Below are 139,457 nucleotides of genomic sequence, written 5' to 3'. Positions count from 1 at the left end.
TGGGTCTAATGGCAACGACTTTGAGTGGAAAATGGTCAAATGGGGGATTTTTGGGTGGGCAACAAACGTGTGGGGTATTTTTTTGTGATGTGACCTAAACTTCATGTTTTGAAGGGCACTGAGATGCCAAGTGTTTAAGGGCTCTTTAGAGGCCATAACGCGGGACGCACAAAAAGCACCAATAACCTCTCACCCCACCCAGCCTTATTTTCCCTTCATTTTATTTTTTCCCATTTTAATTACTCCATCAATTAGGCCAATAACAAGACTTTCTTTCATCCCTATCTGGCATTTCACATTAATAACCCCACTGCCCTATTATTATATGTACTTATGTACGTAGTAAATTATGTCATGGAGACCAATATTATATCGGTAAATAAAATAAATAAAAAAACACACTTGGAATGAGAGAGAAAAGTGTGGTCGTGTCATTTTTTTGAGTCCCCTCTTTTTTCTTGTATCCAACACGTGGGCTTCCTTGAGTTGCAGCTCCGCACAAACACACAACCAACCAACCCTCCCCCCCATATCCCCTTCATTCCTCCTCTCTCTATATATACCCCCCTCTCTCTCTATCTCTCTCCCCAAAATCACAAAATACTCTCTCTCTCTCTCTCTCTCTCTCTCTCCCCCCACTTCTTTCAAGTTTCAAACCAAAACAAAGTACACAAAACAAACTTTAGTGCCATTACTGACTGAAAAATTTGTAGCTAGCCATGGCTTCTGCAACCACTTCAAGTACATGGGTTATGCCCAAAGTCTCTACGAGGGAATTGGGCTCTTGCTCTACCTCATCAATCTCTTTAACCAGGTCCAGTAGAAAGAAACAAGCTCCCCACAGCATTACTTGCGCTCTCCAAACAGCCCCTTCCATTCTCCAACTCCCCAAACAGTCACAAACGTACCAAAAGCCCATTTCCGCTGTCGCCAATCCCACAATCGCTACTTCCACGGCCTACCCGAAACAAAACTCCGGCGATGCCCAAGAATGGAATTTCTTCCAGAGAGCGGCGGCAATGGCTCTGGACACGGTGGAGAGCGCGTTGGTGTCGCGCGAGCGGGAGCATCCCCTGCCGAAGACGGCCGACCCGAGGGTCCAAATCGCCGGGAACTACGCTCCGGTGCCGGAAACCGCCGTCCGGCATAACCTTCCGGTGACCGGGAAAATACCCAGTTGCATTCAAGGTGTCTACGTCCGAAACGGGGCCAACCCATTGCACGAGCCGGTCTCTGGCCACCACTTGTTCGACGGCGACGGGATGGTTCACGCCGTTAAATTCGGCAACGGCGGTGTAAGTTACTCCTGCCGGTTCACCGAAACGGAGCGGTTGGTCCAGGAGCGGGGATTGGGCCGGCCGGTTTTTCCGAAAGCGATCGGGGAGCTGCACGGGCACTCCGGAATCGCTAGGTTGATGTTGTTTTATGCTCGCGGGCTGTGTGGGATTGTTGATCATAGCCACGGAATCGGCGTGGCGAACGCCGGTCTGGTTTATTTTAACGGCCGGTTACTTGCCATGTCGGAAGATGATTTGCCGTACCACGTGAAAGTCACTCCCTCCGGCGACTTAAAGACTATGGGCCGGTACGAACATAGCCATTCCCAACTTTTCTAAACGTTTGCTTAGTGTCACGGCAAAAATAGAAAGAAAGAAACGAGACTATTTTAGTGCTCGTGGAAGAATGCTTCACTCTATCGCGATAATGTATGAGTTCTCGAACTTAGAAGTCGAGCCCACGCACTTTGTCACGCTTGTTTGTCGTCTTTTTTACTTGAGTTAAAAATCACAAATATAATCCAAGCAATCTAATTTTTTAAGTCAACTACTTTCTCAAAAAGTCCCACAAATAAAATAAAAAGTATTTGACCAATTTAACTCTAAAAACTTAGTTCTTTTATTAAAATGTTAAAAAAGAACTTTTTTGACATCTCGAATTATAATGGGTATAAATTGACCGATGAGGTTTTCGAAAGATTCTTTCACACGTCATCTATTTAATGAGCGTTTTTACAACGTACATAGTGTGCATCCAAAAAATTAATCGTGTAGCCCGATCAGATTAAACCATTGATTTCATTCCATGTTTTTATTTTGGACTATGTATCTCAAGTTTAGTTATGATGTAAACTAAATGAAATTTTGCTCTGTTCCCCTTTTCAGGTACAGTTTCAGCAACCAACTCAAATCCACCATGATTGCTCACCCGAAACTCGATCCAGTTTCGGGTGAGCTCTTCGCTCTAAACTATGACGTTATCCAAAAACCCTACCTCAAATACTTCCGATTTTCACCCTCCGGCGTCAAATCACCTGACGTTGATATCCCTCTCTCAGAACCCACAATGATGCACGATTTTGCAATCACCGAGAACTTTGTCGTAATCCCCGACCAGCAGGTTGTTTTCAAGCTACCGGAGATGATCCGCGGCGGCTCTCCAGTAGTTTACGACAAGAACAAGGTTGCGAGGTTCGGAATTCTAAACAAATACGCCACTGACGCTGATAAAATCATGTGGGTTGAAGCACCAGATTGCTTCTGCTTCCACTTGTGGAACGCGTGGGAGGAACCCGAAAACGACGAGATCGTCGTGATTGGGTCGTGCATGACTCCGCCCGACTCCATTTTCAACGAATGCGACGAGGGTTTAGAGAGCGTCTTATCGGAAATAAGGCTCAATGTGAAAACAGGCAAATCCAAGCGCAGAGCGATAATTAAAAGCGACGAACAAGTCAACTTGGAAGCAGGGATGGTCAACAAAAACAAACTCGGGCGAAAAACCCGGTTCGCTTATCTAGCCATAGCCGAGCCGTGGCCGAAAGTGTCCGGTTTCGCCAAGGTCGATTTGTCGACCGGTGAAGTCAAGAAGTACATTTACGGAGACGAAAAGTACGGCGGCGAGCCCTTGTTTCTACCCAATCCAGAAGGAGAAGAGGACGACGGGTACATCTTGACCTTCGTGCACGACGAGAAGCGCTGCAAATCGGAGCTACAGATTGTGAACGCGGCGAACTTGCAACCGGAGGCCTCGGTCAAGCTGCCATCGCGAGTCCCTTACGGGTTTCACGGCACGTTCATAGGCGCAAAGGAGTTGGCCAATCAGGCGTAGTAGTTTTTCGCAATTTTACGGCGGAGGGTTACCAGAGGGACGACGGACGTATGCTACAAGTCCCCGGAATCCTCTTGCTGTTTACAGAAGAAGCAACCCTGTTTTGATGGGTTTTGTAATTTTTCAATTTTGTTTTAGGGTTATTCTGTGAGACCAGCTTGTAGCTTGTGGTGTGTGAGTAGAAAAATGGAGCTCAGCTGGTCTCTCTCTCTCTCTCCTATTCGTTTTTGTTACACGTGAGGAGATATGTATAGCTCTAACTAGAAGAATAAGGCAACGATGTCAATGTATTGTTCTGATCTCTCTGTATTACTCTGTTTTATGTAAATTAAGAGGCATATATAACTTTTTTCCACTATCATCTTCTTCTTCTTCTTTTTTTTTAATAGTTCATGTGTTCGGAAAAATTTGTGCGCTCTTGCAAGGGACCACGCGTGGCCAAAATGTCATGTGGGCGCCCTTTAAAAATTTATGGCACTCAAATGTATTGAACTTGAGAATTATGGGGGCCAAAATAAACTTGTTCGGATGAAAATTTTCATCGTCTTCTTTAATGCCACAATCTTTTACGTTTTGTGTGGTGTTTTTTTTTTAACCGTTTGTTTGTTTCTCCCGCGTTGAAAATGAATATAAATTTTGGTTATGATATTGATAGAGAAGGTAAGATCCAAGCTAGCTAGCCTGCTAGGTAATTCGATACTTCGTTGCAGTTATCTCCGATTTCATATCTTTAATCGGTCAATACAAAGTCGAACTCGAGTAATTTGATTCGTTTTAACTACCGCCAATGAGTTCTGGACACGAACTCAAAGGTAGGTTTGGAAATACCAGACAAATGGTCCGTCTATTTCAAGTAGGTTAAACAAATCTAATGGAAAAAGAAAGAAATGAGATGAAACCAATGGGATTAAAAATTTTGCCATGACAAGAAATTGACAATAGGAAAACAGAGATCCTTATTCATCGCCCCATCAACGTCACAAAAAGGTTGCCAATCAAGCACCAAATGTGTCCCTCCATTCTCCAATTTTAATGAAAAATGTGGGAAATAATTCATGTTTCGTGGAGACCAGTGATTGGAAGCTTTTAGAAATTTTTGGGTTCCTCAATCAACCAATGCGGGTGTGAATTTGAAACATCGTTGTACGAAAGATTTTGGGGGCTCAACGGACTCGATTACACACTATTCGAACAAAAAATTGATGAATGGACTCCGCTACCGTATCCGTCTCTAAAATAGAGTGTACGATACACAATTTTGTATTTTGAGATACACAAATTTGTAAATCACCAAAAAGCTTATATATTGAACTATAAAAATTCATAAACCATTCCATAAAGATTCATAAATAACACAAAAATTCTTAACTAACACCACAAAAGCTCATAAGTTTTGCGTAGTCATATTTTGAACTCACCTACTTTTTGAACCACAAAACCCATGTATTGGATCGCAAAAATTCGTAAAAGGAACCACAAAAGTTCATGTGAATTTGACCACAAAATTTCATTATAAAAGCCACAAAAATTCATAAAACGAGCCACAAAAGTTCGTAAAATTAACTATCACAAACTTTATATTTCAGGACATTCATAAAATAAATAAATAAATAAATAAATTATTTTTCGTAAAAAAGAGTGGTGTACAGGAGATTTTCCTTTAAAAAAAAAATTGGTTGGATTTAACGGTCCTAGTATAATTTTCAAGATTTTCACCCAAAAGAGTGATTTGACTCATTAACTGTCACACCAAGAAATGGTGACGATACTTTAGTGAATTTCTTTTCTGCTAATTAAAAATCCGTTTATGTCCTAATCCTAGTCAATTAACCTGATCCACGTCGATGTAGTTGTCCAATTTTAATTATGTGATTAGTATGTGAACCTACGACTAACCAGTAAGGATGGAATTTCTTCGCACCGACTTTATAATGTAAACCAAGAGTAATTATGCGAGGATGGAACACGCGTACTTTTCTGTCTGTCGACGACGATTAAATATATTTATATCGTTTCAAGTTGCGGGGAGTTCGATTAAATTTGACTCTTATATTTTCAGTGGAAAAGGAATAATGATGGTCAATTAAATTAATTCTAGTTAATTTTACGGAGTTATCTTCGTTTGATTATACTTTTAGTGATTTGATCATACGGCGAAAGAAATTAGTACCAAATGAAATGCGGGGTTTAACAAAAGACATTTGAGGTTTAAAGTGAAATAAAAGAAAATTTTGAAGTAAAAATATAAACACACACACACACAAAGGTCTCTCTCGCAAGAATTGGTCTACCATTAGGAGTAGGGGTGTAAATGAGCCAAGTCGAATCGAATATTGGCATATTCGAGCTTAGCTCGATCAGAATTTGCATGGCTCGAGCTCGGCTCGAGTTCGAATTGGGCCAAAAAATCTCGGCTCGCCAAACATGTATAAAGCTCAAGCTCGGCTCGAACTCGAGTTTGAATTCGTTAACAGTTCAGCCTTAATATTGAAAAATTGGCTAAACGAGCCAAGTTGAAGCGAATATTGGCATGTTCAAGCCGAGCCGAACCTATATATTTCGAGCCGAGACAAACCTGTTCGAGCTGAGCCCTACTAGGTTCGAGCTCGGCTCGTTTATCAAGTGAGCCACAAAATCAGCTCGCTCATTTATCTTTCGAACCGAGCCAAACCAAGCCCTTACCGAACCGAACCGAACTCGCGAGCTGTTCAGCTCATTTACATCTCTAATTAGGAGGGAGTGAGTTACAATCTTGGGTTTGCTATTTGAACAGGCTTTCTTTTAGAAATTTAGAATTGTGCAAAGAATTCCTCAAAAGTTTACGTATCCAAAACTATATGGACTCCCCGTACAATGTGCACAATGTTGTGACTAGACTTCCTCCTAAATTTCTCACCGACTTTTTGGCGCCATTTTTTTTTTTGTTAATCTTTTCTTAATTTTTACTAGATTTGAGTATAACTTTTACGCCGTATCCTTCGTTCCAAAAAACGAAATGACTCATATAAATATATATATATATATATATGTATATATATATCAAAGTAGAAAAATGTTTCATATAATACGACAAAAGACTGTCTTAATTTAATGAACTTTTTTTCAACTTTAGGCTTTAATTTTTTTAATTTTTTCGATTTTTCTCGTCAAGCCGAACGATCGATGTGGTGTTAAAATTATAATCAAGTATAATAAAAATCAAGAGAGAACAACAAATAAGACGATGCCAATTATAGACTACAAAAATTAGCTCAAAGGAGGCCTAATTAAGGATCAAATCTTGTTGTTTCTTTTTTTTTTCTCTATTTGGGGCTATTTAGGTTGTTGTCTATTTGAGCTAATTTTATTTTATAGTATAGTAGCTACCGACTCTCACAGGATTAATTAATGTAATGACGCGTTATTTAATTCTCCAATCGCTTGATTTAATTTAAAAACAAATCTGTAGCTGCCTAGCTTGCCCTGTCCTGCCCTGCCCATTATCAGATTATCTTAAAAGTTTTTTTTTTTTTTTTCCCCCTACTACTAGGAGTACTTCATTTGTTAAGAATTGATTTTTTCTTGCTAAAAGTAGCATATCTCATATCTTTCCAAAACCACTGAATCCATTCTTTTCAAGTTATATGTGTTCAGATGAAGCACCTAACGATATTTGATCAAGTTGATTTTTAATACACTCATATTACTCGACGAGCTCTACACAGTGGACGTCTCCGATTTTCGGACTGATGCCGTCGGCCGCGCAGCACCCACCCCGAGTTTGTGGTACACTAAAAAAGAGCGAAAAGTCTGACCAAACCCCACCGAAATCGTACCGACGGCCGCGCCGGGCTGTCTCTGGCCCCCGGACAGCCGATCCGAGCCGTCCAAAAATTAAAAAAAAAAAACCGAGGGGCCCACTGGGGAATCAATGGCATTCGATGTGTGTAGGGTGGTTGGATTAAACACCCTATTTTTCTTGTATATATGTACATATACATATATACAGAAAATAGGGTGCTTGATCCAACCACCCTACACATGCAGATAGGATGCCGTTGATTCTCACAGAGACCCCCTTTGATTTCTTTTTTAGAATTTTTGAACGACTCGAATCGGCCGTTCGGTGGTCAGAGACGGTCCCACGCAGCCATAGGTACAATTTCGATTGGCTAATGGTCGGTACCATTAGCAGGACTCAAAAAGAGTGGTGTGTACAGGAGATTTTTCTTTAAAAAGAAATTGGTTGGATTTAACGGTCCTAGTAATTTTCAAGATTTTCACCCAAAAGGGTGATTTGACTCATTAAGGCTCCGTTTCAGAAATAGAATAAGAACTTATTTTTTGTTCAATAATAAGGCTTATTCCACAAAGATAAGAAGGAGGTGCTTATTTTTGAAGAATTTATATAGGTACCAATAGGCCGGCGGAGGGAAATCGTACCGTCGGCCGCGCCGAGCCGTCTATATACACGGAAAAGGGGTGCTCGGATCAAGCACCCTACACACCTCGGATGCCGTTGATTCCCGCGTTGGCCCCCTCGATTTTTTTTTTTAGAATTTTTGGACGGCTCGGATCGGTCGTCCAGTGGCCGGAGACGGCCCGGCGAGGCCGACAGTACTATTTCCCTCCGCCGGCGCCCATTATCATAGCAATAGTCTTATTTTTTGTATAAAGCAAATTCAAGCTCAAAAACCATGTGTTTACGCAAATAATTTTCCTATCACTATGGATCTTATTTGATAGATCTCATTGAGATCTTTAATACGGTGAAAAAAAATTGAATTTTTTTTTTCATTTTCATTATTTTTGAGTTTGAAAATGTGAAAGGAACTTTTTATTTGGGTTTTGTGAAATGACACTTCTTATTTTTGAATGAGAAGTGGCAAAATAAGTACTTATTTTTTAAGAAGGTTTTCGGAACGGAGCCTAACTGTCACACCAAGAAATGGTGACGATACTTTAGTGAATTTCTTTTCTGCTAATTAAAAATCCGTTTATGTCCTAATCCTAGTCAATTAACCCGATCCTCGTCGATCTAGCTGTCAAATTTAATTATGTGATTAATATGTGAACCTACGACTAACCAATATATAAGGATGGAATTTCATCACACCGAATTTAAATATTGTTAAACAAGAGTAATTATGCGAGGATGAAACACGGTTACTTTTCTGTCTGCCTGCCGACGATTAAATTTATTTTTATCATTTCAAGTTGCGGGGAGTTCGATTAAATTTGACTCTTATATTTTCAGTGGAGAAGGAACAATGATGGTCAATTATGTTAAGAATTGATTTTTTTCTTACTAAAAGTAGCATATCTAATATCTTTCCAAATTGGGATCTCCACTGAATCCCAACCAAGTGCTTGCTAGGTGGTTACAGATCTCTTTTTTCCTTTTTTACAATAAATATATTGAAGGTACTTCTGTACTTAAACGGGATGAGACTAATCCATCAATGGCCGGTCGCAGAAAACAAACACCCACAAAAAATAGTGAGAATCAACTAGGAGGGGAGATTACTAAACGCGCATCCACATAGACTTTCACCTCCTAACTTGTTTTTCTACCCCCGAGAATCGAACTCACACCTTCGAGTAGGAGCAATCTCCCGGACTAGTGGAAACAACCTCTGTCGGTATAATCAGGGGCGGATTTAAGTAAAGCACAGTGACCCACTTGAAATTGTTGGAATTATGTTTTTTTAACCTAGAAAATAAGTAATATATATAAAATTACCCAACCTATAGGAAGACTGGCGCCTTGTACCAGCGGTAAGAACGTTGGCTTTTATGCCATAGGTCGCTGGTTCGAACCTCGGCAGCTTCCTCCAACTATTCTTTTTATTGATGATGCTCAACTGGCAGAAAAACAAAAAACCCTTGCAGTTTCGAATCCAAAAAATATATATTCACATATTATTTTTTTATTACATCAAATTAAAGTACTCATTGAATTCTTTAATTTAGTGTAAGAAAATAAAAATAATAATATGCAGAAATGTGTTGTTTTTTTTTAGTTCAAAAATGTGCGAATTTCTGTAGGGAGCATTTAAATTGGGACGGAGAGAGTATTCCGTTTATTTTTTCTTAATGTTCTTCACTATCTATTGTTTGATTAAGGTTATGATTGAGAAGTGACCCATCTGTATAGAATTCCTGGATCCGCCACTGGGTATAACCCAAAGGTGTTGGCCAAGTGGTCTTGGCCTGAGATTTATGTGTTTACTTCATCCTAAGGTCTCAGGTTTGATTCTCCTTGCTAACAACTTTTGGGGTCACCTCACCCCCACGCGTAAGTGTGTGAAACGGCTGTGGAAGAGACTGTAGAAATTAATTTGGAGTGCGCAAAAGTTGACACAAGACACTCTGCATTTTTAAAAAAAAAACCTCTGTCGGTACCATTCTATTAGCTAGTAGTAATACAAATTGTGTAGTTGGTATCTCTCATTCAAAATGCAGGGGGAGCCTACATATATGGCTGCCACATGCAAAGACTTCCTATTAATCCCTCTGTTTCTATATAATACTAGTCCATTACGAAAAGACATATAATTCTTGAGAAAAAAATAAAATACTTTCATTCATAATTTTTTAATTTCTTAATACCAAATTAATGAATTATGTGTGCCATGACTTCCTATGGAGTACTATTTTTTTTATTTCCCTTATAAAGTAATGTTACGAACACAATTGTGTTTAGAATTGCTCGATCCATGTGGGCTCATATACATTCAACGGATCCGGACAGAGTTCTAAAGTTGTGTTTCTGAACTTTTTGTTTGTCAAGTTGTTTTGAAGTAGCTACTCATTCATTTCTTTTTTCTTTTTACTTCGGAATGTTATTCATATTCGATATAGACAGCGGACTAATAAATTAATTGGGAATTGGTAATAAACAAAGGCTAAGTTGGAATTCCATTTGAGTCAATAATCATAACGGAAATGTCCTATGGAGAGACTAAATCACAAATATCCCGAGAGAAGGCAAAGTTTTCCTCCATTTTGGACACAAAGAATCATATAAAATAACGCAAAAACAAACGACTAGTCTTTTTAATTTTGGTGAATGCGACATCACTAATTACATTAATGGGAGGAATTAATGCTAAATAATTCCAACTCTGGATCAAGAAGTAACAATCAATCCTTTTTTGGTATTTTATGATTATATGAAGGTTAAATTATAGTACTCCTAGCTACATTAAGCTTTAGGGTACATTCTTTTAGCCTAAAAAACAAATCTTAAACGGCCAACTTCGTGCCGCGGGCATTTAATAATCCTTAAACTTCTTGGATGGGAGGTACTGTCGTTCAACACTTCGGGACTATATTTATTCATCTGTCGTTATCTTTAAGTCAAGCTACTGTCACGTGATATCACACGAGATAGAGAAACGAATGACCCATTAGGAGTTGGAAGGAGTAGAAGTTTTGGATGCGCGTATTTAATGATCCTTAACTCATTGAATGGGTCGTAACGCCATCCATCGGTCGTTATCTATAAGTCAAGTTACTGTCACGTGATATCACACGAGAAGAGGAACGAATGACTCACTAAGAGTTGCAACTAGAAGTTTTGGATGCGCATATTTAATAATCGAAGGGTAAACTGCAGTTAACCCCTCTAACTAAGCTTCAAGTGCACTTTGCCCCCTCTAACTTTTTGTTTTGACACTCAACCCCCTCTAACTAACTGAAATTCAAACGGTCATAACTTTAAACGGTCATAACTTCTTTGTTTGAAATCGAAAACATGCAAATTGTATATCGATTTCGAAGTCTTGAAGTCAGCTTTCTAATGACACCAAAATCATATCACGATTCAAAGCACACAGAAAGTTATGATCAAAACGGTCTTTCTGTGTACCAGCCCTTACTCTTTTGATCATAACTTTCTGTGCTTTGAATCGTGATGTGATTTTGGTGTCATTAGAAAGCTGACTTCAAGACCTCGAAATTGATATATAATTTGCATGTTTTCGATTTTGGACGAAGAAGTTATGACCGTTTAAAGTTATGACCGTTTAAATTTCAGTTAGTTAGAGGGGGTTGAGTGCCAAAAAAAGAAGTTAGAGGGGGCAAAGTGCACGCGAGGCTTAGTTAGAGGGGGTTAACTATAGTTTACCCATAATCGAAAGCTGCTACCCACAGACAAAACTGCATAGATTGTGTACAGATTTTTTTATGGGGCCCACCACGGGTTTCACACAAACAAATTCGAGCCATTCATTAAATGTAAAAAACTTTTTCAAGTATCCCCTGAAAAATTAGCTCAATCTGATAGCTATAAGTTTTCAATTCAATTATCTAACTTTTCATTGAGCTTTCAGGATAATGAAAAGTTAAATGATTGGATCGAGCATGTATAAATATCGGATTAAGTTGATTTTTTATGGAGACCCTTGAAAAAGTATTTTACATTTAATGAACTGCTCGAATCGTTTGCGTGGGACCTGTGTTGGGCCCCACAAAAAAATATGTGCACAATCTATGCATGAAATATCCGTGTGTACAGACTTTCTATTAATAATCCATAACGTATTGAATGGGTTGTACCACCATTCTACACTTCGGGATTATCTATACATTTGTCGTTAATTTTAAGTCAAGCTACTGTTACGTGAATAGCACACGAGACAAAGAAACGAATGACTCACTAAGAGTTGAAAGTAGAAGTTTTGGATGCATGTATTTAATAATCCTTAATGTTTTGAATGGGACGTACCGCCATTCTACACTTTGGGACTATATCTATACATTTGTCATTAACTTTAAGTCAAGCTACTATCACCTGAATAGCACAAATGACTCACTAAGAGTTGGATCTAGAAGTTTTGGACGCTCGTATAATAATCCTTAACGTATTGAATAGGTTGTAATGCCATTCTACACTTCGGGACTATCTATACATTTGTCGTTAATTTTAAGTCAAGCTACTGTCACGTGAATAGCACACGAGACAAAAGAAACAAATGACTCACTGAAACTAGAAGTTTTGGATGCGCGTATTTAATAATCCTTAACGTTTTGAATGGGACGTACCGCCATTCTACACTTCGGAACTATATCTATACATTTGTCATTAACTTTAAGTTAAGTTATTGTCACGTGAATAGCACAAATGACTCACTAAGAGTTGGAACTAGAAGTTTTGGACGCTTGTATTTAATAATCCTTAACGTATTGAATGGGATGTACCGCCATTCTAAACTCCGGGACTATATCTATACATTTGTCATTAATTTTAAGTCAAGCTGCTGTCACACGTGAATAGCACAAATGACTCACTAAGAGTTGGAACTAGAAGTTTTGGACACTCGTATTTAATAATCCTTAACGTATTGAATGGGACGTACCGGCGCCGTTCTACACTTCGGGACCATATTTATTCATTTGGCGTTAATTTTAAGTCAAGCTACTGTCAAGTGATATCACGTGAGACACAATAATGAATGACTCGCTAAGAGTTGGAACAAGAAGTTTTTGGGTACTAGCTGGATCGAAGATCGATACATATCCATTACAGAAGCAGAAGGATCTTACTGAAAAAAAATCTGGTTTTTCCCCCAAGTAGTACAAATCCATTTTGATTTCATGGGTTGCCATTCTTCCTTTTGACATTGAATTTGGCCAACTTCTTCTTTTTTTACCAAGAAAGAAAGAGAAGCTTAGAAGCAATTGCAAAAAGAAGCCCCCACGCAAGCACTGAAATCATATCCTCCAAATAGAGACAGTAAACATATGACCACTAAAATGTTCCAATTCCTGCAACAAGAAGCCCCCACACAGAGAGCCATTTTCTAACCCAATTCCTAGAATGAACTTCATGTGGAACCCACGTGAAATATTCGAATCATGTGCGGGAAATCAGATCTAAAAATTGCTAGAGAATTCTCCAGAAGTACTCCGTGCAAGAAAATGGCAGAAACAGCTGAGGAAAATGAATCAAGACTTGAAATTTTGAAAAACAAAAAAAACAAAATCGTATTTTTTGATCAGAAATTTTTTACAGAATCCCCAACGAGAATGATGAAATGCTGACATTTTTGTCATTCAAGTATCAGTTTTAATTTCTATGAGTTCTTTGGTTAAAGCGATTGGCCCGCAATTGATAAATTTAGGAATGGCAAATTTTTGTTTCTTTATATGATCGGTCGATAAGGGCACCTACTCGACCAGAAGGAGGTAGGTTTCCGTCGATAAGTTTCCTGATAGAAGCGAATACGTAGCAATATGCAATCTGAGTACCGGCCCCAATCCAAAACTGGTTCTAATAGCATATACCCTTACAACTAGTAGATGTATTTGTAAGTACTCCTATCAATTGCCATCATTATTTATAATTATCAGAAGGTTCCTTTTTTTTTTTTTTTCTGTTTGTTCAACATTACACGTTGTTTTAAGAAAAAATCAACACTACTCCTTCAATATTATAGATAGCCTTCTTGAACCAAAAATATGATGGATTATCATCTAGTACTACTCAACAATGATAGGCACCATTCAATAGTTTAGTTGGGCACCGACCAAACACGAATATTTTGTAATTTGAATTTTTACCATCTTCAATAGTACCCATGAATGGCTACATGTCACTATAGTTGTCTTCTTGGTAGGGATTCGGATGAATTTGACACGTTAACGTAGTACTAACCACATCCTAACATCCAAACTTTTTTTTTGGGTAATGCATGGTGTCCCAGGCCAGTTTGCGCGCACCCTTAGACTAATTTCTCCCTCCCACAGTCTCACCATAGCTCTTTCCATATTTACACAAGAGGTGAGATGACCCCAAAAGTTGCCGATAAAAAAAATCGAATTTGAAACCTTAAGAGGGAGCAAATCCTTAATAAGTCTCGTGCGATTTCTCCCTCGGATTCAGGGAGAACCATCACTCTAGACTCAATGATGGAGTACACTTGTGAACCACGAAAGTCTCACCCCAAGTCCCAATTCATTCCCACAAAATGAACCGCATGTGCAGCCCACGTGAAGCATTTGTACTATGTACCGGAAATCAGGACCTCCATTGCCATAGGATTCCAAGAAAATTGGCAGAACAGCTGAGGAAAATGAAACAGCCACATATAATTTAAATTGTGGGTCATCACCATCACTCTAACCTCCACTTGTGGCTCTGTGGTTGGCAGGTGCCTGTTGATCCCATCTAAAATAATAGCCACGCGTCCTCATCCTCCATACCTGTGTACACTCACTAGTTAATAAAATACAGAGAGAGAGAGAGAGAGAGAGAGAGAGAGAGAGAGGATTACTTGGCTTCAAAAATTCATGGAGCATGACGAATCAAATGATGTAATTTGCATTGTTGACTTGCACAGAGGACCAATGAAACAACCAAAAACCAAACTCACTTGTAAAAAATTCAACCAAATCCACATAGGTCTACATCCTGCCTACCCTTTTGCAGCCTAAGAATCAGCAAACAACGAAGAAAATACAAACGCGCAGCACACACTTTCTCCAAGTGGAAAATAGTTCCAAATTAGGTAAAAAGAGAGTCGATTTTCCACCATAACAAACTCTCCTCATATTCTGTGCAATCTCTTATTTTTCTATTTTCATGTGGTTGTGTGATATGCCTGCATTTTATAGGCATAACCCTTGACTAAACTCACACAAGCAGAGGTCAATATGCAAGTAGATTTTGCACCCATTTCAAATGTTCAGTGTCATCCTATTAGAAGTGTCCAGATTTAGGAATTTCAGTGTCGTGGGAGCCTTCATCAATCTTAACTGTACTCCCAAATTGCTGGGATTTGGTCGGCAGAAAAGATAGTTGAAGAATCAGGCACAAACAAGAATCACCACCACACATATCAGAAATTGAATAATGCTCGATCCGCGTAAATAACCGAAGTCTCTACAAGGCCTAGAAAGTCCCCAGGATTTCAGCTAGAGCAACCCACAACCAAAATCCAAGAAAAATCCAACAACATGTAAATATTCGGCGAACTAGCTAGAAGCATGGCAGACTTGTTTATGCTAGATTTATAGCCAGCGCAATGTTTTCTAAGTTCTTTTTCTCACATCGTTTCCCGACACATATATTTTAAGCAAAGTTCAAGGGTATTCCCGAGATTGTGGCAGTAAATTACAATTGAATGCATTAAACAAGTTCAGAAGGAAAATACTTGGCCTTCCACAATCCAGCAGGTTAAGATCGCTCCTTGGGCAAAGATTTGCTGACACCCACCAAGTTGGCTAGATACTATCACCACGTTTTCTAGACAGAGCATATTTTATTTCCATTAGTAGCCAGAGATGGTGTCCAAAGTACACTTGACCCAGGAGACGTGCCGCCGTGTCAACTCCCGCAAAAATGCAAGACACGACGCGTGATTTATATGCAACACTACACGTATTAAATTTATCTGCCACATTTTTATACTCAATCATGTAAAATTGGCATTCTAAAGAATGCAAAACAATTGTGGCACATTGCAGTAACCATGATTAATTCATCTTATAAGAGGTTCGGAACATTGAGTTGAATTTTGGCTCGATTTTGGAGTTCGCAGCTTGGTTAGTCCGGACCAAGATCTTGGTGGTCCGGACCAGTGCTTGTTACGCGTTTCTGGAGCAATCTGTTATTTTGGCCCGCAGTCTGGTCCGGACCAGTTCGTCCGGACTAACCTCGGCACCTTTGGGCGTCCGGACCCCGTCCTGACTTCGTCCGGACAAACTTCGACCAATTGTTCCAGATTTGATCGTCGCTCTCTGATTTTTTGGTCCGGACCACCGTACACTTGGTCCGGACCAGCGGGCACACGGATCTGCGCGTTTGGAGTTCGTTTTTAGGGTTTTTTTGGGGGCTTCAAAGCCCAATATGGTTAAGACTTGTTAGGCAACTTATCTTTGGGTATAAATACACTTGTTATGCCTCTTTATTGGTGTGAGAGCAAATATTAGGTATTTGATTAGGGTTTGAGAGAGTTGCCTCCTTGTTTTGGCTTTTGGTAGGAGAGTTCTGTAGACTTCTTCTTTGTAGCTCTTTGAGCATTCGTATTTGATTAGTGAAGCCATCGATTGACTGCCCGTGGACTAGGCTTACATCCCAAAGTAAGACCGAACCACGTATATCTGTGTGTCTCTCTCTCCTTTTGTTTGATTTCTCTCTCATTCTCTCACGTTTGGTTTGATTAGTTTGGTTTGCTTCACTCATCTTTTTTTTCTTCAATTCAAATATTCATAATCACCGTTTGTTTGTTCGGCTTCCGCACAACACATTGTTACTGCAAAGAGAGGTTCGGAGTGGTTAAGAAAAGTGATGGTAAAGTATCCGATATTATGAGTTATTTTCTGAGTTAAGACACGTTGAAGAAGTATGGAACGCCATTTTAGGAATGTCTGAAGAGTGTCGGTGTCTAACATGACACGTCCCCTTCAATAGAAGTAAGTGTCTCTGCTTCTTAGATGGTGGCTATAAAGTGTAATGACTACAACCTCTTTAGTACCTTGTCAATACTACTGAGGGACTTGGCAATCTATGATGGACCAGAGCTGGAAGGGAACAGAAATAACTTTGATCGGATGCAAGTGTTCGATGGGTTGAAGAACCAATTCTTCGACAATGATACCAGATGTTGACGCCTGCCTCTCTTATACCCAAAATCTAAGATCTACAAAGGTCCACAAGATAACTTTAGCTTTCTATAAATAAACTTTAATCCTAGCAACGTCGAAAGAAAAAGGAAATACAACTTCGAACCAAATGGCAAAGGTCGATTACGCTGAAACTATAGAACTTTATCCAGTGGCTAGGAAAGAGAAACAGCGGAAAAACAACAATTAGAAGAATCCGAATGTGTGAAGAAGAAAAAAAGCAGTCCCCATGAACTGAATGAAAAACTAGGGACCTTTTGGGTTCCTTCCAGAGGATTACCTAAGTGTCATCTTCCTATTAATCCATCATATCCACGTCAACGACATGATCCACCCTGCCATTTAAAATGACATCATCCAATGCCTCCCCTACACGACTGCCAAATGCAGAATCCTAAAATGATTTGAAAAAACGTAAAGTTCATCTCCTACATCATCAGCCTAAGCTAAAATATTGACATAAATTTAAGGTAGTAGTAAACAAAGAATTCTTGCAGATTCACAAGAGTCCATAATGCATATTAATATGATCAATCATAAGATGAGGAACGTGGCATCTCAAACACCAGATACTTGTCATGTACAATATCAGGAGAGAGAGAGAGAGAGAGAGAGAGAGAGAGAGAGAGAGAGAGAGAGAGAGAGAGAGAGTAATTAAGAAAAAAATAACGGAAAGCAGTGTCACACTAAGGATAGCATGCCAAAAGAAGCTTGGCAACCCAATCGCGGCAGATGTCGCATCTAAACAATCGTCAGCGGCCAATCCACAAGATTAGAAAGTAGAGCATGTGTGACTTAAAGGCCAATCCACAAGATTAGAAAACTAACAATTAGTCAAAAAGTTCCCTACCTAGTCGAGAGAGAAAGAGGAATGCTCATCTACATATATGCTCCTCATCGAGCATTTTATCAGTTCACGTGTCTGGGTGCACGGGGGTTTATTTAACTCCATGAAAATGAAACTGGAGCTCTTCCAGCCTCTTATCCAGTTAATTTCCTGAAATAACAGAGCACCAATATTTTCACGTATAAAACTTACTAATGATATTCAGAAACAAGAGCCGCTATATAGCAAAAATATTTTAACTTGTGCCTTAAGAACTCAACTCTACTGAGGTGAAAAAAGAAAGGCTTTATGCGTCGTTTCCAAAACAAGGCGTGCTCAGCCACATCGACTCTATAATGCACCACAAGTACACAATATCCTACTATAACCTTTGGACTGCCAAAATAGTTATTCCATACATCAAGGATCATGCCCACTCATGAAATTTGCATAAGAGGAATGGAGTAACAATCACCACCACCTCGATCCCAATTGTAATGACAATATCATATAATACATCTTACCGGCCAATCTGTGTAAGAAGTTATATTGCACATGGTAAAAGTCCCCTCTGAATGGTTTAAACATCGTAGCGCACTCTGCATCTTCAATGCATGCAAAATATAAACCATAAAACCGAACAAGAATGACGATTCCTTATGAGATGATTCTTTATATAAGACGATTCATTTAATAGGAAATACACAGCATCTGAACATTTCAGCACCATAATGTAGTACCCAATAGACCGCACAAAATGAAACATCTCACCACAATACACCAACAGCCTTGAAACGAATTCCTTAGTGATCCCTATCTGAATCAAATCCTCCAAATAATGTTACTGAAGAAATTCTGAAGAAAAACCAAGACATGACACTTTAGAAATGAGGCGGAGTTCATGTTCCGAACTGAATTTATCAACTTCCTTAGCCAGGACGGTTTACCAAAGCATAGGATAGCAAACCTATACATCACACAAGTAAAAATTAAAAAACAATAAGCATACGAGATGTGAGATGATACCAAACAAGACTTGAGATGAAAATTAACTTGAGGTAGCACCATTCTGCAGTCCCCTGTTCTGTCAAATTTGCGCTAAATATCACTTACAATCCATCTATCGTCAATTCGAATCGTTATGAAGATGAGGCAGAGGCAAGGATCAAGATAAACTACATGAAAGAAAATTGTCAAACTCTCCTCTTAAACAGAAGGTCTGACTAAAAGCTCTGCATGTTGCATTATGAACATTCAAATAAATTGTACGAGAAAACAATAACTTCTGACTACAAATTATGCATGTTAAAAGTACATCAAACAAAATGACCACAGATAAGAAGAAAAATAAATTCCCAGAAAAAGAAAAAACTTCATTCCCTGACATTTTTCATTTGGAAATGAATTGCGGCAAATTCTTCTTTTACCATTCAATATTACATTTTATTTATCCATGTACTTATTTTGTAACAAGATATCGTAGTTTATCTGAAGGAAACTTGGCTTCTTGGCATAGATTCCCAACTATTCCTTTTACCCAAGAGGTGGGGGAATTCCAGAATATATGCTTGCTAGCTGCATTCAAATGTAGTGGCGCGGACACAAATACAATTGACAAAAGTGCTAAAAATAAGATCAACATGGTGATGCATTTTTTGACTTTTTATTGGCAAATAAACTGCACGCGGAAATAAAAAATTAGTAACAAAGTAGCATCTTCTTCTTTTTTAAATGAACAGACTACAAAGTAGCAACTGAACAAGACACTATGTTGAATTTTAACCACTGTGAGAGGCTGTATGAATGTTTGCAAACAAATTAAGGAAATCAAATAGAATAAAGTCACAGCAATGCCAGATGGAGGAAACGAAATTCTCTCTAACACATGGTAACAAATACACCATCGATCTCGACACTATTCTGATTAGTGCACCACATGGACTCAGCCCTGAAGGCCTAAAGCTGCTACAAGAAACAAATTGAAATACAGAATAATTGACCTGCTCCTCTCTATATCAAAGTATATCCGCCTTTTGCGTTGGTGACAATACTGAGTTTCATAACATTTCATCTCTTTCTGTAAAAGAATAAAACATATGCCAACTAACTATTACTCAGGTCATGCAGTTGCTTCTGAATACATGGAAATGGCTGTATATGTGCCCCGCCTGATGTTAGCTGTGCCATCACGGTAAGAACTTTTGCAGGTGGGATAGCAGATTCTACCAACTTGCAGTCCAAGGAACAGACTTCAAATGCATTGCAGCTGAAACATAAATCAATTGAACCTCCCAGAGATAACCTGTAAATTTGAGGTGCAAAGACTTCTAATTAAGCAATTACACTACAGTAGTAAAGTAGCTTTAACCGAAACCACACTGAGCCACATCAAATTTTAACGGAAACCACACCGAGCCACATCAAATTTTAACGGAAACCACACCGAGCCATATCAAATATCAGGAGACTTCATGAAAATCATGAAGGATGTCTGTATGTGCGGCGTGCATGTGTTGGTGCAACTGTGGGGCTACTACAAGCCTAGATAGAGAAGAGCAAACTTGCCTCAGTTATTAGTGGCTTAGCATTCTCTTCCCATTCTGTCGCCCACCTGGCAGAAGACCCCATCTCCAATGCACCATTCCTCAATGACTTTAAAGCATTACAGTTATTGGGAAAACCCTTGAAAAGCATCTGCGTTGAATTGTCAATTGCTAAACTTCAACTTCCAAGCCATGAGCAGTTATCACCCAAAGGCACACAAACACCCACACCCAAAGAGGTAAAATTTAACCAAGGAAAATAAGAAGCATGTTCTCAGATGTTTAGACACTAAGGAAGTGGTAGAAGAGACTAGGAATTGTACAAGTTTACTTATAAAGAAATGGTCCTGTTAATTCAACGAAAAGCTTACCAAGAGTTCATCAGCTAGCTCTGACGAAGAGGAGAAAAGAAGGCCATTTTTTCCAACTTTTACGAGTTCCTCTATGCTTCAACATAGTCAGTGAAAAGGTCGGTACATGAATTTCTCATATGCAATATGACAATATCACGTGGAAAGTATCAGGAAAAAAGATATAAGGAATTTTTTCTTTACCAAGAGTATGAAACCGCACAAACAGGCAATCCACATCCAAACATATCCACAACCTGATGAAAGAAAGTGTTACTGATAATATGCCAATTATAACAGCAAGTTTCTTAGTTCTTATATGTCTAGCATGAGAATTTACCTTCATTGGAAGATCCAAACCAGATGAGGAAGTATGCAGGCAAACACCTAGGTCTGCTGATCCTGCAATTATTGCATTGAGCCAGTTACGTCTGAAAGTAAAAAGCGAGCAGTCCTAGTCAAAACCCAAATGAGTAAGAAGATACCAACCTACCAAGAAGTAAAGGGTAATCCTCAGCTGATAGCCACATGGTACGAAAAGCTACACGTTTGAGGTGAAGTTTTCTTATTTTTTCTTCATATTTTTCCTTCTCAGGGCCCTTACCTTCATGCAAGTTCAAGTCAAGTAAAAACAATATAGTTGTTCTTAATCTGAAGTAAGTCAATGAATTTGATCATACACCTGACATAACAAATTCATTACCTGTAATGATAAATAACAACCTTGGGTACAAGAACTGCTTCCCATCATAAATTTCCTTCCAAAGAATCTCATCTCCAGTTGAGTCGTCTTCATTTAAGAATGCAGCAACACGTCTGTCATACATAACTGCTGCTTCCAAAAGAATTTCAAAGTCTTCATCTGGAGTCCTAAAAGATGCCCCATTACTCTAATCAATTACTTGTATTATGGATGAAAATTCCCACGACAATATACTACCAAAACCTCATTTTGTGCAAGCAGATCTTGATACAGAGGGAAAACTCAATTAGCAAGGTACATTGAAAAGAAAAATATAGCTGAAGGTTACGCTATTTTCAATAACAAAACATCAAATTTTTCCTAACATGACAAGCATAAATAATAACTTTATAATTGCAACACAAATATATTAGAACCTTCATATGAATTCAGCAATCCCTCATACAAAGTGTGAGATCACTAAAGAAAAAGTTTGAAACAGCCACACTTCACAATAATGGAGATGTTTGGTCTATAGCTAGTCTTATCGTTCCCAATATCCTCAACTAAAGGGGCCCAATACGGCAAATGGAGGGAATGTTATATCTAATCAATGGACCAGCTCTATGATAATTAAACAAGTTCTATAAAAGCTACAGATTCTTCAATTTTATAACTCAATGGAAATGCTACTATAACAACAGCCAGCTCTACGTAACTCTCCCGGTAGAAATGTAGCAGGCTAATTAATGGGGCAAGTAGCCAGCTTAGTGCACAATATAATTTATTGCCATATGAAGACAAATTGCCAAGGAACCATGATGTGCATTGATATGGTGCAATTGTCTACTTTATCTATTATGCGTCCTTTCAAGCATACTTATTTGGATTTGTTACCTTAGTGCCAGCCTTAGCGGTTTTGCGAACAAGTGAACCCCAAAACCATAGTATACACATTTCATATCACTACAACCAAGAACAAATTACTACCTCCATTAATGTCTTACAAAGTTAACACATTTAATCTGATCCCTAGAACTCAAGGAAAAAACAACTGGAAAAATAGGACGGCAGCCAAATTTTTAGTTCACTTCCAAACAAGGGTTTATCGAAAAGAGAACCTGATAGATCAATTGCACAAAGAATTACATGCAGAGACCAAACTGATATACTATAATTCTCCTAATGTGCATTCTGTCTTATTTGGGTCGTGGGGCACTTGTAGCTGAAAAACAAAAGAGACACAGTCCCAAAACGGAGAAACAAAATAAGAGCAGCTCACCAGCTTGTACTACTAACAATGAGTGCTGGCCTGTTTTGCTTCAAGGAAATGTCATCACTGAACCAGGCTGTAAATAGGGTTTCATTTAGATCACGACTCGTCATTGGGACCATTCCTGCACAATGGGCATAATTATCTCGAATAAGTGTTGAACCTATCTCAGCCTCAACTGAAATTATAAGGTAAACTACATTACCATAACTGATGCAATCTCCAAGACCATAAGGCTGAATAAGATAGTCGTGTATCCTACAAAACAACTAGAAGCCCAGTTCATTTTTTCCAAGTTAATGTAATACCTTTTTTATAACCATGAGAAAGCTTCACCATGAAAAATTCGGTTTACCTGGTGCTTATCCTCAGGAGAAGTGGGTCGAAAAAACTCGGGAGGCTGATCATAAAGGACCGAGGCTCTGCAAATACCAGAAAAAATACTAAACCGTTAGAGGCTTAGAGCAATTATTTAAAAATGTGAACAAGCATAATGCATGATAATGCAACCTTTGATCTGGTCATCTTACTTGATTCCCCAGTTTTGTGCCAATTCGTGTTGCATTGCTCTTGTCACACATAAGGAACCGTTTGACATCTTCCCGTAATGCTTCTCAAACCTAAATATACACCAAAAACTTACATGCCAGATATGAAGAGAAAGAAAGGCATTCAAAATCCAAGACAGGTATATAAGGCAACTCAAGCATACCAGCGGTATAGTGTCACAAAAAAACTACTTCTTCCGAGAGATAAAGCAAGCAAAGTGTATCCAAAATTATGCCAATCGACAATAAAAGTGGAACGCCTCAACCAGCTTGCCAATTTTACTGCCGCTAATGTTGGAACAGATGGTGGATTCTACAGAAGCAGAAAAAAGTTGCATCAAGATACCAACTCAAGCAGGAAAGGTACAACAATCCTATTTAATAGTTGAACCCTGACAAGAATCAAAGTAATGTACCCCATAGCCATGCATGATCACAGGTTAGAGGCCACCTATATTTTCTTGAAAAGATGTGGATACATAGACAAAAGAAAATATCTACATTATCAATACAGCTGCTACTTTTATTGCAAGACAAACACCAGTAGGTTTTTCTTCACAATAACTTCAAGGAACCGATAAAAAAGGATGCAATGCTGAAAACGATATTGTCAAGACGATACACAACTACATTTATCTATATATGTCATAATACAATGGTAAAGCCATTTACATTCATATGTCTTAAACAAGTATCCACAACTTCATCCATGTAAATCTTTCAAAGCTTACCTGCACTATAAAAACATCTGGTGCAGGTATTTTAACACAAAGAAACCAAAGAAGCATAAGAAACTGAATCAATGGCTTCAGCAAAAGCACAAAGGGACGTAGTATTTTTGGCAAACCCCTTGGGATTGGCGGCCACTGCTTCTGCAGAACCAAATAGACAAATAGATGAAAAGAAAAAGAATTTAGAACATACTTCACAATATTGAAAGACCTCTAAACCAACAAGACTTGCTCGCTACCATTACCATTTTGTGCATGTGAATTGATTGGTTCTGTAATACAGCTGAGTGGGGCTCAGAGCCTATTCACACAAGCAAATGTGAGAGAAACTTTTAGCATACGCAGTAAGTAACTATCATATCCGAGAACAGTAGACAATACGGTACATGGTATCATGTCTCAAATCAACTCTGTAACTCAAGACACAAATGTAGGTGTAGGTCAAGTTGCAGCAAACATCCATAATCTACATAAGATTTCTGAATATACAGTATACATGGGTCTTAAATGCAAAATAAAAAACAAAAACCAGCGAACTGAAGTTGCCCAAGAGATGCATGACATAATATAGATCAGGTGACAAGCATAATATCTGTCTAAAACAGCAGAAATTCGTGGTCAACTGTCCAAGCCAGTAAAACTTTCTATCTCCTTTTTTTGTCGTACAGACAATATTCTAAGTAACTACGCCAAGAATGAAATTGTAAAATTTAAAATTCGTAACTTTAAAGTCCATTTCTCACAGACCTCAAACACACACACACACAACAAACTTGTTATCCAATCACCCATGGATATTTAAGTTATCATGTAACATGAAATGAAAAATGAAAGAGAGTTCAAGCTGTCAGTTCCAGATAGCAAGCGAGTCAAGAACATTCTGAGCAGAGACGTAACATATGATGGCATAACTGTACATGCCAGACAATATATTTCATATCCCACACGCTCAAAGCATTATTGTATCCCCAACAATAGAAAGGTGAATCACCTATTTGTAGAAGCTAATGACACGGTGCCTATATTTGTTCTATCTTTGACAAAATAGGCATGCCTAATCAGTTGTGTTATGCTGAATCCAATACTCAAAGGCCGAAGTACCACGCTATACACATTAGCATTTCCACGAATTATGCATTCCGACTAATGATCTGCAAAGAAACCTATAAATTAGACGTTGATCCATGTCTATAGCATAGTAACAGGGTAATGTTATCAAGTAAAATGGAAGCATCTCACAGCAATCCACAAAAGTGTAAATATCTTAACAAATGACAAGTAGTGTTATTTTCACAAGTCATGTACTACGTACCTCCATATGCTACAATATCTACTTCAAGGGATGCCTACATAGGAAATCAATAAATTAGACATTAATCTCACACATTCTCATGAATAAATTGGTGATGTGCATGAAAAGCTAATCCTCAAAACTGAAACCAAACATTTCCTGAAGTTAAGTAAACCTAAGATTCACTTTACAAAATCCATGAGTAACACAGTAACAGAAATCTATTTCTTAAACAAAATTTAAAAAGCAATTAAGTGTAGGAGTCTAGGGATGTCAGTGGTGGCCGGCAGTGGTTCATGACAGTAGGTGAGCATTCAGCGTTGCAAAGCTCTGTGGCCACCATAAGAAGTGGTTACACAAGGAGATGATTCAGGTCATGATCAAGAGATTCAAAACTGCAGTAGATATCAGGTGTTTGGTTTGGCCAGGTGGCACCGGTCTGGTACTGCCATGTGGCGCAGCCAAATAGTAAATGACAAGCACGGTGCACAGTGCAAGTATGGTCCAGGCACGCGGCACCATTCGGTACCGCCACGTGGCGCTGTCCCCCACTGGCAGTTGCAAGGTATTTAGTAACTGTCGGTACAGGCACAAGGGGCCAACCCGGTGCGGCCACGTGGCACGACAACACGCCGGCCGACAACCTCGAGGGCGCTCCATGATCTGGCTAGCATCCAGGCTGGTTAGTGGTGGTCGGTGACATCACCCTGGTACGAGGACGGCACACGTCCCATCATGGCCTCCAAAGCAAGGCACTTCTATAAAATACCACATTGATAAACCCTAAGAGGTATGCCTTCTTCTCCTCCACTAAGCTTGTGTTTCTTCTCCTTGAGTTGAGACTAACTTTTAGTCATCGGAGAGCCCTCCGGCCACCTTCGGCCGGTAGGCACTAACCGGTTGCTCCTTTTGCAGTAACCAAGAGGGAAGAGGAGGGCTAGCTCATCCAACCACAAAGGATACCAGGTTGATCCGAGAAGGAGGAGTCCGACCCGGAGGAGTGAACACCACCCCACCATAATTCCCAAGTGGAAGTAAATGATTCCACAAATCAAAGATGGGAAATTTCAAAAATAAAAAGTACTCCTACATTACAATCTCCCTGGTATAATTACATGCGAGAAACTAATCTAGGGTTAGGGAAACAGAGATAGACCTGACGGGCGAGAGAAAGGGCGTGATACTGCATTCGAGGACTGCGGCCGATATCGCCCAGAACCACCACCGCTGCCCTACCCCTCCGACCTATCTTCTTGGCCTCTTCACGCCCTGCAACCATCGGATCACAATTACACCAATTTGCTTTCACTGAATTGTTAGATTCGAGGATCGTTAAAGCAGAAAACTTGCCTCCCATTTTGATAGAGTATCTTATCTTATTAGCCCTCTCGCTCTCTCCGACGAAGATTGCTGAGAGTCGCTGGATGTCAACGCCGTCGGTTGGGGATCGGCTTCTGCTTCGGCTTATCAGTTCGTTTGAAACGATCTTTCCCAGGCCGTACCTTTTTTTCATCTTTTTCTTGCCATTTGTGAACGGTTCGGTATTGGCTCGTTTGGGCTCGTTCGTACTAGGCTTGTTAAGTTTTTATTCAGCTTGAACTTGCGTATAAAATTGAAGTAAAAACCTGAACATTAGCATGCTTGGCTCGAGCTTGCGAAAAAATTACTTCATGGACAATGCACATATACAAATATATGTTCGTGGTTGTCTCGTTAAGGCTCGTCAACAATTTCAAACTCGAGTAAGCTTCGATTGGCTTGGCTCGCGCTTGGCTTGTTGAGTTTTCACTACGTTCGAGCTCGAGCTCGTCAAAAATTTAATAAACAAGATTGAACACGACGCAACTTGACTCGGCTCGTTTACAGTCTTACTTCTCTCATTTTGTTCGGTCATTTTAGGGCCCTTCGGCCGTGTTTTGGAGCCAGTCATACTTCTTTTTCGTATTGTGGTAATCGTTGATAAGAACAATCATGTAAAACATTAATTTGACCCGTAGTAGATTTCTTTATTTTGAAAAATAAATTGGGCATATGCTCTGTTCAATTATCGATTGGCATTTAATCAACTTTGATTTGTTTGTGTTTTATCAACGGGTCCTATCATCATATGAAAAAGTCCGGTCATCGAAGTTGATCCAAAATTAGTTCAAAAATGATTGGAATGGATAACCCGAGAAAAGACGTCTCCTCAAATATATAATCCACCTACATTTCAAGTTTTCAACATAGATATGATTATGTGGTTAGTTAAAGTCCGACTAAGGTACGGACGCGGGGCTCTGCTGCCCAGGGGTGGGCAGCAGCCCCTACCCATACTCACACACACTCACACGCGGCGCCGTTTCATCAAAGAAAAAAAAAAAACTCTTCTGCTTGCAATCCTATGGAGCAGAAATGTGATTATGAGAGCCTTAGAGTTAAAATTTAATTATGTCTCTTTAGAATAATATGATCAGAATAATAAGATCTTCACGTCAATTCAAACGGATTGAAAATTGGAGCACTTAATTTTTTAATCATATTTTTTAATATATAAACGGTCTAAAAAATTAAGTGTGCCACTTTTTAATTCGTTTGAACAAGTACGAATATCTTATTATTCTAATCATATTATTTTAAAGAGATATAATTAACTTTTGTCTATAGGACTCTCATAATCACGTTTCTGATCTACAGGATCCTAAATAAAGAGCAGATACTTAATTATGAGAGTCCTAGAGACAAAAATTAATTATATCTCTTTAAAATAATATGATTAGAATAATAAGATATTCGTACTTGTTCAAACGAATTAAAAAGTGGTACACTTAATTTTTCAGACTGTTTATATATTAAAAAATATGATTAAAAAATTAAGTGCTCCAATTTTCAATCCGTTTGAATTGACGTGAAGATTTTATTATTCTGATCATATTATTCTAAAGAGACATAATTAAATTTTAACTCTAAGGCTCTCATAATCACGTTTCTGCTCCATAGAATTGCAAGCGGAAGAGTTTTTTTTTTTTCTTTGATGAAACGGCGCCGTGTGTGAGTGTGTGTGAGTGTGGGTAGGGGCTGCTGCCCACCCCTGGGCAGCAGAGCCCCCGCGTCCCTAAGGTACACCAAAATGTGTACATAATTCGGGTCGTTTTATTTGTTTAAAGCATTTTCGTGAGGATCTCTTTAAAAAAATTACTCAATCAAATAGTATCAGAACGATCTTGATGCGTTTCGATGGAGTTGGTGGGGTGCTTGAGATTAGTGTTGTAAACAAGTCGAGCAGAGCCGTGTTTTGCTGTGCTCAAGCTTGTTTATTAAGTTTTTAATGAATTTGAGCTCGAGCTCAGTGAAAACTTAACGAGCCGAGCTCAAGCCGAGCGGGCAACGAAAAATGTATATATATTCTTGTATAAGCCTAATACAACAAAAAAATATTTTGATTGTGAATGTATATATCTTTCATTTTCTTATACTCTATAAGAAAATAACCTCAATTTTAGAATAATAATATGTAATGTGTTTTTCTAAGGATTGTGCATCAATGTATCAAAATGCTAATGCTAATTGTGGTAATTAACTTAAAAAGTCTACTAGTCTTGGCTTGCGAGCCAACTTTGAGCCGAGCCTTTACTAGCTTGTGCTGGGCTTGATAACGAAACGAGCTTAGAATTTGAGATTGAACTTGTTTATTTATGTCTCGAGTCGAGCTCGAACGATCTTTTACCAAGCTAAGTCTCAAGCGGCTCACCAGTGCTTTGTTCATTTGCAGCCTTACTTGACAGGACGGGAGAGAAGGCAGGGGATAAAATTGTATTTTTAAACATTTCCGTCGCCCTTTTAAGAGAAAAACTCTTATTGGAGGGTCAATGTAGTTTTTGACTTTTTGGAATGCGGGGGTAGGGTGCCGCTATTCGCAGACCTCTATTTTCTCCCATAGCCCGTTAAAAATTTTCAAATTATACTCGACAGTTAGTTACCGAAATTGAGATATATTTTCAGCATCCAATTACTGAAATGTAATATTTTTTTCAACAGATATTTACCGAAAATGTATTTTCGGTAGTTGTTTACCGAAAGTTGAACATATTTTCGACATGTAGTTACCGAAATATAATCTTGTTTTCAACAGCAATTTACTGAAATATTATTTATGATTTTCAACAACTATTTACCGAAATGTAGTGGGCTATGGGAGAAAATAAAGGGCTGCGAATAGCGGTGCCCCGAGGGGTAACGTCAAGGGGAGTTGGTGTAAATTCATCTCATCATTCAACAACTGCAATATACTCCCTTCGTCCCATAATATTTGTCCGGTCCGCAAAATGAAGACTATAAAATAATGTATTTCTTTCAAGAAAAAATTCAAATTTTTTTCATAAGTTAAAAGAACTCGTCAAGATCTAGTAAATTGTTAAATTTTTTTCCAACTTTTCTTACAAAAATTGTATTATTTTTACGTCTCCGTTTTGCGGACCGGACAAATATTATGGGACGGAGGGAGTATATATTTTTTTTAATGGTGAACTAAAAACTAAAAAGACAGAAAACTATATGGTTAGTTTCTTTTGTTTTGGACGGTCACGAGCGTTCGAGCCAGTTTATGCGCACCTCAATTAATTTTCTTATTGGTCAAGTCAAAGGTATGTCATTCATGCCGTGACTAAAAAGTTCACAAAAAATTACTCTTTTGCAACATAATCTCAAGAATTGAACCATAGTCAATTATGTAAGGAGCAAACTCATCCACCTACCGGACTAACTCAAATAGTGTTTTCACCAAGTTACATGACGCATTCAACGACAATACTCTCAGTTTACTTGTTCCGGTCAAGTTTTGGGTCTTTGTGAGCTCATACTGGGTCTACAACAATGATCGCAATAGTTTATTTTGCAGAGCTCACTAAGTTTTCGGTTGTGTAAAATATTAGTTTGATCAAGCATCGATAAACATATGATCAAAACAAATTTGTATAAGAAAAGAACGGAAAATTCAAGTTTAGAAATAAAAAACATCCCATTTTTTATTGTACAAATATGTTTTCATGCTCCTAAACCACAAACACGACAAGCTCTATAAAATGAATAATTTCAATAATTATTGTGGGTCCAGAGTGGGCCCAAAACTGGACCAGAACAAGTAAACTGAACAGGAGATGGTCAAAGGTCCTAGTCGATGCTCGGAAAAAAGAGGGGAAACGTCAAATATGACTCAGCCAATTACTAATGTGTTCCACTTTTTCAAAAAAGAAATTTTTGAAAAAAGAAGATAATTTTAAATTCAAATATAATGAAAATTAAAAATATTTTTTAAATTTTTTTTGCACTGTTTAAAAGATCTTAATGAGATCTATCCAATAAGATTCATATTGGTAGGAAAATTATTTGCGTAAATACATAATTTTTGAGCTTGAAATTGCATTTTTTTTCAAAAATTCACTTTTCCACAAAAGTGGAACACCGTCCTCTAGCCCCGAAGAGCCTAGAATGTTTCAGTGCTGGGTGAGTATATCTCATATGGTACCCACTCGACACATCAGGACTGTCCAATATACTTTTGGACTGCTTGGATTGAAACTCTCTATTTTCTCTCACACCAACACTTTTTCTCTTCTTTTTTTCTCTCTCCAAATCCGAACCATCCAAAAACGCAATTGACAATTCGGATGTGATGAACAGATACCACGTGGTATCAACCCGGCACTGAAATTTTTTCCAATGTGAGTATACTTTTTTTTTGATAATAATGTGAGTATACTTGTCAAAACGAAAATAGTACTCCTAGAAAAGATATACTAGTCTGCCTTCAGTAACAAAGAAACTCCTCTAAATTCTCACCACAACCATAAGCCTCTCTTCAACACAAACAAACACCCAAAACCCATCCCCCCCATTTTCCTTCTTCTTCAATCTTTTATAAACCAATTCTTTGAGGAGCTTTTCACACCAATGGCAGACGAAGTGATTCTACTGGGATTCTGGTACAGCCCTTTTGTGGCGAGGGTGAAAATAGCCTTGGCTGAAAAAGGGGCGGAGTACGAGTATAGAGAAGACAACCTGTGGGACAAAAGTCCTCTGTTGCTGGAAATGAACCCTGTTAAGAAGCAAGTCCCGGTTTTGATACGTAACGGAAAGCCGATAAGCGAGTCGGTGATCATTGTCCAGTACATCGATGAGGTGTGGAAGAACGAATCTCCTATTTTGCCTTTTGATCCTTACAAGCGAGCGCAAGCCAGGTTCTGGTCTGATTTCGTGGACAACAAGGTGAGGGCTCTAACTCTTCCATGTGTACTTGAACACAGTTATGCAAACCAAAACACTTTTAGAATGGCTCACAAAACTGTGATGTATACAAGTTATATCATTTTTCCTATGATTGTCAAGACATAAAAGCTTTTGCTTGAACTTCGTATTAGATCGTGTGCTCTATTATTGTGAGGGGCGAAGCAAGAATTTTTGATATATAGGGTCAAGAACCAGAACAATAGCCGTTAATGGCAAATTAAATGCTATTGTGGGGTCAAGCTGACAAATACAGAGTGCAAAATATAACCTTTCTTACTGAGAAATTAAAAGAATTGGGATCAAATAGCTGCACTTGTTTCTTAGTGGCTCCACTGTTGACTGTGGTCCATTCATTTGAATATGGGGAATTATAGACGAACGCTGGGCACATACAATCCCATACCACATATACCAACGTTTCATAAGTCATAATATTGAAAACTTGATTGCAAAATCATTTTGAATGCTTTCTTTTTCCTTTCCTAGAATGTGTTACCCCTCTTTGCATATAGCAATTAATTCTACATTTGAGTAGAACATTTTCTAAGTAAATTTTTCGTCGTAACTCTTACCAATCTTTGTGCATGGTATGTAATCCACAGATATATACTCTTGGGAAGAAAGTGTGGTTATCAACAGGTGAAGACCGAGAAGTTGCAAAGAGTGAGCTTGTAGAGTGCTTTAAGCTAGGGCGTTAGCTATTTTGCAGCCCTTTATTTTCTTCCATAGCCCACTACATTTCGGTAAATGGTTGTTGAAAATCATAAATAACATTTCGGTAAATAACTGTTGAAAACAAGATTATATTTCAGTAACTACATGTCGAAAATATGTTCAACTTTCGGTAAACAACTGCCGAATATACATTTTCGGTAAATAGCTGTTGAAAAAAATATTATATTTCGGTAATTGGATGCTGAAAATATATCTCAATTTCAGTAACTAACTGTCGAGTATAATTAAAAAATTTTAACGAGCTATGGGAGAAAATAAAGGGCTGCCACTACTACAATATTGTTAAAAGATGACGCTTAAAAAAGTGAAATGATGTCAGTTTTTTAAAAAATCGTAATTAAAAATATTGCATTAGATAAATAATGTCAATCATCTAAAAAACTGTGATATAATATATTTATGATGTCACTTTCTAAAATAGTGACATAACTATTCTTTCTTTTTAATGTTAGTTTCTCCTAAACTGTGATATAATATATTATGATGTCACTTTGTAAAATAGTGACATAATTATTATTTCTTTTTAATGTCAGTTTCTCCTAAACTGTGATATAATATATTTATGATGTCACTTTGTAAAATAGTGACATAACTATTCTTTCTTTTTAATGTCAATTTCTCAAAATCTGTGATCTAATATATTTATGATGTCATTTTGTAAAATAGTGACATAAATATTCTTTCTTTTTAATGTCGGTTTCTCCTTATAAGTGACATTAAAGAACAAAAATTTGTTTTTGGAGAAAACAGTGCCATCTATGAGCGTCGTTGCTTTGAAGTCTCAAATCAGGAGTGGGTCGTTACATATGGTATTATAGCCTGTACCAATTGGAAATGTTAGACAAAATCTCGACCCCATACGAGGACGTGTGTTCCTAAGTGGGGGAGATTGTGATGCCCTGCCCTTGGGGAGTTCCAGGTAGTGGTCAACCGGCCTAAGGACAATTGGGACCCATGCGAGGGGTTGTCGAATCGGTGACCAGAAGGGTCAATCGAGGGTAGTCTCATATCATTTGGTGAAGTGTAAGTTGTGTTCTATAAATAATATATCGTCATCCTATTTTATACAAGGACTTTTAAAGCTATAAGGGTGCCAAAGCCAATTGAAACTTCATAGTTAAGCGTGCTCGTACTGGAGTAATCCTGAGATGGGTGACCTCACTGGGAGGTTTGATGGGGTTTGGTGTTCAAATCAGACAATATTATACAGGGCGAAAGCGGGTCGTTACAAAAGATGACGTCTTTAAAGCATTTTAATGACGTTTCACAACTGTCATCTTTTACCTTTAATGACGTTTCACAATTGTCATTTTTTACTTTCAATTACGTTTATAAAGCGTCATCTTTATAGATATTAATGACAGTTTCAAACCGTCATTTTAAGATTCAGACTTTTAATGACAGCTCCATAGATGACAGTTTCAAAACTGTCATCTTTCACGTTTAATGACACTTTTAAACTGTCATCTTTTACAATTATTGTAGTAGTGTGCGAATAGCGGCGCCCTTAAGCTATTGGAAGGGGAATTAGGAGACAAGCCATACTTTGGGGGCTTTTTTGCCTTTTTGGTCCCCAAAGTATTAGCGAGTTGTCAATTTCGTCTTCAATGTATGAATTTAGTCAATTTGGTCCCCAACGTTTAAAATGTGTGCCAAAATGGTCCTCCTCCCCCAACGACGTTTGCCTCTTCCGTCAAAAGGGGGGCATGAATGGTATTTCATCCCTATACACGTTTCCTTCTCATGGAGAGCTTTTTCCTGCCAAATGTCATCCCCCACCTCTTATATAGATTGCAACACTCAAAAGAAAACACAGAGAGAGATTTTGTTTACTCAGGATTTTTGTCGACTTATTTATTTTGTCCTTGTTCAAAAAAAAATCGCATCTGTTAGTTTTTTGTCGATTTTTTAAGGATTATTGCTTCTTCATGACAAGATGAATTTGAAAAGTAAAAAAAATTACAATCAAACCCAATCTTTTTTTAATAAAGACAAAAAAAAATCGATAAGCCAATTTTTTCTTCTTTATTAAAAAAAATAGATTTTGATCTTAATTTTTTACTTTTTAGATTATTCTCGTCATGAAGAAGCAATATTCTCAAAAAATAGACGAAAAACTAACAAATGCAATTTTTTTGTCCAAAAAAATAAGCCGTTTGGCTTATAATGCCAAACTAGGCATAAGTTATGTGTAAAGGGGGTGAAATACCATTCATGCCCCCCCTTTTGACGGAAGAGGCAAACGCCGTTGGGGAGGAGGACCATTTTGGCACACATTTTAAACGTTGGGGACTGAATTGGCTAAATTCATACATTGGGGACCAAATTGGCAACTCGCTAATACTTTGGGGACTAAAAAGGCAAAAAGGGGTGAGGACTTTTGGCCTAGTAGATGTGTCACTGATTCCATTCTCTAGTTGGTTCTACGGGATTGAGCAGTGGGCAAATATCAGCATGGAGGCAGAGTGCCCTAAACTAGTTGATTGGGTTCATAGGTGCATGAAAAGGGAGAGGGTGTCCAAGTCTATTCCAGACCAGCACAAGCTGTATGATTTCTTCACTGAGACAAAGAAAGATTGGTTCTAAAGGGTGTTTGGGAGGCAACTTTTTGGCTTTTCATTTTTCATTTTTTGCCTTTTTGATTTTTGGAATTATGATCAGAATGTATAATTTGTATTTGATAAAGTGTTTGGATGATATGTGCAGAATGCATTTTGCAGTAGGAGTAGTGTTTGAAAGATATGGAATAAAAATGAATTATGGATTTATTTTTTACTATGTTGCTCCCGGTTATTAATAATGGTGTATAATGTATATAAATAATTTTTTAATTAATTTTTTTTAAATGTACTTCCGAATTGGACTGGTGCATGAACTGAAATCATTGGTGTATAAAGTACTTCTTTTTTTTTTTTTTGCCCTGTGGGCATTTTTTGTTTATCAAAAAAAAAAAGTACATTTTTTAAAAATGTACTTCCTAAATTGGACAGATAACGTTGATATTTTCAAGGGCAAAGTGGAGATTATTCCAAAAGGGAGAGGATAGGGTGGTCTTTTTGGCAATGCCAGAATTCCAAAATGGGAAAATGACAATTCAAAAAGCTCCTCTTCCCTCATTCTCGGTTTTATTTTAGAAACATCAAAACTCAAAACTCATTTTCCTCAAAACCCATTTTCCCTCTTCTTGCCAAACACCCAAAACCCAAAAATTAGAATTGGAAAATGTAAAAATGGCCCATCCAAACACCCCTAGGACTCTAAGAGTAACTATGATGCGTTACGTGGAATAAAGAGAGAAGAAAGATTATATTTTCTATGATAGAAAGTGTATGACATTGTCGTATCACCCCATTTTGTATGTTTTGGCCCTTTTAAGATTTTCCTCCCCTTCAAATTTTCTCGTCCTCTTTTACTTTTATGTTTTTTTTTTGGCGTTGTGTTCGTCAAGGGAAATCTTGTTACACTCAAAGTAGTAATAAAGATTCACTTTAAACAATTTTTTCATTTTGCAACATGGATTTTCTTGCGTATTTTTGCTCAATTATCTCATACTCCCTCCGTCCCTTTTTTTAAGTGTCCTGCTTCATAACTCCAACGTATTAAAAAGACATCTTCATTACACATTTCACATCAACTTTTTCCTCTAATTTCCCTACTTACCCATCATCATTATACTTTTACTCACTAACTTTTTAAAATGAAATATACTTTTAGGGACAAAATAGACAATGCATCAACTTTTATCCTCTAACTTTACAAAATAGACACTTATTAAGGGACAGCCCAAAATGAAATACTGGACACTAATGAGGGACGGAGGGAGTATGAAGGATTAGCACCTGTGATCAGCCTTATTTGATTGCTTTTCATTATTAATGTATAATTCACACAATTTTTATTTATTTATTTCGATTGAACCATCTTAAGAATTTTGTGATGTTTTTGAAGAATTTGAACCGGATCAAATCGCCAAGTAAAATGGTGTGCAGTAATGCAAGTTTTTCATTGCTCTGGCTGTGGAGAGAAGAAAGAGAATGAGAAAGTGATTATGGAAAAGAGTTGCTGAACAGTGAACAGCTGTGTTCTTCGTAAGCCCTTTGGGCATTTTTGCAGATTAAAAAAAAAAAAAACAGCTGTGTTCTTCGACTTGGCATTGCAATTAGGACGGCTACAAAGACAAAATGAAGATAAAGAAAAGGGCGCTGCTATTCGCAACCCTCTATTTACTCTCATAGCCCGTTAAAAATTTTCAATTATACTCAACAATTAGTTACCGAAATTGAGATATATTTTCAGCGTCCAATTACCGAAATATAATATTTTTTTCAACAGATGTTTACCGAAAATGCATGTTCGGCAGTTGTTTACCGAAAGTTGAACATATTTTCGACATGTAATTACCGAAATATAATCTTGTTTTCAACAGCAATTTACCGAAATGTTATTTATGATTTTCAACAATCATTTACCGAAATTTAATGGGTTACGGGAGTAAATAGAGGGCTGCGAATAGCGGCGCCCTAAAGAAAACGGAAAATTAAACTTACTTCCCTTTGAGGTTTCTGACAAGTACAATAACCTCCGCTCTGATTTTAGAAATTACTCTCACCTCCCTGACTTAACAAACTAATATACACATATCTCCCTTGCTGTTGTTAAAATAAGACTAATGGTGTTAACTTTGATGAGAAGAAGACCAAAATACCTCAACACATGTAGATTGTATTGCATTCAGCTATGCATTTAGGAAGTCCCCCATCGGTGGGAAAAATAAAATGGTGGTAGTATATGTTAAGGAAATAAAATCCCACATTGCTTGGGAGTGAAATGAGTGATCATTTAATAACATCTGGGACCTCTTCACTCATTGCCAATTGGTTTTGAGATGGACATAAAGTTTCCACATGGTATCAGAGCGGGGCCCGTTCCACCCCACATTTTAAAAATTAACAATCCACACCCCACGATGACAAACCAGCAAAAAGGCTGCACGATGATAGGACCCAAAAGTGGCCACACGTGACAGACCTCAAATGCGGCTGCACGTGAGGGGGGATGTTAAGGAAATAGAATCTCACATTGCTTGGGAGTGGAATGGGTGATCACTTAATAACATCTGGGACTTCTTCATTCATTGCCAATTGATTTTGAGATGGACATAAAATTTCCACAGTATATAACGAATCGTGAACAACTAATATCTAATTCGAGATTAATCTTTTGAGTCACGTGGTTGGACTGAGAATTAGCAGGTCAACTGGCGCGGATCGTTACTGATGGTACGAGAGCTTAGTTGTTGTACAATGGTGATGCTGGTTTCTGTCATTTTAGAAGCAAGTTATACTTGTAAACTGAGAATTGCAGACACCAATATTAGGCTCTTTAAATTTGCTTGTTCTTATTAGCAAGTTGTGCATGGGTTTGCTTCTAGTTGTGCCTTGATCCCTATCTATGTTGTGATTGTGTTTTTCTTTGCTGAAATGCTACTGGTACATACAATCTGTGCACAGATTGTGCACAGATTTTGTGTGGGGCCCATCATGGGTTCCACACAAATGATCCGAGCCGTTTATTAAATGTAAAACATTTTTTCAAGGGTTTCTATAAAAAATCAGCTCAATCCAATACCTATAGGTGCTTGATCTAATCATCTAACTTTTCATTATCCGGAAATCTGAATGAAAATTTAGATAATTGGATCGAGTACTTATAGGTATTAGATTGAGCTGATTTTTTACGAAGACTCTTGAAAAAATATTTTACATTTAATGAACGGCTCGGATCATTTGTGTGAGACTCGTGGTGGGCTCCACCACAAAATCTGTGCACAGATTGTCTGTACCAGTAGCATGGTTCTTTTCTTTGTGCTCTCTCAAGCTTATAGCTACTAAATTGGCCCGCGATGCCTAATCTAGACTTATTGATTTGATGACTGAACCGTGAAATGTAAGTACATTGCCCCAGTTATATTTATCTGCATATGGGGCGCGACAGCACATGCAGAACAAGCAATTCAGGAGATTGTCTTATAATTGGTCTGATCGAAAAAGAGAACTCTCGGGCTCGTGTAGTAAACGAGTCGAGTTCATGACTCTAATGTGCTCTCTCAAGCTTATAGCTACTAAATTGGCCCGCGATGCCTAATCTAGACTTATTGATTTGATGACTGAACCGTGAAATGTAAGTACATTGCCCCGGTTATATTTATCTGCATATGGGGCGCGACAGCACATGCAGGACAAGCAATTCAGGAGACTGTCTTATAATTGGTCTGATCGAAAAAGAGAACTCTCGGGCTCGTGTAGTAAACGAGTCGAGTTCATGACTCTAATGTTTGTCTCGGCTTGAAAAATCTTGGCTCGTTTGCATAGACTCAGTTCGTTAAGAGAGCTCGAGTTTTAATCTCGTATAGTAAACGAGCCGAGCCGGGTCAAGCACCCGGCTCGTTTGCTCCCCTGCGCGCGGGGTAACGTCAGGAGAGGTAGGTGTAATTCATCCTATATATTTATTCAACAACCGCACTTTTTCTTAATTTTGTAGTGAACTGCTATAACTTTGCAAGACGGAGATGTCGTTACGGAGATTGATTTAACACAAAGATGGAAACTTACTAGTTACTAACCCAAATACCGTTTCCGCCAAGTTATATGACGCATTCAGCGACACTGTTCTCAGGTTTGATTCAAGACCAAGCAAATGTCAAAGGTCCATGCTCGGAAAATAATGGTCAAATATGACTCCTAGTCTCCTAGAAATACTCACCACAAACGAACACCCAAAACACATCTTCCCAGTCTTCTTCTTCTTCTTCTTCTTTTGCTTCTTCTTCTGCTTCAATCTTTTATCTAGTTCTTTGAGTTTTTCGCACCAATGGCGGACGAAGTGATTCTATTGGGGTTCTGGAGCAGCCCTTTTGTGATGAGGGTGAAAATAGCTTTGGCTGAAAAAGGGGTAGAGTGTGAGTCTAGAGAAGAGAACCTGAGGGACAAGAGTCCTCTGTTACTGGAAATGAACCCTGTTAAGAAGCAAATCCCAGTTTTGATACACAACGGAAAGCCCGTATGCGAGTCAATGATTATTGTTCAGTACATTGATGAAGTGTGGAAGGACAAATCTGCTCTATTGCCGTCTGATCCTTACAAGCGAGCGCAAGCCAGGTTCTGGTCTGATTTCGTGGACAACAAGGTGAGTGCTCTAACTCTTCCATGTGTACTTCAATACAGTTATGCAACACTACTAGTATGGCTCATGATATCAAAATTTTTCTAACTGTTTCATCATTTTAGATGGATTTTATTATGTACAAGATTTTCCTTAATTTTAAAATCATTTTACTATGATCGGGATTCAGGATCATGTGCGCTCTACTATGGTCAAGGGCAGACACAAAATTTTTGAGCAATAGCCATCTATGGCAGATTAAAAGCTCTATTATGGGGTCAAGCTGAAAAATATGGATTGCAAAATATGACATTCCATAATGAGAAATCAAAAAATTGGGGTTAACTGGCCTCACTTGTCTTTTAGTGGCTTCGACTGCGGCCCATTCATTTTAGTATGGGGTTGTGTAAATCCATTGGGAACAAGGAAGATGGACGAACGCTGGGCACATTTCTGGACTTCTGAAAACTTGAACACCTATACCTATGTCTCATAAGTCACAATTTTGAAACTTCATTGCAAAATCATTTTGAATGTTTTCTTCTTCCTTTCGTAGAATGTGGTACCCCCTTCACATATGGCAATTCTGCATCAAGTATACATTTTCCAAGTAAAATTTTCGTCGTTACTCTTACCCACCTTCGTGCTTGATATGTAATCTACAGATATATAGCCTTGGGAAACAACTATGGTTATCAACAGGTGAAGACCAAGAAGCTGCCAAGAGTGAGCTCATAGAATGCTTCAAGCTATTGGAAGGGGAGTTGGGAGACAAGCCATACTTTGGGGGTGAGACTTTTGGCCTAGTAGATGTGTCACTAATCCCATTCTCCTGTTGGTTCTATGGGTATGAGCAGTGGGGAAAAATTAGCATGGAGAAAGAGTGCCCGAAACTAGTTGATTGGGCTCATAGGTGCATGAAAAAAGAGAGTGTGTCAAAGTCTATCCCTGATCAGCACAAGGTTTATGACTTCCTCACTGAGATAAGGATGAAGATTGGTTCTAAGTAGAACCCTGGGAGTAAGTATGATGCCGAATAAAGGGAGAAGAAAGCTTATACTTTCTATGATAGAAAGTGTATGACATTGTTCTATCAGCCCATTTTGTATGTTTTGGCCCCTTTTTTTGGATTTTCCTCCCCTTCAAATTTGCTCTTGTCCTCTTTTACCTTTATGTTTTTCTTTATGTTGTGTTCGTCAAGGGGAATGTTTTCTTCTTGTTACACTCAATGTTTTCTTCTAGTGTATTTTTGCTCAATATATATCTCATATGAAGGATTAGCCACTGCGATCAGCCTGACTTGACTGTTTTACATTATTAATGGAGTTCACACATTTTTTATTTTGATTGAACCATCTTAGGAAATTTTGTGATGTATTTGAAGAAGTTGGACATGATCAAATTGACAAGTTATCTGGTGTGCAATAATGCAAGTTTTTCATTGTTCTGGTTGTGGAAAAAAGAAAGAGATCAGGGGAAAAAGATTATGAAAAAGAATTACAGATGAAGTTAGTTGTGTTATTATTATAAGGATAGGAATGAGAAGATACTACTACAAATAAATGAATCTGAACCATTGATTTTTAAATTTCAGATGATTTTGGGTACCTAGGACTCCTCAATGGTACTTATTACAAACTTAAGAAAGAGAAGGAGAGGAACAAAGACAAAACAAAGTAAAGAGAACTATGGACAAAAGTCCTAAATTTATTTTTATTTTCCTTATTCTTTCAAAGTTGAAACATTTCTTTCTTCTTAAATTCCAATAAAACTCTACACTTATTTGATCCTCTAAATAAGCAATGATAGTGGAAACTTTATATCCAATTCAAAATTAATTGGCAATGAGTAGGGAAGTCTATCACATGTAGCCTTTTTTTTGGGTCTATCATCGTATAACTTTTTGCATCTCATTAGAAGGTTAGAAGTTCGAGTCTCTACACTTGCATATGTGTATTCTTTCCTTAAAAGGATTTTTCCTTTTTTAGTTGTTTTTTTTTTCATATGACGAGTTTATTTCTGGTATTTGGGATTGGCTATCTCGTGAATTCTAACAATTGATTTAATGTTTCGGATTTATATTATGTACTTCATACTTGATGTAACATGATCTCTTTTATCAATTGAAAATTTTTCAAAAAAAATAAAAAATTACTAAAACTTCTATGCCTAATTTTGAACATACTACTTTTTAGGGTAAATTATAGTTGACCCCCTCCAACTATGCCTCGAAGACACTTAACCCCCTCTAACTATTTTTTTTTTTGGCACTTAGCCCCCTTTAATTAATGAAAACTCTTAATCCGGGTAACTTCCGTAACGGAGAGGCCTTAAGTTACCATTTTGCCCCTAATAAAAACACTCATTTGTAGTATATCTTTTCTTGGTTCTTAAAAACCCTTTCAATATATCCGTCTCAGTAAACACGACCGAGATCTCCCTCTTTCCGCCCCTCCTCCCTCGGCAAACCTCCCCACCGGGTAATCTCCATATGGTTAGCTCGACCTCTATCATTATTAAAACCCCTAATCCATGTTCGTAAACATGGTTCCGCTGCTGCTGGCGGGATCAGAGCAGGAGGGCCCGATCATTTACATGGCGGCGACGAGTAAGGGACAGGGGCAATCCGATGGCGCGGCGATGACCGCCTACATGAATCCACTGTCGTAGTGCACCTGTGGCACCAGTACGACGAACCTGCTGCACCTGTGGCACCAGCACGACGAACCTGCTGCACTAGCAGGACGTCGTCGACTCCATCTTCTCCGCTTGACCACGCCGAATCTGAACTATTCCCGATCGAATTTTACCAGACGGATCTGTGTAGAGAGAGAGAGAGAGTGTGTGTGTGTGTGTGTGTGTGTGTGTGTGTGTGTGGGTGCTTGTTTTTCTAGAGAGAAAGGGGGGTTGGGTATGGCTATGACGGAGGGTGCGTCAGATGAGGGTCCGGTAAGAGTGGGTCTTGATGAGAACTTGGGTCAGATGTGGTTCCGACGAGGGAATTGCGATGAGCTAGACGACGGTGGGTCAGTTCGTCGGAGTAGGAGATGGAGTGCTTTTGGTAAGGTATAAGAGCATCCCCAATGGGGATGTATTTTAGAAGAGGTTGTATAGTTATTTTAGACGTAAAAAGTGGTTAAAAGTTGGTTAGATGTAAAATAGAACCTATGCCTTTCCAATGGTGAGATGTAAAAAAAAGATGGATAGTTAACTAACTTTCCATCCTCCTTAATTTTTCTCAACTTTCTTAATCCTAATTTAAGTACTACTTCCGTTGAAAAATAATTTTGGTATTCGGTAATCGAGAACTTTTTAAAAAAAAAATTTCGAAAAAAAAAAATTACTTTCGTCCCATATTTTTGTTTTTACTTATCATCCACTTCAGTTACACAATTTACTTCATCCATTTACTCCCATCAATTCTCAACCACGTCATTTAATTGATCCATTTACTCCCCACTCTCAACTGCACCATTTACTATAGTCATTTACTCATATCTACTCTCAACTACATCATGTACTCTCATCTACTCTCACCTACATCATTTACTCTCATCTACTCTCACCTACACTATTTATTTCAGTCATTTACTCTTATCTACTCTCAACTACATCATTTACTTACCATCTATATATATTATCCTCCCCATTATTCATTCTCATACTCAAATCTATATACAGTCTCCTCTTTTCAAAAAAATCATCATGAGTAGTTTAACTCACAGAATATTACTGGGAGAATTTGACGGATCTTCCTCCAATGATGATGAGATTGCAATGGCGCAATTGATCATGGCCAGGCAATACCAAAAATTTCAAAGAAGACTCCAACAAGGAGGTCATGTTGGTTCTACAAGTGGTCGAGCCTGGATCTCCCGTGACAGAGTTGCTGCCGACCAACGACTCAATGCTGATTACTTTTGTGAGTATCTGCTCTATGACGAAAAGTTGTTTCAGCAACGTTTTCGAATGAATCGACCCTTATTTCACAAGATCTTGGGCAAACTTCAACAACATGACGACGTTCGTCCAAAGGAATGATGCGACAGGAGCTGCAGGTCTTTCTGGTATCCAAAAGATGACAGCAGCTCTGAGGATGATGGCATATGGGACGCCTGCTGATAGTCTTGAATCTTAATGAGTATCTCAAGATTAGGGAAGTACAGCAGTTGACTCTTCAAAGCTTCTGTAGAGGCGTTATCTCTATTTTTGAAGCAGAATACCTGAGAAAACCAAATGATCCAGATACTGCAAGGCTCCTACATGTGGGCAATCAACGTGGTTTTCCTGGAATGCTAGGCAGCTTAGATTGTATGCATTGGCAGTGGGACAAATGTCCAACTGCGCTTACCATGGCTTCTTCAGTGGCTGGAGCGGAAAACCCACTATCGTACTTGAAGCAGTTGCATCGTATGATTTGTGGATTTAGCATGCTTTCTTTGGCATGCCTGGGTCATTCAACGATATCAATGTGCTTGATCAATCTCATCTCTTTGATGATCTCAGTGCCGGTCGTTCCCCTCCAGCCCATTTTGTTGTTAACGGGAGTCAGTACAACATGGGGTACTACCTTGCTGATGGTATATATCTATCCAAAATGGGCGACTCTCGTCTAGGCCTGTCAATGGGCCGGATCCGATAAGACACAATTCGATCCAGATCCGATAAAACTCAAATCCGATAGTGGTAATCCTGATCCGAATCCGAATCCGATCCGGAAACTTTTTTTACTTCAAAAATTTTAGCAAAAAAAAAATATTTTTTTCAAAAAAATACAATTTTTTTTTTAAAAAAAAAATTATTTTCCGAAAAAAAATTTAAAAAAGAAAATAAAAATAAAAATACAACTTCTTAAACATTTTTTTTTTCAAAATAAAAATTTTACTATTTTAAAAAAAAAATTTAAAAAAAGAAGAAGTTCGGATTCGGATTGATAACGGATTTAATCCGATCCGATCCGGATCCGTATTGAATTACCGGATTCGGATTATCGGATCGATGTTATCGGATTCGGATCCGGATCCGGATTGGATTTTTTGGATCGGATCCGGTCCATTGACATGCCTACTTTCGTCCAAACCATTTCTCAACCACAAGGAAGAAAGAAGCAACACTTTGCGAGGATGCAGGAGGCATGTCGCAAAGATGTTGAAAGGGCATTTGGCGTACTCCAAGCACGCTGGGCAATTGTGAGAGGACCGGTCCGATTCTGGAATGAGGAGGATCTAGGCTGCATCATGAAAACATGTGTCATTTTGCATAACATGATAATTGAAGACCAACGTGATCACGATGCTAGTGATGAAATTACTGAACTTCTTTCTTCCAACCCAATTCAAGTATCAAGAGATATCACTCCTGCATTGGTTGATTTCTTTAAAAATAACCGCAGGATTCGATCAAATGAGGCACATCATTCGCTCCGCAATGATCTTATTGAACACCTATGGGCCCGTAATGGAGATGAAGAATGAGGTTCCCGTGTCTTGTATTTCATTTTCGAGTCTTGTATTTCATTTTTTGAGTCTTGTATTTCATTTTCGAATCTTGTATTACATTATCGAGTCTTGTACTTCATTATCGAGTCTTGTACTTCATTAGCTAAATAAAACGCATTTTATTATCGAATAGTACTCAACGATTACATCAAAGTCAAGATTATTACATATGACAATAAAAAATTATTACAATCAATAATCTGAAAAACCAGGAAAATAACCGTTCGAACTTGAGCTAGCCGTCCATTTAGCCAAGATTTCACCCTTGCGATACTGGTAATAAGCCTTCATTTGGGGGTCTTGAACCAAATCTAAGTCCATTTGCATAATCCTATCTTCCATCTCTTTTTCCTTCATTGCTGCCTTCCTCTCCTCAAGTGCCACCTTTCTCTCATCATTTGCAGTAGTCCTTTCCAAAGCCGCAACTCTTCTTGCTTCCATTTCAACTCTCCTACTTTTCTTGTTAGATGTAGTTTGGTTGAATTTTTCTATCAAATTTATCCATTCACGTTCCTCATTTTTTGTTTTTTTTTTGTTTTCAATAATTTTGCCTTTGATGCTTTACATCCAGGCGGCCTCTTTCTTGGAGACTGAACACTACCTCCACTCGTAGGATTGTTATCTTTTAATGTAGTCGCTGTGTTTGAAACTTGAGAGAAATCAAGAGACTCTAAGTTTTGATTTTGAGAGAAATCAGGAGATAGAGGGACCGAACTCGTATCCATTTGTGAAGATCTTGGGTCAGACCGGGGTGGGGTTAAATCCGCCCACTTCATACTGTGTTCTAATATTGCCCAGCAACAATCCAAATTGGCGAAAGGTTTATTTTCATCTTTGTAATGTCTCTTCGCTAGATCAATCTATACACATGATAACAAAATTATTTAATTAATTATCAAAATAATAATATTAACAAAATTCTTATGAAAACATTAACTTGATAGAAGCAAAATAATACCTCATTTTGTTATGAAAATAAATTCTTATGAAAACAAAGTAATAATATTAAAAAAATAATAATACCTCATTTTGTTCTGTCATGCCACTTTGATGTTGCCTTTGAATTTGCCTTAAAATTCCACGATATTTATTGCAAGCCTGCTGGATGACTTGCCATCGAGACTTGATAGAAGCATCCGAACATACATCGCCTCCTGTGAATTTGGTGTATTTTTTTTTAACCCGATCCCATAATTTAGATCATGCTTGGTTGGTACCGACAATCGAGTCTTGACTAACACATAAGTAAGCATTACAAATTGTTTCATCTTGATCGGAGGTGAACGATTTTCCTCTCGCACTACGACTTCCATCTGCCATAATTGATATTTTATTTTTTTTGGAGGGTGTTTGTGGAGAATGGAAGAATTTTTTGTAGTGAAAATCATGTTAAAAACACCCATTTATAGGTAAGGGAAAAAAAAGCCCGTTGCTGAATTGGTCCGTTGATAAAACTGGGTTGTATACTTATAATAGAACCTGGATGCAAAAAAAACCCCTCCAGGATGTAAAATAGCATAAATCTGGATGTAAAATGACATAGATAGAAAGGGAGATGTATATTTCTATCCCTTTTTGGCTACAGCTATAAATTACAGGTCATCAAACATCATCAAATCCAACTGCAATACCAGAAAAATGGACGAACGGAATTACTTGTATTCGCTGGATAGTTGGCCGGAATTTGTTCCTCGTCGCCGGTTTCTGCAAATATTTGCCGGAGTGGCCAAAAAATGCCGGAATCAAGTGTGTGTGTGTGTGAGAGAGAGAGAGAGGTGAGAGAGGGAAAGAGAGGGATCTTGTCGATGAGAGACAGAGATATCATCGGGAACAGTCGGTGATCATCAACATAGGGGAGTTAGGGTTTCATCTCGGTATTCAACGGGAACAGTCGGTAAGAGACAGAGATATCAACACGAGAGAGAGAGAGGGGGGAGGGAGGTTTCATCTCCTTTGGTTCAAAGAGAGAGAGAGGGGGGTGGGTTTCCACCGACTGGTTCCGTAGAGAGAGAAAGAGAGAAAGAGAGAGAGAGAGAGAGAGTAAAGTTGAGACAGAGAGAGAGTAAAGTTGAGAGGGTATGTTCATTTCAGCTGACCGTTGATCAATCAGCCAACGGATCTTTTGACCGTTGATCAACGGATCAATTCAGCAACGGGCTTTTTTTTCCCTTACCTATACATGGGTGTTTTTAACATGATTTTCACTACAAAAAATTCTTCCATTCTCCACAAACACCCTCCAAAAAAAATAAAATATCAATTATGGCAGATGGAAGTCGTAGTGCAAGAGGAAAATCGTTCACCTCCGATCAAGATGAAGCAATTTGTAATGCTTACTTATGCGTTAGTCAAGACCCGATTGTCGGTACCAACCAAGCACGATCTAAATTATGGGATCGGGTTGCAAAAAAATACATCGAATTCACAGGAGGCGATGTACGTTCAGATGCTTCTATCAAGTCTCGATGGCAAGTCATCCAGCAGGCTTGCAATAAATATCGTGAAATTTTAAGGCAAATTCAAAGGCAACATTAAAGTGGAATGACATAACAAAATGAGGTTTTTTTTTTTTTTAATATTATTATTTTGTTTTCGTAAAAATTTATTTTCATAACAAAATGAGGTATTATTTTGCTTCTATCAAGTTAATGTTTTCATAAGAATTTTGTTAATATTATTATTTTGATAATTAATTAAATAATTTTGTTATCATGTGTATAGATTAATCTAGCGAAGAGACATTACAAAGATAAGAATAAACCTTTCACCAATTTGGATTGTTGCTGGGCAATATTAGAACACAGTATGAAGTGGGCGGATTTAACTCTACCCCGATCTGACCCAAGATCTTCACAAATTGATACGAGTTCGGTCCCTCTATCTCCTGATTTCTCTCAAAATCAAAACTTAGAGTCTCCTGATTTCTCTCAAGTTCCAAACATAGCGACTACATTGGAAGATAGCAATCCTACGAGTGGAGGTAGTGTTCAGTCTCCAAGAAAGAGGCCTCCTGGATGTAAAGCATCAAAGGCAAAATTGTTGAAAACCAAAAAAACAGAAAATGAGGAACGTGAATGGATAAATTTGATGGAAAAATTCAACCAAACTACATCTGACAAGAAAGGTAAGAGAGCTGAAATGGAAGCAAGAAGAGTCGCGGCTTTGGAAATGACTACTGCAAATGATGAGAGAAGAGTGGCACTTGAGGAAAGGAAGGCAGCAATGAAGGAAAAAGAGATGGAAGATAGGATTATGCAAATGGACTTGGATTTGGTTCAAGACCCCCAAATGAAGGCTTATTACCAATATCGCAAGGGTGAAATCTTGGCTAAATGGACGGCTAGCTCAAGTTCGAACGGTTATTTTTCTGATTTTCCAGATTATAGATTGTAATAATTTTTTATTGTCATATGTAATAGTCTTTAGTAATTATGTAATAATCTTGACTTTGATGTAATCGTTGAGTACTATTTGATAATAAAATGCATTTTATTTAGCTAATGAAGTACAAGACTCGATAATGAAATACAAAACTCGAAAATGAAATACAAGACTCAAAAAATGAAATACAAGACTCGAAAATGAAATACAAGACACGGGAACCTCATTCTTCATCTGCATTACGGGCCCATAGGTGTTCAATAAGATCATTGCGGAGCGAATGATGTGCCTCATTTGATCGAATCCTGCGGTTATTTTTAAAGAAATCAACCAATGCAGGAGTGATATCTCTCGATACTTGAATTGGGTTGGAAGAAAGAAGTTTAGTAATTTCATCACTAGCATCGTGATCACGTTGGTTTTCAATTATCATGTTATGCAAAATGACACATGTTTTCATGATGCAGTCTAGATCCTCCTCATTCCAGAATCGCACCGGTCCTCTCACAATTGCCCAGCGTGCTTGGAGTACGCCAAATGCCCTTTCAACATTTTTGCAACATGCCTCCTGCATCCTCGCAAAGTGTTGCTTCTTTCTTCCTTGTGGTTGAGATATGGTTTGGACGAGAGTCGCCCATTTTGGATAGATACCATCAGCAAGGTAGTACCCCATGTCGTACTGACTCCCGTTAACAATAAAATGGGCTGGAGGGGCACGACCAGCACTGAGATCATCAAAGAGATGAGATTGATCAAGCACGTTGATATCGTTGAATGACCCAGGCATGCCAAATCCACAAATCATACGATGCAACTGCTTCAAGTACGATAGTGGGTTTTCCGCTGCAGCCACTGAAGAAGCCATGGTATGCAGTTGGACATTTGTCCCACTGCCAATGCATACAATCTAAGCTGCCTAGCATTCCAGGAAAACCACGTTGATTGCCCACATGTAGGAGCCTTGCAGTATCTGCTTCATTTGGTTTTCTCAGGTATTCTGCTTCAAAAATAGAGATAACGCCTCTACAGAAGCTTTGAAGAGAGTCAACTGCTGTACTTCCCCCAATCTTGAGATACTCATCAAGACTATCAGCAGGCGTCCCGTATGCCATCATCCTCAGAGCTGCTGTCATCTTTTGGATACCAAAAAGACCTGCAGCTCCTGTCGCATCATTCCTTTGGACGAACGTCACGTCATGTTGTTGAAGTTTGCCCAAGATCTTGTGAAATAAGGGTCGACTCATTCGAAAACGTTGCTGAAACAACTTTTCGTCATAGAGCGAATACTCATAAAAGTAATCAGCATTGAGTCGTTGGTTGGCAGCAACTCTGTAAAGGGGGATCCAGGCTCGACCACTTGTAGAACCAACATGACCTCCTTGTTGGCGTCTTCTTTAAAATTTTAGGTATTGCCTGGCCATGATCAATTGCGCCATTGCAATCTCATCATCATTGGAGGAAGATCCGTCAAATTCTCCTAGTAATATTCTGTGGGTTAAACTGCTCATGATGATTTTTTTGGAAAGATGCGACTGTATATAGATTTGAGTGTGAGAATGAATAATGGGGAGGATAGTATATATAGATGATAAGTAAATGGTGTAGTTGAGAGTAGATAAGAGTAAATGACTGAAGTAAATAGTGTAGGTGATAGTAGATGAGAGGAAATGACGTAGGTGAGAGTAGATGAGAGTAAATGATGTAGTTGAGAGTAGATATGAGTAAATGGTTATAGTAAATGGTGCAGTTGAGAGTGGGGAGTAAATAGATCAATTAAATGACGTGGTTGAGAATTGATGGGAGTAAATGGATGAAGTAAATTGTGTAACTGAAGTGGATGATAAGTAAAAACAAAAATATGGGACGGAAGTACTCCCTCCGTTCCAATTTACTTGTCCCAGTTCTATTCTAACTGGATTAAAAAACTAGTTATATCTTTAAATTGGTAATGAATTTTATATCCAATATGGATCTTGTTTGATAGATCTCGATTTGTTCTATAATACAATATTTTCAAAATCACCTAAAACATTATAAATTACAAGATATAATCAATTGAAAAGTGGCACGAACTCCAATAAGTGACAACTAAATTGGGACGGAGGGAGTATGTTTTTTTTCTGAATTTTTTTTTTTAAAGTTCTCGATTATCGGATACCAAAATTATTTTTCAACGGAAGTAGTACTTAAATTAGGATTAAAAAAGTTGAGAAAAATTAAGGAGGATGAAAAGTTAGTTAATTATCCATCTTTTTTTTACATCTCACCATTGGAAAGGCATAGGTTCTATTTTACATCTAACCAACTTTTAACCATTTTTTACATCTAAAATAACTATACAACCTTTTCTAAAATACATTCCCATTGGGGATGCTCTATGAGGAGAGAGAGAGAGAGTCAAACTTGTATCTTTTGTGTCTCTGTTTTTTCTATAAGAGTATTTTTTTTGGGTTTTTTGCTCATGAAAATAGGTCCAATTTTGTTTGGCCCAAAAAGACTAGTGCTTGTGTGTGAGTGCTGCGAAGGTAGAAACAGAGAAGAAGTGGTGCACTATGGGTTGGTGCTCTCAGTGGAGAAGAGGAAACCGTGTGTGCAGTGTGTTCTCGGTGAAAAGGGAAAGCTTAAGTGCAGTCTTTGGTCCTAATTTGCAACAGTTTATTCACAATATTTAGGACTGTTTTAATCTCCGATGGATGTTCTTTGGTTCTCTTTTATGTCTTGTTTCTTGCATGTTTAATTTTTCTGATTACGCTTCCGTTTGCGAGTGGGATTAAATGATTTAAAAAAAAAATCCCAACAGTATTATCTTTGGTTTATGTTTTTTTTTAAAAATCAAAATCTTACGAATTATGGATTGAATTCTACACAGGTTCGTTTTCTTTGTAGATTTCGTTAGTTGCTATTGCGAATTATGTGGGTTTGCTATTCTGATTAGATTCCTGGACAATCAATGGGGAGAGAGAGAGGAGAGAAAGGTGTTTGTGTAAAGTCTGAAATTTTCAATTTGAGATGGTTGTGTATGCTTGAAGGGAAGAAGAGGGTAATTTGGTCCTTGGGTTTAATAAATAATGGCCTGGAAATTTTTTCCATCCTAAACCCTTACAGACGGCTAATGGAAGGGCTTGGATGGCAGTGAAATAATAGTTTAAGGCGGTAAAGTGTTGGATTGAATAGTTGGAGGGGGCAAAGTGTGGCCAGGTGATAGTTAAAGGGGGCAAACTATAAGTTCCACTACTTTTTAGTAGGCGACAGATTTGATTAGAATTTCAATGATTTTTTGGATAATGAATTTTCGACTGTTTGACTCCATTCAGAGTTTTTGGCTCACTTCTTGGTTGTGAAGTGAAAGAATGGCAAGTCAAGTAATTCTTCTGGATTACTGGCCAAGCCCTTTTGCAGCAAGGGTGAGAACTGCCTTAGCAGAGAAGGGGATTCACTACGAGTCTAAAGATGAAGATTTGGCCGATAAAAGCCCATTGCTCGTGGAGGTGAACCCCGTTCATCAAAAAGTGCCTGTTCTGATCCATAATGGAAAACCCATTTGTGAATCAGATGTAATCATCCAGTACCTTGATGATGTGTGGAAGGATGAATCTCTTCTGCTGCTTCCCTCTGATCCATACCTGAAAGCAAAAGCAAGGTTCTGGAACCACTTCATCAACACAAAGGTAAGAGTTTTCTTGTTTCTTTTTGTTCTTTTCCTTTGATTTCTCTATTATTTGCCTAAGTTCAATGATCTCAACAGTCAAGTAGTTTTATTTTCTGATAACATGGTTTTGGTACAAAAGTACTTCTTGAATTTTGAGAAAATGGAAAAACTCATTTATTTGGTGTTATGAGAAATGGATGTTTTTTTTTTTTTTCCAGAAAATCTTACCGGAATAGTTTTCTGAATTTTGTTTCGAAAAGTAGTTTTTTGAAGCAGTTTAGCATACCAGTAACAAGTTGTCTGTAGCATGCAAAACTGAAAACCAAACACAAAAAGGAAAATGAACCATTTTTTCATTTTTTGGGTCAAGGATAGAGAAATTACATTCAAAGAATTTACAATAATGGAGCACTACATCAATCATGTGAGGTCTGCAGTAACTAAATCAACTCCAAAGCAAAATCAACCAAGAACTAGCCCCATAAGGGGGAGAAATAAACTAACAATGAAAAAAGACTCCTATAAAGGAAAACTAGTTGTCAATTCCTGCATTCTGCAAGATTTGACCTCTTGACCTCTCAAATTCTCAATAGAGAATGTACAAGAGTGGCTAACTAGGCTAGCTTTAGTTGGTTTGAGGAAAATGATTTTCGCACTCAAACTTTTGCATTTCAAAAGTTGTCTTTTAGTGTTGTGATGGGTGTATTTTTAAACACTAAAATGATAAATTTTGGAGTGCACTTATCAGAGTTCATACATCACTACCCATACAAAATTTGAAAACAATACCAAAACCTTCGCAGAAATCGGAACCAGAAAACAATACCAAACAACAAACAAATTTATTGGCAGCCACGATAGATCTAACATATGGACACCACCAAATGAATGCAGGTGTATGAGTCTAGCAGAAAGGTATGGATGAGCAAAGGGGCGGATCAAGAAGCTGGAAAAAAGGAACTGACTGAGTGGTGCAAGTTATTAGAAGAGGAACTTGGAGATAACCTTTACTTTGGGGTTGAGACTTTCGGGTTTGTCGACATTTCACTTGTTCCTTTCTACAACTGGTTCAACTTTTTAAAGACCTTTGCGGATTTCAGCATTCAAGCAGAGTGTCCTAATCTAGTGAAATGGGGCGAGAGGTGTTTGGAGAAGGAGAGTGTGTCCAAGTCTCTGCCTAACCCTGATCAGATGTATGCAGCCTTTTTGGAATTCAATCAAAGGTTGGGTATATAGTTGAAGAGGGACTATAAACTAGGGTAGAATTACATACATAATGTTGTGCAATACAATATTTTAGCTGAACCACTAACAATGGAGAGCAGTACATTATTGGCTTGCTTTTGTATGACTATTTTTGTTTAAACAAAGAAATAACTATTGAACTTTACGTTCTCTACTACTTGTCAACCATCAAACTGAAACACATAAACGTGGTATAATCACGGAATCTTACGCACGCACTGAGATCTATAATCACTAATACAAATTGTATATATATAAATTCTTGCACCTCAAGAAGCTATAGTCTTGCCCAAATTTACAGATCAATTACGAACTCATCTGCTTTTTCTACTACCGTTTAGCATTGAGGCTCTGGTGCAATGTCCAATGAAGTGGTTATTTTGAACTTCTGCCAAGGCCATTTGGCCTGAGGGTGAAATTGCCTTGGCAGAGAAGGGTGTTGAGTATGTGAGTACAAAGAAGAGGATTTGTCCAACGAAAGCTCCTTTTTATTGACTCTGAACCCAGTTCACAAAGCCATGTGTGAATCCTAAGCACCGTGGAGTACATTCATGAGGTTTGGAAAGATAAATCTCCTTTGTTGCCCTCTAATCCTTTCCAAAGAGCAAGTGCTTGATTTTGGGCTGATTTTCTTGAAAAAAAGGTAGGTTCATTCAATACCCTTCTTTCATTCTAATTGGACTTGTTACTAAATAGGTAATCATGGGTTTGTTTTGATAGTGAAAAATGCATATGCCTAGGCATACATTTTTACCTTGTAACATGTTATGCTGCTGTTAAACATCTTGTATGTTACTCTGTGGATAGAGTCAGAGATATATGGTGCTTTTACGGAGACTTAGGCTGATAAGGTGGAATTTCGGGTAGAGATCACATGTCCAAATGATTTTGAGTAAGTAGTACAAGAGAGATTGGGTTGGGAGTCTGAGCATTGTATTCTTCGTACTGTATAGTGGCCTTGGTCTCCTCTGTTGTAGACTGTAGACACAGGCACACTACGGAATCACATATAAAGTATATGAGTGTGCTAAATTGTCTTTCTTTACGGTTTGCGGATTTAAACCATCTTATTATCATGTAATAAGTCCTCCAGAATTGTGCGCATCTTCCACAGCAATGATGTGAAGTTCGCATTTTTCCGCAAATAACATCTAATACATTGGGAAATTGCATTGGTTCCATTTTACAGTAGGTTCTACACATTGGGACCTTCGGCAACTTCAGCATAGAAGCAGAATGCCCAATTCTGGTGGCATGGGCTAAAAGGCATATGTAAAATGAATGTGGGTCCAAGTCTCTTCCTGACTCCAAGAAGGTCTATGAGTTTGTTTTGGAGCTCAGTAAAAAGTTGGAATCCAGTAGCTGGTATGCATTGGATGGTCTACAATAACCAGGGGCAAAATGAAAAGGGAAAAAAAAGAATTGTGAAGCACATTTGCGCAGTGATAAAAGAATACGGATTAGCCCTTTAATTCGAAATCAGCCAATGGCAGCTTGGAAGAATTTTAGTTTAACAAAAAAGTGGAGTTTAAGTAGATTTTTCTTAAACACTTTTACTTCTCTTAACCAATTTTTTTCTATGATAAGAATACTAAATTTTCACACCTAGAAAAGTATTACCTCTGGGAGCGGGCACAACACCGTGTTATGTAATCCTGGTGGGCTTACCCTAAATCACAGAATTCAATTGTTCCATCGTACTATTCCCTTGTAGTATTTGAGCAGAAAATTAGGTGGGTCAGATTTCGATAACCACATAATTTGATTGCATTTTGTTTTTTAAAAGATGGACAAGAAGTACAATGTGGTGAATAGACTTGCCATTCTTGTAAAGATAAACTCGTACTGACAAGCTGGATGTTGGCCAACTGCAGTTTTAGCATAAATAATGTGTTTGACAGGGCCCATGAAATAAACAAATCAATGAGTGAATAAATTACCACTCCGGTATTAAGAAATTTCCCCCAGTTACCCAAACATACTTTTAAAGGTATCACAGCCACTAACACAAATCAATCAACCACAATGGAATAAGTTCATTATCCCATATGCTTTAGAAAGGTAAAAGAAATGGGGCTGGGTATCAAGGACATCTTATCCTTTCTATAATAGTAGCATCCTAAGTGGTCTCCTTTTGAAGAGGAAAAAGGTGGGGAACAAAAGCAATACGCAACCTTAAACCATTAACCACACAACCCCTACCAACCCAGAAAATTGACATAAGCAATGACAACTTAGCCACCAAAGAAGAACCTAGAACATACAGGATTCTCATAAAATTATGCTCTTAACTAATTGCACTACTCGAGAATCATCCACAATTTTCAAGAACCTACCAGCTGACCTATTCTCTTCTTTTTTTGCGTGATAACTCAAGTGTCCTTACGCGCACTTCGACTAATCTTAAGATCCAATTCCACCATTCACTTGCGGGGAGAATTAAAGTCAACGCGAAGCTCCATAAAGAGTTATAACAGCTAAAGTTTCGAACTTGAGACTTGGGAGTAAACCCCAAGTCCTAAGTCTTAACCACCCAGTCACCGCGCCAAACCGACCTATTCATATACATACATCTATATATAATCACACTGGACTCATCTTTTCTCAAGTAACCAACTCCAAAGAGCCTACAGCCTACTACTACTGTTTCAGTGTTTTCAGCTCAACCTTCGACAATGGCTGATGAGGTGGTTGTTTTGAGCACATGGGTAAGCATGTTTGGGAAGAGGGTTGAAATTGCACTGGCGGAGAAGGGTGTGGAGTATAAGTACAAGGAAGAGGATTTGACCAACAAGAGCCCACTCCTTTTGATGACGAACCCAATTCACAAGAAAATCCCTGTTCTCATCCACAATGGAAAGCCAGTGTGTGAGTCCCTCATCATTGTTCAGTACATTGACGAGGTCTGGAAGGAGAAAAAGCAGCTCTTGCCCTCCAATGCTTACGAGAGAGCTCAAGCCAGGTTCTGGGCTGATTATGTAGACAAGAAGGTATGATCTCATTGCAGATAAGGTCTGTCTGTATTTTTTTTAATTTGTGTTTCCCTGCAGGAGCTAGCAAAAAATGATATGTTCCAAAAGACTGTCAAATATTAGTCGCCTTGCGAAAAAAGAAAACGGAAAACGGAAAAAAAAATATCACAGGAGTTTGATTTTTGGTTCTGTGAATCGCAGATGTACGATGCTGGGAGGAAAGTTTGGACCACAAAAGGAGAAGAGCAGGAAGTAGCTAAGAAGGAGTACATAGACATCCTCAAGGTGTTGGAAGGGGCACTTGGGGACAAGCCATACTTTGGGGGTGAGGAATTTGGGTTCGTCGACGTGGCGCTGATCCCTTTCTACAGCTGGTTCTATGCCTATGAGACTTGTGGCAATTTCAGCATAGAGGCAGAGTGCCCTAAGCTGGTTGCATGGGCCAAGAGGTGCATGGAGAGGGAGAGTGTCTCCAAGTCCCTCCCAGACCCCCACAGGGTTTATGACTTTGTTTTGCAGCTCAAAAAGAAGTTGGGGATAGAGTAGATAAATGGGATTTGGATGGTGGAGGTTGTGTTTCACATGGAGTGTCTTGCTTTTGTTGTTGCTTCAGTTTTTTTTTTTTTTTTTTTTTGCTTTGGTTTTTTAATTTTGGGGTTAATTATAAGAGTTTGTCAATTGCCTCTATGCAATAAAGAGGGCATATGTTGTTAGATTCTGGATGTTTTCCATTGTAAGAAAATGTTCATGAATTGGAGTGCCTGTGGTATATGTATGCGTATTTCATCTTTGTGCGAATTTTTTGTTTTTGATCAGCATCTTTGTGAGCGAAATTAATAAGCGATATGTCTTGTTATGCTTATTATATTGTGATGAAAATTGTTTCAACCATGGAAGTTATTTCGTTCAAGACAATTAATCGCCTGCGCCCAAAGCAACATTTGCTAAAGCGAATAAAAACGTACCATTATGCAGGTGGTTTGACATACAAATAATGTTCTATGCTATACTAATATGTGAATGCGCTTGGATTTTACGTTGGATACTAATATGTAGGATAAGCTAGATTCAGGAGGTATACATTGGATTTTCAAGAAATTGAGAATATGCAGTGAAAAGAGAGGTTATGATGAGAGATCCGAGGATTTTACTCCTTATACACTGCAATGGACTTGTTTCTGTCCATAAGCATAGGCATACTAGCGAACTAAGTACATCTTGTGCACGCACGTTAAATTTGTCCTTCTTTACTGTTTTGTGGATTGAAATTACTCGATTACACATGACGGGTCTTCCAGAATTTTACATAATCCGACACAATAATGATACGGGAAAGGAAAGTGTGTCCAAGTCATCGGCAACGTCAGCATACAAGGTTTTACACGTTGGAGACCTCCGGTAACTTCAGCATGGAAACAGAGTTTCCCATTCTGGTGGCATCAGCTTTTGTATATGGGAGAGGCTAGTGTGTCCAAGTCTCTTCGTGACTCCAAAACTGTGCATGAGTTTGTTTTTTAGCTTAATCAGAAGTTGGGAATCCAGTCGAGGAGCCTGCATTTGAAAGGCACGGGGCAATTGGTGGAAAAAAGAAGAGTTATATATAGTATTTGCAAAATTTTGCATCATGAACAACATTTGTACAGTGTCACAAGATTTTGAATTTCCTCTTTAACTCAAAAGAAACCTCTAGCTTGTGCAGACTGAACTAGCAAAATGTACTGTACCACCGTCGATGACATATGATTCGAAGTTCATGGGATCAGTATAAAAGGAAAGTACCAGACTCGTAAATATCAACTAACCCTGCAACCCTGGCTTTTGATTTGAGAAAGGACCGGACTCGGACTCGTACGTAGAAGTTTTAACTAGCTGCTTAACCAAGCGATATAACGGATATAGAGGCACTTCATGCTAACTGAACGAGTTAATCTCCAATTCTGTTTTCTATTTTTGTCAATTCATACGAGGAAAAAGGGAAGGAAATTCTACTAAGTACTATTCACAGTGATAATACTCAAATGAAGACTATACTAGTCCCCGGAATGAGAGCCTTTAGGCCAACCCATGGACTTCGAAACCAGATTGCATTCCTGGTTTGACCCCTTTTTTCCTCACCCCCCAGCCCCATTCTGTAAGCAGTGACGTCGAATTATTTTTACTTGATGAAGTTTTTACCACGTGGGTACTGTTATATGATTCAAATTCAACAGGAAATCGAAGAAAAACCCAAAACATTTGGACTAATCAAACAGTCTGACGTTTGCAGTGACGTCCTCCAAATCCAGACTCCAAACTCCATAGTAGTAAATAAATACCAGTCCACCCACCTCAAATTTCTTATTGCTTTGGCATTTTGAGCTCTAATATTAAAATGGGTGGCGATGAAATAGTTCTTCTGAACGGCTGGTTCAGTCCTTTTGGAGCCAGGGTGAGAATTGCCTTGGCAGAGAAGGGTGTCACTGAGTATGAGCTAAAAGAAGAAGACGTGTTCAACAAGAGTCCCCTGCTGCTGGAGAGGAACCCGGTTCACAAGAAGGTCCCGGTTTTGATCCACAACGGGCAAACCGTATGCGAATCACTGACAATAGTTCAGTACATTGATGAAATCTGGAAGGGAAAATCCCCATTGTTGCCCTCTGATCCATATCAAAGATCGGTTGCTAGATTTTGGGCTGATTTTGTTGACAAAAAGGTGAGCTCTTCTATAATCACTTCCCCCTTCTTTCCCTGCATGTTTTACCCAATCACTAGAGAAAGTGGTAATAACGTTGTTTTACCCAATCACTAGAGAGAGAAGTAATAACAAGTACTCCCGTCCCTTTTTAGAGTCCAGTATTTCATTTTGGGCTGTCCCTCAATAAGTGTCCATTTTGTAAAGTTAGTGGGTAAAAATTTGTAAATTTTTCATTTTGCCCCTAAAAGTAAATTCCTTTTTGAAAAGTTAGTGAGTAGAAATGTAATGATGATGTCTCCATAGAGGGTAAAGAGGGAAAGTGAAGGTAAAAGTTGATGTGAAATGTGTAATGATGATGTCTTTTTAATAAGTTGGAGTGACGAAACGTGACACTTAAAAAGAGACGGAGGGAGCAAAATCGTTTCTCTAGCAAATGGAGTAGGAGCTTTTATGTGCACCGAAATTTTTTCCTGAATCAAGGATGTGAAAATGTAAGATACCATGTCTGACTTTATCTGACATGACATACGTGGACTACTGAAGTGGTGATACAAAAATCCATCACATCATTACTATTGACATCATCACTTCGTTGTAGCTAAAAATGTAAGATGGTGGCTAGCTCACGTGATAGCAATTTTGTGCCTCTGGCATTTGTCCGTGTAGACCCGGATTGGGATAAATTATAACGTCTTGTAAAATAAAAAACATGAAGTTTTCTGAATTGGTGGTACTTGTTAGGTTTACGACACTATGAAGAGGATAACAAGAACCAAAGGGGAAGATCAAGAGAGAGCCAAGAAAGAGCTCCTGGAGATCTTCAAGTTGCTGGAAGGAGAGCTTGGGGACAAGCCTTATTTCGGGGGGGACGAGTTCGGGTTGGTAGACATTGCACTGGTGCCATTTTACAGCAGGTTTTATGCAGTGGAGACCTTTGGGAAATTCAGCATAGAAGCAGAGAGCCCAAAGCTGGTGGCTTGGGCTCAAAGGTGCATGGAGAAAGAAAGTGTGTCCAATTCCCTTCCAGATTCAAAGAAGGTTTATGAGTTTGTTTTGGATGTCAATAAGAAGTTAGGAATAGAATAGAGGAGGGGGGATGAGATAAATGAACCTGAAGCTCATTCAATATTTTTGCAGGTCATAAGGCATGTAATAAATGGTGTTTTTGTAGTGCTAAACCAGAGTCAAACCAAGCAAACACAAACACACAACACAGAGAAACACAAGGATTTACGTGGTTCCCCAATAATCGGGTACATCCACGGAGGGGCAGCGGATTCACTATATTTACTGGAGGAGGATTACAACAATCACTCAGACTCACACAGTATTGCCTCACAATCTACTCGTGTATCACTCTCTTCTCTCTGATTTCTGATACAAAACTTTGAGCCAAAGGGTCTCCATTTATAGGCCATTCAAAGAATGGCTGTCATGCCATTTTCAACAAAGGCTGCACCTCTCAGCAGCCCATGTGGTTCAACAAAGGCTGCACCTCTCAGCAGCCCATGTGGAGAATTGATGCCAATTGTCAACAATCTCCACCTTGACGACAATTCTCCAAAGGTCCGATGTTGCCCCCAACACACAACACTGCCCCTCTGCGCCCTTAGGCGCGCACTGCTCGAGAGATGTTGATCAAGTCCAAGCAATGTTGGAACTTGATCCCTGTAACTACTTTGGTGAGCATATCCGCAGGGTTATCTGCAGTCGGAATCTTCTGAAGAAGAACATCCCCTTCCTCTACAATCTCCCTGATGAAATGAAACCGAACATCGATATGCTTGGTGCGGGAATGGTGAACCTGGTTTTTCGCCAAACAGATGGCACTCTGACTGTCACAAAAAACCTCCACGTTTTCTTGAACAATTCCCAAGTCCTCAATCAAACCATGTACCCAAATAGCTTCCTTGAAAGCCTCTGTCACTGCCATATACTCTGCCTCTGTAGTAGACAAAGCCACCGTTGACTGTAACGTTGACCTCCAACTGATTGGCCCTCCAGCAAGTGTAAACACATACCCTGTAGTCGACCGTCGCTTATCTAGGTTACCAGCATAATCGGAATCCACGTAACCAACCAAATGCTGACCAAGTTTTCTGTTTCTCTCGTACTTCAATCCAACATCCACAGTACCCTGAAAATACCGTAGAATCCATTTCACAGCCTGCCAGTGCTCTTTCCCTGGATTGTGCATGTATCGACTGACCATGCTAACTGCATGTGAAATGTCCGGCCTCGTACAAACCATAGCATACATCAAAGCTCCCACAGCATTGGCATAAGGAACCTGAGCCATTTGCTTCCGTTCGTCTTCCTTCTGCGGCGACATCGATGCACTAAGTTTAAAATGAGCGGCCAAAGGTGTACTGACAGGTTTGGCTTTCCTGTCAATCCCAAATCTCTGCAACACTCGCTTCAGATACTGCGTCTGAGTCAAACAAACTGTGCCTTTCGCCTTGTCCCGCTGAATTTCCATGCCGAGTATTTTCTTTGCCTCCCCGAGATCCTTCATGTCAAACTCCTTACTGAGTTGAGCCTTCAGTCTGTCAATCTCCACCTTGCTCTTACATGCAATCAGCATGTCATCTACATATAAGAGCAAATAGACAAATGATCCATCCGGGAGTTTGCAGAAGTAAACACAATGGTCAAAGTGACTTCTTGTGTACCCCTGCTCCATCATAAACCGATCGAAGCGCTTGTACCACTGTCTCGGCGACTGTTTCAACCCGTATAGCGACTTCTTCAGTTTACAAGCCCAATTCTCCTTTCCTGCAATTCTGTAACCATCTGGTTGAGCCATATAGATCTCCTCATCCAGATCTCCGTGTAGAAAAGCGGTCTTGACATCGAGTTGGGCTAACTCAAGGTCAAACTGTGCTACCAATGCAAGCAAGATCCTGATCGACGAATGTTTGACGACAGGGGAGAACACCTCGTTGTAGTCGATCCCCTCTGTCTGTGCGTAACCCTTGGCTACCAATCTTGCTTTGAACCTGACTTTCTCAGATCCTGTACCTTCCTTCTTCGCATAAACCCACTTGCAGCCAATAGATTTCTTGCCCTTGGGAAGTTGAACCAAATCCCATGTCTGATTCTTGGAGAGTGAACCCATCTCCTCATCCATCGCCTCTTTCCACTTGTTACTATCTGTACACTGCACTGCCTCCCGGTAAGTGGAGGGGACATCATCGTCTGTCACTGGAAGTGCATAAGCTACTGTATCAGCATATCGAGCAGGTTTCCGGATTTCTCGCCTCGGTCTGCTGGTTGCAATGGATTCTGGCTGCTGTGGTATTTCCTGTAATGAAGCCTCCTCTTCAATAATGACATCCTGATCAACGGGTTGATCCTCAGGACGGCTGACTGTCTGAACAGTCTTGGCTGGAACAAGGGGAGTCTCAACCTCCGCCTGTTCTGAATGCTCCACCTGCTGCTGGGCATTCGGCTCCACATTCTCCTTGGAAGGAACCTGCTGTAACATAGCAGATTCGTCGAAAGTAACATCCCTACTTAGAATCACCTTCCTGGACTCGGGACACCAGAGCCTGTATCCCTTAACACCTGAAGTGAAACCCAAGAAAACAGCTTTCTTGGCTCGTGGATCTAACTTGGACTCAGTTACATGATAGTAAGCAGAACAACCCCAAACATGTAATGAATCATAATCTGTAACTGGTTTCTCAAACCATACCTCCATCGGAGTTTTCCCTCCGATTGCTGCTGACGGTAAACGGTTGACAAGATGGGAGGCATATTTGAGAGCCTCACCCCAGAACGCCTTGCTAAGCCCGGCATTTGACAACATGCACCGAACTTTCTCCACCAAAGTACGATTCATGCGCTCTGCTACTCCATTCTGCTGCGGCGTCCCCGCAACTGTGAAGTGTCTGACTATCCCCTCCTCCCGACAGACTTGGAGAAAAGGATCTGACTTGTACTCGCCACCGTTATCTGACCTCAGCTTCTTGATTTTCCTTCCTGTCTGCGTCTCCATCATTTTCTTCCACTGAAGGAAGATTGGAAGGACCTCATACTTGTGCCTCATGGTATAAACCCAGACACGTCTGGAGAAATCATCAATAAATGTCACGAACCATCGTTTGCCTCCCAAAGTTACATTTTTGGTCGGCCCCCAAACATCTGAATGAACATAGTCAAGAATCCCCTCTGTGCGGTGAACTCCAGTGCCAAACTTGACTCGAGTTTGTTTGCCCAATATACAATGCTCACAGAAGCCAACTTTCCCTGTCTTGGCCCCTTTCAACAAGCCTTGCCTTACTAAACCCTGTAAGGCCTTCTCGCCAGCATGCCCTAAACGCATGTGCCATAGCTTGGATGCATCGTCTTCGTCTGAGCTAGTAGTAACGGTCACTCTCCCTGTGACTGCGCAACCGTCTAGGAAATACAAGTTTCCTTTTCGGCTACCTTTCAAGACAATGAGCGCCCCTCAAACTATCTTTAGCACTCCACCCATCATCGTAATCTTGTATCCTTTCACATCAAAGGCTCCAAGCGAAATGAGATTCTTCTTCAAGTCCGGAACATATCGAACGTCTGTTAGCACCCTAATCGTCCCATCATGCAACTTCAAACGGATTGAACCTATCCCTTGGACTTTGCAAGCGGTGTTATCGCCTAGCAAAACAACTCCTCCATCGAGATCTTGAAAACTCGAGAACCAGTCCTTGTTGGGACACATGTGGTAGGAACATCCCGAATCTAGTATCCACTCATCTGAATGGTCAGGTGATGATGAAACTAATAATGCTGACTCTAGATCATCCTCTGTCTCCTCTGCAACATTTGCAGCTGGTTGTTTGTTCGGACAGTCTTTCTTCCAGTGCCCCTTTTGACGACAAAGGGCACACTCGTCTTTCCCCAATCTTCTCTCTACAGACTTCCCCCTTGATTTTGAGCGAGACCTCCTTCGCCCTCCACCACCAGTCCTCCTAGTGTCGGTTCTGCCTCTTGTTGTCAAAGCTGATGCGGACGGGTCACGGTGAGCTTGCTGATCCCTCTTCCGTACCTCGTTATTCATCAAAGCATTTGAAACGTCATTAAACTTGATTTCTTCTTTACCGTACAATAAAGTAGTAGTCAAATGATCATAAGTATCAGGCAATGAATTTAACAACAGTAAAGCTTTATCCTCATCTTCTATGGAAACGTCTAGATTTTGCAAATCAGCCAAAATCTTATTGAAATTGTTCAAGTGTTGGTTCATAGTCGTACCTTGCACGTACTGGAACCCGTAGAGCTTCTTCTTGAGATACAACCGATTCTCAATACTCTTCGTCATGTACTTGTTTTCCAATTTCTCCCATAGCTCTTTAGCTAACGTTTCCTTCATCACGAAGTATTTCTGATCCTTCGTAAGACAAAGTCTGATGGTGCCACAAGCTTGGCGATTAAGCTTTATCCAATCCTTGTCTGAAATGTCGTCCGGCCTCTCCTCTAACGTAATATCCAACTCCTGTTGATACAGAACATCCAAAACTTCGCATTGCCACATGCCGAAGTTACTTGTTCCGTCAAATTTCTCCACCTCGAACTTAGCATTGGAAACCGTATTCCTTTGCCCATAACTGCTCGAAGTGACCTTGGGATGCTCGGTATTCTTCTCTGCAGATGAAGAAACTTCCGAGGTCTCCTTAAACTCTTCTTCCGCCATTAGAACTCCTTAAACTCCACCCACGTGAATATCCGGTGCACAAAAAACACCAAAAACGCGCTTTTTAGCCAACCAACGGACAAAACACCAATGTCGGAGCTGAGTTACGGAAAACGGAGTGCGGCGTTGGATCCGGAACGTCGAGAATAGTCAGGAACGACTACTCACTTGCGCAAATCAGAGTTGAAACGGCTCCGAAAACGCAAAATAACACCTTCTGGAATATTCCTTGGATCAGAGAATATTCCCTCTGGTTAGGACTGACTGGACCTGCTGACTCAGCAATAAATGCTGACTGGGCGCTAATGACTGGGCCTTTTTGCTGATGTGGCGCACACCTGGCGCTGATGTGGAAAGACACGTGGCTGAATACGTGGCTGATGACTCAGCCTCTCTGATGATGTGGCAGATGACGTGTCTGCTGACTGGGTGACACGTGTCGTGCTGACTGGGCGTAACCTTCTGGCCTTCTGAAGCTTCTGGATCGATGATGTCAAGCTGACATCAGCGTCTCTAGGGGAGCCAGTAGCACTGGATAATTTTCCCTGGCTTTGACTAGTCAAAAAAAAACCAGCACCTGATTTTCCTCCTTACAGATATTAAAGTAAAAAAAACTCTGTTTTCTGAAAAGATAAAAAAACAGATCTGGCGAGCAGCAGCTTCTTTCACGCTCAACCGTCGAACGGAGCGTGTGACCTCGTTGTTACTCCGTTTCCGATGGGTCTTGGTGCGTTGGAATCGTCTCGCAAGGACGCACAAGACTCAGTGGTCAAACGGATTCTTGGATCAAAAAAAAAACGTGGCTCTGTGACTCGGACAGAACACGGACTGAGAAGCAGAGTCGGAAACTATGGTGGTTTTTGTGTTCTTGGTTCTACACTACGAGCTTTGATACCAATTGTAGTGCTAAACCAGAGTCAAACCAAGCAAACACAAACACACAACACAGAGAAACACAAGGATTTACGTGGTTCCCCAATAATCGGGTACATCCACGGAGGGGCAGCGGATTCACTATATTTACTGGAGGAGGATTACAACAATCACTCAGACTCACACAGTATTGCCTCACAATCTACTCGTGTATCACTCTCTTCTCTCTGATTTCTGATACAAAACTTTGAGCCAAAGGGTCTCCATTTATAGGCCATTCAAAGAATGGCTGTCATGCCATTTTCAACAAAGGCTGCACCTCTCAGCAGCCCATGTGGTTCAACAAAGGCTGCACCTCTCAGCAGCCCATGTGGAGAATTGATGCCAATTGTCAACAGTTTTCTTGGAAAATTGGGTAGTTTTATAAGGAAGTGATTAATAATAACCCACTCCAGACAGAATCACTTTGTTAAACTTGGCAGAAATCTATGATCTCTCCCAAGTCCATGTTTTATGGGGATAGTAATGGGTCGTCTAATGACCAAAAATGACAACGTCCTCTTAACAGCACATGGAAGTCATCGTTTTCGTAGGCAATCTGCTTTTGCCGTTGTTGCGCATATTCTGCTATTCTAGTTCAAGGTTTTTTTTTTTTTTGGAGATTTCAGTGCTTGTTTTTGAGAGATTGTTCCTATGTTCTTGATGTCCTGATCTCTGTAATTTGATATTATCAAAAAATCTCTGTAATTTGATCACTTGGATCTAATACTTTTAATGACAATATCCTTGACCTTGAAAAAAAAAAAAATTAGGCAGAAATTTGATGCTCATACTCCTATGATAACTTATTTATGTTTTCAAAGGAAACCCATTCATGTGGGAATCACTAGGCCGTAAGGCCACCGGCCCATATGGGACTTTACAAGAATAGACTCTACTTAAGCTGCCGAGCATGTAAAGTTTATCTAAATTTCGACTATAAATTAAACAAATTTCTTAAATTGCTGGATAATGAATTTATGGGCGAATTCATAGCAGGAAAGATAAAGTATGGAGAAGCTAAGAATATAATAATGCACCAAAATTTAAATTCATTTTCATTACTTCTGATTTTCTTTGTCCTATAATACCCTTTACAACGTTTACGTATATTATCCGAACATTGCTTTGCTAGAAATGAACATGTAAAATCACACACACCGAGAGAGAGAGAGAGGGGTCAAATCGAGTCTCTGAGTGTGTTCAAACTTGATTTGTTTATAACCAATCTCTAAAGTGCTTGAATCGAGATAATCAGTGTTAACCGCAAGTAACTTGATCTTTTAAAACAATATATAAATATATCCTGCCGAATTGTGAGTTGTTCAGGTTTTTTATGAAAATTAAACAGGTTCCAAAATTCTATTGAAGCTTAGTTTGTCAATACTATAACTAGTAAATAGTCAAATCTCAAAGGAATTTATGACGAGCTGAACACAAGTGGAGCTTGGATAGCTTGATTCATTTAACTTCCTAATAAGAAAGAATAAATAAAAAGGGTTGTTGATAATGACGAGGTTGTTTTCGGGAAAGCTCAATACGGAAAATAAAGAAAAAATAGTGGACTTTTTCTTAAACACCTTTTCAAACTAGGAAGGATACGATGATACAAATATTCCATTGTAGTACTCCGGCGAACTATGAGTGCAAATTTGTTCACCCTATAGTTTCTTCGCATTTTGATTCCTATCTTGATAATTAGAACCATTCAACTTGTCCATTTTATATTTTGTTATAAGATCGTGAAAAAGTTCAATACATTAGTATACAAAGTGCTTGATCTACTAAACTACTCTTCTGCTAGTCCAAACATCCATTTTTAAGTTTAAAAAAAAAAAACTATTCTCTTGGTGCGATAAGTGATTTAATAGAGGAGAAAATTGCATATCACACCTGGATAGGACCTTCATAAGTGTCACTGTCACAACACCCACTTCAGCACCCACTTCAGCAAGCTTCATAGCCATTAACACAAATCAAAGTCAACGGAACAAATTATTCTCCTATGCTCCAGAAAGGTTAAAAAATATTGGGGGATTGGAGGACAGTAGACCTGTGTCACACTTGGGCCAGAGGACCCAGTCAGAAGTTGACTAGCAAAGATATGACAGAAGCAGTGACCACTTGCCACCACCACAGCTGAACCTAGGAGGACACAGCGGTTTCTGATATAACTATGCTCTAAATTGCACTAACCCACAATCATCCACAATATCCGAAAAGCTACTACAAACCAACATATGCAAACTTGGACATCAACGCATAATCACACTAGATCATACGATTAAGCAGTCAATTCTGATCTTAATCCGGCCGAAAGACTTCCAGAGTTATTTTGCCTCCTCAACAAATCATTCAGCGTGTTCGAGATCAGACTGGATTCTCGTTCTGAACCGAAGACCACAGAGAAAGAATCTCTAGTTCTTCTTTTCATCTCACTACTAGATCGAACCCCAAATTGGAAGAACTAGAATATTCCACCTCTGTTGTCTTTCAATCATATATCCCAGAAAGTAGTACAACTGTTTAGTTTCTTCTTCAACAATGGCTGCTGATAAGGTGGTTCTTTTAAGCACATGGGCTAGCATGTTTGGGATGAGGGTCAAGATTGCACTAGCAGAGAAGGGTGTGGAGTACGAGTACAAGGAAGATAGTTTGGCTAAGAAGAGCCCACTCCTTTTGATGATGAACCCAATTCACAAGAAAGTACCCGTTCTCATCCACAAAGGGAAACCGCTGTGCGAGTCCCTCAACATTGTTCAGTACATCGACGAGGTCTGGAAGGAGAAATCCCCACTTTTTCCGTCCGACCCTTACGAGAGAACTCAAGCCAGGTTCTGGGCTGACTACGTCGACCAGAAGGTATGATTCCAATCCTGATATCTAACTAGAGAGTTGAAAAGATAGTTGTATCGTCCTGTGTAATTCGTTTTGAATTTGTGTTTTCAAAAGCCACAAATGAAATGTTTCGAAAGACATTTGTATCAATTTTTCATGATATCTTGCGTGGATCATGGGAAATTCTTTAGGATACAATAAATTATTCCATAGAACACAACACGTGAAAGTTCAAGTAAAAAGATCCAGCAATTTCGAAAGAATTGAACGCCCAGGATGACACAGAGGGCAACTACCTCAAACTTTTCTACTTTGTGCTGTTTTTCAAAATGTTACCTGAAGTAGTTTTCTCAAGTAGTGAAATAAGCTGTTTTCCAAAAAAATGAAACAAAGGAAATGATATCACACGAGTTTGATTTTTAGATCTGTAAATTGCAGATATATAGTGTTGGGAGGAGAGTGTGGACCACAAAAGGAAAGGAACAGGAAGTAGCTAAGGAGGAGTTCATAAATTGCTTGAAAGTGTTGGAAGGGGCACTTGGGGACAAGCCTTACTTTGGGGGTGAGGAATTCGGGTTCGTCGATGTGTCGCTCATCCCTTTCTACAGCTGGTTCTATGCCTACGAGACTTGTGGCAACTTCAGTATAGAGGCAAAGTGCCCTAAGCTGATTGCATGGGCCAATAGATGCATGAAGAGGGAGAGTGTCTCCAAGTCTCTCGCTGACCCCCAAAGGGTTTGTGACTATGTTTTGCAGCTCAAAAAGCGGATAGGGTAGAGTAAACAACAGGAGGTGGATGGAGGTTGTGTCTTCCCATGCAGTGTCTTGCTTTTTTTGTTGCTTTAAATCTTATGCTTTGGTGGTGGTTTTTATTTCTGGGGTTATGAGAGTTTGTGACTGGGATTATCTTTGGAATCTGGATATGTACCATCGTAAAAGTGGTAGTTGTGGGGAAGTGTGAAGCACAAAAGGAGAGGAACAAGAAGTAGCTGAGGAGTAACTGCGTTAAGGTGTTGAAAGGCGCAGTAAAGGAGAAACCATGCTTTTTTCTTCTTTTTTGCTGTTGATAACCAGTAGTTTGGAGGTCATGAATTTGGGTTCGTCAATGTGGAGCTAATTCCCGTTTGTTCTATACCTATGAGACTTGTGGCAACTTCATCGAGGCATTGTGCCCTAAGCTTGTTACAGATGAAGAGTGTCTCCAAGTCTCTTCTTGATCCACACAAGGTTTATGACTTTGCTTTGCAGCTCGGAAAGAGGAGGGGATTGAGTAGATAAATCGTATGTGGATGGAGGTTGGATTTACCCATGTAACGTCTTGCTCTTGCTTTAGATTTTTCCTATTTTGGTCGTTTGTTTTAATTTTGAGATTACGAGAGTTTGTGAATTGAATTTGCATAATAAAGGAGGGCATATATTGTTATACTATTATTTTTGGGATCTGGAGGTGTATCATCGCAAAAGATGTTCATTTGTTGGAGCGCCTATACAGATGCATATTTCATCTTTTTGCGACATCAATAACTGATAGTACCATGTCTTGTTATGCTCATCTTGACATGAAAATTATTTCAACCCGGAAGTAATTTGTTCAAGATGATTAATCAACCCCACAACATATACTAAAGAGTAACAACATATCACAATTGTGGTGGCTTTAAATACACATAATGTTCTATGCTATATTGCTGGTGTCAGTTGCGCGTACATATTAACATCTCGGATTCATATAATTCTCACTTCAAGGACAAGGTACATTTCAAAACATTTATAATCTTCAATTTTTGTTTTCTACTTTCTTGGGCAAAACGGTGTCTGGGATGTTCCCTAAGAGTCTATCATGCAAAATATGAGAGTTGCAAGCATAGTTTTGCGGTAAATTCGAGCTATACGCTTACAAGTTGATGTCTGACTAAATATGTCATATACATATATCATGTTGACACTAGTATTTTATTGTTCTAGGAGAGTCCATGTCACATAAATTCTATGCTGCATAAACCCCCAGTTGCTCCTCGAGAATATTGCTTCCATCTAATTGCATGTATATGTAGCTAATGAATAAAATTACTAGGACTCTGATGCTGTGAGACAAAACAGTAAAGCAAACCAAAAAGGTAGCAATACATACTAGATTGCATTTTCTGCAATAAGCTTCATGGTAATTTTCCAAGGGGAAAAGAATAATGCACTCAATAACTCGTTGCAGCTTCAAAATTTTGGCAAATCGGAGACCTCTCACCACTGTTGTCATGTCCTCGCCGAATTCTCAACTTTCCTTCTCAGCTTCCAGGTCCTTTAGATAGCTTAGGAAAAGAAGAAAGGCAAAGAGGAAGAATCCCCCAGATGAGCTTCCTCCGCCACCACCACCTCCACCGCCTCCTCCGTCGTCACGAGGTGGGAATCCGGGCCCTCCATCATCTAATTTTGGCGTGTTTACTAGTCCTGCAATTCAGTTAAGCATCACAAGTCATTTCAATCACATAAAGTTCAAGACCATGGCTTTTACAGAGGGAAAATGCAGAGCCTTAAGAAAGTAAGCTGATTGCAAGGCTACATACATAAACACACACAAAAGTTGATAGTGGAACTAAACATATCATTAACTTCATGAAGGTTGAAACTGATCATGTACCAAAAAAAAAAGTTGGTTAATTGCACCAAACAGAGTATCAAAGAGTTTAGGTAAAAAAATCTATTAATGGTTATCTGATTTTACAATGGTTATCCTCTCCACCATATAGTAGCTTCTTTCTTTTATCAAGCAATTAGATTATGCATATATCGCAATCCACTTAGCAATATTCTTATAAAAATAGATAACCAAGGCAGATGATCATTCACAGGTTCATACCAATCTTCCACAGTAGGCCTTTTACTCTAGTTCCAACCACACACGGGAAAGGTGAGTGCAATAAAAAAAAATGTAAGAAGCAAAACACTAAATTTTAAGGATCACACATAGAAGAGTTAGCTATTACCTATGATAGGAGCTTCAGTTGGGGACTTTATTGTGACAGGACGAGTTTCCACAGCTCCACCCTGTGAACACGACTGTACTTTAAGTTCCCAAACAACAATAAAAAATGTGGGGAAAAAATGCATAACGAAATATATGACCCTCGCAAGAACAAATAATGGTGTTACAGAAACAAATATAACAGATTAAGCTAAATTTGGAGGTACCATTCTTCTAGATTATATCAAACAGGCGAATCATCATTCAAAACATGAAGAGAAATCAAGGTCCTGTGTCGTTTAAATGCCCAAATTCCACCACAAGAATGCCTTACAACATTTCTACTCATATATAAAGGTACATTAACTAGTACTCCCTCCTTCCCATTTTGATAGTCCCATATTTCATTTTGGGACGTCCCAAAACACATGTCCACTTTTCAAATTCAACCATAGAAACTTGGTAAAATTCCATTATTACCCTTATGTTTAAATTGAAGTACTATTACCTACATCAATCAAATCACTTTTTGATTTTTTCCATACGGCGTTATTGGAAAGTTAAATACTTTTTGATGTAAGCATTATGCTCCCTTAAAAATTTGGAATCCCCAAATGGGACGGAGGGAGTAAAAGTAAACTTAAACCAGCGAAGGTAATAAAGGAAACAAATGGATGAACAACAATGAATCAAATGCAGGCCAGAGGCATATGATAAAACTAATAATTAATAAAACAAATGCAAGGAAGAGGCATATGGATAGATCAACTCACCGGGGCTGCAGAGCATATCAAAGAAGTTGACTGAGTCCGGCTAGCATGTGTAATAGGCACCGTTCTACCGGAACATTTCACCTGGAGCTTCATCCGGCCACTGTTCAAATTTTGAAGCTTCGGGTACATATGTACATAAGAAGGCCCTGTACGCTTATTCAATCCCCTGAAGCGACCATCAAATATTGCTGTCCAAAAGCAAAAAACAGAAGAAGTTATGCCTCAACATCAAATGCGGCAACTTCATACAACTCTATCTTATAAGAAGACAAAGAGAGAAAGAGCAGAGGAAGATGTGAGTAAAGAGAGAAGTTAGTAGTTGAGCATTTTTCTTTTGAATAAACAAGGTCTAGCCGGATAGCTTGACTGAAACAAGGTTTTGTGCTGGCAAACAGCAGCGTTCAATGCAAACGTCAATGGTGGTGAAAGGCAGGGTCAAAGTGATTTCAATTTTCAGGCAAAATACTGGACAAAAAGGCTTCCATATTCTTAAAAACCATACTAAAAAGATTCAAACCAACAAGAAACTTCATATATGAAGAACTTGACATTCTTTGCATCATCTCAATTGGACAATCCTAAATCATGGAGTACTATTGTGACAAACATAAACCATCTGTTGCATAGGTAATGGTGACTGGAAAACAGAAAGATAATTTGACCAACTAAAACATTTTCACATGTCATTAACATATAGGAAAATCATAATAACTGCACTGCATGCAGATAAACCATTTACTGTCCCTAAAACACGACAATCTTGTGAAAGAGTGCTGCTTTGGGTTGCATTTCTATTGAATGCATTTTGGTAGAGAAATTAATCTTCCTCTACAGTCACTCGACTCACTCCCATGGTCTTGAGTCTCTTGACAATATGGAAAGTTTTCAATGTATTGATTATCTTTGCCCTTTTTCCATACCACTACTGCCTATCACTCGTAGAGTAACTCATTCATGTCAAATATGACAATCTTTTGATCTAAATACCAATTCAAAGGCAAAGTCTTGTGAAGCTGGTTGAATATGTTTGCATACCTGGTGATTTCTGAGTTGAGATGACAGCAACAGTTGCAGTTAATGCACCCATGGTTAAGAAGCCGGTTGAATATGTTTGCATACCTGGTGGTATCTGAGTTGAGATGGCCGCAGTAGTTGCAGTTAATGAACCCATGACTAATTAAAAAGGGAAATTACCTGGAAAAAAAAATGTAATTTCATATGATTATCTGGTGGTCTCAACATTACCTGAAACATATAATGTTGCAATTTAAAATGATTATCTGGTGGTATCTAAGTTGAGATGTTTTAAGTAACCGTTTCAATCTTCTTCAAAACAAAACATATGGAGTAGAAATAGGCAGCAAAATTGTGGGGCAAAAGGAGGGTCAGAGATCTTGAGGTACATGAATAATTGCATATAGAATATAGAGCATATTCATATTCCAATAAATCCTTCAAAGAGGCCAGTCAACTTTAATTTAAGAGGTAGAGCACCTCAAATCTGCTCTAATCCCCACGTTTGGATGGTGAGAGAAGGTAAGAAAATCAAAGGAAGTTGTAAAAACTAATTCGTAGGCCTAGAATACTGTAAACGTATGGCCCCGTTCAGTTATACGGAAAGAATGAGAAAATCAACTTTCCCGCAAATTCCGTTTAGTTTCACGGAAAGGGTAAGAAAATAAACTTTCCTACAAATTCCTTTGCGTTCAGTTATCCAGAAAGTTGTGCATCCACAAATTCGACTTTGCCAGTACAAAACACTTTCCTGCAAAATACATGCCGCTAAGAAGAAAAAATTCTTGTTTTCTTGCAAAAATTCTTTGTCACGAGAACACACTAGAAAATAAATTTCATTTTCCCTTCAAATTTTTTTCTGATAAAATACGTCCCACACAAACAATATTTGAACGGTTATAGAAGTCGTCACTACAAACAAACCAACAAACCCTAACAGAGTGGTTTTAACTGAAGACAAAGCAAAGAGTACAGGACAGGCGTGCTAGGAAGTTAATATCTACCTTCTGTAAAAAATTCTACCTCCTGTGTACTTGTACCTATGCATTAACAGATGAATATTGGTGAAGGAATTGACAGCAAGGAGGAAGAATATTCTGACCTAGAAATCTTGAATTTTTCACTGATTCGACGATTCTCTTTGGGTTCTTGGGTGACTACGACGCTTGTACAATCGCCTCTGTTGGAATTCCGGAAGGATTGTTTGCGTTAATAAGCGGCGTCCTTGGCGTCCGACGGTCGACTCCAAATCGTTCCTGGGGCCTCTTCCACCTTATCGTTTTTGCTCCGACGATAGGTCGTATGGGAACTTTGGGAACGCTATAAGCGGTTTATTACACTCACACCCCTTAGCTTTTTGGATTTTTTGGCGTTTTGTCCCTTTATTAAAAAAATTGACTTTATTAGTTTTGTGTCAAATTTTTATTGATTAATGATTCGTCTCGACGCGAAAAATGATAAGTAAAATTTTTTTTATGTACCCAAATATGTTTGAAAACATCCAAAAATATTTGATACCTAAATATTTTTTAAAATATCCAAAAAAAAAAAGTGAAATTACACGGGCACCCCCTCATCTATCTCGTTTGGACACGGATACTCCCTAACTTTTAAAAACGCCCATACACACCCCCTCATCTACTGAAAACGAAAAAAAACCTCAACGCCGTTAACGGAATGAACGAAATGTCAAATATACCCTTGGTGAAATTACACAGGCACCCCTCATCTATCTGGTTTGGACACGGACACCCCCTAACCTTTAAAAACGCCCAGACACACCCCCTCATCTACTGAGAAGGAAAAAAAACCTCAATGCCATTAACGGAATGAACGAAATGTCAAATATACCCTTTGTTATGAAATGGAGCAACAAGCATACGCCACACTTCACTCGATTAGAAATTTCTCTCCACCCTACTCGATCATGGCGCCTTTGTCTCTCTTCCTCTCCCTCTTCAACTTGCATTGTAGATCATGGCTAACCTTAGATCGTGAAGAAAACCTAAGTTTCGAAGAACATCGGATCATGTAAACTGTAGAAAAGCTGTAGATCGTGGCCAACCCTAGATCGTGGCAAACCCTACTTTGGAAGGTATGTTTTATATGTAAAAAAATCCTAGATTTTCTTATTAAATGGCGCAAATGTATATGTATATGTTCATATTATATGATATATGAATACATTAGGGTTTTTGTTTGAAAATAGTAGGGTTTTTTGAAAGGTGTTGTACAGTGGTGACTTCGTTAACCTTTAAAAATTGAGGCTTTTGTTGTTTTGCATTTGCTTGTCATCCATTTAGTATTTGAAGTCCTCAAAGGGGCTTTTTTTCTCTACAACGGCAGTAGGAATCAACCCAGTTTTGGGTTTGGTTGGAGTTGTAGCTCTAACTGCGGCTATTAGATCTGTTGTTGGTGTGGCAATGGTGGCTACTATAGCTATTGTTACCACTTGCCACCTTCCATGGCTACCGTAGGAGAGAGAGAGATTTGATACAGAGTGAGAGAGGGAATCTCTGATATAATGTGAGAATGAGGAATGAGGTACGAAAGGCAACTGGGTATATGTTGTCTAAAATTTGGCAAAAGCATTGACATGTGCCTTGCAACAAACGATACTCAAGCGGAAGGGTGCTCCTTCGGTAACGGTAGAAGATGAGGGGGTGTGTATGGGCGTTTTTAAAGGTTAGGGGGTGTCCGTGTCCAAACCAGATAGATGATGGGGTGTTTGTGTAATTTCACCAAGGGTATATTTGACATTTCGTTCATTCCGTTAACGGCGTTTAAGTTTTTTTCCCTTTTCAGTAGATGAGGGGGTGTGTATGGACGTTTTTAAAGGTTAGGGGGTGTCCGTGTCCAAACGAGATAGATGAGGGGGTGTCCGTGTAATTTCACCAAAAAAAATAGTCATAGTGTATATTGTGAGATCTAAATATGTCTTTTGACTGGAGTAGTAAATAAACAATGTACAAGCTACAACCATGCCCACTTACCCCTGTAAGCTGTAAAGAGAGAATGGATTACTGTCATATGCTTTGCAACATGACCCAACTATCTTGAAAATTGGAATTGCAACATGACCCAACTTACCAATACTCCAATAGGCTGCTGTTCCAGCTAGTAACTCTTGTCTTTCTCATGTGAGAGGTTAGGGTTGAGTCCCGTTGTGCGTGTTGAGATTCAGAGTTATGGATAACTTCTAAAATTTTCTGTAGACTAATTTATTAATACCTCGCTAACTTTTGTTGAACCCAACTTGTAACTCATTCACGAGTGGATTGAGGATTAGTCCGATTGGTTGGTGTGTGCGTGTATTCTCACGGGTATGTTCAAGGTTTTCACTCCTAGCATCTAGTTGCAATAAAGTTTTATTTTTTGTGAATTTTCTAATTTCGGCATAGATAATTTTTCTTTTACTGAACAGAGAAAAAAATTATTAGTCGAAGTTTAAGTAACCTTGCATCTTATCCTTAAAAAAAAGGGAAAATCTTATTTCCGACTGTTACAGCACTCAATCGTGACCGTTCAAAAGTGATTTGGATGGTCAAGATGTTAATGAAACTTTTTCGGAGAATAATTAATTGTGACTGGTCATAATTAAAAACGAATTTTAACCATTGATTGCGCGAAGAAACGATTGTGACTGATTGGTGCCGTAAACATCCTTTTTACAGCACAACAAAAAACAAGACATTCTCTCCAGAAAATTCCCAAGTGGGGGCACTTTTTTCAGAAAACTGTCATCATGCAAATCATTACACTCCAGATCAGGACCAAGACTCTGAAACAGTGGAAAGAGAACAGAAACAACGGACCAGCAACAATGGCGGAGATTATAATCTACGAATTTCCACGACTCGTCTCTCTCTCTCTCTCTCTCCCCTTTATGAAAAAGCAACAGATTGAATTCTACCACGGTCCACCCATCCACCAATGGGAAATCATCAAGATTTGGAAGTAGAAGACGAACAAGGACAACATATAACATCAAAAGAAATAAGTGGGATGTGGCCATGTGGGAGGAACAGTTGATAGAACAAGGCCACTCACTCACATTCACACACACACACTTACATTCAATTCATGCACTGAATTTGATAAATTCATAGCTGTAAAGTTGGCGCGCGTTGACTCCTCGTGACTCTCATGGTTGGTGCTGGTGCTGGACCTCTCGAGCTTCTTGCCCTCTCATCAATCAATCCTCCTCAGACACTATTTTCTTAAAAGGTTGGCATGTCTTTCTCGTGGGGTTCGTACAGCCTAATAACCCTTTCCTATTCAACTTGTTCATGAACATAACTCATACGTGAGTAACTCGATGATGTATTCGAACCAATTTACGCGCACCTATATTATACTTTTTTTATTATATGGTATAATACTATGAAACCGATGTGAACCATGGATTATATTAGACTTTTTTTATTAGATAGTATAGTACTATGAAACCGATGTGAACCATAGATCCATATAACTTCAACGAGTGTGTCATGTTTTCCTCTTGTGATTGGTTTTTCTTCGCAGTTTGGCTCATTGCCTAACATTTCGCCACACTCTCTCTCTCTTTTATCTGTTCATCTTTATTGCTCTCTATCTCCCTATTTATTCATTCACACTGCTCTGCAGATTGTAGGCTCAAGTGGGTACGTATCAATCCTTCTTGGTAAATTTCAGCCCTCAACCCTCTCTCTCTCTCTCACATCTCTTCCTCTATATTTTCTCTTGTTCATTATTTTGGGTTCCATGCATGCTTGAATTGATTGCAGGATACTCTTTGGTTTCCCTCCTTTCGCGTCTAAGGCGCTTGTGTTTTTGTCCCACCAACTTTCTTCTTTCCGTCTGGTAATTCTTCATTTTGTCCAATTTTGATAGAGAAATTGTTTTCTATCTCCCTTAGGAATTAATGTTGTGCACTACATGAATATTTCCAATTCCCCTCACAAATTTGCATGTTGATATACTATTGATTCCACCACGCCAATTGGCATTACATATATGTGTTGCTTCAACTCTTGCTAGTGAACTCTTCCAGATGATGTGATGATGGAAATCTTGAATAATATTTAAGAGTTTCTTTCCCCCCATGCCCCATCGTTTTTGTTCCTTTGGAAATGGAGAGGGAGTGGAACTGTCACATTCAATTGCATTTGCATTTGCTTCTAATTGTTTGTTACTCGTTCATACCCGTTGAATCGTTGAATGAAGAGGGGGCTTTTCTTTTGGAGTTCAAAAAATCCCTTGTTGATCCCTCTAATAATCTTCAAAGTTGGAACTCATTAGATTCAACTCCATGCAATTGGAGCGGCATAGGATGTGCTGATAACTTTAGGGTATCTTCCATCAATCTCAAGGCCTATAATTTGTCTGGTAATCTATCTTCATGCGTTTGTAAGCTGCCTTACTTGACTGAGTTGAACATGTCGACCAACTTCATTTCTGGTCACATTCCTAGCGATCTTGCTCATTGCAATAATTTGGAGGTTTTAGACCTATGCACTAACAGATTTCATGGGGAATTGCCAACCCAACTTTTCGAAATGGCCTCCCTTAGAAAGCTTTCTCTGTGTGAGAATTATGTCTATGGTGAAATTCCAGAAGAGATTGGAAACTTAACTTTGCTTGAAGAGCTTGTTATTTACAGTAACAATCTCACGGGAATGATCCCCTTGTCCCTTAGTAAGTTGAAAAGGCTTAGGATTTTAAGGGCGGGTCGAAACTTTCTATCAGGCCCGATTCCAGCAGAAATCAGCAAATGTGGGAGGTTAGAGGTACTTGGGTTGGCACAGAATAGGTTAGAGGGTTCTTTTCCTAAAGAGCTTCAAAGACTTAGGAATCTCACTGACTTGGTGCTTTGGCAAAACTTTTTGTCTGGTGAGATTCCTCCTGAAATCGGAAACTTCAATAGCTTGGAGCTGCTTGCTTTGCATGGCAATGCTTTCATTGGAAGCATTCCCAAAGAGATTGGAAAATTAACCCAGTTGAAAAGATTGTACCTTTATACCAACCAGCTGAATGGGACAATTCCTAGGGAGCTAGGAAGTTGTCTTAGTACAATTGAGATCGATCTCTCCGAGAATAAATTGAGTGGTTTTGTTCCGAAAGAGTTATGCAATATTTCAAACCTCCAGTTGCTTCAACTTTTCGAAAACCTCCTTCAAGGAAGTATACCCGGGGAGATTGGACAGTTAAAGCAGTTGTGGAGATTGGATTTGTCCATAAATAATTTGACGGGAGTAATTCCCCCCGAGATTCAAAACCTGATGCTCTTGGAGGATTTACAACTCTTTGATAATAATCTCCAAGGCACCATTCCACCTCTCATTGGAGTTAACAGTAACCTCTCTATTCTTGACATCTCTGCCAATGGTCTTGTTGGTAGCATACCTCCTCAACTTTGTAAATTCCAGAAGTTGTCATTTCTCAGCCTTGGGTCGAATAGGTTATCCGGAAATATCCCTGATGGTCTAAAAACATGCAAGTCCCTTACACATCTAATGCTAGGAGATAATTTGCTCACAGGAAGCCTCCCTGTTGAATTTTCTGAACTTCACAATCTATCTGCTCTGGAGCTGTATCAGAATAGATTCTCCGGGCCTATACCCCCAGAATTAGGGCAACTTAGGAATTTAGAGAGGTTGCTCTTGTCAAATAACTATTTTTTGGGTTTTATCCCTCCTGAGATTGGAGAACTGGCGACACTTGTCATATTCAATATCTCTTCCAACCGGCTTTCTGGGAGCATTCCTTATGAGTTGGGTAATTGTACAAAGCTCCAGAGGCTTGACCTTAGCAGAAACCGGTTCACTGGCTACCTTCCTGATGAACTTGGCAAGCTAGTAAATTTGGAATTGCTTAAGCTTTCTGATAATAGATTTAGTGGGCCGATACCAAGTACCTTAGGGGGTCTGGCCCACCTTACCGAATTGCAAATGGGGGGGAACTATTTCTCTGGCAGTATCCCTGTTGAGCTTGGTCAAGTTGTTTATCTTCAAATTGCTCTTAATATTAGCCATAATGCTCTTTCCGGAACAATTCCTGCAAATCTGGGGAACTTACAAATGCTAGAGTCACTCTATTTGAATGACAATCAGCTCGTGGGTGAAATTCCAGTTTCAATTGGTGAGTTGATGAGTCTTACGGTGTGCAACCTTTCTAACAATAACCTGGTTGGGTCATTGCCGAACACCCCTATTTTCCAAAAGATGGATTCAAGCAATTTTGCTGGAAACAAGGGATTATGCGGATGGAATGTTAGCCGCTGTCACTCATCGTCAACCCGATCACGATCGAGAAGTTGGCTAAAGGAGGGTTCTTCCAAGGAGAAGCTAGTGAGCATTATCTCTGTAATTGCAGGGTTGATCTCTTTAGTTTTCACGGTGGCTGTTTGTCTGTTTATAAAACGCCGAAAACCTCCTTTCGTTTCACTTGAAGACCAAGCGAAACCAGACGAGTTAGATAATCATTACTACTTTCCCAAAGAAGGGTTCACATATCAGGACCTTGTGGAGGCTACTGGGAATTTTTCAGCAGGTGCAGTCATAGGAAAGGGAGCCTGTGGCACTGTCTACAAAGCTGTCATGACTGATGGAAAGATGATTGCTGTCAAAAAGTTGAAGTCTCGTGGAGAAGGAGCTAGTGTTGACAGCAGCTTTCATGCTGAGATATCAACCCTTGGAAAGATCAGCCACCGGAATATTGTAAAGCTCTATGGCTTTTGCTACCACCAGGACTCTAATGTTCTCTTGTATGAGTATATGGCTAATGGCAGTCTGGGAGAACAACTTCATGCGAATGAGCAAACGTGTTTACTGGACTGGAGCGCTCGATACAAAATAGCTTTTGGAGCAGCCGAAGGCTTGTGCTATCTCCATTATGATTGCAAGCCCCAAATCATTCACCGTGATATCAAGTCGAACAACATTTTGCTGGATGAAAAGCTTCAGGCCCGTGTGGGAGATTTTGGCTTGGCGAAATTGATTGACTTTCCTTTCTCAAAATCCATGTCTGTTGTTGCTGGTTCATATGGCTACATCGCCCCAGGTAAGGGTATTGTCAAGCAATCTTACCTTTTCTTTTCCTTCATTGCATGCGAAATCTTATGAAAATTACGCTAGTAAGAATCCTCATGATATATTGACATCCACTTCCAAGTTTTACTGTTAAATGAGTGAAGTTTTTTAGTGCCTCATTTATGGGAAGTTGTTTATTCATCCTTATAATATGTTAGTACTTAGAAGGGTGAAAAGTATACTCCCTCCATCCCATATTCTTGTGCCCGTTGGGGAATTGTAACTTTTTAAGGAGGCATGAAGCAATTGCATTCAAATTCAAAATAAAAGGTTTGTTGTTTCTGTATTGACCCTTTATTCTTACTTTGGAATTAATCCCTCGTTATCTGTAAGGGGTAGTTTTTGATAAGCTAACGATTCAATACATTCACTTCAAAATAGACCAACAATTTGCTACATCTCAAAACTGGAAGATGGACCGAGAATATGGGATGGAGGGAGTAGTATCAGAACGTTAACTTCTTTGTGGGAAATGACAGAATGTTTTTTTGCATAACAAATTCTTGTTTTTTTTTTTTTTTTGTTTCAGAATATGCTTACACAATGAAAGTGACCCAAAAATGTGACATTTATAGTTTTGGAGTTGTTTTACTGGAACTTATTACCGGGAGGTCTCCAGTGCAACCCCTTGATCAGGGAGGGGACCTGGTCACTTGGGTGAGAAGATCAATCCATGCTGGCATGCCAATGTCCGAGATATTTGACAAACGGCTGGATCTGAGTGCAAGAAAGGTTATTGAAGAGATGACTCTGGTTCTCAAAATTGCATTATTTTGCACCAGCTCATCCCCTCTTAGCAGACCGACTATGAGAGAGGTTATTGCCATGATGATAGGTGCTAGAGAATCTGTGAGCAGTGCACCGTCCTCTCCAACATCAGAAACTCCCTTAGATAAAGATGATTCAAGCAGAGGTTAGAAATGTTGTGATCTCTCTCTCTCTCTCTCTCTCTCTCTCTCTCTCTCTCTCGTGATATGTTATTGGACTACATAATCTTCTTGAATGTTCATACACTAAGAGCTTCACTACTGACAAACCATAAGTACTGATACCTGACCGTTTAAGGTATTAAGGTGTTTTGTTGAGATTTGCTATTCAGCAATGGGACTAAACTAATCTGATCATTTCTGTCAATTTTTGTTTGTGGAAGCCCAAGGAGATGAGGTAAAAGGGCGTTAGGCACTTGAGTGCTGATTATTTCTGGGTACTAGGTCATCGAGGAATGACAAAAGGAAAAGAATTATTTTGAAATGATTGCTAGTTACTTTTTATTTGCTACCACAAAACTTATAACCTCACGTCTAGTGAAATGTCTATCAGTCTATGATCAAATAATTGCTGTAACATTTAGCTATGTAGTGAGGAATTCCTAGAATGAAGTTCATTGTCTCAAGATCAATAGAAATAATGGTTACATTTAGAGCCATATTGACTACTAATTTCTAATAGAAATAATAATAATTTGTTTGTCACCGCTAGGGAAGATATAATGGTTAGTTACAATTTGTTCCTTGTTCAGAAGACAAGATCAAGAACGCTTCGTAAGATAAGTGAGAGTTGCCATGTGGTGAACACAAACCAGTACTTGAGAAAAACTATTGACACAGCTTCACTGTGCAAAATGACTCCTCTTTTGGCTAAGCATCTGTAACTCTCGGCAAACCCATCAACAGATTCAACACCATTCTAGCATCTTTCTACTACAAAGTATGAGATATTAGGATTTTGTTTTTCACTCATTTCTCGTACGCCTATTGGATTGCACCTGTAACACCACATCCCAACCAGCCCGACTTCCATTTGTACTCTCATTCTCATGCATCTTGTGTGCCACTAGCTATATTTCAGCTGATTACAATGTAGGCTTTGTCATCACTAGCGTCTTCCTTTATATGTTAGTCTATTCATGGGTATGCAGTGCTTTTCAATGCATCAGTGATGATTATTGGTGGAGGTAAACCAATTTTTCCATTGGAGGACTTATAGCAGACGTGGTTTCGAATTTTGCAGACTGCATGGTGCCATAGGCCTTTGACTCCCGATAGAAAAGAAGAGAGGTGTGCTCTGAAGATTTCGTAATGCTGATGTTTTTATACCTCTTATAGTCTTTCTGGTCTAATTTTGCTTATGCAATGCAATAAAGAGGCCATACCTCACCTTATAAAATCATGGATCAAGAAGGCTGCCCTTCCTCTCTTGGAGAATGTAAGTTTTGATCTGAAGCAGCTTAGTCTTACCATGTTGACAAAGAAGGAAAAAGAATAGTTGCTTTTAATAAGCTTCTGCTGAACCTCTCTGCCTTCTCCATTTTTTTTTCTAACCTCTTTAACTTGTTGGGAAAAAAAATCTCCAGATGGTCCATCATATGAGAGACAAGCTTAAAATCTCAATTGCATGCTCTAGGATCTTCTGTTATGTTCTCACTTTGTCTCCAACAACTGAATTTTCTTGAAATTTTTTGGTAAGCCACTTGGAGCATCAAAGGTATTCATGAAACCTTTATGTTCTTTTATTCAAGGATATCATTCCACCCCAAAAAAAAAAAAAAGCAAACTGCACTAGCAGAAAATTTTAACTGAAAATACGAAGACACGAATAAACTACATATAAATATAAAAAACCAGAATAGCTAGGAAGCTAAATGCCTATGCTCTAGCCACGAATGAACCTAAAACTATTCAAACACATATTGCAAAGCAGATGGAAAATAAGTTCTACAGTAGTGCATGTCAAAGATAAAGACTCAAAGCCTTCAAGTGATGCCTAGGTTCAAATCAGTAATGAAATGGCAAGAAGAATCACATTGAGAAAAGAAAACAAATTAAATAAAAATGTGAACAAAGCAAAAATCCAATATCCTTTTGTAGTGGCACCAACGAGCCAACAGATTTGATGGTGTAGATTTAATTCGCCAACAGATCACCACCCCCTCCATTATTGTTGGTCATTGTCGTCGCCGCCTTCCATCGGCGATGGACCATCACTCGCCACCACTATCAAACCCTAAAATGGCACCACTGCTCCAATGAGTCAATGACTTAAATCAACAAAATAATTTTAATTTGTGCTAAAGAAATGGTCAAAAAATCCCTATCAAAAAATAAAAGAAAGAAATGGTCAATGAATGAAAGTTCTGACCAATTTTTCTGTGTACACCCCTGTCCCTTCCACTTCCACCATACTCGGTAGCCATTAATTCAACATATTAAAGGATTCATCAAACTATTTGTACTACGTTATTTCATTTGAATTAGTTTTTTTTTTCTTGGTCTTATTTATTTTAGGTTGTGATCTATTCTTAATTTTTTGGTCGCCCAAACTTTTTTATTATGTCACCCTCACGAATCTGTCATGTACAGCTATCAGAGTCCTTGTAGGTGCACATCGGCTAAACTCGCTTGCACATATTTATTCTCTTTGTGTTTATCAATGTAGGCATCCATCGTTCAACTTTCATGATTGCTAGCCATGGTATAAAACTGTCACTAACCAATAGCTAATAACCCGCATTCATCCTACCTCCCTTTTAATTAGTTGTCATGTTTTTTTATCATGCGTGATATACATTACGTTATAACCCAACCAAACATTTGAAGTATGTATCTCATCATGAATTTTAACTCCCAATAGTGTGATGCTAAGATATGCAAGTACATGATAATATTATGATAGTGAGATTTAGATTTTGTGCATTGTAAACATGGTTTGTTGTGGCATGGTGTGGTAAATGAGATTGGCAAATTGCAAGCATGCAAGTTTCCGCCATTGGAAAACAAAACGAAATCATCAACTTTCTCATTCATGACCTTATAAATGCATACAACAAATGGTCCATCTCATGGAAACCTTGCCCTCTGTTCCCAGCGCAAGGGAAGACAGCCAGTACTTAATCTAAAATGCGAAAAAAGAACAGAAGTATGGCAGCAAGCAACTCTGCAGAGTGCAGATATCAAAATTCAGCTGAGCCAGGCGTTCTGGGGAAAGGTATTGCATCTCTTATATTCTCTATGCCAGTTGCAAATTGCACAAGCCTTTCAAAGCCTAATCCGAAGCCCGCGTGAGGAACTGCCAGAAACGAAAAACAAGTTAATACTATCAGAGTGCTTGAGGTCCTTGAAATGAATCACCCAAGTTTGTAACTAGTTAGAGAACGTAATTGTTAGAGCTTGTCCCACATTGGTTAATAATGACATCCAAAACGAGTATATGAGTTTGGGCAGCCTCTCCACTCATTGCTCATTGGTTTGGGGTTGGATGCTTTAACAATAATAATTAGAGTAGCTTTACAAGGAAGGCCTCATCAACCTCTGACAACAAATAGCTGCCCCAATTTCGTAGGGAAATCAGGGTTTTTTAGTCTTTTGAACCCATAATTATATAGCAGTTGCTATTTCAATAAGGCCTTCAAAACGCCTCAGTAACTAAGCACAAAAGACGAGCAAAACTTTGAAGATGCAAACAAATATCTAGAACTGCTACATGACTGATATGATCACAATTTCAAATTTCCTACTTTACTTTGGGTCGGAGATGCACGAAACATGACTTACCCGAGCCATAACGCCGTAGATCAAGATACCACCAATAGGTTTCTTTGTTGAGGTTTAAGGTGTCTAAACGCTCTTCTAGATACTCAAGACGTTCTTCTCTTTGGCTTCCACCAATTAGTTCACCAACCTAACACAAAAGAGCATTTTTTAAGCATTTGTGAGCAAGAAGAGTTCACATAATAAGTTGAAGTCGTCCTTTGCTTCATTTCAGTTTGAAATGAATTTATAGCTATTTCTAAGGGATATCTTTGGAAAGTTCCAGCTTTTTGCTGGTTTTTCAAATGGACAATATTATTTGTCCCATAAAGGAAACACGACAAAATACAAGGCACGTAGGGAGCATTTATTCATCTTTCCGCACTTGCGATTTTTATTTCCTTCTAAACAAAATGGTCCAACACATGGTAGAGATAGAGCTCCAAAATTTCCGAGGTCACGATAACACGAGCAATGCATACATACCCTTGGTACCAACATATCCATGGCTGAAACTGTCTTTCCATCATCATTTTGCCGCATATAAAATGCCTTTATCTCCTGTTATACATAAGATAAGAATCTTGAGATCAAGTTTTACTATAACTTTTCTTCATAAACACGAGCAAGAAAGAAAACCATACCTTGGGATAGTCTCTTACTATCACTGGGCATCCGCCAAATGCCTCTTCTGTAATATACCTTTCATGCTCACTTTGCAAATCACATCCCCATTTTACCTGCATCATGAACAAACAGGAAGATGTAAAAGAAGTGCATGCTCATCAAATTTAGCTCTATTTATTAGTGAATCCAACTGATCATCACAAGCTCATCCTAAAGGAATTTCTAGAAAATAAAACTACTGTTTCTTTGATAGATGGGTATCCGGAATAGAACATTAATACTTAATTGAACTCAGCAAACTATAAAAAGTGAGCTAAATGCAAATTTCTGTCCAGGATGAAAGATATCTTATCCAAAAACAGAAAAGTGTACCGGAAATTCAAACTTCTTATCTGTTCTTAGAAGAAGCTCCACAGCATCCGTGTAAGTCAACTGCACAAAATTCTTCTCCACCACATCCTGTTAATTTGATAAGAATATAAAAAATCCCTAATCAGAGGTGACACAACAAAGTATCCATAACCTGAGAATGACTTGGTCAACTATTTGCAAGCCAAGTCCTATTACAGAACTTCAAGAATTGAAAAGAGTGATGGACAAGAATTTGCTGCGAAATTCATACACTAAGACGGCTGATAATTCCTTTCTCGATCCAAGTATTGAAGAAATCCATATCCTCCTTGCAGTGTTCCAGGACATACTTTACCTTCCACATGCAGAAATGATATATCACTCGAATAATCCAACTTCACAGGAGAATAATATAGATGAATGGCGAAATGCAAAATTAATGTCACGATGTAAAGGTAAAATAAACAACATACTGGAATTAGATGTGAAAAGGTAACATACTACATACTGGAGATAGGCAGTTGCACAGGCCATGTCATCATTCAGGTCGGCAAATGCAAGTTCTGGTTCAATCATCTAAGTAAAAGGAATAATATTTGTAAGATGTCATTCAACCGTCACAAAAACACAAGAACTCCTTATATCAAGGAATCAAGATCAACAATTGAAGGCAATAAGTACCCAAAATTCAGCTAAGTGTCGAGAAGTGTTGGAATTTTCTGCTCGAAAGGTGGGGCCAAATGTGTACACCTGACAATCAAATAATTATGCGAAGCTGAGAATATGATGAATAGGATAGATTTCAAATACCAAAGTTTTCCTCGACAGTTGCACAATATTAAAAAAGAATCAGATCGCATTGTTTACATCGGAGAGAGCAGTTGCATATGTTTCAGCATTCAGTTGGCCAGAGACAGTTAAAAATGCTGGTTTCCCAAAGAAATCCTGGCAAATGAAAGAAGAAAAAGGATAATGACAGCTCCAGTTTTTCAAGGCTATATAAAGGCAAATAAATGTCTGATTGTATCAGTTTCTATGTGATCATGTTTTATGCAGAATACAGTCTGCATGCGCATAGCAATTGAATAATAACCTAAACAAGAATTTCAACTTGCTCCTTATGTCTAACAATACTTTTAAACATGTGATTATAGACTCATTCAAAACCAACTAGAAGACATAGACTGCCCGCGGAGAATGTATTATTTTCGGATGATATTGTCTTAGTGGATGAAACTGCAAGGGTGCTTAATGCTAGAGTCCAAAGGATTTAGGATAAGTGGGAGTAAAATTGAGTATATGCAATGTAAGTTTAGTGACAATAGAAGTTCCCAGGCAGAAGAAGTGATGATTCAGGATCAGGAGATACCAAAAAATGAGCATTTTAGGTACTTAGGTTCAATTATTAGCAAGGATGGAGAGATTACGGATGAGTTAACCCATAGGATCTGAGTTGGGTGGCTCAAGTGAAGAGCCACTTCTGGTGTATTATGTCATAGAAGAATACTTGTAAAATTGAAAACAAAATTTTATAGAACTACTATACGACCAAAGGTGCTATACGGAACGGAGTGTTGGCCTATCAAGAAGCAATGAGTAAGATGAGTGTAGCTGAAATGAGGATGTTGAAATGGATGTGTGCTAAGACTTCAGAGTAGGATAGATGGAATTAGAAACGAAACTATTCATGAGGTGATAGGAATTGTATCTATACAGGATAAGTTGAGAGAAAATAAATTAAGGTGGTTTAGGCATACTTACCGTAGAGCTACAAACGCAATAGTCAAAACATGATAATAGTGGATAGTAGGGCTAGGGGAAGAGGAAGAGCCTAAACTAACTTTGGATGCCTTTTTTTTCGAAAGGATTTGGGCTTACTAAATCTAAGGCCTTGTTTGATTCAGGGACTAAAATAGACAGGATTAAGAGTCTTGGGATTAACAATCCTGGTACTAATCTAATCCGGAATCCTACACAATCCCAGGTTTGATTCACGAGGATTAATAATAATATCGAGATATTTCATGCTTAAAATTTCAGGATTAAAAAATTAAAACAAATATATTGTTCAAATGACATCTTCCAAAAGCTTCGGGGTAAAACCAAATTCAATTATCAACATTTGGAAACCTCTCCTCTTAATTGGCCAAATTAGTTGCTTCCTCCTGAAATTATATGGTACTATTAATCCAAGTAGCCTTTGTGGGAGCCAAACGCGGGAAAAGCGGGATTAGGCACACATAGTCCAATCCCAGGCACCTAATCTCAAAATCAAACAAGGCCTAAGTGAACAAGTAGCCCTAGTTAGAGCTCAATGGAAAAATAGGATTCATGTAGCCAACCCCAATTGATTGACAAGGCTAGGTTTGGTTTGGTTTGGTTTGAGTTCAGCATTATTAAGGCCAGGTACCTTGCAATGGTCATGTACGTAAACCAATGCAAAATAGTTGGCTGCAATGAAGTTGAATGGATTGGACATGAATTTGACCAACCTGTGACCAATCAATAGAACCATCTTCTGTTTTTGGAATGGCATCCACCCGAGAATCAGTAACTTCTGGAGAGCTTGGAATCTGTAAAATCAAAAAAAGACTTACAGGACAACACAAAAATAAACCGGACAATGCCATAATAATGTACTTAAGCATACTTATGTGGCTTCTAGAATGAATTGCAGGTGCATATTGCTTGTTGCAGTAAGCTATTAGTTTGAATCACAAAGTTTTCATATCTTTAGGTCACACATTTCGAAGTTGGAACGAACTAGTAAAGCAAAGCAAAATAAACAAGTTGAGTTTACAAATTAATTGTCCTTGAGAAGAAGATCTTGCTCTTTAACAGAGAAAATGATGAAAGCTCCTATTCAATAACAAACATGCTTGTCGCAAAAGTTGGCCCTGCTAATGTGGTAACCTGCGAAATGTCTACAAATGCAAGTTTAGTCCATATAAAAGCTGCAGTTGTTCGAGTGAGGGACAATCATTTAATGTTACGCATTTAATGATAATCTATCTGGACCATCAACTCATCTAAAACCACAAAGTGTTCAATGAAGAGGTAACTTTTAAGCTATATCCTAAACATATCCCGCTCAAATGTGAGCAGCAACTTGAATTACTAATATAAACTAAACCATAAATAATGCAAGTTTCACTAACTCAAATCTCAAACTACAAACACAAACAAGGGGGCATTCACCAACAAGTCCTAATTTGCAAGATTTCTTATTTACCATAAATAATGCAAGTTTCACTAACTCGAATCTCAACTACGAACACAAACAAGGGGGCATTCGCCAACAAGTCCTAATTTGCAAGATTCCTTATAAATAAGTCCTAACAAAAAAAAAAAATTGCATCCTAGCACGTACTCAAATCTAAAATATCCCCAAAATACCCTTACTAGTAACATGGCGTATATGAATCATCTGAAAGAAATTGTTTCTTTCAGATGAAGAGCTGCAAGAAATTGTTTCTATCCCCATCTCTCAGTTCAAGCGGGGGGACTCCCTTGTTTGGCATCATACTAAGAATGGAAATTACTCGGTCAAGACTGGCTACATTCTTGCTTTTCAGGCTCTTTCTCCTCAAGCGAATGGACCCTCTTCCTCTTTTACCCCAAATAAGAAGATGTGGGATATAATTTGGCATTTGAACATTCCACACAAGATGTGTCACTTCTGGTGGAGGGCTAGTAGTAACAGTCTAGCCACAAAGGAGAACTTAATGAGAAGGAGATGTGGTTCCTCCAAGACATGCCCAATCTGTGGAAGCTTTGACGAGTCCATTGAACACCTTCTGTTTGACTGACAATGGGTTCGTGCGGTTTGGTTTGGGTGCAGCTTAAATCTTAATGTGGGTCATGGCTATCCAAATTCTGTCCAAAGGTGGACCTCTCAGCTAGTGGATGTTTTGAAGGGAGAGCAATTGATGAGTATTCTGGGAAGAGTGGTGACTATTGCGTGGTATATATGGAAGTCTAGAAATGATTTCGTTTCAATTACAATCCTGTTGATCCTGAGACTACTATGAGGCAAGCCTTTGAGGCACTTCATGAGTTCTCGGACCTTAGGATCCCTGGTTTGGCCCACATGGACAACCCAACAGTTGAGGTCGTTTCTTCCCACTGGAGGGCTCCAGATCATGGAAATTTCAAGCTTAACTGTGATGTCGCAGTTCACAGTAATGGTAGGAAGGGAGTTTGTGTTGTGGTTCTTAGAAATGAGGCAGGGTCTCTACTGGATGGGCAAGTGCTTAATGCAGACATCTCCTCTCCTCTTCATGGTGAGTTGTTGGTAATTCATTTGGCATGTGGGATGGTGAAATCGCTGGGCCTTAGAACAGCTCTAGTGGAATCAGACAATCAATTGGCCATTAAGCTAAGTGTCTCAGAGCTTGTTCCCCCTTGGGAAGTTGCAGCGGTTGTGTTGGATATTAGGCAATTCTGCCTTGAAGAAGGAATTAGGTGTGCCTGGACAAAGAGGGAGGCTAATGGGCATGAAGTGGCGGGACAGGCTTTGAGAGGTCTTCTTCCGGTAAATTGGGTGTCGTCCCCTTCTCCTGTAATTTGTTCTATCTTATCGAGGGATCTTTCCCCTCCTTTGTAGCCCTCTGGGTAAAGTTTCGATAATAAAAAATATATATCATCTGAAATTAACATTTAGTCAAAACCTTTCTGCATGAAATGTCAAGCAAGATATACATCCACATCAAGAATCAATTATTCATTTATTATTCTTCATATCCAAGTCCAAAATAATATTTCCATAGATCAAAACATCGATAAATACTTTATCTCTCTAAAGTCGTTGAAACCATGAGGTCGGGCTGTTATTCTTTCTTTTTTCCTTTGACTTGTTCTAACTTCTAATGGGGGGAAAAAGGTAACAAATAATTTAGACATGAAGAAAACATAAGCACAAGATTTTCGAAATAATCAAAACGGTTAGGCTGTAAGATATTAACAATATGGAGAGGATATATTTCCAAAGTATGTACAATCAAAATATGATAAATTCACTAAAACGGAACAGTTTACCGAGCATGATAAATTTTTCAAAACAGATATATTTTCAGAACACAACAAATACCCAACTTCGTCTTGCCTCTGTCTCTCTATTCTTCTAATGCAACATTCTTCACAATCTTTTTCTTTTCCATTAAAAGGGCTCTAATGATCGTTTCCCTCACAATACCTCTTGACCCACACCACAAGCACAATTTACAGTCTTCCACTTTCCAGATAGTGTAGATCCAATGAAATCCCTTCCTACCACATGCCACCTTGTTGTGCTGACACACTAAGCTCTGACCCAGGGTTTTCGTTTATGGTTGGATTTGGTGTCATAGCTAACCTGGCTGATTAGATTTGAACTTCCTATTAATAAAAAGTATGATGTGGCTAATAATCTACTAATTGGCAATATACTTACATACGAAAAGGGGTATTATAGTCCTCTTGAACATTATCATGACTTCATCAAATCTACTTCATCAAAAAAATTGAACCTAGGTCCACTCTCCAAACAAGAAATGTAATTAACTCTCAAAAGAGATTGTAGGATATTTGTCCACCAGTTAGAAGAAACACAAGGTACAAGAGAACCCAAAAAGGACAAAGAAAATGAGAACACAGGACTCTAGGAGGGCACCTCACCAATAAAAACTAAAGAAGGCTTACCACTGATGGAAGACAAGATTGTAGCAAAAAGGATTAAGGCTTTGAATTTTGAGCGAATTATATCCCTACAAAATTGGGTAAGGGTAATCCTACACCCTGGAATAAAGCCGCATAATCTGGTCAAATAACCTTTCACCTCTTATCAAATGCTATTATCCTACCCTTCCAACTATAGTGCAATTATTTGGTAGTCTATGCTGTATGCACTTCCATCGATTATCCCAAGTATTGCAAATCTCTCTACAATCCATAGTCATTAACCACCCTCCAACTCCCTCAAAATCATTTAGGCAATCAAAGAGGGTCTAAGTAAAGACCTGCTTTAGAACAGCATACCAGAGTTGTAACGCAGAACTGTTCACCAGCCCCTTCACAATCCGAGGCGGTAATGATAGGACTTGAGATCCAAACAAAGCCATTGTCTTGAAAAAATTTATGTGTAGCATAGGCCAAAGCATTCCTCACCCTTGCGACCTAAAATCAGGTAGCACCAGAAACAAAACTAGATTACATACTCCAATGAGATGACCAAAGATAAAAAGCAACCGCAAATTCAAACCATATCAAGCATCTAAGAAGCATGGACACTTAATCCAAGGTGGAGTGCCCTTGTCCGACACATGTCGGACACCAACACTCCTCGGACACGTGTCCGATACTCTTTTTCATGTCCATAATTAGATGAAAATTTTAATTCGGACACATGTTCAACACTTCTTTGGCTTCTATGACTAAGAAATAAATGTGATCGACACTTGCTAACATGTGACTATCAAAGATCCGAAATTTGACACATCACTATGATATACAAAGTTGGAAAAATAGTAGATTTTCATAAATTATTATGGAATTAGGGACGTGTACTTGTGGTGACATATACTACCTCTGTAAGACAATATGTTTAGACATGCATAATTGAATGTATCCTCAACGTGTCTGTGTCCTACGTAATAACGTTTTAGAGACTTAATGCATCCGCGTGCCCGAGTCTCATGTCCGTATCCGTGCTTGTTTGTCAAGATTGTCAATCTTCAGATAGTAAAACAGAATATGCAGCTCACAAGCGGAACTAAAATGACTCATCAGCAAAAACGTGATTTAGAAAAAGATAAATTGGAATTGCTGGAAAACTTGCATGTTAAGAGGGCCTCTTGGGGCGTGGAAATGATGTCTAAAGCAAGAAAGATTAACATTTTTGCATGGGAAAGGCTGTAAAATTTAATAAGATGGATACTCTAACTCCATACTGAAGATGAAAAATCTCAATCTTGGAAGACTGATACTCCATAAGTGCTTGAGATTTGTAAGAACACCGCAAACAACATTGGTAAAAAAAAGTACCAGTACGACTCCCTGATCCTGAAGCACCACTATCAAATCGTTTCTATACGTAAGTACCAGTACGACTCCCTGATCCTGAAGCACCACTATCAAACGTTTCTATACGTAAGAGTATACAAAATGAAGGAAATAGTTGTTTTGAATAACTAACATAGCAAGTAAAGTCTCTAGGTAGTTGTAACAAAGACTTGAAATTGAATCCCACATGAGCCAGGTAAGCTATAATGAGAAGGGGTAGATCCATATCCTGATGTGTCAACCCTCACTATTACAAGGAAACACAAGATGAAACGGAATGTGATGAAGTATAACATTTTTACCAAAATGAAAAAGTGAACACTGTTTAAAGATGTGACAAAAATTCGAAGCGAACAGAACCCCTGGAACAAAAAAAATTCAAACAAAAAACCATGCAATGAAAGAGGACAGATACAAACCGAACTGATCAAATGCAACAAGGCTAACTGATTGCATCTTAACAAGTGACCATACCGCACCGAAAGTATTTGTTCTAGGACGAAGATGAGCCTTGGTTCTCAAAAATTCCCTGCTGACCCGTTTCTTTTGGATGGGAAAGGAAGGGTCACTCCTGCCAACCTACAAAACGAACGAGTGATCACTAACCATCACAAAATAAATGAATATACAAGTGGGAGAGTTGACATTTACGAGGTCTATGTTGTCTTTTCTCCCTTCCCATTAATAATGGCATAAAGACCTTGGTTAACCTAAATTCAGTTAACAAGGCCAAAATTGGCGTATTTCAATTGTTCATGCTTATTAGATTCTGCAAGTTTGACTAACATTAGGTTAACTAGTAGAGTGTTATTGACTCCCAACGTTAGAGCACGCTGAAATTATGACATAGTGACATACTCATGGGGGTCATTGTACTTCACCGATTATGGTCTGTGAAATTTACCCAAAAGGCTAAATTATAGAACAAAATTGACAAACCATAGAAGTGTAACGGGGGTGGCATGAGGTAACTCAAACTTACATTTGTTAGCAAGCATTAAGTCGTCATTATGTGGTTGGCTAAAGCTTCTACCATCATGGTTTGAAGGGTGTTAAAATGGAGAGAGGAAGGAACTTGTACGGACAAACTTGATTTTGCAAGTAACCAGACTACAGGAATTGCAAGAAAGACTAGCTACTAGGATGTTTATCTGTGTTACATCAACTATTCTAAATGAATGAAGTACCCATGTCGCTAATCTACGGTACAAGATACTAAGAAGAAAATAAAGGGACACGAGGGAAAAAGTCTGTAATTACATGCTTTATAGAAGCTAGCAACCACAATGTAGGTGTTTACAGAGTATCTACAATTACAAAATCCAAGCAGCCGGCAAAAATGCATCAAGATATCATCAAACAACCTTGGAACTAAACAATAAGGCAAGAAATTCTTCACCGTTATGAGTTTCTCAATCTGCAACTCTACTTTCTGCTTTGATCCTTGACTAGCTACTAAAATCCCCTTCACCCATACCGATGCACCAGTAGCAATGAAGCCACTTTCCACCTATTCACAACATCTACGAGGTTAACAGTGACAATATTACAGAGTTTAACACAAAAGTAAGGTAATATGCAGACTGTAATGCGCGGGGTAGCCGATTTTCGTGATATCACTGAGAAAGGAAAACTGAGCAAACACAAACAAATTGGTAATAGAATCGAAAACTTGTTCCGACTAAGAAGCCCACATAATAGTACTTCAAATTCTCACCTGCTGATGTATTCTTGCTTGAAAATCATTTCCTGCTTCTCTGACTCATCAATTACATCTATTCCACCTATCCCAAAATTTACCTACTCATTTCTTTCAAGAGTCGGAAGGTTGATTTCTTATAACAAGACTAAATCACCCAAAATGAGTTTTTTGGGAATGAGTTCCGGCTCCATAATGATCTTCACATGATGAAATGGACCTACTTGCAATGAAAATAACAAATGCGTTCCGCTATACATACAAGATCTCCAATATCCATGTATTATACATGATATTTGTATGCATAGAATTTTATACTGTATATTAACTTCGCACCTTTTTACGAATAATTATCCTTTCTTTTGGAACAATAGAACATCGTACAGTTAAAATTAACAATAAAAAAAAACTACAAATGTACACATGTTGTCACTGTAGTACCTCATCGTAGCCTTCAGCATCTGAATTCATCACACATTGCATGTTTGAAAGGCATGATCCATCATTAACCTATCTCCCCACAAAAAAAAATGTAGTACAACCAATCATTAATAACCAACAATAGCTGGAACTTTCAGGAGATACTAATTCAATGCACACATAATCGCATCTAAAATGGGATATCCAAAGGAAGCCTGTTGGCCAACAACAAACAGCCAAGAGTGAAGTGTTTTGGCTCGATTTCAAAGCTGTTTCGGAGTTGTTTGGAGCTGTTGGGCTCATCTTGGAGCTGTCTGGAAAAACCGTCCAGACGGGATCGGATGGTCCGTACAATCATGTTATCTGGTTTCGATCCTTGCTCGCTGTATATTCCATCCAAACGGTCACTACTTCCGTCCAGACAGTCGACGCATGTTTTGGCCGATTTTGTTCTGTTTTGGACTTCCTAAAGATTGGTTTTGGAGTTTCCTTACTGATTTTGAACTCTATATGCAAAGGAACATGATCTGGCAAGGATTCTGGCTTTTAGAAAGCAATCTGTGGCTATAAATATAGCCTTACTCTCTCATTAGGCTTGGACTTCTTGAGTGAATCCCTCTGAGAGGCCCCTATGGGATCGAAGATCTTCATCTGTATCTGGTTGCCCCTTCTATAGTGGGTTCTCTGGAAGATCATCTGTTTCGACAATTTTATTTGTTTGAAATCGTAAGGTTTCACAAGAATCATCTGTTTTTGTGTGACATCCTGTGGAGTTCCATCTGTGTCTTTTGGTTAAAATCGTGGGGGGGTTTTGTAAGACTTGAAGAGAGCGAGTCTTATTTGGTGAGATTTTCCGATTGAAGGTTTTGATGAGAAAACTTGGATGTACTTTGGGGGGGGGTGAATGCCTCTTTGTGAGAGCTTTGTTTGTTTGTCACCATTGTAGCTCTTCGGAGCATTGTTCTCTTCACTTAGTAGAATCATCTCTTGTTTGCTTGCCTAAGAATAGGTTTACAGCTGTAAGCCGAACCACGTATATCTTGGTCTGTCTTATTTGTTTTGTTTCTTACATGGTTTCTCTGTTAGTTTTTCGCATACGTTTGGTTTGTTGTTTTCCCAATATCATGGCCATCAACGATTGTCGGGTTGCGGTTGGGTCCTTCGGGGCCCACCGCACGACAATGAGTTGTTTTCACTTTTCAGAACTCCAACACAAGGAGTATTGCCCCGTCACACCACACCACTATCTGTAGGGGTTTCCACCGCACCTTTTGTGGCACTGAAGCTAAGGTCCCACACGTCGTGATGTTAGGAGTATGTTTAGCCCCACCAATAAGGGACTATGGGGACTTGAACTTAGGCCTTGTCCAACCAAGTCCTAAGTGGTGGTCCACCACTTGAACCAACCCCATCGTTGGTCCAACACAGTTCCACTTAGCTAGGCAAAATACCTTTTCCACTAATTTTCCATCGACTGTGTCCAAATTTGCCTAGCCTAAGCTGCAAAACATAAATACAATAGGTTTGGATAATATGTATGAGAAAACGGACAGAAAAAATAAAGATTGCACTAAAATTGTGCATTTTTTACTATGCAAAGTAGCTGGCGTTGAAACTTAGATAAGTTTTAAATTTAAAAGATATGCTTTATTAGAGATACATGTCATTAATTTAAAAGGTGTAACCTTAACGTTCGAGTGAAAAGATGTTTTGAGATAAGAGACATGACTCTTATAAAAAGGTGTTTATAATCCTATAAATAGGATGTCTCCCGCGGATTATTTTTAGCACTTAAGTTCTCTCATCTCACTCTATTATTTTTTATACCTTATGGGCAATTCGATTCATTCTTAGCACCCCTGACTTCCACTGATCGTGTAACGTAGAGACAAACCGTGAGATTTATGGAAAGTCATATTCAGCCGATAGAACCTACACAAAGGGAGGCAAATATGGCTTAAGGACAGCGAATGCCGTGGCTTTCATCAATCTCACAGGCTATTTTCCTCACTTTAATTATCTTACATACTTCATTGATTATGTTCATGAGTTTATATTGGCATTTCTAACTATTAGTGTTTTGTGGTAATTGTTTAATAGATCCCCAACAGTTAGTAGCGTTGACCTTACTCACATACTTTCAAAATGGCATTCGCTCCCGCTCTCAATCCTCGCACTCACAAATTTTAGTTGTTTGGGAGGTTTTTGAAAGACAGCTTTCACACTCCTGTGTTATGTGACTTGGGGGTTGAAAAAATTAGGAGCAAGATATAATTGAAAAAAAAACAATGTATCATTGCTATATCACCTCAATGAACGTGACACTACTCTGCACCCGAAGCGTCCGAACCCAACCCTGTACCACCAGAGTCTGGCCCAACCGATCCAAACCCTCGTCGGGCCCTCCCTTGACATCCACAACCTTCAATCTTCTCCGGAACTCGCCGACTCTCTCGCCAATTCCGACGCCCTGTTTTCCGATTTTCTCTACGGCCTCGCCGGAGGAGAGAGCGCCTGCGGCAACGGTGCACAAGCTTCGCCGGCCTCTTCTGGGTACAGACAGAGCTGAGCTGCTGCTTGTGGTGTAAAACGATAGCGGAATAGAGTACCGAATGTATTTTCGCGGGAGACAATGGTCGGTGGTTAGGGTTTTGGGGTTGGCGGGGAGTTTAGTTGTTTGGCGGTAGAGGGAGAAGAATACGGGTTTTAGGCGGAGGGAGGAGGCCGGTGATAGAGCAGTGGCCATTGGATTGGGTTCCTCCGCAGCCGCTCTACTGGTTGTGCTGAATGCCGCTTGTGGTGTGTTTTTTCTTAACGGGGTGTCGAGCTTGCGTAACTTCCACTGAAATTCCGATTCCAGAATCCTAGAGCTAACTATCGGAACTTATCATCAAAAGAAAAGTTAGCAATCGAACAAAAGCACCCCAATGGACATAATGTTTTGGTATGTTTATTTTCGTGGAATTTGAACATATAATCTCATTAAAAACAATCAATTAAATTACGTTCTATTAAGATTCTTAATATTTTTTAAATACTATTTTTTGTCTTTACGAGATAAATCATTTTTTCATAATACATAATATTAAAATTTATTTTCTTCAGTGGAACACATGACATACTCAATGCTCATTTGGCCAATTGAACTCCTTGAGTTAATGATCGGTGAAATTATACAATACTCCATGAGTACCATTATATGGTACTTCGTACCACTTTACAATTACACATTCTTATGGAGTCTACCATTAAGTATATGAACCCCACAAGAATGTGTTATTGTAAAGTGACCCGAAGTATCACGTGGTGGTACTCCCGAACTACTGAATAATTACTCGATTGGTTGTTCTAAGGGCTGCCGGTTATGCTAAAAAAATTATCCGGCGCGGATTAGGCCAAATTGAATAAGTAAATTTTTCTTATGTTCATCCAATAATAAGTAAAATTGACTGGATTATTGGTCTTCAATAATCCAAAAATTAGGAATTATTTGCTTCTAATGTTATACTAACATCTCTAATGGTTGAGAGTGATTTTGTTCACCCTCCGCTAAGGTAGCTAAGGGCTCATTCCGTGTCTCACTTTGCCAATCAAAACTGTTTGGTTATTCATTTTTTGGAAGACCGTAACAAACTTTAGCTAAATCAAATATCGATACTTGCTTCATTCAGGAGTTCAGTTATTTTCTTTAAAATTCTTGAATGAAAAATTAAACTTTTAGATGAAATATTTACCAATATCTAATTAACCTGAATTTTTACATAGTCTCCTAGCAAATGAATTTGGACAAAATAAATGGTTTCAAATGTAATGTTGGTATCTCTTCTTTATGGGGATACTTGCCCTTCTTGATTTATTGTTTTATTTTCCTATCAATGTAACTATCCTAAACTTTGGAAGAAAAAAAAACTTGTTGGAAGTATATTGCATTTTGAATCTTTTAATTTCTTGTTAACCCCAATTTTTGTTCACACACCCAAGAGCAAATGTATTTTAAGATTCACAATATGTAGTCTGTATGTAATATATATCTGGATGATGGCAAAAGTGTCCCTCATTGGTCCATTATGTGAGAGACAAGTTAATTTAAAATCACCATTGCATTCACTATGATTTTTCTGTCATGTTCTCACTTAATTTGTCTGATGGTTAGGGATTCTTGTATCATACAAGCTCCGGCTGCGCCCCTCGGCCTTTTCCTTCTTTTTTTTTCTAAGCAGTTAACTTGTTTGAAGCATTGCATTTTGAATCTTTAATTTCTTGTTAACCCCAATTTTGTTTGTATACGCAATAGCAAATGTATTTAAAACTAACTGTTGGTGCCAGAAAATGGATGGGCAATCCGAGCTCCTTCCTTTTAGGGTTCCTGCAATCAAGTTCAATGACCGGAGGTATTTCCAATTGCAGGCCCATCGACGATCAAGTTAGAAGTGGTGATTGTAAGTAGGCGTTCGATATTGAAAATGAAAGAGAGTGCCTAGCTACCTGTCAATATCTATCGTATGCTTATTTATAGACAACCCCTCCTATCACCTACGTGTTATACCCCCACGATCATTCAACCAGCCAGATCGTGGGTGAGTGGAGCGGTTTTTCCCATGGGTGGATGGCGGTTGTGCACCCATGAACTGTGGATAACAGAAGCATAAAGAGTTGTGGGGAGTTACAACTCTCCCCCATGATGCATAAATTCAGTGCCCTTATGGCAAGATCGTGGGGGCTCCATCGACCAGGAATTACCTCCTGCCGAGCAGAACCCTCATGGCCGAGCAGACGGGCTGATTCGAGCATCAATCCTCGATATGTGTCGATCGTCTCCTAAGAGAGCTCAGTGAAACGTCTTCAGAAACGTCCTCATCACTCACAAAAGGTAATCTGTATGTATATAATCTGGATGATGGAAAAAGTTTCCCTCATTGGTCCATCATGTGGGAGACAAGTTCAAAATCTCCATTGCATTCACTATTGATTTTCTGTCGTGTTCTCACTTTGTCTCCAACTGATGCATTTTCTTTATTTATTTATTTATTTGTGTCAGCCACCTGGAGCACCGAAGGTTCATACGTCCTCAAGTGATGCCTAGGTTCAGATCAACAATGAAATGGCATTGTTAAATCCTATTGACACCAGAAAACAAATTAAATAAAAACACTATTACAAACCAAGCAAAAACCCAAACTCCATTAGCAGTGGCACCGGCGAGCCAATGAATCTGATTTCTCATTAGACCACAACCACTAGCATCATTGGACAAGGGACCACCACCACCCTCTAACATCGTTGGACCATCGCCGCTGCCTTCCATGCATCAGCTGCCACCACTATCAGAACCTAAAATGTCACCCACACTACCCTGATGAACCAATGGATCTAATTCGTCATCAGATGATCCACTACCCTCTATCATCGATGGACCACCGTTGCTGCCACCTTCCATCAGCAATGGGCCATCACCCGACACCACTATGATCAGAACCCAAAATGACATTTCCATGATGAAGGAGGAGCCATGAGAAAAAAAGGACTCTTCTATAAAAGAGTTTGACACTTCTCTGAAAGAGTTTTCTAAAATCTAAACCATCCAAAATATTATTGGACGATGATGAAATTGAGCGTTGCTGAATCAGCCCCAACTTTCCAAAATGTCATTGTGGGATAGCCTCCAAAATGGATCTGACTAATAAGTTTCTCAATATTTCTGACTAAAAGCTATGTCAAAAGTTCTTCATATCCAAAGATAATTTCGTTAATATGCTAACCAAAAATAGAAGCAAATAAATTCATATGCCGACTAAAAATGGAAAAAATAAGTAAAATTCAAGATGACCAAGATAGAAAATTAAAAACGTACTGATTAGAACCTCAACATAAAACTTCTATTTCTAATTTCTCTTTCGATTTACATCCACTTATCAATTCTCTTTTAACAAAAAACATAGAAAACTGATATTCCCTCTCACCTCTTCTTTTTTTATAGGGATCGAATCTGAAAGCAGACAAAGTCGAAGAAAATCGTATAGTAAAAAAAATCACCGATACAAACAAGAAACAAAAGAATTGAAAATCTCACCCAGATTTCCTAACCTTACCACTACTATTGGCATAACAATAGTAGTTCTGGTTAGAATTTAAATTGCGCTTAGACCCCATATGCCTCCTCATTATACTATTCAACCCGTTCCACCACCAACGCCGTCTCCTCGGCGACAATGCCCCCCCGGTCACGTGGCTCACGTGCGACCTCCCCGCCTTCTTCACGACAAGCCCGCGCACCTCCGGCGGCTTATACATCCGAATCAACGGCCACTTTATCCCGTTAAAAAACGGGTGGCGCTTGATGTCCGTCGCGCCCCTGGCGCACCCCAGCCGCCGCCTCGGATCCTTCACCAACAGCCTCTCTATCAGGTCCCTCGCTTCTGCCATTCCCGGTACTCCCTCTTGTTCGTCCTGCACCGGGAACCTCGCCACCCTGCTCGACGCAATGTTGCGCAGGGTGGCCTCTTTGCTCCCTCCCTTAAACGGCGTTGTGCCGTACAACAATTCGTAAATGAAAACCCCGAACGCCCACCAGTCAACCCCGTTGCTGTGACCGTTTCCGGTAACCAACTCCGGCGCCAGGTACTCGTGGGTTCCGACGCACGACTTCGAAAACGCCGCCGTCGGCTCCGCCACGAACTCCCTCACCACCTCCTCCTCCTCCTCCGGTCGCCGGTGACCGAAGCAGTGGCGGCAACGCCGGGTTTTTTTTGCTGTGGACCTGCGGGGCCGGTGGGACCGGGTTTCCAACCTGGGGACCATGTCGGCCGTGAAGCAAAGATCGAAATCGGACAGCATGACGTGCCCGTCCTCGCGCAGTAAAATGTTTTCTGGTTTTAAATCCCGGTAGACGACGCCGTTGACGTGCAGATACTCGAGCGCTATTAAAACCTCGGCCGCGTAGAACCTGACGGACTCGAGCGGCAGGCGGTTGGAGGGCTGTTTGCTGAGGAGGGAGTGGAGGTCGCCGTTGGGGCAGTAGTCGATGAGGAGGCAGGTGTAGTGGGAGACCTCGATGTGGGCGTAGAGAGTGGGGAGGAAAGGGTGGTCGAGCAGGGAGAGGATCTGGGCCTCGGTCTGGACCTGGCTGAGCTTCTTGGAGGAGAGGGAGTCGCGGTCGACGACCTTCAAGGCGAACTGGGTGTTGTGGTCGTAGTCGCGGAGGCGGCAGAGGAAGACACGGCCGAGGTTGCCGGTGCCGAGGTGGCGGAGGAGCTTGAGGTGGCGGAGGTGGATGGATCCGGTGGAGGAGAGGGTGGAGGCGGCCTTGATGGCGGACCAATGGGGGTCGGAGTTTCGGTGGGGGCGTTGGTGGAGGGTGGTTGGGGTGGTGGTTGCGGCGGAGGAGAGGCGGGAGTCGTTGAAGGAGAGGGTGAGGCTGGAGCGGGCGAGGCTGGGGCGGGAGCTGGTGGTGGTGGTGGAGTTGAAGCTGAGGTCGAGGTCGGAGTACTCTGGTGGTGGGAAGTAGTAGGTGGTTTCCTTGTCGCCCATTTTTCTTTGTTTTTTTTGGTGGGTGATGAGTTGTTGGGAGGAATGAGATAATGGGAGAGGAGTGTGGCGTTGAGGTTTGCTTATAAAGATGGAAGGAAGAGGGGGAGAAAAGTGAAAGAGTGAGAGTGGGGGCTGACATTTAATTTTACTCCTACTATACTACTCGTTTATTTATATTTTCGATCCTAGATGATTAGAATTAATTAATTAGTGGAGTTTCGCTTCTCTTGGATATATGTAATTTTCATTATGTTACACTAGGTTATTTTCGTGCTTCACGTGGTGTTCGGTGACTTTTTACCACCACATATGAGCTAGGCATCACGTGACGATGCAATCCCACGAAACATGTGATACTATGCATATTGCGAGGTGCTTATTGTTTATTTTTGCCTAATGAAATTATATGTATTTATATACATCCACGTCCACATTATGTATGTATAGTTCCATCAAATAATCAAAATTCTATATGAAATAGACAAATAAGGATTAATCATCAATTTATCCTGAATTTCTAACCTAAGCTAAATTTTTAAGTTTTAGGCTTATTTTGGCTAAATAAGCAAATCGGCTTATATTTTTTTGTTCTTATTCAAATTTTTTTGGGCATGTGTTAGTTTTGTGTCAAATTTTTGTGGATTATTAGTTGGTCTTGACATGAAAAATCGGATAAGTACAAATTTATTATCAATACTCAAGATTTTTTTAGTAAAGACAAAAGTTTTATTTATTGACTTATTTTTGTCTTTATGTAAAAAAAAATTGAGTTTCGATCGAAAAATTTTACTTTTTAGATTGCTCTCATCCTGACAAAGTAATAGTTCATAAAAATCGATGCAAAGCTAAAAAATTCAAAAAAAAAAAAATAAGGAGAAAAAAATAATCCAACTGGATTAATAATTAGTCTTTCGTGTTAATGTCAACGATATCTAGTTAATTAATTCAACAAGTTTTGGTTGACAAACATAGAGAGAGTGGGAAGGAAGAGAGGTAATTAGTTGACCAAAATGAAAGAAGAGCATCTGTATATATCCCCGGAATTAATTTAATCCGTACTTTAACTTAAAAGGGAGGGTTTCTGAGGATAATAAGTATAATTAAGGGGACCGGGTGTTGAGCGGAGAAGAAGGGCGACGGAATGTAATTATGAAGCCGCGTTTGGGCGTTGGGGGCTGCGAATTTAGCTGTACTTTTACTGATCGAGGAGGGAGAGACAGCAACCAGCTGCATGCATGGACGAAGTGAGAGTCAAAATGACGCAACGTCGTCTAGCTTAGCTGTATGTATGTCGGTAATTTAAGTATACGTAGCCGTTATTACTGGGGGGGGGCGACCGTCTTCCTACGTTGCTGATTAATCCTTAGCTGGAGAGTAATTAACTTCAACTACTCCAATACTACCTTTTTGCTTTCTTTCTGCGTAGTTATTAGTATTAACGTTGGGAGTAATTGTCCCTGCAGCTTTGACCGACTGTTCCCATATTAATGGAGGGAGGAGAGTCGGCGAGCGGATAAATTATTGGGAGGTCTTGGAGTAGTGGCAGCGCCATTATTTATTGCACCATGCAGAGTAACTACTAACTACTAAAAATGTACGAATTCTACATAAATACGAGGTGGATTAAAGTATTTGGACATCATTTGACAGGCCGCTGAATTATTACTTAGAGACCGTTTTTCCAAATTGAATGACTTAGGAGGTGTTTCCACTGGTGAAAATCATGGCACAAAAATATTTGTGATCGAAAAATTATTAGATGTTTTCGTTAATGAATAAGTTGTTGAGAAATGGTAAGTTGTTTTCAGCAGTGAATAAGTTGTTGATGTTTTGTTAGTAAAAACGAGATGGTAAAATGTTAAAAAAAATTTGTTAGTAGAAACGAGATGTTAAAATACATATTTATGTGTTAAGTTTTTTTGTTGTTTTTGTTAGTGGAAACAGGGCTTTAGAGAAATTTTGTGCACTATTTGATGTGTGAGTTTCACACCGAGTTCTATAGAGTTCTTGATTTTATAAAAAATTTGATTAAATATTTGAATGAATTGATAAGTACTTATTGTTATTGATACTCCAATTAGATTAAGGCAATTTTTTTTATTTAAATGCTTTACGAATTATTTCTTACAAAACCAACAACTGTATTAATCCATTTTAGACTCGGAGGGCGCCTTACACATTCTATCAGTACATGATTCACACCTTCGAATTTGATAAGAAAAATCAATACCTTCGTCAGAGCCGACCTGAGGTAAGTCTCACAAAATCTTGAGCTTGGCAAACCCTCCATCATGGGGCAGCAAAAAATGTAAGGTAAATTTATTTTCTTCGAATCGAATCGTGTTAATCATAAAATACTATAACCGGGATTACATTTGATTTCGATTTTCTAATGTAATTCAAGTTAAAAGTGCAAATGTGACCTTAATTTTTTTTTTTTACTTGTATGTTTTTTTTTTTTTAATTCTTTACGACTTAGTAATAAATAGTAATAAGTGACAATCAAATTTAGAGTTGAGCTCGGACAACCCAAACATGGAGGCCGAACTCCGAATGGGTAGGCGTAGAGTTGTAATTTAGTGCGGGTTTTACGAACGAAATTAAACAGCTATATATTGTCGTGTTTTATTTTTAATTTTGTTATTATTTTTTTTTTTTGATCCGCTTATTTTTAATTTTGTTACAGTGGAAGACAGCCGTTTAGGACCACTTGTTTGAGTTTCCAAGGAAATGAGTACCAGAACCGAAAGCTTATTACCGGAGCCGACGCCATCGCCAACACGTAGCCGACTTCGATCTGCCTCCATATTAATAATAGAATATATACCAAACTTTATTATTGAATCATCAAACCAACCATCAACTACCATTGGATCAATTTCTTTCATTGGAGAAAAGCACGCAATTAATTACTCCATATACTAACATCAACATATTTTTCTGATAATTCACCAATAATCTGCATAATGTCGGTCTCAAATGTACTCTCTCTCTCTTCGTTAACGGCAACGTGTTTAGGTTTGCCCGTCAATTGGAAGGAGATTGTTTGAACTTCGAAGATCACTCCAAATTTGTCAAGCAATTATGCACCGAGTCTACCATACCAATGCGAAAATTTGATACGGGTAGAGGTAAAATTGATACGTATCTTGTGTTAAAATAAGGCTAATGATTTTGCCAGTCCCTTTTTGTTTTTATTATGGTGAATTTACTAAAACACCATTTCACTTTATGATGCTAACTTTTTCTTACTTTTCAAATGTAAGGGTATTTTAGTAAATTCATCCTAACAAAAATAAAAAAGAGAGTGACAATAACAAATAGAGAAGTGGCAAAATCAGCTGTCTAAAATAAATCTCATCGTAATTGGTTCGTCAAAAAGTAAAACTTCTACATATCTTTCATTTATGTTCAAGTAAATATTCCTTCGCGATCTATGACGGGGACATGCAATATTTTGTCTTGATGCATTGATACTAATTGCTACGCGTTATATACAGTGTATACGATTGAAGAGTGAAATTAATTTCAATCAGCATTTTAAATGTATATGATTGAAGAGCGAAATTTGGTATTATAGTTTTTGGTTTTTGTGCAACCAATGTTGTATTTTATACCGAGTGTGTCTATACTTTAACTTCTCTTTTCACTTTTTAACGTACGGATCATGCGATATTCGATACGTAGCCTACGTATTATAAAATATAAGATAAAGAAAAATGATATGTGCACCTTATCTTGTTTTGACAACGTTGCTTGTAAATATGTCCTCACCACAAGCTCAACTATATCATTATAAATACAACGACGAGGCTTTGCATTTGAAACAAGTGAACAATATTTGATCATAAAGGGCTTGTTCGTTTAGGGTACTCAAAATCCTTACGCACAGTCGATCTCTAATTAAATTTTTTCTATTTATCTCTTTTTACTCATTACACTTTAAAATCTCCCTCAAAATCAAAACCGAACAGGATCAAAAAGTACAGAACAATGTCAGAAACACACTTTAAAATACAATTCTAAACATAGCTGCATCTAGAGTCGTGTACGTATGTAGGCCAACATATATCGAACGACTCCAAACACATTTTTGTCCGGAAGTTATTTTCCCGAATTTTTTGTTAACTGGGGGTTTTCATATTTAGGGGGGAAAGAAACACATGAAAAAGGAAGAGCTACAGATCAAATTTATTTTGTTTGGTTGGATTTGAAGAAACAAGAGAAAATAAATCATTTTCCCATGACCCTATTCTCATTCCGTGTTCTATTTTATTTTTCTTTTACCAATTCTGTATAGTGGAGTAGAAGATAAGATATTATTACTAGTAGTAGAAAATTGGAAAGTGATGGCCCCATGTGATGGGCCTGGATTATTAGTCAGTCTGGGTCCCAAGTGGGGACGTTGGACGATGCTGTCTGCCACGTGGTCAACACTGGCCCTACGTTGTCGCTGCCATCGGCGCGCTACTCTAATTCATTCACAAAATGAAATTCTATTCTGAATCTCTGATGGTACTAAAATTATCAAACGCCAAGACCTTTTAAAATAAATTATTTTTACATTATTTTGTCCACAAAATAATTTTCACCAATAATGCCTCACCCATCGAGTTAATGCTTAATAATGCAGGATAATTATACAATGAAATTACTAATAAATAAAACCTGCCATGGGCACGTGATCCGAGAATGTACTTGGGTCCTCATAGGGGATTGAAGAAATGATACTACTAGTATATATACTACTAATTCCATGCAGTACTATCAGATGTGCCATTTAACGGGGTTGATTGAGTAGAAGCATAAATGCCAAGTACTTACTTTTCAAACTCGTAGTTTTATCTCTCACAATTAGTAAAATTTTCTTCTCACCGAAAATTTACCACCCTCGAAGTGATGATCATAAGAAAGCCATATCTCCTATATCTCTGACAAAGAAGTAGGTCCATATGAAAATGGCAAGTGCATGTGCCCCTAAGATGTAAGCATTTAAATCTCCATTTTGCTAAACATGGCATAATGTGTGTCCACAATATATAAAAGAGAGCGACATGTGATGCTGCTGCCTATCTCTCATTATAAACAAAAGACTACGTACTCCATGAGAAAGAGACCCACCCGAATCAAAAATCATTTGGGCCCGGGTGATATTCAATAATATTGGGCCTTGGTCTACATGGTTTTGGTTGTCTTTTTGTCCTTCTTTTATCGGTGGGTGTTTGGAAGCCTACTTTATAGCTTTTCATTTTCAGCTTTTTGGCTTTTTAACTTTTTGAATTATGGTCAAAATGCGTTTTGAATAGGATAGGAGTATTTGGGAGATATGTGTAAAATGTATCTTGGAACAGTAATAGTGTTTGGGAGATATATGAACAAAATGAGTTATGAGTTGGTTTTTTACCATTTTGTCCTTAATTATTTATTGTCGTATTAAAAGATGTATGAATAATGTTATTTATTTATTTATATACTTTTTGGGGAATGTAATTTTTTGGCCTGGACCGTCGAATTCATTGATGGCGTGGACGACATCCTTAGGTTCATGAGCTATTTGGGGAATAATGTTCTCTCCCCCCGGTTCTCTTTGTATATCGTGGAAGTAATGGAAGTAATTACCTAACTCAATGAGGGTTCTCTTTGTATCGTGGAAGCAATGGAAGTAATTACCTAACTCAATGAGGGTTTTTTAGTAATTTACCCAAAATGCAAAAATTCCTAAAGCCAAAAAGGACCTCCAGGCCTCATTCTCACTTCTTGCTTCCTTTGTCAAAATCTGGGAATGGGTTTTGAGAAACAATAATGCTACACACACAGATTTTGTGCACAGATTTTTTGTGGGGCCCACTACGGGTCCCAAACAAATAATCCGAGCCGTTCATTAAATGTAAAACATTTTTTCAAGGGCCCCCGCAAAAAATCAGCTCAATCCGATACTCATAGATGCTTGATTCAATCATTTAACTTTTCATTCGAATCTCAGGATAATGAAAAGTTAAATGATTGAATCAAACACTTATAGCTATCGGATTGAGCTGATTTTTTGCGGGAGCCCTTGACAAAATGTTTTACATTTAATGAACGGGTCGGATTATTTGTGTGGAACCCATAGTGGGCCCCACAAAAAATCTGTGCACAAAATCTGTGTGTGTAGCATTACTAGCCAAACAACAAAAATGCAATAATGGGAATGGAAAAATGCAAAAATGCACTTCCCAAACACCCCCTAAATTTAGTCTTATCAAAATCTCAAATTATATTATCCTAGGGAGGGTTTTATCTTGAAGAACACGACTTATTAGGCCTCATTTCGCAAAGATTCTTATTTTTTAAGTATTTATTTCTTGATTTACGAGGCAGATCATTCTTTCATAATACATCACATTTAGTTTACAAAAATTACTTATTTGAATCCTTAGCAGAACGGGGCCTTATTTTGTACTCTTTTTTGATAAATATTGTTTAATCTTCAAATTCTTCTATTCACCAAGTAAAAAAAAAAAATAGAGATGAGAAAACTTAATGAGAGATTGGTTTGCATTGGAATTCCCAAACCTTACAAAGAAGGACGAGGTGAATTACAACAGGTCTATGGCGACCAACGACCATCGATTTTTAAATTCGGGGTAATTTCTGGGTACTTTTTCGGGGTACATTGAATTTTCCCTCCAAAAACTATCACAATGTACAATGGAAAAAAGAAAGAGAAATGCTAAGTGCAAAGAAAATTGGCAAAGAAAAGACCCTTAAAGTGTACATGAGCAGTTCAGATTCACTGCATATTGAATCTGAGCCGTTCATGTATACTTTAAGGGTATTTTCTTTGCCCATTTTCTTTGTTCTTAGCATTCCTCAGGCCAAACAACCAGGCTATACTATATCCATAAAAGTACTTAGTTGATGACGCGGTGCTTAGATCGAACATCTCAGACCGAAATTTTACGCCTTAAAGTTAACCACCGTACAAATCTCTAAACTAGGACCAAATAACGTTTACTATGTGGAAATACTCGAACAATGGGATGAGTCTCTAAACTAGGATCAAATCACGTTTAATAGGTGGGAATACTCAAACGGTCGGATGAGTATGAGGTATGCGATGGTATTTAAAAGTCTTATTTATCAAATGCATGGTTCGTTTTGACGAGAGGAATCGAAATAGTAAAAAAATTATGACTTGTACCCAAATATTTTTGAAATTATCCAAGAAAAAATCCCCAAAAGTCCAGAAAGTCCAAATTTTCTTGGATATTTCAAAAAATATTTGGCTAGAAGTTATAAATTTTTACTTTTTATATTCTCTCGTTAAAATGAACCAATAATTCATAAAAGTTTGGCGCAAAACTAACTAGTACAGTATGAAATATTATTCTTTTTAATAAGAACAAAACAAGAAGGCAAATTGGCTTTTTTAAGAGAAATGGTGTATGGAAGGTCTAAACCGAAAAGACCTTTCTCAAACTTAACAATGACTCAAAATAAATGTAACAATTAAGCACTCCACATTTGAAGGATTTGTGACTAATAATTAAGAGAATTGGGAAAGGGTACGTGGGGCATTTTAAAGCACATACATGCACGTGAATATGCCAAACGCAAGGAAATGATCAAGGCAGACATCCTCCCCATATCCCTTTCTACTTTTCCAGGTCCAATGTACATACCCCTAAAAAATGCATTCAGCTATTAATATTTAATTAGCAAATCACCAAATGATAGTACCATTCATTGGGTGTCCCTTCATTCTTTAGTCCTAAAATTCCTAATCAACCCACCTTCTTCTTCTCCTGAACATTGTGGTCACATGAATCATCTTCGTCAAATTATTGGTCTTGCAAACTCCTAATCATTTACTCAGATCCCAACCACCGTGGGGAGAGAGAGAGAGAGAGAGAGAGAGAGAGAGAGAGAGAGAGAGAGAGAGAGAGAGAGTACATGGGCAATAATCGTTGACAAGATGGCCCAACCACTGGTTTGTGGTAGAAGCCAAAGCTTGCGGTTTTTGGCCTAAGCATCTCGTGTTTGAATAGTAATAGTAACACTGAACTAATGGGTCGCAGCAAAATTTTGTGTTGACTAATCTCAGAGGAGTTTATAACACCCGACGGCAAGTAGTTTTACGAGAATTAATGAGCTGCCAAAATTAGTTGAGGTTTGCACAAACTGCTCCAGACATCTGAGTCATCAAAAAAGCTGAATGCCTTGAAAATCTTTGTGGTTGCTTTCTTCCCATATGTGGCAACTCAGGTAAGCTTTCTAAGTGTTCTTGGAGCAGGAGCAGCCAAAGCATTCAGTCAAGATTTATGAACTTTCAAGACAACAAAGCAAGAAAAGTCAATCAAACGCTTCGTTCGTTCCTTAATTTTGGTTCCATTGTAATTACTTGGTCTATGTGAATCGAAAGAGCCGTATGCATTCGTAGATTGATCGATCAAAGACAACGCTAGACACCCTATCTTGTTAATTCGTCGGGAAAAAAAAAAAAAAAAACCTGAATAAAAACCCAAATTGGACTCCTAAAGAAAAAGAGAAACCAAACTTGTTCTTATAATACAGCTAGCTAGCTAGGGCTTCTGTTTGTCTGGTGACCCACCAAATTTGGCTTTTATTAGAGGTCAATAGACAAGCCATGATTAGCAGAGAGAAAATTCCCAAAATTGCTGATCGACCCAAATTGATCGCTCATTATAGGTATTTCAGTTACTCATGAGTACTTTTTCCCTCCAAACAAACAAGAAAGTGGAAAAATACAAGAAGAACCTATATATTATTAACCACCACACAACAAAGAAGCTAAATTATTGGCAACAAGGAATAAATTGGGAGCACATTTTTATATTGGAGATTGGAAGCATATACAGTGAAAGTGACAGTCACGTGAAGAAGAACACTGGCATATGAGTTGATTGTCTTAGATCCCATCAGAGAGAGAGAGAGAGAGAGAGAGAGAGAGGATGTGATAAACAAATGAGATGGCAAGTTGCTTTATTACTTTGTTTGGCCAAATAAATAAGCCAAAAAAAAAAAATTCTTTATTAAAAAAATTTGAATTTCAATAATAATTTTTTACTTTTTAAATTCCTCTCGTCATGATGAAATAATAATACAACAACACACCTCTTAGATTATTGTCATGATGATGAAACAATAATCTAAAAAAAATTTGACGAAATAATAACAAATGCGAAAAAATTTGAATAAGGACAAAAATAAGCCATTTGGCTTATATATAAGCCAAAATAGGAGTGATTTTATTGTGAACATAACTGAAACACAAAGTTTACCCACACACCTTTAAAACACACAGCTCTGGATGTAATTAATTTTGTGTTTGAAGCTCTTCGAAACATATAGACTCATGTGCATGCATCTAACGGTTCTAACCACAGTTGTAGCCGTAGTTGCTCTTATACTGAAAATAGTCCAACCTAGCCCAACGAAAAAACGAATGATGCTTGTTTGTTCAAGGTGCAGTAAAAAATCAACTTTGCCCTCCAGAATTTGAGGGGTTAGCAGATTCAGATTTCTCTTCATATATCTTGATCGATCAAAACAACATTTATCTCTGTTCAATCGATTTTCAAGAATTTTCTGAACAAACAATATTTTCAAAAAGTACTATATCGTATTAAACTTGGTGAATAGTGAAAAATGTAATTCATTTTTGCATGAGTTTGAATAGAGAGGGACAACTTCAAGATCGAAAATATTGAAAGGAATAAATGCATTCTATAATTTCGTTGTAATTACCGTGACAAAAGCAATGCACATTGAGGATTGACATGTATGATACCTCGAAGGGTTCCATGAAAAGGAACATGAAAGAGAAATGAATAGTTCAAATTCACAGTTATAGAAATTAATGGACTGTGAATCTGAACCGTTCATTTCTCTTTCATATTCCTTTCCATGAAACCTTGTCATGTATCCAAACATTTCGGATGCACATTTATCCAAGTTAAATTTCCATTCAAACATAAAGAAAATGATTTTGCCACTCCTTTTTTTGTTAACATCACTCCCATGCAAGTGTATTTTACACTTGCAGGGGAGTGACGTTAACAAAAAAGAGAGTAGCAAAATCAGCAGCCCAAGCATAATAACACAATTAAGATAAGGTTCAACCAATCACAAGCCACTTCAATTTTCATCGCTTTCTTGCTTAGCTAATACTAGAAAAATCTACTTCTCCATTTTTCTGAACAAGAAACTACTTTTCCTTTCCGTTTTTTTATCAACGTCAATGATTCTCATTCAAAAAGTCCAAGGGCAATTACAAGATTTCACTTGAAATACAATGATAAGAACCTAATACGCACCCGGTACACAAAAGATAGAAAATTTACACATTGCATTACTTTTTTATTTCGTTCGTACTTATAAGAAAGAACTGTTACAAATAACGAAGAAACTAGTAGATTTAAATACGAAGGGACCCTAACAAGCATGGACTTGACTCCGGACTGCTAACCATATCAAACTCTAGTCCCATCTTGTGCATTTCAGCCCAATCTCTCGTTATTCTAAGCCCGGTCTGAATCTCTTCTTTTGGGCCTGAGCTCAATCCATCCATCGGGCTGGGAAGCCGCCCCTATTATTAATTCCTCACGGTCCAATTGGACTATAACCTCTGGTCCTAACGTGGATAGCCTGTTTTGCACCTAACGTGGATAGCATGTTTTGCACCATATCAAGGTAGAATTAAATTTAGATATCGTAAATCTTTACTTTGAAGTTTGGACTGCCATTTATATCAAAAGTTTGAAAAGATTAATCTTTTGCATTTCCACGTAGAACTCTCAAAGATTACTCAATGCTCTGTGAAGCACTGTCATGTGGTGTTTTAGGACCATTTTTCTACCACACATTAGAGTGATACCTACACATTTTGTCTTGAACTAGGGCTGGCAATTTCCCTCCTTCGGTTCCCGCCTTCAATATCCACACCCTGATCTGAGCATGTATTCATGATCTACTAAAGAAGTGGGATGAGAATAATATTTTCTCTCCTTTACCCAAACCCGCTCTAATTATTGTAATTACTACTACTATTTTTGTACTTACATGCATCTATTTAGATTTCATTTGTTCAAATATAATAAGAGAAAAATACTAAATCACTATTTCAGTTCTTTATTTTCTTATTCGTCATTTTCTTAACTCTCATTAAAAATCAATATTTTATTTGCTTTTCGAAATTCTCTCAAGAGAACAAAGTTGGTGCAAATCATAAAGGTGACTGTGTAGCCGATTATTTGTTGACTCCGCCATCTCCCCGATCATTCTCGCTCCAACTCCGCCCTGATAAAGGAACAGAGCGGGGACAATATATTCGACTTCGACCCGCTTCATTTCCATTCTTATCTTGAACCCACACCGTAGGCCTGAGGCCACCAACCAATTATCTCAAGCTCTGTCGTTGGGCCTGAGCCCAATCCTTCCACCGGCCTGGGACGATTCACAGCCTCCCCGTAAGGCTATGATTTACGAAAAACTACGGAAACCGATTAGGGAGACCGACAGTGCGAACTGAAGGCCTACTCTGAATTCTACACAAATTATTTGAGTCGTTCGATAAATTTAAAAAAAAATTGAGTGGATCCATAAAAATTAACTCAATCCGATAAATGTAAGAACTCGATCTAATTTTTCATTTTTTGATGGATCCGAAATCTAAATGAAAAATCCAGCTAAATTTTTTTTTTTAAATTATTAAACGTGTTAAATCATCCATGACTCAAACTGGGCTCCGCATGACCATCGATTCATGTTTCTGGTCGGTTTATGCAGCAGGATTAATTTATATTAAATTACCCGCAGTCCAACTGGACTCTATGCTCAACTCCGATTGGTTGACCAACGTCACCTACTCACCAAAAAGCAGGCACATTAAATGGACCCCTTCAATGCGTCCCAACTCCCCTCTCCCCTACTCTCAAAATCACACCTCCCCACCACGCGTCGCCAAAACGTACCACGTGTCCATCTCTCCTTCCGGGCGTCACCTCACTCGCTCTTCCGCGGCCGTCCCGACTCCCGACCAAAAAAACCGTTTGCGGTTTCTAGACCCCAGCATTCTGGGCGCGTTTGGGATTGTCTCAATCTGCGTGTGGATTTGGCGTTGAATGAGAAACAAAAGAAAATCTTGAAAAAATGGAAACAAGCTGTAAATAGCCCACAATATGGTTATAGACTATGGTTTCGATTTGGGTATCTCTCTTTATATATATGTGTGTATGGAAATGACATTGTGAGAGGATTTTAGGGGGTTTTGTGCCTTTTTTTCCTAGGGTTTTGTAATCGATACATACAGAACATATATATACCAGTGGTAGATATATCTATATGGTGATGGTGGAAGCAGAGATTGGGGACAAGAAGAAGCGGAGTAGTAAGAGGCGGGGGATATGGTTTATTGGGGCGGCGATCGCGGTCTTAATTGCGGTAGCGGTGGCCTCCAGACACTCGCAAAAGATCTCTCTTTTCGTCAACAATCATAAGTCCTGCAGCTGTTCTCAGGTCCTCTCTCTCTCTCTCTCTCTCAAATTGGAGCATCATGAGTTGCCCTGAAAAAGACTATGAATAGTGAATGCAGATAGGTGATTTATGTTATTGTCATCGATGCAATTCTTGCAAGAAATGTTGATTTTGTTTGTTGATCAGAACTATTTTGCATGCCTGGAATTTGATAAAGTTGTTCTTTTTTTTTTTTAATGATTGTGAATTGTTGAGTTATTAGATGACTGAAAATCAGAGTAAACCAAATCTTGTGTCCCAAGCAACTGGGGTCTGCTTGTATCTTTTTGGTTTTGTCAAGGACTAGATAAACCAAAGTACCAAACCAAGCTAAGCTTTAAGTCCCAATCAACTGGGTCGGCTGGTGAATCCGTTGTCTTCGTTGAGTTATGTCGAGAGCATCGTTGAGTTATATCGAGAGCATTGTGTTTCGTGATATCGAAGAAACCTAGTTGTTATCAAACTACCGCATATGAAGTCGATTTTGGCTAAAAATTTATTAAAGTCATGTCCTCTTTATTGGATGAGGATGAATCCTCTAACGAAATGTTTGAAGACTTCACCTTTGACTTTTGAATTTTGATTGATGGTTTTTAGTTGGTAGGTGAATTACAGGGATTGGTTCAATGTCCATGAAATGGGTGAATCAGAATTGGGTTAATGAGTATTTGGTTGAAATTTGTTAGGATCTGAGTTAAATTGTTGTTTTGTTCTCTTTAGCGTATAATCTAAGGCTCTAATCGTAGAGCAAAAGAATGATGCAACTAGTAAAATTTAGGAATATAGGAATGGAACTTTATGCTGATTTCTGGTTTTGACTTTAGGCTTTTGGTGCAGGATTCACGGAAATATACAGGCATAGTGGAGGACTGCTGTTGTGATTACGAGACGGTAGACAGTATTAATGGAGAAGTGTTGCATCCTTTGCTCCAAGAGCTTGTCACGACTCCATTTTTCCGATATTTTAAGGTCTGGTGGGGATTGACATTGGCTCAATGTGGACTCCTAATTTTACTCAATGATTCAAGTTTGTTTATTTATTACTATTACTTTTAGATACTTTGTTGAAAAGAGTTCAATGTTTTGAGTATTTCACATAAAAGGAATATCAAATTAGCTAGAAAAACGATATTTTGAGTATTTCACATGGACATGAAATAGCAAAAACGTACTTTTCTTAACCCCTTCGTGCTTAAATACATTGATAAATATAATTAACGATACATAATCTGAAAAAATTGTGCAATATATACTACAAGCAAGTTTTCAGGACGTGTCCCCATGACCATCCATGTAACATAGCCCCTAGGGATACTCTGCTGATTTTGACATTCTAATCTATAACCTGTTTTTATCAATTGCATCATCGTTCCATTAACCATTTGTAATTTGAGTTGTCAAGTTATAACCACAAGTCCCTACATATTGTAATTGAATCTTGTATGAGCACTTCACTACTTAACGGCCAATAGACGTGTTCTTGATCTACTTCGATCACTAAACTGTTGCATACATTTGAGTCTGGGGAAAAATCCAAATGCTTAAGTACGTAAGAGAAGAAGGAGAGGGGTACAAACTAGTAAAGTAACAATAGCGCGATGTTCTTGGAGAGCAAGTTAAGCTCTCATTTGGTGCCCAAGTCTCCTCTACCTCTGAACCTGTGTGTGACTTTTTCCGTGTTCAATGCTTTACGTCATTGTAATAAAAATGGATAATTTCATGTAGTTGAGATGTGGAAGGAAGGTACCAGGGTCCAGGACCATCAATGTTCCATATTAAAAAAATTATGTTGGTGGATTCTGAACTAAAAGTAAAATAGGAGTGGGGTACTGAATAACATGGACTGGCTTTCTTGCCTGCCTTTAGCGTAGTTGGCTAAAAGCAGTGATCAATCTTCCTTCCCTTTGTAGCTCGCTAGGTCAGCTAGTTTTGTTGGGGCAACCTCAGGTAGTGGGTCAGAGGTTGTTCACAACTTCTTCCCAATCGTATGAGCTGGTTACTTTCCTTTGTAGTCTGAGAGAGTATGTCATATGACCCAGATCCCATAGTTTGCCAGCAGGATAATGTCCTGGTACAATTTTCATGATGAAAGATAATTCTCTAGGAAACGTTGTTATGTTGGAATATTGCATTATTTTGTTGTGATTTCTTGAAACTGATTTGCTGGACCCTTTGGTAGGTAAAGCTGTGGTGTGACTGCCCTTTTTGGCCTGATGATGGTATGTGCCGCTTGCGAGATTGCAGCGTTTGTGAATGTCCTGAAAATGAATTTCCAGAAATTTTCAAGAATCCATTACATCGTGGTCTTCCATCTGACAATTTGGTGTGTCAAGAGGGAAAGCCAGAGGCTACAGTTGACCGCACCTTAGATAGTAGAGCTTTCAGGGGCTGGATGGAAGTTGATAACCCGTGGACCAATGACGATGAGACAGACAATAGTAAATATCTCTATCTTTGATGATGCTGAATGTTTTCATTACTTATCTGGACCTAAGGTCTTCTCTTTGTTGGTTGGTCATGAGATATTAAGCAGAGGTCGTCTAAATTCTAATTACTCATTACATCCTTCAAAAATTTGATCCTGGAAGATTGCATCCGTGTTGCTGTTGGTTGTCAATCTGCCACAATGCCTTGTTTTCGTTCTAGGGTGTAAATTTGTTCTTTCCTTCAGATAGATTGATTTGGGAAAACTTATCAGAGATTGACTTAGGAGTTTTTGTCTGCAGGCGAGATGACATATGTAAATCTTCAATTGAATCCAGAACGTTATACAGGCTATGTTGGTCCGTCTGCCGGAAGGATATGGGATGCTATATATTCAGAAAATTGTCCAAAATGTGAGTTTGCTAGTTAATTGAGTTTCTGAAAACCGGACTCATATTTTCAGTTACAGGATATGCTCCGTGACACCACCATGTAATATGAGGATGTTAAACTGCTTTGCATTGGCAATTATTTTTCAATCTATGCAATCCTTAGTTCCAAAGGGGTCACATCACTTGTATTCTTAGATTAGAATAAGTTTAGGTCCCTGTTGAAGAACAAGTCCACCCTACTTGCAGGATTTTAACTAGCCAGTTCACTTGTGTCAAAGTGGCCATGCAACAGTAGCAGGAATCACCCCCCCACAATGAAGTCAATGTGTAGAATAGAAGTTCATAGTACCTTTGTTGGCACTGGCCACGGGAAAGAAAAAGTGATTTTATTGTCTAATAGTGTTCCTCTTGGCTAATTGGTCATTTTGAAAATTGCTTATTATCAGCTTTAATTAATGATTCTTTCCCTTACTGTGGTAATTGTCATCACCTGTTTTGTGCATCCTTTCTTTATAGTCTTTTGTTTCTGATGGAATTTTGGGATGCTATTGGCTTTTTTTCCTTGGATGCAGATTCATCGGGAGAGATTTGCCAGGAGAAAAAAGCCTTGTACAAATTAATATCTGGTCTTCACTCCTCAATCTCAATCCACATAGCTGCTGATTACCTTCTTGATGAATCCACCAACCTGGTTCTCACTCCTTCCGGTTCCCCGCATTGCATTGTGTTATCACCTTTTTATTTTCTGTATAAGCATTTATGATTAGTTTTGTTTGTTCTATTAACTTCCATAAACAACTAGCTGTTATATGGCTCTCCTTTCTTCTTGTTTTGACCCATCAAGTTTAACTAGGACTTTATGCTGGAACCTTGTTGCTTTCTGGAGGATCTTTTTTTCTGTCAAGTTACGGAAAGGAATAGCTCATTGCCTCATTCTGCTAGGCATTACTCTGCATTTGTGAAAAGTCAGTAATTAGAGAGGATAATGAGAGACATTCTGTAGAACCTTAAATTGCATCATTTGTTCAAAGATGGACAGTGAGCTAACAGTCCTTTTCTGCGATTGCAGTGGGGTAAAAATCTTGAGTTGATGCACGATCGTGTCCTTAGATACCCTGATCGTGTTAGAAACTTGTACTTCACTTTCCTCTTTGTTCTTCGAGCTGTGACAAAAGTGAGTACCTACTGCATGCCTCATCTTGATAAATCTAATCACGTTTTAGGACATTTTCTTAACATTTTTTTTTGTTTAAAATGTTTGTTAGGCAGCAGATTACTTGGAGCAGGCTGAGTATGACACTGGTAACCTTGCGGAGGACCTGAAAGCACAATCTTTGATGCGTCAGTTACTTTACAACCCCAAACTGCAAGCTGCATGTCCACTTCCATTTGATGAAGCTAAACTGTGGCAGGGCCAAAGTGGACCTGAACTAAAGCAGCAGATTCAGAAGCAATTTAAAAACATTAGGTTTCTCTCTGATTTAATACACTTTTGTCTCATTTGCTTTGGGCAAGATGCTCAAAGTACTAAATTCAGATGATTATGTGTTTCTTCACTGCTGTAGTTATATTATCTGCTGCTTATATCTAGTAACAAACGGATTATTGATATTTGTGTTACTTGACCTGCTATACTAATCGGGATTATGTTATATTCTTTCCATCTGCCAATTAATTATTAGGAGTATATTTTTTCTTGCTTTTTTCACGAGTATGTCTTCATTTTGTAGTGCCCTAATGGATTGTGTGGGATGTGAAAAGTGTCGCCTCTGGGGAAAGCTTCAGGTTCTTGGTCTCGGCACTGCACTAAAGATTCTCTTCTCTGTCAATGGTCAAAACCAACCTCATCAGATTGTAAGCTTCTGTGGCCCTATAATGGTTTCTTTGTTTTATTTGGAATGGTAAGTTCATCTCTCTCTGTTTGTCAAACTTTTGGTGGTCTTTACAGCTGCATTTGCAAAGAAATGAGGTGATTGCCTTGATAAACCTGCTCAATCGACTTTCTGAATCTGTCAAACTCGTAAACGATATGGGGCCTAAAGCTGAGAATGTAAATGGAGGGCTGGTCTTTGAGCCAACTGCAAAAGAAATTAGTTCTTGGCGAAGAATCTGGGAGTCGGTGATTGAGCTTCGGTATTACCTACTTACTGTCCGTGGCCTTTAGTACATCATTAAGCGGTATAATTTTTACCTTTGTTTTCTGGTCAAACAGTAAAAGTTTTGGTCTCCTAGAATCTGAATGACTTCTGAAATGATTTTTTTTTTCCAGGCTGCGGAAGCCGCCATTGTGACACATCTTGTATTGTTCTAACGAATCAATTCTGAAGGCAATGTTTGGACAAAGTGACCTTAGAGAGTATAGAGCAGGGTTAAGAAGAGGAAGTCGGAGGCATGTAGACGCAAATATATAAACAGGACAGAGCTGAGTAAATATAGAATTTAAAATGAATACTTAACGGATCAGATCATTTTGAATTTCACATTAGCATCTGATAGAAGGTTTTGTTTTGTGTATTTGAACGATTGTATGAATAAACCAATGATCATTTTAATCTGTCCAACTGTTGAGTAATGGATATGCGCTATTGTGCTTCACTAATGTTTAGCTCTTCCTGTCTATTAAGAACCATTTTCAGCCATTCTATGTTGAAACTGTTACTGTGTAAGTTTTTTGAACGGTACTATTTGGAGTTATGTTCATTAGTAAGGGTGGCAACGGTTATTCGAGATAATTTTTGATTAGTTAAGGTTTTTTTTTTTTTGAAACTGATTAGTTAAGGTTCATTGCTCCACTTTCATGATTTTGGGCCTGGGTTTGTTAATAATAAGACTATCTGTGCACTTCTTTCAGGAAGAGTAATGTCAATGGCATGTTTGGGAGAGGATCTTTTAGATTTCGTTGATCAACCCTTGACAAATCGTACTAATAAGTACATAACTGAAACACATTTGTATCAAGAAAAATTTGTCTCCTTTTTTTTCAAGATAAGGGTATTTCTAATTCTTACAAATCGATAGCGTGATTTTTGGCAGTACGCAGGGTTGACATTACCTCAAGCCAACCACCTAATATCAATAAAACATTGTGCAAACAACATTTGCAAAAGTGAGTGACAAATTAACTGATGAATGTTGTTATGTACCAATCCATTAGTTAACAGTCGATGGGCATCAACCCGGAAGGAAAATAAAATCAACACGACTGTCTTGTTTTGTTTCATCTCTGCAGTGATCCATGGTTGCAAGCAAGGAAGCAACCCAGCACTGTTAGTTCGAACCTAATATGAACACATTTAAAAAGACATAAAAAAAAAAAAAAAACTTCAACGTTCATATGATTCTGCTATTCCATCCTCTTTCCTTCTCCCTTTGGTTTTCCTTTTGCTGTTGAACATCTTTCATTGCCCTTCTAGCATTGCCAAGCAACACTCTATGAGCCACCCTTCCTCGGCCTCCAATAGAGACTCTAACCTTTTCCATCCCCACGTTTACGCCACCACCTCTTCTGATATGCTGCTGCATTGGGGACCTTATTTGAATTCTCTTTTGAACACTCCGTCTCAATATGCTGTTTATAAGCTTCTTCCCTCCACTTTTATGTTCTTTAGGACTGTTGCCACCCCAATTCATGGGTTCGGGATAGCATTTCGCTTCAATCTCTGTCTCTTCTTTCTTATTGGCTTGAATTGGTGGCAAGTGTAGAAATGGTTGTGGGAATTTGGTGGAGCCCACAGCACTCGGTAAAGGAATCAGAGAAGCGCGCCTTGGAGCTGGGGCTGGTAGAACCCTTTGTGCTATTGGGCATAGGGAAGCTCTTCCAGTTTGCTTTGGCACTACTAGGGGTTGGTCTGCAATCTTTGGGTTGTTTTCTTTCTCCATTGGATCAACGTGTTTACAAATGGCGTCTATTGGAGGAGGGGGTGGCGGAAATTTGTAGCTGTTGAGCTCAGAAAATGGTCGATTGTGAGTTAGTTCTTTGCCTTCGTTAAAATTCTTGAGAACTCCGAGGGGTCTATTTGCAAGTGGTGGCCTTGAAAGTGCAGAATTCTGCTCTTCTTCTTGTTGTTGTCTCATTAATTGTTGTTGCTGTTGCTGTTGCTGCTGTTCTAATATTTTTGAGTCAACGTGCTGTCGTGCTAGCCTTCTCTCTATCATTAGTTGCGATTCCAATTCCTTAATCTGCCAAATAAATCAAAAATTTGATCGCAAATTTCGGAGGAATGTAATTACTTTAAGCTAGACTTAGGAAGAGCTAGATTTCGTGTTATATTACCTTGTCCTGCAACAATTTGTTTTTGGTGTCTTTTTCTTTCAACTTCACATCCAAACCAGAAATGGTGTCCTCCATTTTCTTAATTTGCACATCTTTGCTTTTTCCATCTAGCTTTGTCTTCTCGGCCTTATCAAGAACAGAAAGGAAATTTTATCACAAGTAAAACACAATAGATAGAAAGGGATTTTGATGAGTAGAAATGAAAACTGTAAGCGAGGGTTACTCTTACCAATTGCTTGTACTTTAAGAGCTCAGTGCTGTCTGCTTGCTTCTTTGCAGGACCCAATTCTATTCCTCTCACTCTACTTGCAAAGTTCAGTGAGCAAAGAGTCTCACTCAAGTCATTCTCATTAGGACTTATCTGGACAAACATTAGTGTCTTCGAATCTCCCCCTACAAACACAAATACACATAGGTTGTTATCATTTCCAATCTTGCATTATGGTAGTCAGAAAATGCTTTCTTTCTCTCTAAATTCTTGCAAATAAAGTACCTAGGGAGTCTTGAAGCAAATGAGTAAGCTTGGAGTTCCTACCAAAACATGATGCCGAAGAGCATAAAGTTAGTACCAAAAAATGCTTAGAATCATCATCAAGTTGCAAGAAACGGGATCGATAAAGTCTACTTCAGTACCTGAAAGGGATGTGTGGGCTCTTAGTTGCAAGAGCAGATATGACATCACCAAGTGCAGAAAGAGATCGATTAATATTTTGGGTTTCCTTTAGTCTTTCACCTTGTACTTCAGTCTTAGCAACTCTCTCACTTCCAGCTAGATCAACCAGCCAAAGTTTGCTTCTTGTACATTCCCCATTCAACAGATTCTCCCCCTTCACCATCACACAGTGTATGCTGCACCAAAAAGTAGCGGACTTCAGTCTTTTGTAAACTTCTTTGTCATGTGACAATCAGATTAAAACAGAAGAGGTGTAACATGTGGAACAAACCAATGGGACCGGCTGCTGTGCTCATTAGCGTTAGTTGATCCAACAGCCCTTGCATTACTTCCAGTCTGTAGAACTTCCCAAACCTCACTCATGTTGTTCACGTGAGCTTCAATCAGACCTGGAACATGATGTATTGCATCACCCACTTGTCTTACTTCTAGCCTGAAAGCATGATGTTAGACTTTAAATTAGAGAAGATAGCATTTAGTCCAATTGATCCCCACTAATAAATTTCTTGCTATGTGTTAGAATTTCCAGTGCCTTACAAGCATATTGATGTAAGCCATCCGACCCATTCAACTTGTTGAGTAGTACCCAAATCATATTTGCAAAAATTGTTATCCTTATAAAAGTCTCTTGCAATGCTAAAATTTCTTGATAAGTCTCTATTGGAACTTATGCAATAGAATTAAGTTGCAGTTTATTATATGCATTCCTTTGTGTATGGGACTTGAACAGGTACATATATGCTCTCAAAAGCAGAAAAATAATTTCCAATCCAGAAAACTGTAGCTCAAATGTACATATTAAAATATCTTTATAAATCACTGCTGAAACGTATGTAATAAACCATGTTTCAGTTTGAATGCTATGTGCATTCCCCGTTTGAAAGTAGAAAACTGATTTATATATATATCAAGAAATTGTTGCTTAATCTGACAAGCAATGTAGCATACCTCTTTGTAGTTCCTCCTATCTGAGTTCCAGGCACTAGTAAGTCCCGTATCTGCTCATTGTATACCTCTAGAACGCTTACAGATAGTTCGTATTGAAACTCTCCCTTTCTCTCATTGATGATGTGAAACAACTCCTCAAGAGTCCTAAAGTTAACACCTCGGGCTCCATTTGTTCCCTCCATTGTAAAAGTTTTCCCAGTTCCTGTCTGCCCATAAGCAAAAATGCACACATTGTAGCCATCAAGGACTGATGTTGCAAATGGGGCTGTATTCTCAAAAACATCAACTGCAAGAAAGAAAAAGAGGAGGAAGAAATTTATCAGCGTCAAAAAGTTAGAGGAGCATTATTATAGGGCAATCTGCCTTTACATCCTTTTCTAGTCACTAAGAGCTTCTCAAATGGCATGCTATGTGCTTTGTTGTCTCTGTTTTTAGCATGAAGTTTCAAATATCGTCCTTCAATGATGAGTTAAAACATATCCCACACCTATAGCTGTATCTGACATTAAATTTTGTGAAAGATTTAATTGTTTCTAGAATTCAGAATGCCCATCGTGGGGCTCATACTTATAGGCCTAAAGCAATTCAATTTGGCATTTTACGAAAAGCATAGAAGAGAAAACATGTGCATATAATAGGAAAAAAATTGAACCTCTGGACATGCTCGAAGTCACTAGTTACCTTGGTTGGACTGGGGTCCAAAAACAGCATCAAACTTAAAGGTCTTTTTTGGTGCACCGTTTGATGTTACTGTCAGTTCACCGTCTTTCGCAGCTTCAAAATCCATAGCCATTGAAGCTCCAGCAGCAATCTCGTCAGTGTTCAAAGGCCTACACCGGCAGAAGACCCTAATGTTTCCTGCAACAAGAAGCCAATACCACAAGAGAACAAGTTATATGGAATTCTCAACTCCCTTCAATCACCACAAGAGATCATACATAATTCTAACCTTTCAACTCCAAAATCTTGTTGTAAAGTTCTTTCCGTTCCTTGGCCCCTTTGATGAATTTGTTTTTAATATCGTTATGTAATTCTACTTGCTCATTTACTGTAGGCAAAGAACTAAGAGTTAGGGGAAGAACAAACTAAATGGATATAGGATACGAAAGTCAAAAGGGAATATAAATTCACATTTGGACTGAATGATAGAGCTCATGTCATTCATATCGACCAAGCATTTCTTATATGACAATGCCTCCTCTGATAGCTTGATTTGATCCATTTTCATAAGCTGTTAGACCACTCGACAACAGCCAAAAAAATGTTAGAAAAAAAATTGGTCCATTATTTCTAGAAATGAACGGAGAGCAAAGACAAAATGTTAATGTAGCTAAGAGAATAGATTCAGTACCTTCAATTTTCTTTTCAAGTCTCTCATGGAGGAAAACCATCTGCTTTTCTCTTTCACTTGTCCCTCAATGGCAAAAGCTATTTAAAAGCGAAAACTAATCAACCCTACAAATTAGTAAGTGCTACAAACGGCGAGTGTCATTAGAATGGAAGTTCCATACCTAGTGAACCAACGTGCATTGACTTGCGCATGAGCTCATTTTGGAGATCCTTCAAAGATCTCCATGCTTCTTGGCATTCTCTGCTCTTACTTTCATTCTCCCTCTTAAGCTTCTCTAAAGCTTTCCTTGTTTCAGTTAGTTCCCTTTTCTGGCACTCATACTCTACTTGAAGCTTTTCAATTTGTCCAACTTCATATTCCCCGGTATCCTAAACACACAGAGCAAAGAATGTCATTCCTTTTTCACGAGTTCCATTAATTACAAATTGTGAGTACCTTTGGAAAGAAATATTACTTTTGGTGGCTCAGTTTCTGTTATCTGTGACATTTCTGTAGCTTTGATCAATTCAACTTCCCCAAAACCTGGAAACAATCGAAAATTGCATACTTCTCAGAATCTGGAATGCTAAGTGCAAAATTTTCATTTCTTGAATGTCGCATATAAAATACACTATCAAGGGATATCTTCAACTTATTAACTTACTTGCAGAGAGATGTTTCCTCACAGAAATGCCGCAGACAAGAGGATTTCCAGTTACTCCTTCAAATCTTATTGATAAACCCTCGTCACCATTTACGAAAGCTTTTAAATTGGGGATAACTAGAGGTTTATTAGCACCAACACGGGCATATATGTCTATGCAGGAAACAACCTACAACCAGAAAGTTGCAGTCAACAAACCTCATTGTACAACTTAAATAGTAAGAAGCGCATGTTGTTTATGACTCGTGGCTTCTTACCTTCTGCTCTTGTATGTACACATCAAACACTCTCATCCCAGGTGGGCCATCCGTGAACACAATCTCCGCGAGGTGCAGATCAACAATATAGTTTCCTCTTTCCAATGTCTTGAATCGATACGAAAAGTTACCGAATCTTGCTGTTTGGTAAACCACAAGCCCTCCTCCATCCCCAATTTTTGTTTCAGTCCTTAGCGTGTCGCCACCAGTGAAACAAATGTCCTCTTTAAAATTAGCCCCATCCAAAGTCGTTGCACCTTCCAATGAGCCAGCGTTAATACCAATAACAGGAAGGGGTTTGGTGGAAAGATTGTCTTCACTGATTAGCATTGGAAGAAGCTCTAATGAAGCATCTGTAAAAGAATCTTCCTCCCCCAATTGCCAAGATGCTGGAAATTTTGATGCACCTGGAGTTTCTTGGTCACCGCCCATTTCGGGCCCATTGATTCCGTTTTCTAAAGAAAGCTCAATGGAGGCACCCCTCAAAAACCTTGGGGATTCCTCATAGCTCCTCACGGGCATGTCGGGTGAACCGGCACAAATTACCAAATCAGGTGATGTAAGGGAAAATTGCAACATGGACCGACCTAAAAAAATAACACAAAAAAGGGTATTGATCAAATCGACATCTTGATAACCCACAAGACAACTTTCTTGAAATTCCTATTGGATCAAATCAACATCTTGATAACCCACAAAATCGGAAACTTTCTGAAATTCCTACCATCAACAACAACAAGGTTCGGTATAGGGTCAGTGGATTTTTGGGTATTATTAGGCACAAAGCTTGAATTTTTCCAATAAATATCTACACCAAGAAAAAGGATTCACACTTGATAGCAAGAACTAATAACCATTTCTGTAATTGAGAAGGGTTCACCAAGATATGAATCAAAATAGCAAAAGTTAGGGTTTTTAGATAGTACCATCATTTGAACGAGGATGAATATCATCAGGATCTTCCATTATCGAAGTTTGCGAGCTTGGCAATCTTGTAATTAAAGGGTCTGACAAGAAATACAATGGGATCAATTGATTAGTGGGAAAAAAAAAAAAAAAACAGATTAAGAATTACAGTGTGTTGGTGGGTATTTAGTGATAATCTTACAGTGAGAGTGGGAATTCTGCTCGTTTTGCCAAGAAACGTCTGTTATAAGAAGTGGGTCATGCCATTGACCATCATCTTCCATTGATAAAGAGGGAGCGAAAACTGTTTGAATTGAAACAGTCCTAATCAAATGATACTCTACTGTTGCGTTTTTTCAGAAAGAAAAAAGACGAGAAAAGGGTATGGATGCTTTTGTAGAGAGAGAGAGAGAGAGAGAGAGAGAGAGGCTTTTGAGAAAGGAATTTTTATTTTTATTTTGGAGATGGCGTTGATTTCGTCGGTTTGGGAGAAACATTCACGTTCATTGTTATGTTTTAAAAAATGACCGTTGGTCTTTTGAATTTTGAACTCTCTTAACCGGGAAGTATTAAAGTCAAGGAGAAAGGCATTTTGGATATAATTAAGGCTTTGACTCGTTCATGTAGACATTAACCAAATGTTAACAGTTTTGCTAAACACCACAATTCAGCTGGGACATGTATCCTATATAAATGAAGTAACAAGGAATTGAAGTATTGAATTTTAAGATGCAAATTGTTTCGGCCCAAACAATTTAACTTAAAGTATGCGAGTTTGAACTCTTTTTGGCTTCTTTCCTAATTTTTCTAAACTTCTAGTTTGTTCTATTTGATCTTTCCCATTCCCATCAACCCAAAAGAGAGAGTCTTACGTAATTGCGAAAATAACCTAAATCTCAAAGGGTAAAAAAATTTCCTCTTTCAAATCCATACCATGACCTATAAGGGCGATGTACTGATTATCAATAGACTCAATACTCACTCTAACATACGATGAACCTAATTTATTCAACTATCTCATTGCCTGTTGAAAAGGTTTTCCTTGCGTCCTCACATACAAAACTCTAACCAAATTGCATCTTGATACAATTACAAAAAGTGTTGGGTTTTTGCCCATGGAAATAGGCTCAATAATGTTTGGTCCGAAAGATTATTTTTGTGGTCTAGTTAGGATAGAAGTTTCTACACATTAGTTTTAAGAGCATGCTTGTGTTAGCTTCTCTTAAAAGCCAAAATAGAGCTTTTATCACTTTGGGAGAATACATCAGTGCCAGAAAAGGGAAAAATCCAGTAATTCATTAACTAAATACATAATGGAATATACATTATGTCTATGGAGCTTCTGTGAGGAGGCACGGGGTGCAAATGTGCAATACAAATTTTTGGACAACCTTCTAGGAGTTTGTAATCGTTTTAGTGCTTAATTATAGAGTGGAAACAATGAAAGAATGTTCAGGATTCCAAAGCGTGTAAGAAAAATGGTCAAGGTTCATATACTGTGACAGAGAATATAAAATGGTACTCCCTCCGTCCCTTTTTAAGTGTCCTGCTTCGTAACTCCAACTTATTAAAAAGACATCATCATTACATCTTTCACATCAACTTTTTCCTTCATTTTTCCTACTTACCCATCATCATTACACTTTTACTCACTAACTTTTCAAAATAAAATCTACTTTTAGGGACAAAATAGACAATACACCAACTTTTACCCTCCTAACTTTACAAAATGGACACTTATTAAGGGACAGCCCAAAATGGAATACTGGACACAAAAAAAGGGACAGAGGGAGTAGCTTTTTTGTTGAGAACCACACAACTGCACAAGGGACATTTGAATATAAAAGTGAGGGGGCAATCTATAAATTTTAAAAAACCTTGGGGTGATTTTGGTAATTATCCTAAGAAAGTAGTACAAAAGTCCTCTTTCCGGTCTCATAGGCTAGGTTCGATAAGGGCTTCATAGACTACGGTGGTAAATCGGAACCCCCATTCTGGGATTTTCTCATGCCTGTAAGTCGAGGTGATTTCGGTTCGGTTCGGTTCGGTTTGATTTGAAGTGAAATTCCAAATATTTCCAGAATCGATCCCAACCAGAGTTGAGTTCTGTTCGGCATGGGATCGGTCCGATAATTTAAGGTTGTTTTATTTCTAAGATTGTTTTAAACGTTAAAACCTTTCCATCCAAATTTGAAATTTTAAACTGCCATAGATAAGAGTTTTAGTTTAGACTTTTTGGACAAATATTTTAGCAATCATTTTTTTTTGTTTTACAAAAATCATTTTTTCATTAGGATAAAGTTTGAAGGTTTTTGGAAGATTTGGAGATTGGTGATTTTGGCCTTTTGGGTAAAGATTTGAGAGGGGTGAGAGAGGATGTGGGCTGGGTTCCCTACTGTGGATTTTAGCGTGCCTGCAAGCGAAAAACGCTTTACACGTACTCTAATGAAAAGATGAGAAACAGAAGCATATCCCTACCAGTACAATTGAAACGACCTACGCGTGCGTTAATGAAAAACCGAGATAAGGCAAGGCCACACTACCGGTATGACAAAAACGCTATACAGGTAATTTAATGACAAGACGAGAAACTGCGGCATATCTCTACCAGTACAATTAAAATTACCTATGCGCACGCGAATGAAAAAAACGAGATACTGCAAGGCCTCCTTAACTGGTATGCGGAAAGTACTTTGCATAAAAAGATGAGAAACTGCAGCATATCCCTACAGGCTAGGCCGTTTCGATTGAATTCATATAACCAGCTTGTAACATTACCCAATTTCTAACTTTAAAATCCACTCCCAACCTTTCCAACAACATCAAAACCAACTCAAACTACCACATAAACTACCCAAAAGTTTTAAAGGTCGCCATCCAAATTTGTTTACAATCAGATCATCCTCAATGAACACTTGTATGACTGCAGAACAAAAAGTTGGCTTGCAAGATATCTCTTGCCAGGTGCAGGAAGCCAAGGAAGTGGCCCTTCAAGGCAAGTCACATTGAAACTGATTGGATTACAGATCTATGAGGCAAGTCAAGAGTTACTATATACTCTTCAATTTTTTTACCAGAAGGAAAACCTCAGGTCCCGTGATAAAGGAGATACCAGGCCCCAATGAGTGGCAAAGTCTAAAGTTGTAAAGTAGAAACAAGACATAACTACTATATAAGAGGTGTAGATGCCAAGGGTTTGATGCTTCACTTAATCTGATCATCCTCAACGAACACTTGTATAATGTCTACGGAGCAAAGAGTTGGCATGCAAGATATCTCTTGCCAGGTGCAGGAAGCCAGGGAAGTGGCCCTTCACCCTGATACAAACAGAATAAACAAAGCAGGTGTGAGGAACAGCCAGGTTATCTTTCAGACAATGTATGATAACTGCAGAGATTGCAATAAGTTGTCTATACTTGCCCCTTTTTTGATGGTGTTTGGTCATAATCAACAATTTGTCTTGCAAATATTTCCTGAAATAGATTAGACATTGTAAGTAACATATTTAAGACAATTTATCTACAATACAATACCAACTTGTGAATTGATTCTTACTCGTGCTTCTCTGATCTCCCTTTTATTGTCAATATTAATGCCTCACGAAAAATGGAAAAGAGATCAAACCATAGGTACAATAACTCATCCAAGATCCCATCCTTCCCTAGTGTCGCCTAATAAAAAGTCAAGTGTTAAAATCAGCGATAAGCACAAAATATATGCATCAAATTATAATCCATACATACTACGCATTGGCGCTTTGCTGCAGTATTGCAATGGTGGAGTGCATTCCTGCAAATTCGGAGGAATAGACTTCTATGAACTTTTTCAAATCCCTTTTCTGCTCCAACATCCTTTTGCCAATCATCATCTTTCCCTACTCCTCCATCTCCCTCTTCTTCTCCTCCAATATCCTCTTGCCCCTTTGTCTCCCCCTTCTTTTCTTCTCCATTTGATTTGAAGTGTAGGACATCATGCAAGACAGTGCCCTTTTGAAGTTGTTCTTCCCATTGCAAATTATCCGTAATGATGTCATCGAATTTACATATATTGATGTAGTATGCATTCATCCAATTTTTCAATAAAAGCTTTGCTTTCCAAGAAAACGAACAATCCATGATAAATCTTGGATCAAGGTTGCACATCTGCATTAAGACAGAAAACGTTAATCTAGGTGAAAAGTAAAGATAATGCATAAGGAAAATGAACCGATTTACACACAAAAAAAGTCTTACTCGACATTGCTATCTAGTAGGGTCAAAAATTTCGACAGCTCCTCGAGCAGACAATTGTAGTCAAATTCGTTGACGGGCCACGAAAGAAACTCATGAATCATTTTCGTTAACCACTGAAAATTGTTCACCGTGTTTTGCTAGTTGGAGAAGACCAACCAAATTCCCTCTCATTCGACGCAACCAATAGTCTAGGTTTGTTATCGGTATCCAACATTATGTCGTCTGTGGACCATGCAATTGATACCCCTTGTCACATAAATAACATGTCGTTTTAATAATATTCCTGAAATCAAGCTTCACAAAACCCCACCAACTTGGGGATGAATCTCTTTGGTAATCGTGGCTCGATCTCCATTCGTTAGCTTTAGTTTCTCTGAAAGGTCAGAGTGGTTGAGCTAACCTTTCGGTTACTATTTGCACGCTCCCCGAGTCAAAATGTAGAGCGTACATCTCCGCAACATTCAGGTGTCGAATCTTGTCCCAGATTTTCAAATTCTCTCTATTGTAACTGTCCATTTTAAGGATTGATACTTCCCTATCAAACTCGGGGTCGTTTGATAGGCGGAGTACTTCTTGATGGCAATGAGAGTCTACCATCTTCTCTCGGTAACGCAATGGAAATATTCGCTAAGAACCAAAAAAAAAGTAATAAATCATACTAGCTACTTAAGTTTCAGCTTTTTCTAACTTGATAAGGTAAACAAATAACTACTTGAAACTTCAATAAAAAATACCTCAACCTCCTCTTCCTCTTGATCTCTCTTTTTACCTTCCTCTTCCTCTGGCTCTTCCTCCTCTTGCTCATTCAGCTCATGGATGGCTCTTTCTCCTCTTACTCATTCAGCTCATGGAAAGAGGAAGGGAAGGGAAAAAGAGAAAGAGGAGGTTGAGGTATTTTCTATTGAAGTTTTAAGTAGTTATTTGTTTACCTTATCAAGTTAGAAAAAGCTGAAACTTGAGTAGCTAGTATGATTTATTACTTCTTGTTTTTTTTTTTTTTTTGTTCTTAGTGAATATTTCCGTTGCGTCACCAAGAGAAGAAGGTAGACCCTCATTGCCATCAAGGAGTACTTCGCCTATCAAATGACCCCGAGTTTGATAGGGAAGTATCAATCCTTAAAATGGACAGTTACAACAGAGAGAATTTGAAAATCTGGGACAAGATTCGACACCCGAACGCTGCGGAGATGTACACTCTACATTTTGACTCGGGGAGCGTGCAAATAGTAACCAAAAGGTTAGCTCAACCACTCCGACTATTCAGAGAAACGAAGGCTAACGAATGGAGATCAAGCCACGATTAACAAGAAGATTCATCCTCAAGTTGGTGGGGTTTTGTGAAGCTCGATTTCAGGGATATTATTAAAACGACATGTGATTTACGTGACAAAGAGGTATCGATTGCATGGTCCACAAACGACATAATGATGGGTACCGATAACAAACCTAGACTATTGGTTGCGTCGAATGAGAGGGAATTTGGTTGATCTTCTTCAACTAGCAAAACGGTGTACAATTTTCAGTGGTTAACGAAAATGACTCATGAGTTTCTTTCATGGCCCATCAACAAATTTGACTACAATTGTCTGCCTGAGGAGCTGTCGACCCTACTAGATAACGATATCGAGTAAGACTTTTTTGTGGGTAAATCGGTTCATTTTCCTTATGCATTATCTTTACTTTTCACCGAGAGTAACGTTTTCTTTCTTAATGTAGATGTGCAAACTTGATCCAAGATTTATCATGGATTGTTCGTCTTTTTGGATAACAGAAGAACAAGTAGCTGCTTTTATTAAAAAATTGGATGAATGCATGGACAAGAACTACATCAATAGGAGGCAACTGAAAAGAGGCACAATTACAGTTTAATGAGAATCAGGGATCTCATAGAACCACACACAATTTAATCATCCCACATAACCAATCCACTAAACATCAAGTTGCAGTGTAAAAAGGAGGAACAGTGATGGTGGTAGTTGGAAGAAAAGAAACACAATATACATCCCATGATTCCCATAAATACAAACACTATTCCAAACTATATTCACAAGCAACTACTTGAAGAAGGATGAGAAACATGAACGAGATGACTGACAAAGCACATATAACTATATAAGTGGAATAAGCCTTAATAAAACAAAGATAGTGTCTTCCAATAAACAAGTATGCCACCTAAAAAATCATCTTATTGCCTGATAAAACCAAATCCTGCATGGCAAAGCAACTCAAGCAAAACAAAATACCCATGAGAACAAAAAACTAATGCTCACAAACTAGCTTAACCACCTCTTGTCTTGCCAAAAAAGATGCCGATAGTGGATAGCCGACAATTCGAAAAGAAGTTCATAGATTTGTCTTTGAGTGTCACACTGTTGGTAGGTATAGAGAGGCATTCGAATTCCCACAAGTCAAACTCACTAATTTTATTGAATCAAACATACAAATTACAAACACTCTCACTTCTCACATGTCCCTCACTAACACAACTTCGACCTCAATGGGGGGGGGGGGGGGGGGGCCCCCTTAGGGGCTCCCCGATCACTCCATCTCACACACATTCACATGGTTACCATTCACAACACGCACAACCCCAACTCATTAATCCAGACTTCAATCTTCACTTTTGTTCATCACTATAATGGCAGTTATATATAAATGTACATAACGACACCGCCGAATCAAATGTAAGCAATACTAGTATTGGGATGCATCATAATCCACTAAAACAAATTGCAAACAACTACCTGAGTCAGCATTGTAGGAACGTAGCTGCCAAAAGACAACGGCACTGGATCTTTAATTTTCAAAGCATTTCTCGAGTGGATCACTTCCTCCGCGACAGCAAGGATCACTGCAGCCTCAACGGAGTCGGAAAGGTCTGGTCGGAGACTTTCCAGTTCATCTTTTCTGGCATTGACGAGGGGTTTGGAGCTCAGTTTTGCACATTGCACATTGATCTGGGTTAGGGGTCTTGCCACTGAGTTTCAAAACCTCCCCAACGTACAGATCTTTTCAAACTTTTTCCTATATTTACGTACGCGCTTGTCAATGATGTCGAGGACGAGGCCGCCGTTTGATTCTGAGAATCTGTGACGTTTGATAGAGAGGTTGGCAGCCTTTGTGACGTCGGCGGGGAGATCAAGGCTCAGCTTCTCAAGGTCGTGTATCCTGGAGAGTAGAGCCTCGTCGACGAGATCACTAGAATTGGCAGAATCGTGCTTCCTTCTGAGTTTTGTACGTGTTTCTCAATGACGTCGTGGACGCCGGTGGATTCAACAGCCAATGCGTCGGCCATACCCAAAACACAATCAATTTCACCAAATCCCAGCGACAAAAACAAACCAAATAACTCGGTTCTTAAAGGTGCTTGAAGAGAGTTTAGCACTGTAATCGAGGTGGGCAGAAGTAATTACCTAAGACAAATAGGGATAGTTCGGAAACAGAATGAGAGTCGCCAGATCTAGATGCATGTGCTCCGAGATCAGCCGAATCCAGTCGCCTTTCATTGCCGTGTAATGGAGACCCCTCGCCACGTCCAGGTCCAGCACGAACCCAAATTAGTCGGCACCTCAGTTCGAAATCAGAGATCCGTTCCTCCCTATAACCCGTACCCGCGGAGATGAAGAGGATTGAAAAGGAGAAAAAAACCTTGAAAGTCGTACATAAGCGATAAAAGCAGTAGATCGGCCGGCCGACGAAGGATATAAAGTCGCTGGTGAGGCCGACGGAGGTGGTGCTTGTGCCGGCCGATGAACTAAGAATGAGGCGTCAATGGGACGATATTCCAGGTTTTGCTCTCGCGGATCAAAAAAGGTTCTACACTCGGGCAATTTATCTGTTTGGAACTCGCGGAAAGGAAAGGAAAGGAAGATTAAATTTTATATTATTATTATTATTTAGTTGAAAAGAAAAGAAAGGAGAAAATAAAAGTTTCAGTATATAGTAAAATTTCCTCTTATTTTTTTCTCATTTTCTTTTCCTTTTCTTTTTTTTTCCCCTTTTTCTTTCCTTTCTTTTCTTTTCGATAGGTTCCAAACGTATTAGGGTTTCGCAAGTTATAGTTTTGCGAGGGGAAAATTTTAAAAAAGCCCTTGAATTTTTAAAAATTTTACAAAAAAATATCTGAATTTCAACTAATGACAAAAAGACACCTAAACTTACCATTCATCTTTTTTTAATTTTACTTCAAAAAAATACTTTTATCTCACACCACCAATCAATGCCACCACCAACCGCTAAGACTCCAGCCCCAATTCAAAAATTCAAAATTACTTTTTACTTTTACATGATTTAGGGTTTGGATTTCGGAAAAAATCCAAAATTCTCCTTTCTGTTAATTGTGGGGTTGATTGATGGGGTGGAGTCAAATTTCTATAAATAAATAAAAAAGGAGTGAAAGTGATTTTCATTAATAGTTAAAAAAAATAGGAGTGAATGTGATTTTGGAAAAATAGCGGTAAGAAAAAAAAGAACTTTATCGTATATTTATTTATTACTAAAAGAAGAGTTAAAAGTAATTTTTAAAAATAAAAAATTAAATGAATGTTAAAAAAGAGAGGTTAAAATTAATTTCAAAATTCTAAAATTGGGGCTAAAGCTTTGGCGATTAATTGGTGGTATGAGGTCAAATTTCTAAAAAAAAAAAACTCTGAAGGTTAATGCCTTCCGTTAGCTCCATCCGTTACAAATTCACGGAATGAGTAGGCAGGTGCCTAATTGTTGATTGAATGGTAAGTTCAAGTATTTTTTTGTTATTAGTTAAAGTTTAGATTTTTTTTCTATAAAGTTCTTGAAAGTTCAAGATATTTTTTGAAATTTTCCCCGTCGCATGGAAGGGTTGGTTCAGCAAGCTTCCAAATTGAATTTTGCATGGGTTCACAGGCCGGGCTTATATTAAATGATAATTAATTAGGCTTCATTTAAAATTCAAGCTCGACCCCATACAATGTTTCATTTCCTAAGCTTGTCTAACGTCCCGTTTCACTAACGTTTTTTTCTTTTTTATTTTTCATTTTGTAAGACAAGTTATTCTCTCATAATACATCATCTTTAATTCGAAAATATATATATATTTAAACTTATTTTGGTTAGTGGAATGAGTAACTTTTCTAAAGTATAATGCTCATAACCAAAAATAGGTAATCTTTCTGTCCCGTAAAGTTAGTCCTCTATAAAATTAAGCGCAATTTACAAACTTAATTATATACTTGAAATAATTCTTTGTGCAGTATGGATTTCGTTTGATAGATTTCAATGAAATCTTTTAAACGATGCAAAAAAAATAAAAAAATTATTATACTAAATACTTTATTTTTAAGTTTTAAAAATGCACATAATTTTGTGAGGGACCACCTCTATAGGAGGGAGTATTATCTATCGGTCTTTGCTAACAAGCACTCCCAAAACATAAGTTTAGTGCATTAGTGTTAGGCCATCCACAGTGGCATAATCAAAAGCCAATTGTTTTTAAAGTTAACAATGTTGGTGCAAAAAATGGCCCACAATGGTATAATCAAACTTAGCAACATCTTTTAAAAATAATCAAATTTTAGGCTTTGGATAACCAAAACTTAGCAACATCTTTAAAAATAATCAAATTTTAGGCTTTGGATAACCAAAACTAGCAACATTTTTCAATAATTAAAATTTATGTACTACACACAACATAAGTTAACTAGTTCCAAAATTTGTATACATGTGTGTTTTAATTGGTTTTTTTTTCTCTTCTTCGTCTACTCTATATCTATTTCTCTCTCTTTCCCTCAAAAAATAAAGCTCATATCTCTCGATTATTTACAATTCAACACATCATCGCTGGATTAAGGTATTTCACTTTTCTTTTCCGTTCCTAATTTTTTTCCCCCAAAAAAATTCATAATAGGAGAAAAGAAAGTCACCGATTTTTTCTCAAAATTAAGAGAGGGAATCGATATATTTTTGTCAAAAAAAAAACTTAAATGGAGGGAAATGAATGACAGAAAACAGAAGGGGAGAGAGAGTGACATTGTAGTGAACCCTTATTTTGGTTATAGATTAGAAGTAACCATTGTGAAACTCAACATTGTTAAGCCTAGCAACCTCTTAAATGAATAATCAAAAGCTGATGTGTCAACTTTTGATTATCCTTTTTTTATTATACCACTGTGGATGGCCTTAGTAACAATAAACGATCTGCTTACCCTTAATATGCTTTGTATTGATTGTCTTCTCATTAGTGCCGATCAATTGTTTATGTTTTTTGTCATGTATTTGTTAGAGAAAATGTATGCAATAGGAATTTCCCATAAGAATAAAAATTTAAATAACATTCGTCGATCAAATTGACAAAATTAAATAGATAGAGAAAGGTATAGAATAGCTTGTGGAGTAGTCGAGACACATGGTAGCGCTCTCCTTATGAACGATATACCCCTTCGTGCACGGGGTTGGATGATTCTCCTTTCCCTATACACAACGACCTTCGAGTTCTCTTTTATGCAGTGTGACTTAAACTCACGAACAAATGTAGTTTTCTGACACTCAAAATAATGAACAAAGAGTCCTTCTACTACCACACCCACTCACACACCCAATCACACACCCACACTCACAACAAGGGTGGAGCCCGCACACACTACACATTCAGTGTGTGTGGGCCCCACCATTATTGTGAGTGTGGGTGTGTGAATGGGTGTGTAAGTGGGTGTGGTGTTAGGATTATTGATGAACAAAACTACTCCTATGTATCAGTATTGGTAGAAATCTTCTATAATTGAAGCCTCGGAATTGGACATAGTGCTAAGGAGCAGTGGTTGGCTGGTTGCTATTGTAAAATCGAGATACAGAGGAGTTAGTAAGTTGGAAGAGAGAGAATTCTTTTTGGGTGGTGATAATGCCACGAGTATATTCTTTAATTCCACGACTTTTTCATGTAGACGTACAATTATGCCCTTCTCTCTCTCTCTCTACTCTACCATTCCAAATCTTACTGCATTTTGGATCACTGATCGCTGAGGAAGCCCACTAGAGAGGGCCATGAATACAAGATAAATCTGGAAAGCTTCAAAATCATTTCGCCCTTCAATTCATCTTTTGTCGATGATGATAGTGACAATTTCCCTTCATAGTTGAATCAATCTACAATACCATCATACACAACACTTTAAATTCTATCTAGATTCAACTCAACTCTATTTTTAACACAAAAAATGGGATGATCTGAAAAATCCCAACATCAAATGGCTATGCTTTACCAAAATCAACCATTGCTCTGTCTATTATTTGTATGCATGCATAGATTGCGAGCTAATTTGGAGAGCGGGATTTGGTGTATGGGTTAAGAATGAGGCAGGGAATTAAAGGAAAACTATTGAGAGGCAGTGGGCAAGCGGTTTCTAATGAGAGGGATCAAATTGATCTGCAAGTGGTTTGACAGTGACGACGATTGAAGGCCATGGAAAGGACAAAGGGAGAGATTAGTACAAATTGGGTTTTGCTTCTTACTCTCAGGACAAAATTAAGAGAGAGAGAGAGAGAGAGAGAGAGAGAGAGAGAGAGAGAGAGAGAGAGAGAGAGAGAGAGAGAGAGAGAAGTAGTCATGTAGCAGTGTCGCTTGCATTGATCAAAAGGGTATAATAGTCAGCGACATCAAAACGTCGTGGTTGGAGAGAATATGATCGTGGCATTATCATTAACCTTCTTTTTATTCCCTTAGGAACAGCCGAATAATATATACCAGTAATTTGTAACAAATCGATCCTGCTATTTTGCAAGTAGTATAATCTATACCAGCTGCTTGACTTGGCTTGGCTTGGCCTGGCCTTCTCCTTGACCTTCTATTGCCCAGCTGGTGCTCTAGTCCCTTCATCCACCAAACCTTGTCCCTTAGCTTTGC

At 38.7% G+C, this 139,457-nt stretch overlaps 16 protein-coding genes and 1 pseudogene across 28 annotated transcripts; 10 read left to right on the top strand and 7 right to left on the bottom strand.

The window, feature by feature from the left end:
- Positions 1-593: 593 nt before the first annotated feature.
- Positions 594-3,468, top strand: LOC131329484 (9-cis-epoxycarotenoid dioxygenase NCED1, chloroplastic-like). 2 transcript variants are annotated; one of them, XM_058362619.1, is made up of 3 exons: positions 594-1,585; positions 2,163-2,409; positions 2,452-3,468. In XM_058362619.1, the coding sequence occupies exons 1-3, from the start codon at positions 720-722 to the stop codon at positions 3,106-3,108; spliced, it is 1,770 nt and encodes a 589-aa protein (XP_058218602.1). In that variant the 5' UTR covers positions 594-719; the 3' UTR covers positions 3,109-3,468. The 2 variants fall into 2 exon arrangements, with proteins under 2 accessions (XP_058218602.1, XP_058218601.1); XM_058362618.1 differs by having other exon boundaries at positions 2,163-3,468.
- A 15,934-nt stretch (positions 3,469-19,402) lies between these two features.
- On the bottom strand, positions 19,403-26,512 carry LOC131329483 (UDP-glycosyltransferase TURAN). Of its 2 annotated transcripts, XM_058362617.1 has the most exons (17): positions 26,311-26,512; positions 26,117-26,229; positions 24,982-25,015; positions 23,915-23,970; positions 23,670-23,810; positions 23,103-23,251; positions 22,921-23,010; positions 22,746-22,812; positions 22,596-22,659; positions 22,400-22,514; positions 21,139-21,305; positions 20,929-21,039; positions 20,776-20,837; positions 20,640-20,692; positions 20,457-20,532; positions 20,108-20,236; positions 19,403-19,844 (listed from the first exon to the last, which is right to left on the bottom strand). In XM_058362617.1, exons 1-17 carry the CDS (start codon positions 26,471-26,473, stop codon positions 19,821-19,823), a joined length of 1,614 nt encoding a protein of 537 aa, XP_058218600.1. In that variant the 5' UTR covers positions 26,474-26,512; the 3' UTR covers positions 19,403-19,820. The 2 variants fall into 2 exon arrangements, 1 of the variants encoding a protein (XP_058218600.1); XR_009200774.1 differs by lacking the exon at positions 19,403-19,844 and having other exon boundaries at positions 20,151-20,236; positions 20,457-20,527; positions 26,311-26,510.
- Positions 26,513-30,841: 4,329 nt separating this feature from the next.
- On the top strand, positions 30,842-34,545 carry LOC131328697 (glutathione S-transferase U19-like). The gene is made up of 4 exons (XM_058361607.1): positions 30,842-31,203; positions 31,827-31,900; positions 33,459-33,511; positions 34,328-34,545. Exons 1-4 carry the CDS (start codon positions 30,889-30,891, stop codon positions 34,543-34,545), a joined length of 660 nt encoding a protein of 219 aa, XP_058217590.1. The 5' UTR covers positions 30,842-30,888.
- A 4,191-nt stretch (positions 34,546-38,736) lies between these two features.
- Positions 38,737-40,408, top strand: LOC131329481 (probable glutathione S-transferase). Its single transcript, XM_058362616.1, has 2 exons — positions 38,737-39,144; positions 39,786-40,408. The coding sequence occupies exons 1-2, from the start codon at positions 38,830-38,832 to the stop codon at positions 40,128-40,130; spliced, it is 660 nt and encodes a 219-aa protein (XP_058218599.1). The 5' UTR covers positions 38,737-38,829; the 3' UTR covers positions 40,131-40,408.
- Positions 40,409-44,243: 3,835 nt separating this feature from the next.
- Positions 44,244-44,594, top strand: LOC131328696 (uncharacterized). The gene has a single exon (XM_058361606.1). The coding sequence runs from the start codon at positions 44,244-44,246 to the stop codon at positions 44,592-44,594; it is 351 nt and encodes a 116-aa protein (XP_058217589.1).
- Positions 44,595-48,222: 3,628 nt separating this feature from the next.
- LOC131328695 (uncharacterized) lies at positions 48,223-49,507 on the bottom strand (annotated as a pseudogene).
- A 1,742-nt stretch (positions 49,508-51,249) lies between these two features.
- LOC131329480 (glutathione S-transferase U25-like) lies at positions 51,250-53,043 on the top strand. The gene is made up of 2 exons (XM_058362615.1): positions 51,250-51,667; positions 52,543-53,043. The coding sequence occupies exons 1-2, from the start codon at positions 51,350-51,352 to the stop codon at positions 52,882-52,884; spliced, it is 660 nt and encodes a 219-aa protein (XP_058218598.1). The 5' UTR covers positions 51,250-51,349; the 3' UTR covers positions 52,885-53,043.
- A 2,144-nt stretch (positions 53,044-55,187) lies between these two features.
- Positions 55,188-56,634, top strand: LOC131329479 (probable glutathione S-transferase). The gene is made up of 2 exons (XM_058362614.1): positions 55,188-55,883; positions 56,067-56,634. The coding sequence occupies exons 1-2, from the start codon at positions 55,569-55,571 to the stop codon at positions 56,409-56,411; spliced, it is 660 nt and encodes a 219-aa protein (XP_058218597.1). The 5' UTR covers positions 55,188-55,568; the 3' UTR covers positions 56,412-56,634.
- A 1,553-nt stretch (positions 56,635-58,187) lies between these two features.
- LOC131329478 (probable glutathione S-transferase) lies at positions 58,188-59,699 on the top strand. The gene is made up of 2 exons (XM_058362613.1): positions 58,188-58,557; positions 59,281-59,699. Exons 1-2 carry the CDS (start codon positions 58,237-58,239, stop codon positions 59,623-59,625), a joined length of 666 nt encoding a protein of 221 aa, XP_058218596.1. The 5' UTR covers positions 58,188-58,236; the 3' UTR covers positions 59,626-59,699.
- A 7,495-nt stretch (positions 59,700-67,194) lies between these two features.
- Positions 67,195-69,486, top strand: LOC131329476 (probable glutathione S-transferase). Of its 2 annotated transcripts, XM_058362606.1 has the most exons (3): positions 67,195-67,457; positions 67,643-67,990; positions 68,405-69,486. In XM_058362606.1, the coding sequence occupies exons 2-3, from the start codon at positions 67,673-67,675 to the stop codon at positions 68,741-68,743; spliced, it is 657 nt and encodes a 218-aa protein (XP_058218589.1). In that variant the 5' UTR covers positions 67,195-67,457; positions 67,643-67,672; the 3' UTR covers positions 68,744-69,486. The 2 variants fall into 2 exon arrangements, with proteins under 2 accessions (XP_058218589.1, XP_058218588.1); XM_058362605.1 differs by having other exon boundaries at positions 67,195-67,990.
- Positions 69,487-69,875: 389 nt separating this feature from the next.
- Positions 69,876-74,060, bottom strand: LOC131329477 (protein YELLOW LEAF 1, choloroplastic-like). 5 transcript variants are annotated; one of them, XM_058362610.1, is made up of 6 exons: positions 73,815-74,060; positions 72,893-72,943; positions 72,734-72,817; positions 71,699-71,886; positions 70,948-71,008; positions 69,876-70,411 (listed from the first exon to the last, which is right to left on the bottom strand). In XM_058362610.1, exons 3-6 carry the CDS (start codon positions 72,813-72,815, stop codon positions 70,236-70,238), a joined length of 507 nt encoding a protein of 168 aa, XP_058218593.1. In that variant the 5' UTR covers positions 72,816-72,817; positions 72,893-72,943; positions 73,815-74,060; the 3' UTR covers positions 69,876-70,235. The 5 variants fall into 5 exon arrangements, with proteins under 5 accessions (XP_058218593.1, XP_058218592.1, XP_058218594.1 ...); XM_058362609.1 differs by having other exon boundaries at positions 72,734-72,943; XM_058362611.1 differs by lacking the exon at positions 72,893-72,943 and having other exon boundaries at positions 72,734-72,827.
- A 3,164-nt stretch (positions 74,061-77,224) lies between these two features.
- On the top strand, positions 77,225-83,071 carry LOC131329474 (leucine-rich repeat receptor-like serine/threonine-protein kinase At1g17230). 3 transcript variants are annotated; one of them, XM_058362603.1, is made up of 4 exons: positions 77,230-77,355; positions 77,479-80,752; positions 81,311-81,694; positions 82,792-83,071. In XM_058362603.1, the coding sequence occupies exons 2-4, from the start codon at positions 77,824-77,826 to the stop codon at positions 82,806-82,808; spliced, it is 3,330 nt and encodes a 1,109-aa protein (XP_058218586.1). In that variant the 5' UTR covers positions 77,230-77,355; positions 77,479-77,823; the 3' UTR covers positions 82,809-83,071. The 3 variants fall into 3 exon arrangements, with proteins under 3 accessions (XP_058218585.1, XP_058218586.1, XP_058218587.1); XM_058362604.1 differs by having other exon boundaries at positions 77,276-77,375; XM_058362602.1 differs by having other exon boundaries at positions 77,225-80,752.
- A 1,475-nt stretch (positions 83,072-84,546) lies between these two features.
- LOC131329473 (asparagine--tRNA ligase, chloroplastic/mitochondrial) lies at positions 84,547-98,388 on the bottom strand. Of its 2 annotated transcripts, none has more exons than XM_058362601.1 (15): positions 97,751-98,388; positions 95,464-95,532; positions 94,723-94,833; positions 93,798-93,902; positions 92,301-92,438; positions 88,778-88,858; positions 87,153-87,230; positions 86,967-87,035; positions 86,787-86,861; positions 86,557-86,640; positions 86,307-86,393; positions 85,952-86,047; positions 85,794-85,868; positions 85,332-85,458; positions 84,547-84,846 (listed from the first exon to the last, which is right to left on the bottom strand). In XM_058362601.1, exons 1-15 carry the CDS (start codon positions 98,186-98,188, stop codon positions 84,731-84,733), a joined length of 1,749 nt encoding a protein of 582 aa, XP_058218584.1. In that variant the 5' UTR covers positions 98,189-98,388; the 3' UTR covers positions 84,547-84,730. The 2 variants fall into 2 exon arrangements, with proteins under 2 accessions (XP_058218584.1, XP_058218583.1); XM_058362600.1 differs by having other exon boundaries at positions 86,557-86,680; positions 86,794-86,861.
- A 2,905-nt stretch (positions 98,389-101,293) lies between these two features.
- Positions 101,294-103,052, bottom strand: LOC131330265 (serine/threonine-protein kinase WAG1-like). Its single transcript, XM_058363794.1, has one exon. It carries the CDS (start codon positions 102,967-102,969, stop codon positions 101,509-101,511), a length of 1,461 nt encoding a protein of 486 aa, XP_058219777.1. The 5' UTR covers positions 102,970-103,052; the 3' UTR covers positions 101,294-101,508.
- A 12,011-nt stretch (positions 103,053-115,063) lies between these two features.
- Positions 115,064-120,967, top strand: LOC131329797 (endoplasmic reticulum oxidoreductin-1). The gene is made up of 10 exons (XM_058363167.1): positions 115,064-115,488; positions 116,323-116,454; positions 117,665-117,923; positions 118,212-118,322; positions 118,874-118,992; positions 119,371-119,475; positions 119,567-119,769; positions 120,032-120,155; positions 120,250-120,479; positions 120,571-120,967. The coding sequence occupies exons 1-9, from the start codon at positions 115,315-115,317 to the stop codon at positions 120,463-120,465; spliced, it is 1,443 nt and encodes a 480-aa protein (XP_058219150.1). The 5' UTR covers positions 115,064-115,314; the 3' UTR covers positions 120,466-120,479; positions 120,571-120,967.
- Positions 120,968-121,408: 441 nt separating this feature from the next.
- Positions 121,409-127,774, bottom strand: LOC131329809 (kinesin-like protein KIN-14Q). Of its 2 annotated transcripts, XM_058363183.1 has the most exons (18): positions 127,555-127,774; positions 127,373-127,453; positions 127,171-127,254; positions 126,447-127,033; positions 126,190-126,358; positions 126,001-126,068; positions 125,707-125,914; positions 125,547-125,623; positions 125,327-125,426; positions 125,145-125,243; positions 124,877-125,053; positions 124,196-124,481; positions 123,519-123,680; positions 123,208-123,423; positions 123,068-123,105; positions 122,804-122,967; positions 122,575-122,700; positions 121,409-122,480 (listed from the first exon to the last, which is right to left on the bottom strand). In XM_058363183.1, exons 1-18 carry the CDS (start codon positions 127,634-127,636, stop codon positions 121,632-121,634), a joined length of 3,573 nt encoding a protein of 1,190 aa, XP_058219166.1. In that variant the 5' UTR covers positions 127,637-127,774; the 3' UTR covers positions 121,409-121,631. The 2 variants fall into 2 exon arrangements, with proteins under 2 accessions (XP_058219166.1, XP_058219167.1); XM_058363184.1 differs by lacking the exon at positions 127,171-127,254 and having other exon boundaries at positions 127,555-127,773.
- Positions 127,775-129,994: 2,220 nt separating this feature from the next.
- On the bottom strand, positions 129,995-135,384 carry LOC131329339 (uncharacterized). Of its 2 annotated transcripts, XR_009200727.1 has the most exons (3): positions 134,329-135,384; positions 130,908-131,494; positions 129,995-130,825 (listed from the first exon to the last, which is right to left on the bottom strand). XR_009200727.1 is itself a non-coding variant. In XM_058362428.1 (2 exons), exons 1-2 carry the CDS (start codon positions 134,338-134,340, stop codon positions 131,048-131,050), a joined length of 459 nt encoding a protein of 152 aa, XP_058218411.1. In that variant the 5' UTR covers positions 134,341-135,384; the 3' UTR covers positions 129,995-131,047. The 2 variants fall into 2 exon arrangements, 1 of the variants encoding a protein (XP_058218411.1); XM_058362428.1 differs by having other exon boundaries at positions 129,995-131,494.
- Positions 135,385-139,457: the final 4,073 nt, after the last annotated feature.

The sequence above is a fragment of the Rhododendron vialii genome, chromosome 6a (genome assembly GCF_030253575.1).
Source record: "Rhododendron vialii isolate Sample 1 chromosome 6a, ASM3025357v1".
In the NCBI taxonomy this organism is placed as follows: Eukaryota; Viridiplantae; Streptophyta; class Magnoliopsida; order Ericales; family Ericaceae; genus Rhododendron; species Rhododendron vialii.
This window is presented reverse-complemented; position numbering and strand designations above follow the sequence as displayed.

What these genes read in the sequence shown, in the direction of transcription:
- LOC131329483 (XM_058362617.1), bottom strand. Translation starts at nt 26,473, where the DNA reads ATGAAAAAAAGGTACGGCCTGGGAAAGATCGTTTCAAACGAACTGATA. An exon ending in GCACAAAACTGGGGAATCAA is followed by an intron (nt 22,813 to 22,920) that starts GTAAGATGACCA and finishes TGGTATTTGCAG; the next exon opens with AGCCTCGGTCCTTTATGATC. An exon ending in GGATTACCCTTTACTTCTTG is followed by an intron (nt 20,838 to 20,928) that starts GTAGGTTGGTAT and finishes CAATAATTGCAG; the next exon opens with GATCAGCAGACCTAGGTGTT.
- LOC131329797 (XM_058363167.1), top strand. Translation starts at nt 115,315, where the DNA reads ATGGTGATGGTGGAAGCAGAGATTGGGGACAAGAAGAAGCGGAGTAGT. An exon ending in TTCTTCGAGCTGTGACAAAA is followed by an intron (nt 119,476 to 119,566) that starts GTGAGTACCTAC and finishes AATGTTTGTTAG; the next exon opens with GCAGCAGATTACTTGGAGCA. An exon ending in AAGCAATTTAAAAACATTAG is followed by an intron (nt 119,770 to 120,031) that starts GTTTCTCTCTGA and finishes TTCATTTTGTAG; the next exon opens with TGCCCTAATGGATTGTGTGG.
- LOC131328696 (XM_058361606.1), top strand. Translation starts at nt 44,244, where the DNA reads ATGCAGGAGGCATGTCGCAAAGATGTTGAAAGGGCATTTGGCGTACTC.
- LOC131329479 (XM_058362614.1), top strand. Translation starts at nt 55,569, where the DNA reads ATGGCTGATGAGGTGGTTGTTTTGAGCACATGGGTAAGCATGTTTGGG. An exon ending in CTGATTATGTAGACAAGAAG is followed by an intron (nt 55,884 to 56,066) that starts GTATGATCTCAT and finishes TGTGAATCGCAG; the next exon opens with ATGTACGATGCTGGGAGGAA.
- LOC131329473 (XM_058362600.1), bottom strand. Translation starts at nt 98,188, where the DNA reads ATGGCCACTGCTCTATCACCGGCCTCCTCCCTCCGCCTAAAACCCGTA. An exon ending in ATGCAACTGCTCTCTCCGAT is followed by an intron (nt 87,036 to 87,152) that starts GTAAACAATGCG and finishes TTTGATTGTCAG; the next exon opens with GTGTACACATTTGGCCCCAC. An exon ending in TAGTAAGAGACTATCCCAAG is followed by an intron (nt 85,869 to 85,951) that starts GTATGGTTTTCT and finishes TATGTATAACAG; the next exon opens with GAGATAAAGGCATTTTATAT.
- LOC131329476 (XM_058362606.1), top strand. Translation starts at nt 67,673, where the DNA reads ATGGCTGCTGATAAGGTGGTTCTTTTAAGCACATGGGCTAGCATGTTT. An exon ending in CTGACTACGTCGACCAGAAG is followed by an intron (nt 67,991 to 68,404) that starts GTATGATTCCAA and finishes TGTAAATTGCAG; the next exon opens with ATATATAGTGTTGGGAGGAG.
- LOC131329484 (XM_058362618.1), top strand. Translation starts at nt 720, where the DNA reads ATGGCTTCTGCAACCACTTCAAGTACATGGGTTATGCCCAAAGTCTCT. An exon ending in GACTTAAAGACTATGGGCCG is followed by an intron (nt 1,586 to 2,162) that starts GTACGAACATAG and finishes TCCCCTTTTCAG; the next exon opens with GTACAGTTTCAGCAACCAAC.
- LOC131328697 (XM_058361607.1), top strand. Translation starts at nt 30,889, where the DNA reads ATGGCAGACGAAGTGATTCTACTGGGATTCTGGTACAGCCCTTTTGTG. An exon ending in CTGATTTCGTGGACAACAAG is followed by an intron (nt 31,204 to 31,826) that starts GTGAGGGCTCTA and finishes TGTAATCCACAG; the next exon opens with ATATATACTCTTGGGAAGAA. An exon ending in AGACAAGCCATACTTTGGGG is followed by an intron (nt 33,512 to 34,327) that starts GCTTTTTTGCCT and finishes AAAGGCAAAAAG; the next exon opens with GGGTGAGGACTTTTGGCCTA.
- LOC131329474 (XM_058362602.1), top strand. Translation starts at nt 77,824, where the DNA reads ATGGAGAGGGAGTGGAACTGTCACATTCAATTGCATTTGCATTTGCTT. An exon ending in ATATGGCTACATCGCCCCAG is followed by an intron (nt 80,753 to 81,310) that starts GTAAGGGTATTG and finishes TTTTTGTTTCAG; the next exon opens with AATATGCTTACACAATGAAA.
- LOC131329478 (XM_058362613.1), top strand. Translation starts at nt 58,237, where the DNA reads ATGGGTGGCGATGAAATAGTTCTTCTGAACGGCTGGTTCAGTCCTTTT. An exon ending in CTGATTTTGTTGACAAAAAG is followed by an intron (nt 58,558 to 59,280) that starts GTGAGCTCTTCT and finishes GGTACTTGTTAG; the next exon opens with GTTTACGACACTATGAAGAG.
- LOC131329477 (XM_058362609.1), bottom strand. Translation starts at nt 72,869, where the DNA reads ATGGGTTCATTAACTGCAACTACTGCGGCCATCTCAACTCAGATACCA. An exon ending in TGATATGCTCTGCAGCCCCG is followed by an intron (nt 71,009 to 71,698) that starts GTGAGTTGATCT and finishes TCGTGTTCACAG; the next exon opens with GGTGGAGCTGTGGAAACTCG. An exon ending in AACTGAAGCTCCTATCATAG is followed by an intron (nt 70,412 to 70,947) that starts GTAATAGCTAAC and finishes ACTGAATTGCAG; the next exon opens with GACTAGTAAACACGCCAAAA.
- LOC131329809 (XM_058363183.1), bottom strand. Translation starts at nt 127,636, where the DNA reads ATGGAAGATGATGGTCAATGGCATGACCCACTTCTTATAACAGACGTT. An exon ending in CAAGATTTTGGAGTTGAAAG is followed by an intron (nt 125,054 to 125,144) that starts GTTAGAATTATG and finishes TTCTTGTTGCAG; the next exon opens with GAAACATTAGGGTCTTCTGC. An exon ending in TTTGCTTCAAGACTCCCTAG is followed by an intron (nt 122,968 to 123,067) that starts GTACTTTATTTG and finishes TTGTGTTTGTAG; the next exon opens with GGGGAGATTCGAAGACACTA.
- LOC131330265 (XM_058363794.1), bottom strand. Translation starts at nt 102,969, where the DNA reads ATGGGCGACAAGGAAACCACCTACTACTTCCCACCACCAGAGTACTCC.
- LOC131329480 (XM_058362615.1), top strand. Translation starts at nt 51,350, where the DNA reads ATGGCAAGTCAAGTAATTCTTCTGGATTACTGGCCAAGCCCTTTTGCA. An exon ending in ACCACTTCATCAACACAAAG is followed by an intron (nt 51,668 to 52,542) that starts GTAAGAGTTTTC and finishes AAATGAATGCAG; the next exon opens with GTGTATGAGTCTAGCAGAAA.
- LOC131329481 (XM_058362616.1), top strand. Translation starts at nt 38,830, where the DNA reads ATGGCGGACGAAGTGATTCTATTGGGGTTCTGGAGCAGCCCTTTTGTG. An exon ending in CTGATTTCGTGGACAACAAG is followed by an intron (nt 39,145 to 39,785) that starts GTGAGTGCTCTA and finishes TGTAATCTACAG; the next exon opens with ATATATAGCCTTGGGAAACA.